We start from the raw sequence: 141,068 nt of genomic DNA, 5'->3' as shown, positions 1-141,068 counted from the left end.
AAGGCAGGCATAGCTGGGACCCATACAGGTGCCCATGGCCACACTTTTAGTTTGGAGGAAGTGGGAGGAGCCAAAGGAGAAATTATTAAGAGTAAGGACTAATTTCGCTAGACGGAGCAGAGTGGTGGTAGAAGGGAACTTGTTAGGTATGGAATCCAAAAAGAAGTGGAGGGTTTTGAGACCTTCCTGGTGGGGGATGGAGGTATATAGGGACTGGACATCCATGGTGAAAATAAAGCAGTGGGGGCCAGGGAACTTAAAATCATTGAAAAAATTCAGAGTGTGAGACGTGTCACGAACATAGGTGGGAAGGGATTGAACAAGGGGTGATAAAACAGTGCCGAGGTATGCAGGAATGAGTTCAGTGGGGCAGGAGCAAGCTGAGACAATGGGTCTACCTGGACAGGCAGGTTTGTGGATCTTGGGTAGGAGGTAGAAACGGGAAGTGCGGGACCATCACCAACTTTATCAGCTCAGGGGATCTCCCATCCACTGCTACCAACCTTATAGTTCCCGCACCCCGCACTTCCCATAAGCGGTACAAGTGCTACACATGCCCTTACACTTCCTCCCTCACCACCTTTCAGGGCCCCAGACAGTCCTTCCAGGTGAGGCGACACTTCACCTGTGAGTCGGGTGGGGTGATATACTGCGTCCGGTGCTCCCGATGCAGCCTTCTATATATTGGCGAGACCTGACACAGGCTGGGAGACCGTTTAGCCGAACACCTATGCTCTGTCCGCCAGAGAAAGCAGGATCTCCCAGTGGCCAAACTGTCTAATTCTACGTCCCATTCCCATTCTGATATGTTTATCCACGGCCTCCTCTACTGTCAAGATGAAGCCACACTCAGGTTGGAGGAACACCACCTTATATTCCAACCTGATGGCATGAACATTGACTTCTCTAACTTCCGTTAATGCCCCACCTCCCCTTCGTATCCTATCCCCTATCTATCTATCTATTTATTTATTTATCTATCTTTTCCCTTTTTACTCTTTCTTTTTTCTCCCTCTGTCCCTCTCACTATAACTCCTTGCCCATCCTCTGGGCTCCCCTCCCCTTTCTTTCTCCCTAGGCCGCCCATCCCATGATCCTCTCCCTTCTCCAGCCTGGTATCCCTTTTGTCAATCAACCTTCCAGCTCTTAGCTCCATCCCTCCCCCTCCTGTCTTCTCCTATCATTTCGGATCTCCCCCTCCCCCTCTCAAATCTCTTACTATCTCTTCTTTCAGTTAGTCCTGACGAAGGGTCTCAGCCTGAAACGTCGACTGTACCTCTTCCTAGAGATGCTGCCTGGCCTGCTGCGTTCACCAGCATTTTTTGTGTGTGTTGCTTGAATTTCCAGCATCTGCAGATTTCCTCGTGTTTATGAGGAACTGCTGCGAGTTTGTCCTTGCAGAAACATGCCTCCAGGACAACATCCATGCACCATCAACACCGGCTTGTGTTCATTCAATGAGAAAAAGTGTTGGATGAATCTCGTAGAAAAAGCAGAGAAAATGAACATAAGTTATTCATTCATTATGTGCCCTGTCGTATGACATGGGCGATCATGGTCTTTCCATGACCATGATTGTTCTTGGCAAATGTTTCTACAGAAGTGGCTTGCATTTGCCTTCTTCTGGGCAGTGTCTTTACAAGATAGGTGACCCCAGCTATTGTCAATACTTCTCAGAGTTTGTCTGCCAGGCATCAGTGGCTGCATAACCACGATCTGTGATCTGCACTGGCTGCTCGGACGAACGTCCACCACCTGCTGCCATGGCTTCATGTGACCCTGACTGGGGGCTGAGCAGGTGCTGCACCTTTTCCAAGGGTGACCTGCAGACCAGCAGAAGGAAGGAGCGCCTTGCACCTCCTTTGGTACAGACGTATCTCCACCCTGCCACCTCAGCAAAAAGTTAAATGAGCAAAAGAAACAGGAAGAACAGGCAAAGTATAATTGTACATACATAGATTTGACCTGATCTGCCGAGTTCTGCCAGCATTTTGTGTGTGTTGCTCTGGATTTCCAGCATCTGTGTTTATAATACAGGTTGGGTACCCCTTATCCAAAATGCTTGGGGCCAGAAGTTTTTCAGAATTCAGATTTTGGAATATAAAATTTGATAGCTTGGGATCACCATCATTTCTAACTCTGTATTTTTGTAAGCTGTCTTATGCTTGTTCATCACACATACGTACTAAGAGTTAAAATTATTACATACCATTAATATAATGAAAATATAATGTACGCAGGCTAACAAAGGCAGCATAACAGCACTGGGAGAATGAATACCTGAATCAGCTTTGAACAACAAACAACGCCAAGCCTTCACTGTCCACCTACAATGCCATTTTTTAAAATAACTGGTTACAGTACACTTTTTAAAAAAACTTTTTTGAAGGTTTTATAAGGTATAAAAACAATCAGCGTTGTAGACTTGTTCTGATGCTAGATTTTTATCAGCGTCGATCTTCGCAAACTCATCAATGAGTTTCTCTGCTGCTTTGTGATCAGCAGACGCTTTATCTTTGTTTTTTAAATCTTTAAAAATTTAACTCCATACCTTTTCATAAATTTCTGCAACCAGCCTGCTGAATATTCACAACTACCTTCAATCTTCAGTCTGCAGTGATAGATCTTTGCTTGTTTCATGATTAGCATACTATTAAGAAGCATATGTTTAGTCTGACGCTGATGAATCCACTCTGTCAATACACGATCAAGATCTTCATTTTTCGCTTTATGCAGAGTTTTTCTATTTTTCATCAACTTCTGTTCGTTACATATGTGAGGTCACTTCTCAGAACTTCCTGTAGTGTGCAGAGGTTTGCATTTCACCTGGGAAGTTTCCCAGTGCCTTGTGGAATTTTCCATTTGTGATGTCATGTCAGTGTTCAAAAAATTGTGATTTTGGAGGTTTCCAGATTTTGGAATTTTGGGTAAGGGGTATTCAATGTTTGAAAAGAAACAAGATACCAGAGTCTGAGGATGAACTAGATGACCAACCTGCCTTCTCCTGGCATAGTTCCAACAAAGCCCGCACTGAGTGGCGCCTCTTACATAGAAACATAGAAAATAGGTGCAGGAGTAGGCCATTCGGCCCTTCAAGCCTGCACCGCCATTCAGTATGATCATGGCTGATCATCCAACTCAGATCCCTGTACCAGCCTTCCCTCTATACCCCGTGATCCCCGTAGCCACAAGGGCCATATCTAACTCCCTCTTAAATATAGCCAATGAACTGGCCTCAACTGTTTCCTGTGGCAGAGAATTCCACAGATTCACCACTCTCTGTGTGAAGAAGTTTTTCCTAATCTCAGTCCTAAAAGGCTTCCCCCTTATCCTCAAACTGTGACCCCTCGTTCTGGACTTCTCCAACATCGGGAACAATCTTCCTGCATCTAGCCTGTCCAATCCCTTTAGGATTTTATACGTTTCAATCAGATCCCCCCTCAATCTTTTAAATTCCAACGAGTATAAGCCTAGTTCATCCAGTCTTTCATCATATGAAAGTCCTGCCATCCCAGGAATCAATCTGGTGAACCTTCTTTGTACTCGCTCTATGGCAAGGATGTCTTTCCTTAGATTAGGGGACCAAAACTGCACACAATACTCCAGGTGTGGTCTCACCAAGGCGTTGTACAACTGCAGTGGTACCTCCCTGCTCCTGTACTCGAATCCTCTTGCTATGAATGCCAGCATACCATTCGCCTTTTTCACCGCCTGCTGTACCTGCATGCCCACTTTCAATGACTGGTGTATAATGACACCCAGGTCTCGTTGCACCTCCCCTTTTCCTAATCGGCCACCATTCAGATAATAATCTGTTTTCCTGTTTTTGCCACCAAAGTGGATAACTTCACATTTATCCACATTAAATTGCATCTGCCATGAATTTGCCCACTCACCTAACCTATCCAAGTCACCCTGCATCCTCTTAGCATCCTCCTCACAGCTAACACTGCTGCCCAGCTTCGTGTCATCCGCAAACTTGGAGATGCTACATTTAATTCCCTCATCCAAGTCATTAATATATATTGTAAACAACTGGGGTCCCAGTACTGAGCCTTGCGGTATCCCACTAGTCACTGCCTGCCATTCTGAAAAGGTCCCATTTATTCCCACTCTTTGCTTCCTGTCTGCCAACCAATTCTCTATCCACATCAATACCTGACCCCCAATACCGTGTGCTTTAAGTTTGCACACTAATCTCCTGTGTGGGACCTTGTCAAAAGCCTTTTGAAAATCCAAATATACCACATCCACTGGTTCTCCCCTATCCACTCTACTAGTTACATCCTCAAAAAATTCTATGAGATTCGTCAGACATGATTTTCCTTTCACAAATCCATGCTGACTTTGTCCGATGATCTCACCGCTTTCCAAATGTGCTGTTATCACATCTTTGATAACTGACTCTAGCAGTTTCCCCACCACCGATGTTAGGCTAACCGGTCTATAATTCCCTGGTTTCTCTCTCCCTCCTTTTTTAAAAAGTGGGGTTACATTAGCCACCCTCCAATCCTCAGGAACTAGTCCAGAATCTAAAGAGTTTTGTAAAATTATCACTAATGTATCCACTATTTCGTGGGCTACTTCCTTAAGCACTCTGGGATGCAGACCATCTGGCCCTGGGGATTTATCTGCCTTTAATCCCTTCAATTTACCTAACACCACTTCCCTACTAACATGTATTTCCTCAGTTCCTCCATCTCACTGGACCCTCTGTCCCCTACTATTTCTGGAAGATTATTTATGTCCTCCTTAGTGAAGACAGAACCAAAGTAGTTATTCAATTGGTCTGCCATGTCCTTGCTCTCCATAATCAATTCACCTGTCTCTGTCTGTAGGGGACCTACATTTGTCTTAACCAATCTTTTTCTTTTCACATATCTATAAAAGCTTTTACAGTCAGTTTTTATGTTCTCTGCCAGTTTTCTCTCATAATCTTTTTTCCCCTTCCTAATTAAGCCCTTTGTCCTCCTCTGCTGAACTCTGAATTTCTCCCAGTCCTCAGGTGAGCCACTTTTTCTGGCTAATTTGTATGCTTCTTCTTTGGAATTGATACTATTCCTAATTTCCCTTGTCAGCCACGGGTGCACTACCTTCCTTGATTTATTCTTTTGCCAAACTGGGATGAACAATTGTTGTAGTTCATCCATGCGATCTTTAAATGCTTGCCATTGCATATCCACCGTCAATCCTTTTAAGTGTCATTTGCCAGTCTATCTTAGCTAATTCATGTCTCATACCTTCAAAGTTATCCCTCTTTAAGTTCAGAACCTTTGTTTCTGAATTAACTATGTCACTGTCCATCTTAATGAAGAATTCCACCATATTATGGTCACTCTTACCCAAGGGGCCTCTCACAACAAGATTGCTAATTAACCCTTCCTCATTGCTCAAAACCCAGTCCAGAATGGCCTGCTCTCTAGTTGGTTCCTCAACATGTTGGTTCAAAAAACCATCCCGCATACATTCCAAGAAATCCTCTTCCTCAGCACCTTTACCAATTTGGTTCACCCAATCTACATGTAGATTGAAGTCACCCATTATAACTCTTGAGTATTCAATGAGGCCAGAGTCAGTCGGTGCCCTGCCACAGGCAGGGGCTCCCAATAGCACACCAGGAGATGGGTGGCAGAGGGGTGCAGAGGGGATACGTTGATTTAAATGTTTCTTGAACTGATCGAGTAGGAGGTCTGAGAAAATGTTTCGCTCGTGTTGTAGATCAGGCCACAATAACATTAAAGGATTAAAACTGTTTAGGGAATGGACTGTTTGTGGAACGAGTTGCCATCTGATGTGGTAACTGCAGGCTCACTCTTAAGTTTTAGGAATAAATTGGATAGGTACATGGATGGGAGAGGTCTGGAGGGTTATGGACTGGGTGCAGGTCAATGGGACTAGCGGAATAATGGTTTGGCACGGACTAGAAGGGCCGAATGGCCTTTTTTCTGTGCTGTAGTGTTCTACGGTTCTAATGGGGACAATATGTGTGGGGCTTCCTGGCTGCTTCTTTGGGTAACATTATACATTGTTTCAAAAGTATTGAGACAGCTGTCCGATACAATTTGAATATTATTTTAATTTATAGCTTTGTTTTACATTTAACTAAAATGACAGTGAACAAATTTTGGCTAATCATTATCAGACTAACTTCTGCTTAAAATTTCACTGTAAGTTTAAGTTTTAACAATACCTGCTTTGAGAAATAGGAGCAGGAGTCGGCCATCTGGCCTGTCAAGCCTGCTCCGCCATTCAGTAAGATCATGGCTGATCCAGCCATGGACTCATCTCCACCGATCTGCCTTTCCCCAATAACCTTCAATTCCCCTTTGTGCATTCAGCTCACTTGTGACTGGTATTAAAGCAACACACACAAAATGCTGGAGGAACTCAGCAGGCCAGATGTCTCTGACTTCTCATCTTTTTCCAGTCCTGATGAAGGGTCTCGGCCCAAAATGTCAACTGTACTCTTTTCCATAGATGCTGTCTGGAATGTTGAGTCCCTCCAGCATTTTGTGTGTGTTGCTCGGATTTCCAGCATCTAGAGAATTTCTCCTGTTTGTGACTGGTATTATTTTTGTTTTGCATAGAGTAATTATTTAGATAATGTTATTTTAAATGCATGTTTTTTAGGATCTTTGATACAAGTCAACCAACATGGAAATGGGATGGCGGATATGGAAGGAGTAAAACATGGGGATGTGCGCGAGGGGTATGTTTTTATTTGCAGACAGCCTGGCCACTGGGCTCGAAGATACCCTCAGAACAAAGGTAATTCTGATAAGTCAGTTTCTGCCTCCACCAAAATCAGCACCATTTTTTAAATAATCTGTTCCTGAACTGTACCTAAGAACTTGTTCAATTTTGCTTCTGCTTCCATTTGCTGCATTTCGGCCCTCACCCCATCCTCCCGCCACCACAACAGGGACAGAGTTCCCCTTGTCCTCACCTACCAGCCCGGCACCCTCCAGATCCAGCACATTATCCTCCGCAACTTCCGCCACCTTCAACAGGACCCCACAACTAAGCACATCTTTCCCTCTCCACCCCTCTCCGCTTTCCACAGGGATCGGTCCCTCCCCACGGATCTCCCACCTGGCACTTATCCCTGTAAGCGCAGGTGCTACACCAGTCCCTACACCTCCTCTCTTGCCACCATTCAGGGCCCCAAACAGTCCTTCCAAGTAAGGCAACATTTCACTTGTGAGTCTGTGGGGGTTATCTACTGCATCCAGTGCTCCCAGTGTGGCCTCCTCTACATCGGTGAAACCCAACGCAGATTGGGGGACTGCTTCGTCGAGCACCTCCGTTCCGTCCGCCACAACAGACAGGATCTCCCAGTAGCCACCCACTTCAACTCTGCTTCCCACTCCCATTCAGATATGTCCATACATGGTCTCCTGTACTGCCATGATGAGGCTAAACTCAGGTTGGAGGAGCAACACCTCATATACAGTCTAGGTAGTCTCCAGCCCCTTGGTATGAACATAGAATTCTCCAACTTCTGGTAATTCCCTCCCCCTCACTTCCCCTATCCCTATTTCACTCTGCCCCCTCACCCAGCTGCCTATCACCTCCCTCATGGTTCTGACTCCTTCTACTACCCATTGTGTTTTCCCCTATTCCTTCTTCACCTTTCCTGCCTGTCCCCTCCCTGCTTCCCCTCCCCCACCCCTTTATCTTTCCCCCTACTGGTTTTTCACCTGGCACCTCCCAGCCTTCTCCTTCCCACCCTCTCCCCACCTTCTTTATAGGGCCCCTGCCCCCTCCCTCTTCAGTCCTGAAGGAAGGGTTCCAGCCCGAAATGTCGACCGATCTTTTCCACGGATGCTGCCTGACCTGCTGAGTTCCTCCAGCGTGTTGTGAGTGTTCCTAGGGAACCTATAATGGCCGTCTTCTGCTTGTCGGCCTCACTCATCGGGATCTGGCAACATCCACTCCTCAGATCCAGCACGTTAAACCACGTCGCCCCACTCAGACAGACCATCGTGTCTTCGGCCCTCAGGACCGTATACTGGTCAATGACAGTGCACCTGTTCAGAGTCCTATAATCCACACACACGCTGCCTTCCTCTTCCACGGCTCCAGGGTCCATTCGCTGCGACCTCTCTCTCACCGAGATGTCTTCAGCGGTCAACTCCACCGCCCCCCCCCCCACCCTTGTGGTATTTCGGAGCATCTACTAAGAGGGTCTCACCCTCAGGTACTTCCCCTAGGCCGTACCACCATTGGCTCTTGTTTAAATTTGGTACCGGCCCAATGCTGCTACACACGTCCTCACAAGCAGCTCGAAACGCTGGGCGCACAGACAACGCCCCCGTGAACTCCAGTTTCACTGACCAATGATCGTCTTCTGGATAATCACTGGCACTGGTACCCCAAATCTCCAGTGCCCTTAATGTTGTCAAGGATAAATGCTTCAGACACCGGTTGTAAAACGAACTGTACAACAACTTGACCTGCGCCCCGGGGTTGAGGATAGCTTTAGCATAGCTTCCACCTATCTGTAATGACACACGGGGGCGTGGTCCCTCTAAGCCTTCAGGAATAGGGTCTTTTCCTTTTGGAAGTTCCTTGGTACATTGCTGGGAATGTGCTCCCCCAGGGACCCCAAGCCATTGCCCCACTAAGTTCCCTGACACCTCTCTGATCAGCTGAACAACTGAGGGAGGGGCTGATCCCCTGAAACGATCCCCCTGGCACTGCAAGCAATTTAACCTCCCTCCTAGCCGGAGAAGATACACTGAAAGCTTTTCCCCAATCTCCTGAAACAGGTATGGAAAGCCCCCCAGGCACTGCATTTTACTTCCAGTCGAACCAGATGCATTTCCCCCCCTTTCAGATAACTGGCCGCTGTCACTATGGGGTCATTGACCCTGACAGTTCTAACACCGTCAACAGCCCACCTACTCAAACCTTCAACCAATCCCTGTCACTCTCCCTCAACCGAGCACTGCAACTCATCTAACAACTGAGAGATCCACTCCGCCCTCGTCTCGCACGCCTCCGCTCCTTTAGGGGTGGACAATATCTCAAAAGCCGGACGGAGCCTGCCATAGCTGGAACATTTATCCGCAGACACTACCTCGGAATCAGATCACTCTTTCTTCTCTCTCCTAACCGTATGGACAGCCCCTGGTCCCGCCGGCACTGGCAGTCCCACCACCAACTCATCAGCGCTAGTCTGAACTCGAACAAAGACCCCACCCAACATGCATGCAGTAATAACCAGCAACCCCACAGAGACACACGTTACTAACGGCAACCCCACAGAGACACAGCAGCACTGATTTAAACAGGGCAATCACACAGCACACCACTGTATCAAATCTCAGATGCAGCCCCCAAATGTAGCACCCCTGGTAAGCCTCAGGCTCACTCAACTCGCTTTCGTCTAGGGAAAGCAGCCTTTGGCCCTGCCAAACTGGGCAATAAAGTTTGTGTGGGTGTTGTGTGATATACCCCACCCCACCAAATAACAGACAATACAACATATGCAATTAAATGATTACAATTTATAGATCTTACTGGAACTATGTAATTCATAGAGATAAAATATAAAAGGAAAGTGAAAGGCACCAAACTTATCAAAGTTCAACCACTTTGTGCACAACAGTTGGAGCTCAATTAATGGAGTCTTCTTTCCACCATTCGATCCCCTCCGACCACCTCGACCCACTGCCTGGGACCAACCATGGTGGTCGACCAGACGCTCCACATGAGTCTGTCTTCACCTCCTCTCCTCACCGAAGACCCTGGGCCTCGGACTCCTGCTCGGGGTCCGTCCCGTCGGCCAGCTTACAGCATCGCGTCCACTCTCTGTCCCCATCGCGCCTTCTGCCCCAAAGCCCACGAAAATAGCTTACAGACACATATGATTGACATCCATATTATGAGTGAAAGCATGTTGCTGTACTGTTTGTCAGTAACACAGGCCCTTAAAAGTTTTCCATGAATAGATACTTAAAGCCCAGAAGATCGTGCTGGCTGCAGAGAGTGAGGCCTACCAGTCGGGAGATTGGGTACCGGTGAGATCCTGCTGATGAAAGAACTGTATTGGGCCGCAGTGGAAAGACCCATTTCAAGTACCGCTAACTACATACTGGATACTGCTTTGAAGGACCAAGCGAAATCGATGTGGGTACACGCCTTGCAAATTAAGCCAGCAGTAGCCATCAGACCAGGGAACCTTAATGATAAGGACTAATTAACTGAATTTGATTTTTATGACCTGTGACTTTTTATAAAGAGTATTATACATTATAAAATTGGGCAATCTGGCCATCTATGTCCCGTTTAAGTGCAGAACCATCTTACGACACTGACACTGCTAACTATGTATTTAAGTTATGAATACGCACGGTGTACTAATTGGCCAGGTTGTTGGGTGTGGTCTGGAGCATCCGTCCACTTGATAGATGGCTTGCCAATATGGTCAATATCCCTGAAATGTTTTGAGTTATTGGAAGTGTGAAGGGAGCACACAGCTGCACTGACCATAGAAATGACTCTTGCCAGTGCAACTGTTTTGAAGGATGATATGAACATTCCTATAAAGGACTGCATAAACAACACCCGCCCCCCCACCACTGAAGCTGCTTCACGATGACAAGGGTGAAGTTTGATATTGTAACCATCTGACAGCACTAGAGTTAGGTAAGAATACATGCAATGCCTATACTACTGGTGACGCCCACCCCCTAAATCCCATTAACAATACTGCTAGTTCATCAGGCCTATCACTGCCTACCAGAGGTACCCCTTCTAAAATGGGATCTTTAATCTGAACCAAATTCACGGAGGGGTTGCTGTTATCTGGCCTACATAATACCATATATCTACAGCCTGTCAATTTGTCCTGTGTGGGTCTACAACCGAAGGACTATAGAGACTGGGCATTTCTGGATCGTAGTGTCTCTGTTCTAGGGACCTGCCAGACTGGATTGTGAGCTCATCAGTATGGCTCCAGCACTGGAGAAATTGACTTCATCATACAAGCCAGGCCATCAATGAGATCACTGCCGAAATGGCAGCAACCTGCACTTTGCCCTTCAAAACCAACAGGCACTAGACATTTTGTGATCTGAAAAAGGTGGTACTTGTGACATTGTTGGCTGGGAATTATTGGTACACCTGAGAACAAGACTGGTTTAGCTGTGCAGGCCCAGCTAGAAGCTGCTATAAGGATAGGAAGACTGGGAAGGACGATGGGACACATTCATCACCACGGGGATCCATTAGCTTGTTTCACTCTTTATGAGTAGCTGTAATATTCCCTGCTATTTGTAATACTTGTTTTAATCCTTTGCCTGAGATCACACTGTGGAGTGATGGCCTACAGAGGAGCTCCCTCCATCCTGATGAAACAGACAACTATTCCTGATGAAACAGTCACACGGTTTCAGAGCCTCTGTGCTATTGAAGTTCATCAAGGTTTGTGTTGTCCTCTACAGGACAAAAAAGGAGTGAGTGTGGAAGTTGTGGAAAGGCAAGGGTTAACAATGTCCAGACACTGATAGATTGCAGATAGAGAGCAGACAGCCCAGGCAAGAAAGGCCTTTCCAAAGCAGATTGCCCAGCATTTTGACTTACTGGAGCTGAGATAAGAATATAATGAAACAATGCGAAATGCAAACACCAACTAAGGGACAATTGCATTTCTTCAAAGTATCATTCAATGTCAGCTTGTAGTTTCTATTGACTTTTAACATCTCTTTTGTGAATGGTAATGGGAAGGAATTGAAACATACAGTTTATCAAATGGTAAGTATCTGCAACTGCTAGTCAATATGTATAAAAGTAGCAATTATTTTCTGTTCTGACTTCAGAACAGTGTGGGTGACAGGGTCCATGCTGTCTTCCTTGTCTCTTCCTAAGTAATACAAGGTACGATTGAGGAATGAGTGTTTGCTCTCAGTCCTTTTAATTGGTGATGACAAATGCACCTGAACCCAGGGTCACTGTTGTGGATGCAAGTTCAGTCTTCTGGGCCCAGATGGTGTCCCTGGTAGTGTCCTTAGATCTTGCAAAGATCATCTGACAGGAGTATTTGCAGACTTGGTTTAACCTCTCTCTGCCTCAGTCTGTTTCCCAGCTACTTTAAGACGACCACTATCATCCCAGTGTGAAAAAAAATCAAGGCAATGCGCATTAATAATTACTCTGCCATCCAGTGCTTTGATAGGTTGTCATGACACACATTAACTCTAGTCTCCCAGAAAACCTCAGCCCATTGCAATTTGGCTACTGTTGATACAAGTCAATGGTAGATGCCATCTCTCTGCCATATACTTATCTCTGAATCATCTAGACTGTAAAGACATCTACGTTAGACTATTCTTTATTGACTACAGCTCTGCTTTCAATAGCATGATTCCAAGCAAACACATCACAAAAAAACACCAAAACCTGGGACTCAGCATCTCCCTCTGCAACCGGATCCCCGATTTCCCGATCAACAAATTAGCATAGACCAGAAGGTTAGGTAGCAACACCACCGACACAATTATCCTCAGCACTGGTGCTCCTATTGTAATGTCAACAAATTCACCAGGAAGACACTGAAGCCAGTGGATCGAGAAGACACTCTTGGAGGGAGAAGCCTCCTGACCCAACATTACATGACGTTAAAGACAAGGGTAACAGCAGGACAATTCTGTAGCTGCAATGTATCCATGATGCTTCCTTTGAATTACACACAGTTTTCAAACACTTCTTTCTTCGCACCCACACTCCAGACACCCAAAATGGATATGAATCAGCATTGTCTGGTTTGAAATGCACAACTCTAGAAAAACTATTGTTCAGGTCTTCATTTATAATTCAGTCTACAAATCACGTTCAAGATTGGTTGCTGCTGAAGTAAACATTTGCTATATACCCTAACTCCAGAATACATCGTAGCACTCTGTGGCTCCTCACTCTACTCCCTATGTACTCACAAATATGTGACCTGATTTGGCTCTGACGCCATTTCCAGATTTATGGATTATACCACTGTTGTGGGCTGTGCCTCAAATAACGATGAGTCAGAATACCGGAAGGAGACAGAGATCTCAGTGACTTGGTGCCTTGACAACAAAACAAAGGAACTGGTCAAGGACTTCAGGAAGGAGGAGAGTGGATATGCTCCTGTTGACATCAGTGATGCTGAGGCTGAGCTTTGAGTGCCTCAAGTTCCAGGAGTGAATGTCGCCAATATCCTGCCCTGGTCCCGGAAAGGGGGAGCAGTTTCAAGTTCCTGGGTGTCAGCATCTCTGAGGATCTATCCTAGCCTCAGCATATTGACGTTATTACAATGAAGGCATTACAGCAGCTATATTTAATTAGGGGTTCGAGGAGAATTAGTACAACAGCAAAGTTACTTGTAAATTTCTACAGATGTACTGTGGAGAGCATTCTAACTGATTGCATCACCGTCTGGTATGGAAGGGCCACTGCACAGGATCAGAAAAAGCTGCAGAAAGTTATAAACTCAGCCAGATCCTTCATGGGCACCAGCCTCCCAAGCATCTGGGACACTTTCAAAAGGTAATGCCTGAAAAAAAGCAGTAGCCTTCATTAAGGAGTCCCATCAGCCAGGACGTGCCCTCTTCTCATTGCTACCATCAAGGTGGAGCTTGAAGAGGAACACTCAATATTTCAGGAACAGCTTCTTCTCTTCCACCATCAGATTTCTTAATAGACAATGAACCCATGTACACTATTTTCACCTATTTTAGCACTACTTGTTTTAATTTATTATATATTTATTGTAATTTGTAGTTTGTTATTATGTATTGCAATGTACTGCTGTCGCAAAACAACAGATTGCGTGATAAATGCCAGCAATATTAAACCTGATTCTGATTGTGGTCCAACCACATTGACACAATGGGGAAAAAAATGCTCACAAGTGCCTCTACTTCCTCAGGAGTCAAAGAAAATTTGGCATGGCCCTGTCAATCCTTAACAATTTTTTAATCGATGCCAAAAGAAAGCATCCTATCTGGATGCACCACGGCCTGGCGTGGCATCTGCTTTGCCCGTGACCGCAGGAAACTACAAAGAGCTCAGTGTAATTGACGATCACACTCATCCCAGACATTAACTGTAACCTTCATTCAGCCATTGCACTACCTCAATGCACTGTTGTAAGGAATTTATCTGTAGAAATTGCATGCAAAACAAGTTTTTCACTGTACCTTTGTGCATGTGACAATAATAAACCAATTTACCCAGATGAGGAACTAAAGGTGCTATCCACTGACCAAGAAAGATGTGTGTAAAGTAAGAAATGGGTCACAGTAACAATGCCTGTAACAATATTGCTGGGAGAGGAAGGTGATTTACACATGCAAGCCTGCCTTATCACTGAAGGATAAGCTCTGTTAAGTCTGACCATTTTTTAGCTAAAATTTATGTCCTTCATGGCCTGTCCGTTTTACACCCATGATGCACAACACAGATTTCTCGATCATTGGGATCCCTTCTGGGGAAGGTACGACCCATGTAAAAGGGATGGGTTGCGCCCGAACCCAAGGGGGGAAGGTTTGCTAGAGCTGTTCGGGTAAGGGATGGGACTAGAATGATAGGGCTGAGGACAGGGTAGTTGGTTTACAGAGGCAGTGTGTAGTGAGACTGCAGCAAGGGCAGGCTGATGACAGGACAAAATTGCAGTCAACGGGATGAGTTGCAATGTAAAAAGGGGACAAAATCGACAACGGTGATAAACACAGAAATGAAGGTGTTATACTTAAATGTGAACAGTATATGGAATAAGGTAGATAAACTTGTAGTACAGTTACAGATTGGCATATTGTTATGGGCATCACTGAATCATGGCTATAAGATTACATGTGGGAGCTTAACGTGCAAGAATGCACATTGTATCGAAAAGACAGGCAGGTAGGCAGAGGGGGTGGGGAGCTGTGTTGGTAAAAAGAAATGAAATCAAATCATTAAAAAAAATAATATCGGTGTAAAATCATTGTGGGTTGAGCTAAGAAACTTCAAGGGTAAAAAGACCCTGTTGGGCCACAAATTACAATGAGAGATAGAAAATGCATGTCTAAAGGGAAAATTTGCCATAGTTATATTGCAAAGTGGAGTTCCACAGCCTCAACAACCCATGCATCACATCCAACAACAAGCTTCTCAAAAGATGCCTCGCCAGCCCAGGGATCAACAGATGTTCCATCACGCCCAAGGACAGAAGCTCCAGATGCAACGATAACAGCTAATGCACCATGGTCCTGGGCAACCATGGGGCAGCCAGATGGCACGACCACCCTGCAAGGCAAGGCATTCAATTGTGCCCTGTGCTCTAGAGTACTCCATCAGTTTGGAATTGGATGGAAGGGTGGATATGAGGCATGATTACAAGATCACAGGACAGCACAGTATTGTACTGGTTAGCAAAACACCATTACAGAGACAGCAACCCAAGTTAAAGTAAACCGATGTCCACAAGGAGTGTCTACATTCTCTACGTAACTGTGTGGGTTTCCTCCTACGTGCCAAAGACATGCAGGTTAGTAGGTTTATTGGTCACATGGGTGTGACTAGGCAACATGGAGTCATTGGACCAGAAGGGCCTGTTACAGTGATACATCTCTAAGTAAGTAAGTCTGTGAAGAATCTTTTATGGAGAGGATTTCTATATGCAGGTAGATTGGCAAAATCAGGTTGGTGCTCGATCCCAAGAGGGGGAGTTTGTAAAATGCCTACCAGAGAGCTTTTTGGAGCAGCTCGTGGTAGAGCCTACTAGGGGATCAGCTATTCTTGACTGGGTGTTGTGCAATGAACTGGAATTGATTAGAGAGCTTAAAGGTAAAGGCACCCTTAGGAGGCAGTGATCATAATATAGAATTCATCCTGAAATGTGAGAAGCTAAAGTCAGATGTACCAGTATTACAGTGGAGTCAATGGAATTATAGAGGTGTGAGAGGTGCTGGCCAAAATTGATTGGAAGGGAACACTAGCAGGGATAATGGCTGGAGGATCTGGGAGCAATTGTTACATACCTCGTGGATATCTTTTGACTGTCTTATGACCATGATGTAATTGAGTCTCTGATGAGCATGATGTAATGGTCTTGTGGAGGTCACATGATGTAATTTCCCCACCGATGAGGTCATGTGATGACATGTTCTTACCAGGTATATAAAGGGAGACCCCCTGGTGTGACGCAGTTAGTTTTTCCAGCTGACTTTTAAGTTTAGCAACACTTTCAGTACACTGGATGAACTCAGCAGGTCGGGCAGCATCAGTTAGAAACGATGAGTTGACGTTTCGGGCCGGAACCCATCGTCAGGACTGAAGAATGAAAGATGGGGAAGGATTTGAAGAATGCTTGTAGCTTCAGTTGAAAGAGTAGTAATTTGAAAGACAAAGGGGTGGGGGAGGGGAAGCATTGACGTCATAGCCCTGAAAATAATGGGTAGTAGAAGAAGGAGGCGGAACCATGAGGTAGTTGGGGGAGGGGGCAGGGTGACATAGGGATAGAGGAAGGGAGGGGGAGGGAATTACCAGAAGTTGGAGAATTCTATGTTCATACTAAGGGGCTGGAGACTACCTAGATGGTATATGAGGTGTTGCTCCTCCAACCTGAGTTTAGCCTCATCATGGCAGTAGAGGAGGCCATGTATGGACATATCTGAATGGGAATGGGAAGCAGAGTTGAAGTGGGTGGCTACCAGGAGATCCTGTCTGTTGTGACGGACGGAGTGGAGGTGCTTGACGAAGCAGTCCCCCAATCTGCGTCGGGTTTCATTGATGTAGAGGAGGCCGCACTGGGAGAACCGGATGCAGTAGATAACCCCCACAGACTCACAAGTGAAGTGTTGTCTCACCTGGAAAGATTGGTTGGGGCCCTGAATAGTTGCAAGATGATACCCCATTAAGCTGCGTATTCGGCTTATGACGCAGTTTCGTTTTAAAGTGGAGTTCTACTTTCTATTGTAAGTAGTGTTGGAGAGTGAAGACCTTACTAAAGTACGGGAACTTGCAGAGTTGAGTAAAGCTGGTATTGTTCGGCGGTTTTGGAGAAGATCGACCTTTATTGAATCTTCATTCAAGAAATAGTGACCTGCATCTGAGATATCCTCTGCTAAAGCAGGAAGGATTGTGTAGTGTCTATTCTCCGGAGGAAAAGGTCAGTTCCTTTAAACTGTTTTATTTCCGTTGTTGTGAATCCTGCGGACAAGGCAGGTTCCGGCTGGGATCAGCAGTAACGTTACGTCTTCAAGGAATTCTTTACCTCAGGAAAGTCTTTCCTAATTGACTGTATACATCTCTTGGACTTTTGAATTTACCACTTTAAGAACTGTTTCCACATTTACTCTTTTAAGAACTGTCCCAGAGTTGCTGTATAGCAGTTAACTTCTGGTTAAATTAGATGTTTGAATATTTTTTTCACTATTGTTGATCAGAGTTTAATAAATGTTTGGATGTTTTTATAAAACCTGACTCAATTGATATATTCATTGTTGCCAGTCACGTGGCACAATTCAGAAGGTGCAGGATAAATACATTCCAAAGAAGTAGTATTCTAAAGGCAGAATGATGCAACTGTGGCTGAAAGAGAAGTCAATGCCAACGTAAAAGCTAGAGAGGGCATATAATAGAGCAAACATTAGTGGGAAATTCAAGGATTAGGAAGCTTTCAATAAACCAACAGAAGGCAACTACAAAAAAATCCTAAAAGAGGAAAAGATGGAGTACAAAGATAAGCTAGTCAATAATATTAAAGAGGATATGAAAAGTTTCTTCAGATATATGAAGTGTAAAAAGAAAGGAGTAGATATAGGACCTCTGGAAAATGATGCTGGAGAGGTAGTAATCAGGGACGAGGATATGGCAGATGAACTGGATAAGAATTTTACATCAGCCTTCACTGTGGCACAAAGTAGTAGCATGCCAGAAGTTCAAGAGTGTCAGGGGGCAGAAATGAGTGAAGTTGCCATTGCAAGGGAGAAGGTGCTTGGGAAGCTGAAAGATCTTAAGATAGGTAAATCACCTGGACCAGGTGGTCTACACTTCAGGGTTCTGAAAAAGGTGGCTGAAGACATTGTGGAGGTATTAGTAATGATCTTTCAAGAACCAATGAATTCTGACATTGTTTCAGAGGAATGGAAATATTGCAAATATCACTCCGCTCTTCAAGAAGGGAGAGAGGCAGAAGAAAGGAAATTATAGGCCAGTTAGCCTGAACTTAGTGGTTGGGAAGATGTTGGAGTCGATTGTTAAAGATGTAGTTTCAGAGTTTTTGGAGGCACATGATAAAATAGGCCAGGGTCAGCAAATGGGCAAAGAAGTGGCAGATGGAATACAGGGTCAGACGATTAAAGGTTACAATTACAGATAGTGCAGAACAGACAGACACAGAGAATAATTGTGAGGACAAGTACACAGGCAATGTGGAGGCCAAGTCTTTATGCTCATTTAAGGCAGAGGTTGATAGATTCTTGATTAGTCAAGGCATAATGAGATGCGGGGAGAAACCAGGAGATTGGGGCTGAGAGGGAAATGGATCAGCCATGATGAGATAGCAGAGCAGGGTCAATGGGCCAAATGACCCAATTCTGCTCCCATCTCTTATGGTCTTACAAGGGCCATGTCCGGTGTGTGGGATGTGTCAGTTTGATCTCGCAACGAGCAGTGAGTGAGCTGTCCACCCTCAGTTCTCCTTCTGCCACTCAGATGCAGCAAGATGCCCAAAGTTCAAATTGAGTGAAAGGACTTCCTGCCAGAAAGGGCAATAACTATCCCGAGGATTGTTCTAACTGGCATCCAAGCCAAAGGTTTAAAGATCTGTCACTTCCTGTGATAATTATGTTTGTTTTATAGAATGGATACCCAGTTCAAAGGCATATAGAGTGTGGCAGCACTTTAGTTCCTCTGAGCAATTCCTCTTGGCACACAGCTTGAATCTCAGATTTTACTTTGCCCCAGCCTTTAAGAGGAATAGATAGAGTGGATAGCCAGCGCCTCTTCCCCAGGGCACCACTGCTCAATACAAGAGGACATGGCTTTAAGGTAAGGGGTGGGAAGTTCAAGGGGGATATCAGAGGAAGGTTTTTTTTTAAACTCAAGAGAGTGGTTGGTGTGTGGAATGCACTGCCTGAGTCAGTGGTGGAGACAGATACACTAGTGAAATTTAAGAGACTACTAGACAGGTATATGGAGGAATTTAAGGTGGGGGGTTATATGGGAGGCAGGGTTTAAGGGTCAGCACAACATTGTGAGCCGAAGGGCCTGTACTGTGCTGTACTATTCTATGTTCTATGTTCTTTATATTGATCATGAATAAATATCATCAACAGAAGGAAGGATGTCTAAGAAAATCATACAACTGTCACCAGAGCAAGTGTTGAAAGTACCCAGGTCCTATAGCTCACTTCTTCACCCTTGGCATCTTGAAGGATGGCATTTCTTTCCTTCTGAAGACATCAGACTAAACCGCAGTGCTCCAGTATACAGCGAGGAACTTGATATTCCTGCCCACTAACCCCAACCACATGTAAAAAACTAATCAAACATTTTTATCCACAGTATAAAAATTGCAAAAAACAGAAAAGCAATTTCAATCATTCAAGCACTTCAACATATTTATTAAACATTTGTTATATAACATAAATTATATTATGGGTAACAAAATTAAAAGTCACGTAACAGTCTAAAATTATCAAGCTCCTGAAACTGGTGATTTCAGGATATTCCATGACCTTTCCTTTGCATTCTTCTGGTTTTGTGGGAGGTCTGGTGACAGGTAAACGAGGGACTAAAATTACAGTTGGTCAAATGGTGCAATCTCCCCCTTTTTTCCTATGTTTACACACCATCCAAACAAGAATAAAGTGAGAATGTGGTGAGGGATGGTCATTTGCCACCCTAGTGATTGTGATGTTTCACAAACACAATAGGAAAATTTACTCCCTTTTCAAATAAAAACTCTGAGCATAGTTTAAGAACTACGTTCCCTGTTTGCTTAGCAACCATGCCATCCATTATTAAACTCATCTCTTTACAAACTGTATGTGCATGTTAGGAATTGCAACCTAGTCTGGGTTTTACGTTGTCTATCACAATTGATTCTGACACCTGCAATTATAATATCTTAATACCTTTGAAGGATTAATTACTGTCGACAGTGATGTTGAGTATTTTACATTCATAACCTAGGGAAACCCCATTGTGCTGAAACCTCCCATCTTATGCCATTTATCCAAGTCAAGTCATTGATTTCTACCCGTTTCCCATCTTCTCAGCACTGCTAATAAAGGGATGTGAGCAGAACCCAATTTTTGTATCCACAGGGATGGACAAGGAAGGAAGCCTCCTTTGCAGAACATTTTTAATCAATAAGTGTCTTTGGCAGTTGCATGACACAGTGGGGAGGATAAATCAAAAGGACAAGATCAAAGTAAATATCTATTAAAAAGTATTCAGAAGAAAAATAAAAGTGTAAGACGTTCCCTCAGCTTCTTAGCAGACTGGTAGCGTGGCAGAAGTTTTCAACTACTGCAGTCTCTGCTCAACGCCATTTGTTTGACCCAGTTTGTGACATTTACTTAAGCACTAGGTCCTTTTTATTTACTTAATCCTCTTAATCTAACTGATTCTCTTCACTCCCAGTCTACGGAACTGCTGATCAAACTATTGCATGGTGACCAATCATCTGGATTTTATGCGTACTTCACAAAGAACAATTAGGGTGACTGCTTTTCAGACACAAGTTTATAATTAACAGGTCATTGGAATTTCTGAAACAAATAATAAACAATCAAGCATTTTCTTTTCCCCTGCCCTTGCCACACCCACAGTTACAATCAATGCATTGTAGGTCAGGACTGACTTGCTAGTACCACTCATTCAATACCAATGCAAAAGGAAGTTATGACGATGCATTGTGGAAAACAGTCTGCAACAGGACAATTAATAGGGTCACAGATAAACTAAATCATGAATAGTTATAAAAAAAGATAAAGTAGACTAATAAATAAAACATTAAATTTAAAAGCTGATTTCTGAAAAACACTGAATAGTCATCACCATACCTCAACCCCAGTCTCTTCCCAGGGGTCTTCACATCTGTTATCAAGGAAACAACACAATTTGATGCAATCTCTCCACTGAGGCAGTGAGTGTAGCTGGGGAATGGTTACAAGGGGCACTGGCAGACCTCTCACCCATGCATAAACTGTTAGCCTGCAAATGAGACTCCAGCCAACCCTACAGGCAAAGTCAGCAACTAGGGTGGCTGTTACAGGCACCCTCATCAGTCCGACCTGATTAACATCTTAAACTGGATGAAGAGTGAGATTACCACGTAGCTTCCCTCGGTCTCCCAGCTCAGGAACGCAACTGGTTTCCTACTTTTGCCCTGATTATAACTGGAAACACAACAAGCTTGGTATTTTTTTTGCACAGCTTCACCAATATGTTCAGTGAGATGCAGCAAGTATCAGAACAAAACATTCTAAATTAAATTCATGTGAAACTGCTGTTGATGAAAGTAACAGGAATAGTGAGGTACGCCACTTTTTCCAAGGCTTAGGATTCAAAATCCGCTGCGAGTTATTGCCAAATGTCATCAACACAGTCCTTAAAAAATACTGCGCGGGGGGGGGGGTGTCGTTATGAAACAAGTCATAGGTCTATTTGTAAAGAGTAGGAGTTACACAGGTGGACATCCTTTTACCTTCTGCTTCCACTTGGGGATTGATTTCAGTGAATACCAGATGTGATCCACAGCTGCAGGTCCATTACCAAGTCACGTTCTCCAAAGCACTCAGAAATATCAAAGCAGCCTCACTTAGTTACAATATCCTAAAAATACTGCTCACTAGCTTTGACAGTACTGCAATGGAGATCTCCTAAAACTGGGGTTAATGATGCTGCTCGGGGAGGGAAGAAGGGAACGGAGGATAGAGCATACTGTGATTGACATACCCAAACTCAACAGTGGGGGGAAAAAAAATGGAACAAAGTGAACTCAAAACATGTATATACCATTCAACCTTATAATAGTGAAAAGTGTCAATGTACAGCTTTTAATTAATCCACTTGAGCTCCACTGGCAAAGACAACTCCACAGCAAAATGTTTATGGTGGGTACTGCTAATATTCGATGGCAACAGATTAGTTGTACTTAAGTACTCGTTAATGGTACTTAAACTACATGATATTTGCTAAGCACTTGCAAGTAGGACAAAAGAAAAATTAGGTGGGATTTAATGGCTAATCCAGGTTCTAGACTAGTGCAAATGAAGTACAGATCCCACAGCGGCTGGGTGAGCAGGGAACCATCAAAACACGTCTCCTATAATCCCCTTTAGCTCCATCCAGGGCAAATCACATTCACACCATCAAGCAGGCTAGGCTGGTCACAGTTACACAGACACACCCTAGTAACAGCTCTTCTCCAACAGGAAGCACAATGTCCACTGATCTCAAATACGGCCTTCAGAAATAGATCTGTTTAGCATCAGAGGGAGCTTGTTCCATCGGACAATAGGGGCACTTTAATCTGCACAAAAAGAAACACGAAAGAATTGATACAGGAACAGATCTCATTGCTCAAAACAAAAAGTCATTAAATCTACGTTAAATATGTTGTCAGGCAAACATCAACACCTTTGCAAGCTATAATCAATGAGTTTCCACAAAGCATTAGAGGATCATATTTGCTGCATGTTGGTTGAAATTAGTTAGTTGAGATTAGTACCAAGGCAAAGACTGTGCCTTCTTAAAAACTGTAGCATCCACCTATATCACAAGGATGATGGCAGCAGAGAACATGGCAAAAGGCGACATCCTCCAGATGGTTCATGAAACTATTACTTTTGTCCCTTTTTCTTTTCAAATGTGGTTCTGCTACTGTTGCAGCCTGTGATCTACATTTGAGTGGTGTGTTTTTGGGCTGATTGAGCGATCTGGCACTTTGCTGTCTCCCAGGGCGTTCGGTGAAGCTTCGAGCAAAGTGTTTGGCCTCGAGGCCAAGGAGCCTGGAGACGTGGCACGAGCCTGTGATTGGCTCCATTTGTTGCCGATTAAAATGTCAAGGAAGATTGAAATAATCGAGGCGAGAGTGGAAGGCAAGTGGGTGTTCAGCACCGTCTACCAGCCTCTGGCTCACTGATGTCTGTGTGTGATGGTCTCTCTCTCTCTCTCTCTATGCTGCTGGAGTCCTGGGTCTTGGGCAAGGTTTAATCGACGCTGTTTGTGGATTGGACTCTGTTGTTCACTCTGCAGTTATGATGTGTTTCTGGCTGCTCCTTTTCTTGTTGCTATTTTGGGGGATTTTGGTTGGAGCAGTCTGCCGATAACTAGATTGAACTGAACTCTTGATTTTGTTTTATATTCTGTGATTTTTGCTCATTCTTCTCCCTTTCTTGCAGTGTATGGGTGTAGTGTGCGCCTGCGCTCCTTTGAACAGGTTCCAATGTTTTCTTTATTTTACGGGTGAGTGTGGGGAAGACAAATCTCAGGGTTGTATACTGCATACATACTTTGATAATAAATGTACTTCGAATAAAGAGCCATAGTGTTCGTGATTGATACTGAAGTCAATGCAATGCTGAGATAGGCCTGAGGGAGTGAAACCAACAAATCCAGCCGGTTATGTACTAGGGAGGCAGTGGGAATGAGTAAAACAGAATACATGGAGGACAACGCTATACAAGTTGGAGGCTGCATTTCTTTACACCTAACAAAATATTACTTCCCATCCCCAAGCCAGCAGCCACTTTCAGAAAATCACAATTTCCACCAACCACATGTGACAGTCACTGCATCTGTAGTACTTACTTCCCGCCGTTGATCAGTTTGTTCAACGCATCTCTGGAGATGACGTGGCCGCAGATCAGTTTCATCGGAGGATTGGACTCAGTAGCCTGCTGTCGGAGGATGGGGCAGGCAAACACAGAGTGGTACCAGCACTTCTTCCCCAGCTCAATCTCAATCTGAAAGAAAGAAAAGGACAGTACATTTTTGCTTCTCTTCCTGGGTGAGGGATAACATTAATCCTGCAGGAATTTGGTTCTTTCCGAGGTGTACAGCCAGTCAGCGGACATACCGCTAAAACAGAATGTTGTTTAGAATCTGCTAATGTGACATCAATAGGCAATACTCACCGGAAGCTCGTCCTTTTGGCTCCATATCCCCGTGCACTGTCGCTGTTCAATTACTGCCTTAATATTCAGCAGAACTGGCAATGCCAGACATCCAGCAGAAAAGCTGTGAAAGAAAGAATATTGTCAACGGGAGTGTCTCTGGACAAAGAGCAAGATCAGTTGTGGGTTGGAAATGTCATCTTGTTTAACAAAACATCATTCCACGGCACTGCCCACTTCAAGATAGTAGAAAATCCTTAGAGTTGGCAAAAGGTTACCATCTTCTCCACTTCCCACCAACCTCTCCCCATTAATTGACAATCTTATCAGGAAAAATAGGATGTGAGGAATGCATCTTTACTTGGTCTTCCGAGCACGGGATGGACTCGCCCAACTTGGGATGTGCCGTCAGCCTTTTCCTCCCCAACCTCCCCTTGCGCACTGCTGACTGACTTATGGGAGCAAACAAACTCTACTAGTGTAGTAGCAGATTGGAGGGAAATTTTCATTCTAAAGGAGGAATTTTTACGCAGCGCGACTCAGCTGCTGGCCTGGGCTTGAGAGTGAGGAAGGATATCAGAAAGTCTTGAGTCTTATTGAAAACCACCTGGAAGAACTGCAGACCAAAACTGAACAGTATTTTTTATCCCTTTCAACACAAGTGTATGACTGGGTGAGGGACCCTTTCTCTGAATTGACTGCTCAGCCTGAGAACCTGACCTCGAGAGAAGAGGAAGAACTTTGAGCTGCAGTCTGATCGTGCATTCAAGACGAGACTTACTGACCTGTCCCCGGACAAGTTCTGGATTTCTAAGAAAGAGTATCCAGCCATTCATGGGAAAGCAATGAACATTTTGGTGCAGTTTACATGTGTGAGCAAGCTTTTTCTTGTTTCACAAGCATCAAAAGCAAGGATATAAATCATCTCATTTCAGTTGAGGGTGAAATCTGCATGTGGTTATCTCAAATTCGAAGCAGAAACGAGTATTGGTGCAGCAAAACAAAAACAAGCACAGGTTTCACATGCTAGGCCTATATTTGAGCTTGATCATGTCACTTAGTAAGAAAATGTTTTTTCAAAGTCTTGTATAAAATTGTGTCTTAGGCTATATTTTTATTCCTATTACTTTGGCTTATGGTTTTTAGTAGCTTTACTGTTCAATAACGTCAATAAATTTTCATATTGTAAACAGCATTAAAATCAATTTAAAACTTTTATTTAAATTAAACCTACCGAGCCTATCTTTAGAAAAATTAAGTCCCAATTTGGTTTAAGCCAGTTACTTAACAGAAATTTATTATGTTTTCCTTATGAGTTTTTAAAATTTATGAAAGCTAAAGCTTAATTTCGAGAAAGGCAAGCTAAGCTTAACTACCTGCTCTTTTATCAAGAAAGGTTGACTAAAAATTCATTCTCTACTCAAAAGAGCATTGATAATTATATCTACAACTTACTAGTCATGCTAACGAACCGTTAGTTCTAGGTATAATAATTTTTACGCAGGGGTTCCCCAAGACCTGAAAATTATTTCAGGAGTCCCTCCAGGGCAAAAGGGTTGAGAAAGACTGATCTAAACTGAACAATTTTCAGAAACACAGGCAACTAGAACCCTGTATCACAAAAGGCAGCATTTAGTACTATGTGCCTATCCCAACTTTTTAAGAGCTATTCAATTAGCCTCAAATTCATGGCTCTTCATGCAAGCGTCTATAAGTACTTTCTGTCCAAGTCCTCCTCTAATTCCCCTTGTAAAATTTACTGCTGAATTTTGTACCAATACCCAGGTAAATCCAGACCTTAATAGCACCTGGCATGAAGACATTTTGTCTCGTTTCCTCCATTGTTCTTTTTGCTAGTTATTTTTATATTGCTTCAACAAAATATTGCTTTTTTTAAGAACACCTCTATTAAATTCAGTTGAAACCCCCAGCTCCTCTGCAGCATCAGGTTTGAGAGCTTCCAAATTGTCCATGGTTCAATCGCTGGTTTTCTCCACAAACTCTAAGCCAGTTCAAACCAATTTCTGCTCCAGACTCTACTATTCCTTATGCCACCCTCATAAAGATTTCTGGCTCTTTCTGGAACAAATTGTTCCAGTTCCTCACTCAGCTAACTTTCAATCGAGCTTTGTGCAAGCACATTTACACCTACGCAATCCATCTAACTGCTTGCATATTTCTCACATAAAATCTCACAAGACCATAAGACATGGGAGCAGAATTCCTCGGAACTATTTCAGCCTGGAGTCTTCTCCGCCATTTCATCACAGCCAATTTATTATCCCTCTCAACCCCATTCTCTTGATAACTACTTACACCCTTAGTAATTAAGAGCCTACCAACCTCTGCTTTAAATATACCCAATGACTCGGCCTCCACACCTGACTACAGCAAAGAATTCCACAGATTCTCCACCCTCTGGCTAAAGAAATTCCTCATCTGTTCTCAAGGGATGCTCTTGCATTCAGAGGCTGTGCCCTCTAGACCTAAATTCCCCCACTTTAGGAGCATCCTCTCTGCATCTACTCTATCTAGGTCTTCCAATATTTGATAGGTTTCAATGAGATACCCCCTCACTCTTCTAAACTCCAGCAAGTACAGGCCCAGAACCATCAAACTCACATGTTAACTCTTTCATTACAGGAATAATTCTCATGAACTTCCTCTGGACCCTCTCTAATGTCAGCACATCCTTTCTTAGATAAGGGGCCCAAAACTGCTCACAATACTCCAAATGAGGCCTCCCTAGTGTCTTACAAAGCCTCAGTATTACATCCTTGCTTTTATCTATGCTGACATTGCACTTGCCTTGCCAGTTCATGACCACTGTCTCAACCTGCAAGTTAACCATTAGGGAATCTTGCACGAGGACACCAAGTCCCTTTGAATGTCTGATTTCTGAAATTGATCCCTGTTGAGGAAATAGTCTATGTCTTTATTCTATCTACCAAAATACATGACCATACTGCATTCTGCTGCATTCCATCTGCCAGTTTGCTCGTTCTCCTAATCTGTCGAAGTCCTTCTGCAGACTCCCTACTTCTACAGATAGCGCCGCGTACAGCGGCCGTGTTGTGGGCTCCATTCCAACTTTACAGTGTACTGCTAATTTCTGCAATTTCCTTGGCATTTCTTGTTCAAGAAGCTGATAGTCACATCAGTTATGATCGACTGACTCTCCTGAACATCGGGAAGACGTTTACCCACTATGTGCCGCCTTTTCTACACTGGAGACCCCTGCTTGCACGATCCATGGGAGGCTCATTACCCCGGAAGCGGCGCTGGAGGCGAGGTAAAAGGGCCGGCGTGCTAATCGGCTGTCGCTCCCCAGCATACTCCTAGCTAACGTTCAGTCCCTGGACAACAAGCTGTGCAAACTGAGAGCCAAAACCTCCTATCGGCAGGAAACAAAGGAATGTAATGGTTTGTGCCTCTGGAGACCTGGCTGATGGCGGGGATACCGGATTGTGCCATCGAGCCCTCTGGGTTCCCTGTTCTGGGTGGACAGGTGAAAAAACCTCTCTGGGAAGAGTAAAGGAGTATGGGTATGCTTCATGGTCAATAATATTTGGTGCAACCCCTGGGAATGTGCATGCCCTCAAATCCTATTGTTCCCTGGATCTGGAGTACCTTGTGCTGCTGTGTAGACCTTTGTGGCTGCCTTGGGAGGGCATGGCTGTTATTATCACAGTTGTGTATATTCCACCACAGGCTGATACCGACCTGGCTCTCAAGGAACTGTACGAGGCCATCAACACCCTGGAGACGGCACACCCAGAGGCTGCCTTTATCGTCGCCAGTGACTTTAATAGTGTCACTGTCTAAAGTCTCTGTGAAGTTTTGTCAACACATCCAGGTGAGCACACAACCACTGCTACTCTCCCTTCCGTGACGCTTACAAAGCACTCCTCCATCCACCGTTTGGAAAATCAGATCACTCCTCCATCTTGCTTCTGCCCATGTACAATCAGAAGCTGAAACAAGAGGCGGCCATTGTTAAAACCATCCACTACTGGTCCGACCAATCGGCCTCCATGCTATAGAACTGCTTTGATGATGCCAACTGGAATGTCTTTCACGTTGAGGATGTCTCCGAGTTCACGGAAGAGGTCATGAGCTTCGTCCGGAAGTGCATCCAGGATGTTGTTCCCCAGAAATTGGTCAGGGTCTACCCAAACCAGAAACACTGGATCAACAGTTCCATGCGAGACATTGCTGGTAATCAGCAGGAGCTCAAGAAATGCAGCTACGATCTGCTCAAAGTCATCAAGGCAGCAAAACAAAAATACAGGGACAAGATCTAGACACAACTTTACACCAACAATACACACAGCTTATTGCAAGGTCTGCACACCATTGCAGACTTCAAAGCTAAATGCAGTCGCTGCCTCTCTCCCAGAAAAATCTTCTTTATGCTTGGTTTGATGTTGCCAACACTGAGCCCCCGAAGCAACCTGCACCTTGGTCATCTCTGAGGCTGAAGTGTGCAGGTGTTTCCAACAAGTGGACAGTCGCAAGGCTGCGGGACCAGGGTGAGTACTCAGGGTGTGCGTGGCACAACTGACCGGTGTGTTTACAGATATTTTTAATCTCTCCCTCTCCCAGTGTAGTGTGCCCTCCTGCTTCAAAACGTCCACCATTGTCCCTGTACCTAAAAAGACCAGGGTAACATGTCTGAACGACTGGCATCCTGTCACACTCACCTCAATAGTAAGCAAATGCTTTGAGAGGCTGGTCAAGGACTACATTTGTAACATGCTACCACCCACACTGGACCCCTAGAATTCGCCTGACACAACCGATCGACAGATGACGCAATAGTCACTGCTCTACACAGCATACCTGGAGAAGGATGCTTATGTGAGAATGCTGTTCTTGGATTCAACACCATAATTCAGGCAGGCTTGACAAGAAGCTCAGAGACCTCAGCCTTCACCCTGCCTAGTGTAGCTGGATCCTGGATTTCCTATCAGATCGCTGGCAGGTGGTAAGGGTGGGCTCCCTCATCTCTGCCCTCTGACCCTCAACACAGGTGCCCCCCAGAGCTGTGTACTAAGCCCCCTCCTTTACTCTCTGTATACCCATGACTGTGTCGCCACCCACAGCTCCAATCTGCTACTTAAATTTGGGGACGACACTACACTGATTGGCCTAATCTCAAATAATAATGAGGCAGCCTACAGAGAGGAAGTCATCACCCTGACACAGTGGTGTCAAGAAAACAACCTCTCCCTCAATGTCGCAAAAACGAAGGAGCTGGTTGTAAGGAGGAATGGAGACAGGCTAACCCCTATTGACATCAATGGATCTGGGGTCGAGAGGGCGAACAGCTTTAAGTTCCTCGGCATACACATTACAGAGGATCTCATGTGGTCTGTACACACCAGCTATATGGTGAAAGAAGCACAACAGCACCTCTTTCACCTCAGATGGTTGAGGAAATTTGGTATGGGCCCCCAAATCCTAAGAACTTTCTAAGGGAGCACAATTGAGAGCATCCTGACTGGCTGCATCACTGCCTGGTATGGGAACTGTACTTCACTCAATCACAGGACTCTGCAGAGAGTGGTGCAGACAGCCCAGCACATCTGTAGATGGGAACTTCCCACCATTCAGGACATTTACAAAGACAGGCGTGTAAAAAGGGCCCAAAGGATCATTGGGAACCCGAGTCACCCCAACCACAAACTGTTCCAGCTGCTACTATCCGGGAAACAATACCGCAGTGTAAAAGCCAGGACCAACAGGCTCCAGGACAGCTTCTTCCACCAGGCCGTCAGACTGGTTCATTCACACTGATACAACTGTATTTCTATGCTATACTGACTGTCCTGTTGTACATGCTGTTTACTACAAGTTACTATAAGTTGCACATTGCACATTTAGATGGAGGCGTAACAAAGATTTTTACTCCTCATGTATGTGAAGGATGTAAGTAATAGTTAATTCAATTCAATACTACCTGCCCCTGCACCTATCATTGAATTATCTGCAAACTTGGTTATAAAGCATCAATTCTGTCATCTAAATCATTGACATATAAAGTGAAAAGAGGCAGTCACACCACCGACCCCTCCAGAACATCACTAGTCACTAGCAGCCAACCAGAAACGTCCCTCTTTATTCCGACTCTGCCTCTTGCCGGTCAGCCAACCTCCCTGTCCTTCCTAGTATCTTTCCTGTAATACCATGGGCTCTTATTTTGTTAAGCAGCCACATGTGCAGCACCTTGTCAAAGACCTTCTGAAAACCCAAATAAACCACATCTACTGACTCTCCTTTGTCTATCCTGCATGATATTTCCTTAAAGAATTCCAACAGATTTGTCAGGCAATATCTCCCCTTAAGAAAACCATGCTGATGCTGGCCTATTTTATCATGTGCCTCCAAGTACCCTGAAACCTCGTCCTTAATAATGGACTTCTAAGATCTGACCATCCACTGAAGTCAGGCTAAATGGCCTATAATTTCCTTTCTTCTGCATTCCTCTTTAAAGAGTTGAGTGACAATTGCAATTTTCTAATCCTCCAGAACCTTTGCAGAATCTAGTGATTCTTGTAAGATTATTACTAATGACTCCACAATCTCTTCAGCTACATCTTTCAGGGCTCTGTGGATATAGCACATCTGGTTCCAGGTGACTTACCTACCTTCAGATCTTTTAGTTTCCCAAGCAACTTCTGCTTAGTAATGGCAACAACACTCACCTCTGCCCCCTAACACTCTCGAATTTCTTTGATGTCTTCCACAGCGAAGACTTCTGTAAATACGAGTTCACCTGCTATTTCTGTCTCCCATCACTACCTACGCAGCGTCATTTTCCAGCAGTCTGATATCCATACTCACCTCTCTTACTTTTGCACAATTTAGATTGCCCAATTCTGATTGCCTCTTCTGCCTAATTCATGCTGAATTTAAGAACAGGAACTGTATCACCCCAGTTGTTACAAGCATTTCTCTCAGCAAAGAAAAGCTTCATTCTGACAGTTACAAGGAAGGCAAATGGGAAAAATTGGTACAAGATAGTTGTAGTCTAAGCCACTCCTGATTATATTGGGACTTTGAACAAAGTAATTTATTGAGCCCACTGTCTCATTTCCACAAAACAAACATCGACCAGATGCTGCAAGTGCTGAGGATTTGGATCAAATGGATTTGGCTTATAAAGCTTATGGAATATATTAAAAACAACTAATTTATGGGAACATACATTGTCAATCTTCAGAAAAAAAATGTTACATCTAATCAAAAAAGATACTTTTTATTTGCAATTAGATGTATTAACACTTCCTGTTTTTTTTTGTATAGGAATATGCTGTTATGTTAGACATGTGGGGTTATTGCATGATAGCCTTTAAGCCATACCTCCCTGGAGATCCAATTGCACAGGACAAAGCTCTTGTGATGAAAGCTGTTTGAATGGTACTCTTTTAACACTCTACATTGATCATACATCTCCAAAAAAAAGTCAGAGGATATTGTTTAGATAGTGACTGACAGCAGAGTTGATGTCTTCACTTCCTGTGGATGCAGATTCCAGTTGATGTAGTCTTTGCTAGATTCAGGCAAGAATGGCCAAATGCACAATACAAGTTTATAACGGGCCAGATGGAAAAAATGACTCCATCCATAATTTAGTGCTCCAACCAGTTTATCCACTGGAGGAGTGCAGCCTGACTATTTACCCAAAAGCCAAGATTGCAGAAGATGGACAGAAGTGTGGGGTCAGAATATGTAGAATTGCAGCTTCGTAATATCCCCACTTTGATGCAAAATGCTAGAAGAAACAACTTTACAATAAAACCAAAGGTTGTGGAAAGAGACGGAATGAAACATTTGCACAAGTCTCTGTGCTCTGTAATTCTACTGTATAACTAGTGGTCATTTGGCTACACAAAATGGGACAAACAACTTTCACATCAGAATATCTAACAAAGGAAAGCTGAGCAGCTATTTAATGTCAAAATGAAGGATAAGTCCTATGAATTTGATCCAAAAACATTGAATTTTCATGTGAAGAGGAAAACAGCCTAGAGCAAAACCCTACCCAAACTCAACAGCAAGATGAAACTGCAGTGACACACACTGATCTCATCTCTTCTGCCAGTGGCTCCCAGGGATTTTATCTTCTGTGCTCCCAGCAGTTTGAAAAAAGAGATCTCAGTTGAAGTCATGGGAACAGAAACAAGCAAAAAAAAACACTAATATATTAAACTTCAGAAATTGCTCTGCTATTTTACACTTGTTGGTTTGCCTGCATTTTTTTTTATATATATGAGAGACGAGGTCAAACCAATCAAACTGGCTTTTGATGCTTTTAATTCTCCCTCGCACTTCTCCACCCATCCCAGCAGGTTAAACCTTAAGATTAAACTGGTTACTAGATCAAATTAACTGTTACCATCATTGACAGGATTCTCAAATGCTGCTTTTCCATTTCCTACACTTGTGTTCTAAAATCTTGTCCTCAGCTTCCACACATCGTGCTCCACATTCCTCCTCCATAACTTCTGATGCTTTCAGTGAGATTCCTCTAGACAAACCCTCCGCTCAGTATTCCAAAGGGACTGTTCCCTTCAGAACTTTTGTTTACCTGTGCTTCCCCCACACTCACTCCTATTCTCATGATATCTTTCCATATAACCACTGGAAAAGCCACATTTACTGCTTTCCTTCCCACCATCTAGTTATCCAAACAGTCCTTCCAAGCGAAACAGTAATTCACCCATCCAGTTTGGTGAACTGCACTTGCACTCTCGGTGCCTTTTCCTCTGGAGAAAGCGAACACTGACTGGGCGATTACTTTGCAGAATGCCTCCATTCAGTTCATAAGTGTGACCTTGAACTTTCAGGTGCCTGATGCTCTAATTCCCCATCCCATTCTGACCCCTGGTCTTTCTCCCCCCATATTGGTCTATAGGAGCCAAATGCAAACTTGAGAAACAACTTTTCTTCCAATGAAGCAAGCTTTTGCCCTCAGGGCTTACACTATGTTCACCTGCTTCAGATAACCAGTCCTTCCAGTTTCAGTCAGAACATGGGAGTGCTCATCAGATCCAGCAGCTTATGTGGCAATAGTGGGGACAGAGACCACAGAAGCATTGGAATTGTCACGTCAGGGAGGGGAGAGAAAGGTCAGCAGCCTAGGCTATTTCTTTCCTTACAGATGCCTATTTGGAATAATTCTTAAAGAACAAAATGAATCAAGAAAATAGCTGGGATTCCCTTCGTTTTTTCTGGGATACTATGCCACCTAATTTTGACAGGAGATTGTTACCGAACAGTTTCTAACTAGCGTCAGACACGTGCACTTGGGTGGCCATTAGACACGGCACCATGCTTAAAGGGAAGTTTATAAAATAGCATTGGTTGTCTGTATGTTTGTGTTCAAAAAGCAGTGATTTTTGTCACCAATAGTTGGCGAGAAATAAGCAGTAAGACAATTCAGAATTGTTTTGCTTACTGCGGTTTCAAGCATTCGGGCTTGGAGATGCCAGAAACAGCTGGGAGAGAAAATGAAATAATTTCACCACTTCAAGTTAGAAATGCCTTAATCTGCTTGTAGTTATTAAAATGACTTAGCATTCAGTCACAGATAATTAGAATATTAAAAGGGAAAAGATTCCAGCTGTGATGTTGTTCTTACCTGACACTCAGAGGGGACTCAACAGAAAGGCCGAGGAGGGCACAGGCATCTCTGGTGAAGATGTCACAGATGTCTGCCCACTGGTTTGAATCTAGCAGATGAAGATACGGGGAGTTTGCAATACCATTGCGCAGGTAAACCAGGCTTCCCATCAACACTTGGATGTCTGCAATGACAACTCTTGCATTACTGTTGAGCTATTCACAGAACAGCAAAATGCCTCTGGCCAAGGGCAACACATTGGAAAACTAGTAGAACAAAGTACCTTTTCCCAGGACAGAAATGTCAAAAATTACTGATGAGAGTGGGGAAAATTTAAAGGAAATTTATGGGGCAAGTTTTTAAATAAAAGTGGTAGATGCTTGGAATGGAAGCAAAAGCAATTGCAGTGGGCAACAGGCATTTGCAGTGGTGCCAGAAAGTTTGAGAACCCTGTAGAATTTTCTATTTCTGCATAAGTACGACCTAAAATGTGATCAGATCTTCACTTGTCCAAAAACAGGATAAAGAGAACCCGATTAAATAAATAACCACAAAACATTATACTTGTTCATTTATTTATTGAGAGGGATGATCCAATATTACACGTATTTGTTGGAAAAAGTATGTGAACCTTTGGGGTAATGCCTTATCATCATCAGGTGCCATGCCCAGTTTGAGCTTTGACTGCCGTGGCCCACACACTCATGTTTCGGATCAAGTGGATCAACTCATTGGTATTCATTTCCAGTTCTCTGGCTGCTGTCTCCATTATTAATTGTCTTTGTCTTCCTCTTGCTTTCTTCCCTTCAATCTTTCCCATATTTACCATGTATTCTAACTCCTCTTTCCTAATCACATGTTCAATGAAGTTACGTTGCCTTTCATGATCTCATACATTTCTCTTTTTGTGTTTGCTCTGTTCACGACATCCTCGTTAGATATTCGTTTCGCTCATGATATTCTTTGCATCCTCCTCAAAAACCACATCTCTGCTGCTTCAATTCGTTTCCTCATGTTACTAGATATTGTCCAACATTCTGAGCCTATAACGTAACTGGATAAACGTAACATTTCAGTACTCTGAGGCGGGTTGTCATGCCTAGTTTAGTATCGGTCAGTATACTCTTCATTCTTGTAAAGGTGTCTTTTACCATCCCTATTCTTCTTTTGATGTCCATGTCGCACCTGCCATCTGATGTCACCCAGCTTCCTAAGTAGCAAAAGTTCTGTACTTGTTTTATGTCTTCCCCGTTTATTCTCAGCCTGCAGATAGGATTCTCCTTCTTTTTGGATATCACCATACATTGTCTTTTTGCAATTGATAGATAGACCCATTTTTGCACTTTCTTCAATAATTATATCAATTAAGTTTTGAAGTTCTTCCTCCGTACTTGCAATTAACAGTGTCATCTGCATATCTGAAATTATTGATGTTTTCACTGACAACTTTGATTCCCAAGATGTCTCTTATTTTTTGTAATATTGTTTCACTGTACACATTAAATAAATCAGGGGAGAAAACACACCCTTGTCTAATGCCTCTCTTGATTTTCGTAAACTGACACACTTTCCCATCTATTTCTACAGCGGCAGTTTCCAACATGTAATATTGGATCATTTTTCTCAATAAATAAACGAACAAATAATGTTGTTTGTGTTATTTATTTAACTGTGTTTTATATAGTTTTAGGACTTATGTGAATATCTGATCACATTTTAGGTCATATTTGTGCAGAAATAGGGAAAATGCTACAGGGTTCACAAACTTTCTAGCACCACTGTAGGTCCGTGCATGAATAGGTATACAAGATGCAAGGGGGCAGAGGTAAAGTGCAGGCAGACGTGCTGTTTTAATTGGCATCATTGTCAGCACAGATATTGTGAGCCGAAGGACCTGTTCCTGTGCTGATTTCTAACTGTAAACAGAAGATCAGCTACTGTTACGACATCAAAGAGCTGGAATATGGATGCCACAGCAGCACAGAACTAAATCCAAGTTCGATCCTGAATTCCAGTGTCATCTCTGTAGAGATTAAACATTTTCCCGGTGACAGCATGGACTTCCTCATAGTGCTCTGCTTTCTACCCGCTGCAATGCACTGGTCACTATGCTGTAAGCAGTGGCTGGTGAGTAATGCAAGCAAGGGTAATTGGATGGTTAAATGAAACAAAAGGGAGAAATGCAAATGGTGGAATTATTCTTCCAACCATTAGCTCAAGGGCCAAATGGCCTCCACGTCACAGTAAATATACAGACAAAATATACATGATACAATCTAAAATAATAATCCTTATGTACAGTTAACATCTGTGCATATTATATCATGCTTTTACCACACAATGCAGAAGCACCAAGATGAAACCAGATTTTCCAGGGTTGCTTTGCTATGATGCTGTAAACAAAACACAACCCTTAATATAGACCAGAACCACAACAGGCAAGGACAGCTGTAATGAGGTAGGATGCCAACACTAAATGTAGGGAAACCAGTACAAGTCTGGTTGAAATCTGGTTAGGGAGCAACCTGCTTATAGGGTATCCATGAGCAAAGCTCAGGGAATCTGTGTGACATGGGTAAATGTAGTATGGGTAAATATTTTGTGTTATTCAGTGGATATACCAATGGTTTCAGAGACTGCTAGTAGAGATGGTTGTGTATGTTTTTTTTTAAACAAGTGGACTTACTCCATCAGGTACTCTCATGTTTGATAGAGTAATCGAAGGCTTTGTTGCCAAGTTCACGGACGATACGAAGATAGATGGAGGGGCAGGTAGTATTGAGGAGTTAAGGAGTTTACAGAAGGACTTGGACAGATTAGGAGAATGGGAAAAGTAGCAGATGGAATACAGTGTTGGGAAGTGTACAGTCATGCTCTTTGGTAGAAGGAATAAAAGTGTAAACTATTTTCTAAGTGGGCAGAAAATTCAAAAATCCAAGGTGCAAAGGGATTTGGGAGCCCTCGTACAGGCTTCCCTGAAGGTTAATTTGCAGGTTGAGCTGATGATGAGGAAGGGAAGTGCAATGTTAGCATTCATTTAGAGAGGTCTTGAATATAAAAGCGAGAATGTAATGCTGAGGCTTTATCAGGCATTGGTCAGACAGCATTGGAGTATTGTGAGCAATTTTTAGGTCCCTTATCTAAGAAAGGATGTGCTGACCTCAGAGACAGCTCAAAGAAGCCCAAGAAGAATTATTCCAGGAAATGAAAGGGGTATTTCATGGCCCTGAGCCTGTACTCACTGGAATTTAGAAGAATGAGAGGGGAACCTCACTGAAACCTATTGTACGTTGAAAGACCCAGATAGGGTGGATGTGGAGAGGATGTTTCTTATAGTGGGCGAGTCTAGGACCAGAAGGCACAGCCTCAGAATGCAGGGACATCCATTTAGAACAGGGATGAGGAGGAATTTCTTTAGCCATAGGGTGATGAATCTATGGAATTCATTGCCACGGGCAGCTGTGGAGGCCAAGTCATTGGGTGTATTTAAGGTGGAAGTTGTTAGGTTTTTGATTAGTCAGGATGTGAAAGGTTATGGGGAGAAGGCAGAATGGGGTTGAAAGGGAAAACGGATCAGCCATGATGAAATGGCGAAGTAGACTCAATGGGCCAAATGGTCTCATCTCTTATGGTCGCTGGGCTTGAATTTACTTCACTGTACAGATATGTTTTATTATGGGTTGTTACATTATGGTAAGTGACTCTCTTTTACTTCAGTGCCTTAAACATCATGACACCTTTAAATATTTGGATGCTAAATGCTCCTGAGCATTTTGGTATTCTTATTAAATGCCCAAGTTGAATGGACAGTGCCAGAGGTAGGATACACAGAGAATCATTCATGAGTGATCCAGGAAGGAAGATCTTGTTCTGCTCCATTAGTCAAGAGGGAACTGGAGCACAGGACTAGCGACAGGTACTTCAGCTTTGGGAGATGGATAATCTATCTGCTCCTTAAGGCTAGAGTGCAACCTCTCATGAAAGTCACTTATTGAAACAGGAGGGGAGAAAAGAGACAAAAAAAAATGGCCTCATTGCCAGGTTTTAACATCAGGAAGGTGCATAGGAGATCCAGGAAATTATTTTAAAAACATGGTAAAATACTCTCCTAAAACTAACAATATCAATGTTTGGAGAAGAGGAGGAGAAAAGTTAAAAAAAGGTAAGAGAATTAATAAAATGCATTGGTTTATTGGTATGATTGACAGGTTTATTCAATCATACTGCCTTACTGTAAATATAGCCACTATAAGCTTGCTACTTAGCTTCAAATTAAAAGCTGTCTTTTAAACAATTGACCAAACCCATCTGGGCTGACCTCTTTGATGTTGCTGTGCAAAGGGCTGAAAGTTCTTGGCATATTCCAGTGCCTCAATTTGGTTGATGATGCCTCCAGTCAGTAGGCTAATGAAATACAGCCTGTGCAGTTTGAACTCCAAAGTACTGTTCAAAGCCAGCAGTCTTTCCCGGTTTGTCATGGCCCACCTAGGTGACAAAAACAAAGCATTCAGATCAGACTCAAACAAAGAAAACAGCTCATCACACTGATGGCATTCTTCACAAGCACTTGAAAGAAACTGGACACAAATGCCTCTGACAAGGCCCCACACGGCAGGCTAGTCTGGTCAACATACAAAATGCTGGAGGAACTCAGCAGGCCAGTCAGCAACTATGAAAAAAACCACAGTCGACGCTTCGGCCGAAACATCGACTGTACGCTCTCGCGCCCCCCCCCCCGCCCCACCATAGATGCCGCCTGACCTGCTGAGTTCCTCCAGCACTTTGTGTGTTGCTTGGATTTCCAGCATCTGCAGATTTTCTCTGCGTCTGGTAGGTTAGGTCACAAGGGATTTGAGGAGAGGTAGCTAATTGGATTCATAATTACTGGCTTAGTAGTAAATTCAGAGCGACGGTCAGGGGTGGTTTCTTGTGACTGGTGGTGTGCCTCTGCTGGGACCTTTTCTTATTTGTTATTTATATACACAAGTCTCCAATCTGATGGCATATTGATTTTTCCTTCCAGTAAACAAATTCCTCCCCCTCCCCTACTTTCTCTACTCCCCATTGTAACTTTTACCTCTTCTCACCTGCCTATCACTTCCCCGGGGTCCCCCCCTCCTCCTCTTCTTTCTCCTATGGTCCACTTTCCTCTCCTATCGGACTCCTCCTTCTCCAGCCCTTTACCTTTCCAATCCACCTGGCTTCACCTATCACCTTCTAGCCATCCTCCTTCCCACACACTCACCTTCTTATTATAGTATCTTCCCCCTTCCTTTTCAGTCCTGAAGGTGCCTCTTGGTCTGAAACATCGACCGTTAACTCTTTTCCAAGGATGCTGCCTCACCTGCTGAGTTCCTCAGGCATTTTGTATGTGTCGCTTGGTTAAAAGGGTGGGTGGGGCAAGACGTAGAGAGGATTATACACGAAAGGTACCTGAACTCTGCCAACACTGACAAGGCACAACATTACAGTCGAAGGAATCCATGGCTCTCAGGAGTTCTGGGGTGGAAGTGTCCAGTGAGAAAGAGAACAGCTAAAATACAAACACGAGCAATTCTGCAGATGCTGGAAATTCAAGCAACACACATCAAAGTTGCTGGTGAACGCAGCTGGCCAGTCAGCATCTCTAGGAAGAGGTACAGTCGACGTTTCAGGCTGAGACCCTTCGTCAGGACTAACTGAAGGAAGAGCTAGTAAGAGATTTGAAAGTGGGAGAGGGAGGGGGAGATCCAAAATGATAGGAGAAGACAGGAGGGGGAAGGATGGAGCCAAGAGCTGGACAGGTGATTGGCAAAAGGGATATGAGAGGATCATAGGACAGGAGGCCTAGGGAGAAAGAAAAGGAGGGGGGGGAACCCAGAGGGTGGGCAAGGGGTATAGTCAGAGGGACAGAGGGAGAAAAAGGAGAGAGAGAGAAAAAGAATGTGTGTATATAAATAAATAACGGATGGGGTACGAGGGGGAGGTGGGGCATTAGTGGAAGTTTGGGAAGTCAAGGTTCATGCCAACAGGTTGGAGGCTACCCAGTTGGAATATAAGGTGTTGTTCCTCCAACCTGAGTGTGGCTTCATCTTTACAGTAGAAGAGGCCGTGGATAGACATATCAGAATGGGAATGGGACGTGGAATTAAAATATGTGGCCACTGGGAGATCCTGCTTTCTCTGGTGGACAGAGCGTAGGTGTTCAGCAAAACGATCTCCCAGTCTGCGTTGGGTCTCGCCAATATATAGAAGGCCACATCGGGAGCACCGGACACAGTATATCACCCCAGCCGACTCGCAGGTGAAGTGTCGCCTCACCTGGAAGGACTGTTTGGGGCCCTGAATGGTGGTGAGGGAGGAAGTGTAAGGGCATGTGTAAGACTTGTTCCGCTTACAAGGATAAGTGCCAGGAGGGAGATCGGTGGGGAGGGATAGGGGGGACGAATGGACAAGGGAGTCGCGTAGAGAGCGATCCTTGCGGAAAGCAGAGAGAGAGGGGGGAGGGAAAGATGTGTTTAGTGGTGGGATCCCGTTGGAGGTGGCGGATGTTACAGAGAATATGTTGGACCCGGAGGCTGGTGGGGTGGTAGGTGAGGACAAGGGGAACCCTATTCCTAGTGGGGTGGCGGGAGGATGGAGTGAGAGCAGATTGTGCGTGAAACGGGGGAGATGCGTTTGAGAGCAGAGTTGATGGTGGAGGAAGGGAAGCCCCTTTCTTTAAAAAAGGAGGACATCTCCCTCGTCCTGGAATGAAAAGCCTCATTCTGAGAGCAGATGCGGTGGAAACAGAGGAATTGTGAGAAGCGGTTGGCATTTTTGCAAGAGGCAGGGTGAGAAGAGGAATATTCCAGATAACTGTGAGAGTCAGTAGGCTTATAGTAGACGTGTCTATGATATGTCTATCCACGGCCTCTTCTACTGTAAAGATGAAGCCACACTCAGGTTGGCGGAACAACACCTTATATTCCGTCTGGGTAGCCTCCAATCTGATGGCATGAACATTGACTTCTCAAACTTCTGCTAATGCCCCACCTCCCCCTTGTACCCCATCTGTTATTTATTTATATACACACATTCTTTTTCTCTCTCTCCTTTTTCTCCCTCTGTCCCTCTCACTATACCCCTTGCCCATCCTCTGGGCTCTCCCCTTTCTTTTTCCCTAGGCCTCCTGTCCCACGATCCTCTGATATCCCTTTAGCCAATCAACTGTCCAGCTCTTGGCTCCACCCCTCCCCCTCCTGTCTTCTCCTATCATTTTGGATCTCGCCCTCCCCTCCCACTTTCAAATCTCTCACTAGCTCTTCTTTCAGTTAGTCCTGACGAAGGGTCTCGGCCCGAAACGTCGACTGTACCTCTTCCTAGAGATGCTGCCTGGCCTGCTGCGTTCACCAGCAACTTTGATGTGTGCAGCTAAAATACAAAGCTAATCATTTTAATTCTCCAGTTCCTCAATGCTCTCTGGGGTCAGCAGCTAGACGTTCAGCTTCCAGGTCCCCCTCCCTGCCTTCTGGTCCTCCCATAGGTGACAGGAGACTCAGAAGAGGCAGTGGTCAGGGAAGAACACCGGTGTGACGTTGGTGGCTCGGACCACGATAGGCTCTAACACGAACAGGAAACCAGTGCAAGAGTGGACTGAGCCAGCCGATCGTAACCAGGCGGTTGCGCCTGCAGGACTGCTGAAGACATGACACAGCTTGGCTGTTTTAACCATTCCTTTCTTTCTTTACTAATCCTTTTATTGATTTTGAGAAAATATATATATATATATATATATATATATACATATATACATACACATACATAGACACACACACACACACACACACACACACACACACAACCAGACAAGGGGAGAATTATCTCAAATATAAATCTGCAACAGTATGAACAAAAGATAAACTAGATATTATAATCATACATAGTAATAAGCAAATATGCAATTTATAATTTATAATCAATCTACATGTAGACTGGGTGAACCAAATTGGTAAAGGTGCTGAGGAAGAGGATTTCTTGGAATGTATGCGGGATGGTTTTTTGAACCAACATGTCGAGGAACCAACTAGAGAGCAGGCTATTCTGGACTGGGTTTTGAGCAATGAGGAAGGGTTAATTAGCGATCTTGTCGTGAGAGGCCCCTTGGGTAAGAGTGACCATAACATGGTGGAATTCTTCATTAACATGGAGAGTGACATAGTTAATTCAGAAACAAAGGTTCTGAACTTAAAGAGGGGTAACTTTGAAGGTATGAGACGTGAATTAGCTAAGATAGACTGGCAAATGACACTTAAAGGATTGACGGTGGATATGCAATGGCAAGCATTTAAAGGTTGCATGGATGAACTACAACAATTGTTCATCCCAGTTTGGCAAAAGAATAAATCAAGGAAGGTAGCGCACCTGTGGCTGACAAGAGAAATTAGGGATAGTATCAATTCCAAAGAAGTAGCATACAAATTAGCCAGAGAAAGTGGCTCACCTGAGGACTGGGAGAAATTCAGAGTTCAGCAGAGGAGGACAAAGGGCTTAATTAGGAAGGGGAAAAAAGATTATGAGAGAAAACTGGCAGAGAACTTAAAAACAGACTGTAAAAGCTCTTATAGATATGTAAAAAGGAAAAGACTGATAAAGACAAATGTAGGTCCCCTGCAGACAGAAACAGGTGAATTGATTATGGGGAGCAAGGACATGGCAGACCAATTGAATAATTACTTTGGTTCTGTCTTCACTAAGGAGGACATAAATAATCTTCCAGAAATAGTAAGGGACAGAGGGTCCAGTGAGATGGAGGAACTGAGTGAAATACATGTTAGTAGGGAAGTGGTGTTAGGTAAATTGAAGGGATTGAAGGCAGATAAATCCCCAGGGCCAGATGGTCTGCATCCTAGAGTGCTTAAGGAGATAGCCCAAGAAATAGTGGATGCATTAGTGATAATTTTTCAAAACTCGTTAGATTCTGGACTAGTTCCTGAGGATTAGAGGGTGGCTAATGTAACCCCACTTTTTAAAAAAGGAGGGAGAGAGAAACCAGGGAATTATAGACCGGTTAGCCTAACGTCGGTGGTGGGGAAACTGCTGGAGTCAGTTATCAAGGATGTGATAACAGCACATTTGGAAAGGGGTGAAATGATCGGACAAAGTCAGCATGGATTTGTGAAAGGAAAATCATGTCTGACGAATCTCATAGAATTTTTTGAGGATGTAACTAGTAGAGTGGATAGGGGAGAACCAGTGGATGTGGTATATTTGGATTTTCAAAAGGCTTTTGACAAGGTCCCACACAGGAGATTAGTGTGCAAACTTAAAGCACACGGTATTGGGGGTAAGGTATTGGTGTGGGTGGAGAATTGGTTAGCAGACAGGAAGCAAAGAGTGGGAATAAACGGGACCTTTTCAGAATGGCAGGCGGTGACTAGTGGGGTACCGCAAGGCTCAGTGCTGGGACCCCAGTTGTTTACAATATATATTAATGACTTGGATGAGGGAATTAAATGCAGCATCTCCAAGTTTGCGGATGACACGAAGCTGGGTGGCAGTGTTAGCAGTGAGGAGGATGCTAAGAGGATGCAGGGTGACTTGGATAGGTTGGGTGAGTGGGCAAACTCATGGCAGATGCAATTTAATGTGGATAAATGTGAAGTTATCCACTTTGGTGGCAAAAACAGGAAAACAGGTTATTATCTGAATGGTGGCCGATTAGGAAAAGGGGAGGTGCAACGAGACCTGGGTGTCATTATACACCAGTCATTGAAAGTGGGCATGCAGGTACAGCAGGCGGTGAAAAAGGCGAATGGTATGCTGGCATTTATAGCGAGAGGATTCGAGTACAGGAGCAGGGAGGTACTACTGCAGTTGTACAAGGCCTTGGTGAGACCACACCTGGAGTATTGTGTGCAGTTTTGGTCCCCTAATCTGAGGAAAGACATCTTTGCCATAGAGGGAGTACAAAGAAGGTTCACCAGATTGATTCCTGGGATGGCAGGTCTTTCATATGAAGAAAGACTGGATGAACTGGGCTTGTACTCGTTGGAATTTAGAAGATTGAGGGGGGATCTGATTGAAACGTATAAGATCCTAAAGGGATTGGACAGGCTAGATGCGGGAAGATTGTTCCCTATGTTGGGGAGGTCCAGAACGAGGGGTCACAGTTTGAGGATAGAGGGGAAGCCTTTTAGGACCGAGATTAGGAAAAACTTCTTCACACAGAGAGTGGTGAATCTGTGGAATTCTCTACCACAGCAAACTGTTGAGGCCAGTTTATTGGCTATGTTTAAGAGGGAGTTAGATATGGCCCTTGTGGCTACAGGGGTCAGGGGGTATGGAGGGAAGGCTGGGTTCTGAGTTGGATGATCAGCCATGATCATAATAAATGGTGGTGCAGGCTCGAAGGGCTGAATGGCCTACTCCTGCACCTATTTTCTATGTTTCTATGTTTCTATAATAAAAGAGGACAGCTAATTCTCCTCTTATTAATTCATAACGAGGGAAAAAAACATTAAACTTAAAATAAAGGGAAAAAACCCAGTACACTAAAAAAAAAGAGGGACTGGGCAGTCCATTCAGAGGATACGACCAAGAAAAAAGGAAAGACTTTCTGATCAAATCTAAAACTTCGAAAAATGAAATAATTGGAAGAATAATAAATCAAATCAGATGAAAATACAAAATAAAAGGTCGCCATATTTGCTCAAATTTAAAGGATGTATCAAATGTCCAACTTCTTATTTTCTCTAAACTTAAACAGGACATAATGGAGGAAAGCTAAAGAAAGACAGAAAGTGGATTAGAATCCTTCCATTTCAATAAAATGGCTCTCCTAGCCAATAAAGTCAAAAAGGCTATCATACGTTGAGCAGAAACAGGAATATTTCCTGCTTCTGATGGGATAATCCCAAAAATTGCCGTCAGTAAATTAGGTTGCAAATCCAGATCCAAGACTTTTGATAGCATTTTAAAAACATCTCTCCAAAGGTTATCTAGCTTTATACAAGACCAAAACATATGAATTAAAGTGGCCACCTCAATATTACATCTGTCACAAATAGGATTAATATTGGAAAAAAATACGCGCTAGTTTATCCTTTGACATATGGGCCCAATGCACTACCTTGAACTGCATCAAGGAATGACAGGCACAAATAGATGAGTTATTAACCAAATGAAAAACTTTACTCCATTGATTATCTGAAAAAGACTCTTGAAATTCTGATTCCCAAGCACGTTTAATTTTATCATTAGATATTATTCGTGAATTCAATAACCGTTTATAGATTATAGCTATCAACCCTTTTTGAAATGGTTTAAGCTGAAAGAGAAAATCTGTCATATTGGCTGGATAAACAGAAGGGTAATTTGGTAACAAACCATGTAAAAAATTCCTGATTTGTAAATATCTAAAAAAGTGTACATTAGATAAATCATATTTATCCACTGAGAAAAAGACATTAAACAGTCCCCGAAAAACAAATCTGAAAAAGTTATTATTCCCCTGGTTTTCCAAATTAAAAAGGCCTTATCCAAAATTGATGGTTTAAAAAAATAATTGAGATGGCTATTACTAGAAAGAATAAAATAATTTAACTCAAAAAATCTATGAAACTGAAACCAAATTCTTAATGTATGTTTAATAATGGGATTAAAATCTTGTCTACTAATCTTAGAAAACAAAAAGGGAAGAGAAGCTCCCAGTAAAGAGGCTAAAGAGAACCCCTTCACCGAGTTTTCCTCCAAATCCAACTATGAAGGGCATCCATGTATATCTGAATAGTGAATCCAAGTAATATATTGAATGTTAATTGCCCAGTAATACATTCTAAAATTTTGCAAAGCTATACCACCATCCTTTTTTAATTTCTTCAGTAAGGGTTTACTCAATCTAGGATTTTTATTGTTCCAAATATAAGACAAGATTATAGAATCTATTCTGTCAAAGAACTTTTTAGGAACAAAGGAAGGAACAGCCTGAAATATATATAAGAATTTTGGTAAAACTATCATTTTAATAGCATTAATTCAACCTATTAATGATAATGACATAGGTGACCATTTAGAAAGCATTTGTTTGGTATATTCAATTAGGGGAAAAAAATTCTATTTATAGAGGTCCTTAAAATTTTTAGTAACTTTAATACCAAGATAGGTAAAGTAATTTTTAGCAATACTAAAAGGTACTTGATAATTTGGATCCGAGTAATTACTAATAGGAAATAACTCACTTTTATGTAAATTTAATTTATACCCAGAAAAACTACTGAATTCAGAAAGTATAAATAACATAGAAGGAATAGATTTTCTAGGATCTGAAATATAAACTAACAGGTCATCTGCATATAACCAAACCTTATATATTTTGTCCCCTCTCTTAATACCCTGAACAGCATTAGAATTAACCACTTCCATCAGGACTCTGGAGGTGCTGTCCGGTCTGCACTCCACACTATCAGGTTGTAGAGCCATTGAAGTCACTGACCAGAACAACCAGCTGTGACACCGTCAGCAGCCGGGCGGGGGGGGAGATGCTTGATAGCCGCCAGCCGCTCGCTGAGGTGTACACATTGATGAGCTGGCGTAGAGGGTTTCAGTGCATTTCATCTGCCACGAGGAGGCACACGTCAACCTCCTCTCCGACTTGGGTGATTAGAGAAGTTGCTTCCTTGTAGCAGGGTCCCGAGGCTGGAAGCTCGACAATCATTGTCCACTGACCACACAGAAAAAACCATGGGGCCCTCATTGAGACCTCCTCCAGTAGTTGTGGAGGTCTGATAGTCCGTACTGAGGGTGATCCTCCCCTGGGTAGGGTGATGCTGGTGGGGGTGGGGGTGGGGAGGGGGGTATTGTTGGTCACTCCTCCTCCTCTGACATCCTGCTCTGGTCGATCTGCACTCTCCATCTCTCTGATCTATGACACGTCTGCTCGTGGATTCCCAGAGCTGGGCGGGAGGGGATGGCTCCCATGCTACTGTCAGTGTCCTGGAGCTGGGGGCCAGTGGCCCTGCACAATGCCCTGGTTTTGATTGGGTGCTGTGCTGCTCTCAGTTTTCTGGAGATGGGGGCTTGTGTGCCTCCCCTGGTCTCCAGGGGCTGGGGTTTGGTTAGTAGAATTCCTTCCCCATCCGTAATTGCCTGTTGGCTCCTTTCCATGTTTTCCTCTGCTATTTAATGCCAGTTTCACACGCTTGCTTCATCCTGATGAGAAGAGTTTGCTGGCATCTGTTTACCACCCTTCCCTTTTCTTCCCATTCCTTTGATTCTCATGAGGAAGGTGCCATCCAAAACCCATTGTCTTTTGGATAGCACCTTCCGGGAATTATTCTTGTTCACCCACCACCATTCCTCCTCTTGTCCCTCTGCTCTGCCCTTCTCCATGGACTCCTCCTCGCTGTGGAGGGACAGATGGGAGCTCGAAGGGGGGTGACCCTCCCTGTCTCTGTTTCGGTGAGGGCCATAATCTTTGCGCTGGTAGTGGGCCCACGGCATTTGTCTGGGCACTCAGTGCCAGCTCTCCCTCTTATTGCCGGTGGGCACATGCCAGCACATTTTGCTCAGGCTTTCCGGAGGTGAGCTGCCTCTCCACAGAGGTTGCAGTATTTGTTTTCCTGGCAGTCCGGAGGCCTTTCCATCTGCAGTTCTTGCAAATTACTGCACCGCATTGCCACAACGTGCCCAGACTTGTTGGGAGTTACAGCAGAGCCTGGCCTGACCGGCACACACCACGTAACCACGGTTACCTCCGAGGGTCAGTGGGCAATGGAGCCATTTGAATCCACCCTCAGCTTAGACGTCATCTCGTGCTTACTTGTCAAGTTCCCGAACATATCTTTGATATTCACACAGGTTCCTGCACCCTCGAAGTTCAAAGTACATTTATTATCACAATATGTATACACTGTACAACCTTGAGGTTTGTCCCCTTCCAGGCAGCCACAAAACAAAGAAGCCTCAAAAGAACCCACTAAAAAAGGTCGTCAAACATCAAATGCGCAGAGAGGGGAAGAAACACAAATCCTGCAAACAACAAGAGTAAGCAAGTAGCTTCAGAAGTTTTCTGAAAGACACAAAGCCAAGCATCACTGCAGCTGGAGAAGGCCACAGCCTCTGTCCATCGCAAAGCTGAGTAAACATTGCAAGACTACAGATGTGAGGCCAGGTATCACTGCAGCCTAACAGGCCACAACCTCAGTTCAGCGCAGAGCTGAGTAAGCGTTGTAGAGCAGCGAGCAGAACCAACCCATGCCTTGCCTCTGGCCCAGGCAAGTAACGTGAGGACTTCCACAATGGGCACATGTGGGTTGGACATGTGCAGTGTGATCTCATTTCTTCTGGGGGGGGATGCTGACAAGTAGCTGCGCCTTCAACAGCTGTTGAAAAGCCTGCAGGAACATCTGCCATCTTGCCGCACACTTGAAGGTTATATTGAAAAAAACCTTTGAAGTCTTGGACACAATAGATTTCCTCCACCTCGAACTTGCAGTACTCGAGCAGGATTTTCAGAATGAAATGGTCCCTGTTGAAGGGGTTTCTCTTACTGAGATCCTTCAGTGCCACCCTGACCATGTTTTGGGTCCCAGTTCCTCCAGTCAAGTTGCAGGCAGATGCAGCCAGTGGGTGCTGATTGCTGGAAAGAGGGGTCAGGCTGGTTTCCCAATCCACATGGCGATCCACCCTTATGTCAGTCAGCACGTTAAGCTCTTATCACGATGAGTTCCCCTTCTCTCCTCAATGTCTGCCTCCTCAGCAGTCCACCACCGGTAAAGCACCCTATCTATTGAGCACATCTACACGAAATGCTGTCGCAGGAAAGCAGCATCCATCAGAGACCCCCACCACCCAGGCCATGCTCTCTTCTCGCTGCTGCCACCAGGTAGAAGGTACAGGAGCCTTAGGACTCACACTACAGATTCAAGAACAGTTACCACCCCACAACAATCAAGCTATTGTGTAAAAAGGGATATCTGCACTTGCTTGCCCCATCATTGAAATGTTCCCACAATCAATGATCTCACTTTTAAGGATTCTTTATCACACGTTCTTGTTATTTGTTGCTATTTAATGATATTGATGTTTGCACAGTTTGTTGCCTTCTGCACTCTGGTTGATCTTTCGTTGATCCTGTTACAGTTACTATTCTATAGATTTGCTGAGTATGCCCACACGCAAACAAATCTCAGGGTTGTATATGGTGACATATATGTACTTTAAGAATGAACCGCATCCCAGATCAACAGTGTGCACTTGGGAAAGGAGAGTCAGTGGCATTTGAAAGAATGCACAATCTGTAGGTGCAAATTAGGACTACGGCCAGTGGGATCAAATAGGACGTCAAAGCTGCGTATAATTTAGGTGAATACAAGGTGTATAATGGAATAGATAAAGTATTTGCATACTACAACTCATCTGCCACTGAATACTAGACAGGCAGTGCAGGATATTGTGGAGGTTGTCCATATACAGTACTGTGCTTATGCTGGTTTCTGTGGCGTGAAGCGACTGAGAGTACGAGATAGGATGTCAGTCTATTGCGAGGTTAAACCCCAGCATTTGCTGGTACCCATTTTCAGCCGGGTGGACTGGAGCAGTATGTGGTTAAGTGTCTTGCTCAAGGACACAACGCACTGCCTTGGCCGAGACTCGAACCCATGACCTTCACATCGTGAGCCCAACGCCCTAACCACTTGGCCACGCGCCATGATACTTTTTTTGGGAAGTATTTTATTAAGCAGCATCTTGTAAATTTAAAGGGCTGAAAGAAATGTATGATGGGTATATTACAAACACAACAGTCTGCAGGTGCTGGAACTCCAAAGCAACACACACAGAATGCTGGAGAAACTCAGGAGCTCAGGCAGCATCTATGGAAAAGAGTAAAGATTTTCGGTCGAGACCCTTCTTCAGGATTAGTTGGAAGGTGACAGGTGAAACCGGGTGGGTGGGAAAGTTCAAGGGCTGGAGAAGGAAGAATCGGATAGGAGAGGAGAGTGGACAATAGGTGACCTCATCTTGGCACAAGAGGCGGCCCTGGATCGACTTGTTGGAAAGGGAATGGGAATTGTAATGAAAATATTTGTCCATCTGGAAGTCTGCTTGTAATTTGCAACAGTGTATTCCTATGGGCAGAGAGTGGCGCATTATTACGCAACATAATAATTCTGCAAATCAAAACCATGGAAATGGGACTCACTCAGGTAAACAACTGAGTCAGCATGGACATGTTGGGCCAAATGGCCTCTTTCCATACTGTGTAACACGATGACATTTAGCTCAGTGTCAAGAGGATTATAGAAACTTACATAAATCAGAATTTCCGGATGAATGAAAGGGAGAAGGTGGAGGGGAGTGGAATGGGAAGGAACATGTAGTAATCAGAGTGTGCAGATGGAAGTGACAAGGCCAGTCTCACTGAACAGCGCAACAAGAAACAAGGCACTGGGGAAAAGATCATACAGCGTCAGAGTACTATAACATGGAAACAGGCCCTCCAGTTCATCTAGTGCACATGCTTAGTCCATCTACCTGCTTGTGGACCATAGCTCTCTAAACCTCTCTCAGCCATGTACCTATCCAAATTTCTTTTAAATGTTGAAATTGAATCCACATCCACCAGTTCCACTGGCAGCTCGTTCCACGCTTGCACCACCCTCTGAGTGAAGAAGCTCCCCTCAGGTTCCTTTTAAATATTTCACCTTTCACACTAAACTCATGACCTCCAGTTCTAGTCTCACCCAGACTGAGAGGGATAAGCCTGCCTGCATTTACCAATCTATACTCCGAAGAAGTCTGTATACCTTGAAAAGACCTTTCCTCATTCTGCTGCACAACAGTGAAGAAAGTTCCAACCTATCCATCCTTTCCCATCACCCAGATCCTCAAGTCCCAGGAGCATCCCAATAAACCTTCTCAAGTCCTAGAAACATCCTTGTATATTTTCTCTGCCAACTTTCAAACTTATTGATATCCTTCCTGTAGGTAGGTGTTCAGAACTGCACAAAATACTCCAAATTTGGCCTCACCAACATCTTGTGCAACTTCAACACAACATTCCGACTCATATACCCAGTGTCCCATCATATGGTCAGATCATATAGTCAATGATATCAAAGGCTATAGGGATAACATAGAAACATAGAAAACCTACAGCACAATACAGGCTCTTCAGCCTACAAAGCTGTGCTGAACTTGTCCTTACCTTAGAAATTACGTAGGGTTACCATAGCCCTCTATTTTTCTAAGTTCCATGTACCTATCCAGGAGTCTCTTAAAAGACCCTATCGTATCCACCTCCACAACTGTCACCAGCAGCCCATTCCACGCTGATATCTCCTCTGTACCAACTTCCAAGCACCTTAAACCTGTGCTCTCTCGTGCTAGCCATTTCAGCCCTGAGAAAAAGCCTCTGACTATCCACATGATCAATGCCTCTCATCATCTTATACACCTCTATCAGGTCACCTCTCATCCTCCATCGCTCCAAGGAGAAAAGGCCGAGTTCATTCAACCTATTCTCATAAGGCATGCCCTCTAATCCAGGCAACATCCTTGTAAATCTTCTCTGCACCCTTTCTATGGTTTCCACATCCCTCCTGTAGTGAGGAGACCAGAACTGAGCACAGTACTCCAAGTGGGGTCTGACCAGAGTCCTATATAGCTGTAACATTACTTCTCGGCTCTTAAACTCAATCCCACGGTTGATGAAGGCCAACGCACTGTATGCTTTCTTAACCACAGAGTCAACCTGCACAGCAGCTTTGAGTGTCCTATGGACTTGGACCCCAAGATCCCTCTGATCCTCCACACTGCCAAGAGTCTTACCATTAATACTATATTCTGCCTTCATATTTGACCTACCAAAATGAACCACCTCACGCTTATCTGGGTTGAACTCCAGCTGCCACTTCTCAGCCCAGTTTTGCATCCTATCAATATCCTGTTGTAACCTCTGACAGCCCTCCACACTATCCACAATACCCCAACCTTTGTGTCATCAGCAAATTTACTAACCCATCCCTCCACTTCCTCACCCAGGTCATTTATAAAAATCACAAAGAGAAGGGGTCCCAGAACAGATCCCTGAGGCACACCACTGGTCACTGGCCTCCATGCAGTATATGACCCATCTACAACCAGTCTTTGCCTTCTGTGGGCAAGCCAGTTCTGGATCCACAAAGCAATGTCCCCTTGGGTCCCATGCCTCCTTACTTTCTCAATAAGCCTTGCATGGGGTTCCTTATCAAATGCCTTGCTGAAGTCCATATACATTACATCTACTACTCTATCTCCATCAATGTGCTTAGTCACATCCTCAAAAAAAATCAATCAGGCTAGTAGGGCATGACCTGCCTTTGACAAAGCCATGCTGACTATTCCTAATCATATTAAGCCTCTCCAAATGTTCATAAATCCTTCCTCTCAGGATCTTTTCCATCAACTTACCAACCACTGAAATAAGACTCATTGAAAAAAAATATTTTTTTTCTTTTATTATAGGTCCTTCATCAAGCTTCAATAATAATTAACTTCAGGCCTCTATAAACATTTAGAAAAAATATCCCAATGAACAGTCTGCTTTGTGCAGTTTCCCTTCTAACCAGTTGGTGGTGCTGTTGTGCAAGTTTTTGAAATTCCTTTAAGTTTTTCACTTATTTCAAAGTTCAAAGTAAACTTATTATCAAAGTACATGTAAGTCACCACATACAACCCTGAGATTTGTTTTCTTGCAGACGAACTCAGTAGATCCAATAACCATAATAGAATTACTGAAAGACAAGACAATAGGTGCAGGAGTAGGCCATTCAGCCCTTTGAGCCAGCACCACCATTCACTGTGATCATGAAACATATAAGTATGTTTCCTTTTCCTGCCTTCTCCCCATATCCCTTCACTCCGCTATCTTTAAGAGCTCTGTCTAACTCTTTTTTGAAAGAATCCAGAGAATTGGCCTCCACTGTCTTCTGAGGCAGAGCATTCCACAGAACCACAACCCTCTGTGTGAAAAAGTTTTTCCTCAACTCTGTTCTAAATTGTCTACCCCTTATTCTTAAACTGTGGCCTCTGGTTCTGGACTCCCCCAACATCAGGAACATGTTTCCTGCCTCTAGCGTGTGCAATCCCTTAATAATCTTATGTTTCAATCAGATCCCCTCTCATCCTTCTAAATTCCAGTGTATACAACCCCAGTCACTCCAATCTTTCCAATCCCGCCATCCTGGGAATTAACCTTGTGAACCTATGCTGCACTCTCTCAATAGCTAGAATGTCCTTCCTCAAATTTGGAGACCAAAACTGTACACAATACTCCAGGTGCGGTGTCACCAGGGCCCTATACAACTGCAGAAGGACCTCTTTGCTCCTATACTCGATTCCCCTTGTTATGAAGGCCAGCATGCCATTAGCTTTCTTCACTGTCTGCTGTACCTGCATGCTTGCTTTCAGTGACTGATGAACAAGGATACACTCAACAGGGCAGACAACCAGTCTGCAAAAGACAAACTGTGCAAATACAAATAAAAAAATATTTATGAATGATAAGCATTAAATATTGTGAACATGAGATAAAGAAACCTTGAAAGTGAGTCTATATTAAAATAAAACAGACCAATTAAACGCAACATCAATTTTACAAAAGGAACAAGATCAGACCACTTTAACTGCACATGTTGTGTAAAGGCAAACAACTTATCAGGGTGATTGAATACATTCCCACAAGGAAATATCACCAGGAGCTCTCCCTCGGGGTCAGAAACACTTTGCTTCCACTCTGATCTGAGGTGACTGACGAGACCAATAATATGGGATTTGCAGACTGTTGGGTGGGGATTATGAGAGCGAGTTCCTGCAAATTCATGGAAACTCTTTACTGGGTGTGCCTTTCCTATTATGAGCTGTCATTGGCCAGGAAGTAACACAAGTTGCTGAGGATGTTACGTGTTTTCCAAAGCAGCTTTATGTACATACTGGAATCTGCAACCTCACCTGAATACTCCTGGTAATTTCTTCCCTTGAGAGAGCTCAGAACAGAGTCCATTTCAGGAGCTTGGCATTGGCTATCCAAATGATGCTGCCTTCTCAACAGACCTGGCTGAGTTTAACTAGGATTTCAATACTGGGGACCCAGGGCACTGACATTAGTTTGCTCAGACTTCTGCTGGATTTGGAGGATTTTGCAGGCAACATTGCTGGTCCTCCAGTGCCCTGAAGTGTTGCTGCGAGTTTTCCAAATCTCAGATAGAAGTGAAGGGGCAAGGAGTCACTGCTGCTAGCAGTGTCGAGCTTGTGGTCACACCTTTCTTCAACTGGTCAAAAGACAGACTGGGGACAGCAATGTCCACCTTGCTGGCAGTGGGAGGAACTTGACTCTTCTGATGACATTCTCAATGAAGACTTTAGCCAGAGTGATGAATCTGTAGAATTCTTTACCAGAAGCAGCGGTGGAGGCGAAGTCTTTATGTATAGTTAAGGCAAAGATTGATAGGTTCTTGAATGGACAGGGCATGAAGGGATATGGGGAGAAGGCAGGAGATTGGGGCTGAGAGGAAAATTGGATCAGCCATGATCAAATGCTGGAGCAGACTTGATGGGCCAAATGGCCTAATTTTGCTCCTAAATGTTATTATAAGACTTAAAGCTCAGCTTCTCGGTATATACAAGCCTTGCCTGTATCCTGCAGCTCAATAACAAGAGGTCACCAATGTTGAAGCTTCCACCTGTTCTGTAGATTGGTTCCTCTTTAGCACAAGATGTACTAAATTAGAAGCAAGGTGGATTGAGAAGAGGGTTTCAGTGATGAGACAGCCTTGCTGCACTGGGAGTAGGGCAGTAGACCAACTGATTAGCATCACAGCTGTCATGTTGCATGCAGCAGATGAAGGAAATACATATCTGTGGGCAGCCAAGTCGAAGGATTCTCCTCCTATCCTTGGAACACTCAGCCCATCTGCCTCCAAGTATCCAATTCCATCGGTTCCATCCACCTTCTCCGTACATCCCAGTGACTCATTCTCTCTCACATGCCCATTAGCTCCTATTTGACTTTTTAAAAAAATCATTAACATATAGGGCAACTTACAGTAACCAATTCACCTAAAAGTATGTCTTTTAGATGTGGGTGGAAACCTGAGCACACACAGGAAATCCAAGTGGTCACAGAGGAAACATGCAAACCCAGCAGCTACAACACCCAGGGTCAGAACCGAAGCCAAGTTCCTGGAGCTGAGAAGCAGCAACACTAGCGACTGTGCCACCGTGCCACCCTCGCTGAGAGTCAAAGGCCCTGACCAAGGCCACAGCACCTTTCATTTGTGCTTATTCATAATCTCTGAAAATGCAGCTTGAGTGGTAATGGAAAACTGATTCCTGGAGTTTAAGGCCAGAGACAGAAAGTGCAACTGTCCCTGTTCATTCAACGTCACCATCTCATCACCAGTTGCCAGCGAGCAACAGAACAAGCGGACATGGTCAACTGCAGTTCAAGGCAGTGGTGGCCAACAATGGCATTCTACATGTTATCTTGTTAATTCTCAACTGACCATCAAGATATTGTAGGAGTAAGACCCTGTCATGGTAATACACTGCCAATACTGGCACTCAAGTCATATTATCAACAAAATTAAACAAAACACTTACATTTCTCCAACTATCACCAACACATTCAAACCACGACCTTCTGCAATATTCTGATTGCAATGGCCCTGGAGGGGAGCTGTTTACACAGCCCAGCTGGTTATTGGTTTGCGGAGAGGGGAAAGAGAGCTGGATGTTTTAATAAAAGGAGAGATGAAGCTCAGCCTCTCAGCACATACAATCCCGAGCCTCACCTGCATACTGCAGCTCAATAACCAAGTAATGTAGTTTTGGAGTAGGGGAGTCAAATGCTTACAAAGCAACATCCAGCCACTCTGTCCTAGTGGCAGACTGACCGGACAGGGCTTCTCAGAACCTGTGTCAGGCTATGGTCAGTACAGATACACCAGGCGCAGCAGTGCAAATGCTGGACACACACTTATGGATGAAGGATACCTCGAACCCAAACATGTTGGTGTCAACGTGAAAGTAGTACATTTCCAATATCGGGGAGTCCAAGATCTCAGAATAGAGGTATGTCCCTTTAGAACAAAGATGAGGGGGAAATTTCTTTAGCCAGGTGAATCTGAGGAACTTGAGACCGGTGGCCGTGGAGGCCAGATCATTGGGTATATTTAAGGGAGAGGTTGATAAATTATTGATTAGTCAGGGCGTGAAGGGATACAGGGAGAAGGCAGGAGATTGGGGCTGAGAAGGAAATGGATCAGCCATGATGAAATGATGGGGCAGACGATGGGCCAAATGGCTTAATATCTTATATAAGATATCTTAGATCTTATGCAGCGAGGGAGCATCACCATTCATTCCTGAAATGAGGAAATGTCAAAGAGGCCGATGAAGAATAAGAAATGAAAGAGGTTTATTCACATTTTATATAAACTTTTCCATGCCCCAGAAATATATAGAAGTCATTGTTGAATCAACCTTCGGGAACTGATGCAAACAAGTCCTTTCGCTGATAGTCTCCTGGCTCTCCCTTACACCATCCTGACTTGGAAATGCTGTGCATCACCATCCCTTTATCACAGCAGGTTCCCAATATCCTGGAACTTTCTCCATAAAGACAAGGGGGGCTCATAGTTGAAGGCCCACCATCATCCTCTGATCAACAGATGGGGAAAGGAATTCCTTGCTGGCATTGCTAGCAATACCCACAGTCCAGAGATAAATAAAAGAACATTTTCACTGACACACTTTTTAAACTGAAACACTACTAATTGATTTACTTTAAGGCTACTGGTCAGTTAACCACTGTTCACCTTGAAAGAGAAGGCCCCAATACCTGTACTTCACACCACGGTTCCAGTAAATGAAACCGTCCCGGTTGCTGAGAGCCAAAAATTCTCAGCAACTTAAGAGTTCTGCCTGAAACAGGCTCAGGCGTGGGAAGGGAAATTTCTACCAAGACTTACTCCAGTGCTGGCCTCAAATCTCGCACCCGTAGTGCCTCCAGGATCCTGTTCAACTCCAGAAAGGGTTCCTTCTGACAGAGCTCAATACATATTCCAGATTCCTGGGAAAAGATGGAAAATGAGATTTGCCACAAGTTTAGTACCCAGTGACAGTGTTCAACACATGAGGAAATACAGTATTAAAATTTCTGCATTTTAGAGAAAATATACAAAATAATACAGTATTTGGTATCGAGATCTGTAGTACAATATAAAGATGGATCAGAAAAGGGCAAGTGGCTACGATTGTTGTGGGCTGAATTGGTCTCAACTTCACTGTGCTTTCAGTTCTGGGCACCACACAGCATGTCAATGGTATGGGGGTTCTACATGGGACTTCATATTTATTGGTCATCCTTTACACAGGCTACTGGCCCATTGATTGACTGGCAATTTAGAGCAGTAACAGTGGTAGTCACCATTAAAGTGCTGACAACGAACAAGGGACAAACCATCTTCACTCAGAGTGGGCCAGCAACCAGGGATAGCAGTTTGAGATAACTGATAAGGAAACTAAAATGAAAATGAGGATTAAAAAAGAAAGTTTTTGCCTTCTGAAGTACAGTTTTTGATGGAAATGGCTAGCATTCAATGGAATTGGTTAAATTCTTAGGGGGAAAAGAGGCAAAGTGAATTAAGAGATTGGAAACTGTATCAAAAGACCTAGTACAGACAAGACACCCTGATAGGCCTCATATTGAGGTGTAGGATTCCATTTTTCAATAACAGCACAGGCGGTCCAGTAGTCCTGGAAACAAGTTGCCATGACGATGGATTGCTCTGCTGGCGTACTGTTATTCGGGATCAGCCTACCCTCGCTTTGAGGCCCTGGTAAATCAGTGTCATGGGATCTGGGTGCTGTTGGCAGGGCCATCACTTGCTGTCATTCTTAACTATCCTTGAAAAGCTGGTGGTGAATTACTACAGTCCCCCTGCTGAAGGTAATCCTGCAGTGCTACTGGGGAACAACTTCTGAGCTTTGGACCCGGTGCTAAAGAATCAGGGGTCCATTTCCAAATCAAGGTGATACATGACAAGAGCCATGAGGTAATAATGTTGCACCTCCAAAAACGCTAGACAGACTACTGGTGGGGTACTATGTTCAGGTCTGTGCATCGCACTGAAGGACAGATGTGGAGCTTTAGGGAGGGTGCAGGGGAGATTTACCAGGACGTTGCCTGAATTTTGTATGTCTTTTGCAGAAAAGTTGAGCAAGCTAGGGCTTTCCTCATTGGGATGAAGGAGGCTGAGAGGCAACTTGATACGAGGCGTACACGGTAAGAGGCATAGAAGAGTGGGCTGTCAGTGCCTTTTCCCCAAGGTCCAATGGCTAAAATGAGAGGACATACTTTTAGGGTGATGGAAAGAAAGTATTTGGGGGGGGGGGGGAATGTATGATTACACAGAGAGTGGCAAGTACATAGACCATACTGTCAGAGATGGTGGCAGAGGCAGGCAGTTAGGGCCATTAAAGACACTCTTAGATGAGCCTGCTGTTGAAAGAAGCACATAGGGCTATGTGGGACAGTAGGATTAGATGAATTTTGTCATAGGTTAAAAGGCTGACACAATATTGTGGGCTGAAGGGCCTGTACTGTACAGTTCTATATCTTACAACTCAGGGTAGGAGCTGTCATCCCCACAAACCAGAAACATTTGTTCTTTAGGGTAGAGGTCGCTGGTTTAAAAGGTACTGTTGGAATAGCCTAGGTGAGTAACTAACGCATTTTGCAGACAATATGCACCACCTTCACAGTGCACAAGTGGAAGAGGGATGGAAGTTTAGACTGGGTGAGGCTCACTTTACCCTGATGCTGTCGAACTTGCTGACAGCTGCTGGTGCTGCACTCGTCCAGGCAAATGGAGTGCATCCCTTCAGCCTTGTAGATGGAGAGGTTCTTGATGTCAGGAGGCAAGTCATCAGCCACAGCACCCCTGGACTCCGGCTGGCTCTTAGAGCCACAGCATGTATAAAGCCAGCACAGCTGATGATGAGTGACATGTGTTGGGAAAACATCAAATGTGGTTTAGACTCTCTTGTTGGCATTTTCATTTTTTGGCACTTCTGTAGCACAACTACGCCTTGCCACATAGCCTCAGGTTGCCCACATGCTTACACCACGCAAACATGCCTCCATCGTCAAAAGATCTGCTTCCATCACTACAGCTGAGAAGGTCCTGGCCCTCCACGCTTTTGTTTTCAACAGCTCAAAGTGATTACAAGACAACTTGCCAACATCAGACCTCTCAGAAAATAGCTTCCAAATTTGTGTTACAGTTTTCCTAGCAGTAACCTAAGATAGCACAAGGACTTGCCGACAGTTCCAGCTGCAGTTGCGTAAAGGAAAGATTAATTCGCACGGAATGAGGGCAAACTGGTAAGGTTAGTGCTTGTTGCCCCACCAGTAAATACATCCGAGACTGCAGGTGATGATCCGCCTTTTTTGGAACATTGCAATCTATAGTGCAAAGGTACATTCGACGTGCTGTCCAGAGGGAGTTTGATCCTAAGTAAGCATGGGGTGTAATTTGGAGATTATTCCATTCACTTGTTATCTTTTCCCATCTCAGTGATCAATGCTTAGGAGGTTCTGGTGAAGCATTAGAGAGATATTATTGTGAATCCTGCAGACAGTACAGGGCAGTGGCAATCCACCAGTTTGGGGAAATGGATGTGTGAGAGAATGAATGTTGCAAGAGGTTTTTGGCTGCTCGAGAATGCTGCATTTCTCTCACCCAGGCCAACAGTCAGGATTTCATCACATTATTGGCGTTTGACTAAGATGCTGGAAATGCTTGCATTTCTACAGAGTATTACTTTGAAATCTTTAACATTCCTCTGAATAGTTGCTCCCAAATTTGAAAGAGAACACATCCAGGAAAGATGGCAGCAACATTGGCTGGAGTATGTCCACCCAGATTAGTGCCTGATCAGGGACCAACTGATCCCCGTCTCCTTCCTATCCCTACCACAGATCTCATGTTCTATCAACCTTATGGCTGAACAACCCTCCCCACCGGCGAGCAGGTCAGCTCCTGGTCTTACCTGGCATAGTTCCTCCGCGACATTCAGCAGCCCTTGTCTGTACAAGTGCTCCACCACAGCCTCACTCAAGAACTGCTGCTTTTCATGCAGATCCCAGACACCTTCCACCCCGACTCCACTCACGTCCGTGTCAAAGTTCTGCACAAAAGACAGGATTTTATGAAAGGAACAGGCAAGACAACTCAAGGAAACAACATCTTCTATGTGGCCTTCACTGACTAAAAACTACTGTTTCAAAAGCAACGGAGAGTGAATGAGTGCAGAGTAGGTACCAGAGCTAGCACTGATGTAGCGTACTTGGCCAGGCAACAGCGCAGCCTAATCTGTAAACGCAGCATCATTTTAACTACCCAAGCAAACCATCAACCTGTAGGTAAACTCTTCCAAAATTTGCTTGAGAAAGAATAGCCTACTCTGTTTATTATTTAGAATCAGAGATGCAGCACAGAAACAGGCCTTTTGTCCTAGAGAGGATCAACCACCCCTACATACCAATTCTACATTAATCCATCTTTATTTTAAATATTAGCCCCACAGTTCCATCAATTCCTCCCAGATTCTAATACTCAGCTGGACACCAAACACAGTTTAAAGTGGCTAATTAACCAACTAGCTTTGCACACCAAAGGGACTTGGAATGAAATGGGGGCTCTCACAGGAGACCCACCCAGTCACAGAAAGAATGTGTGTGCTTTGCGTCTCCGCCAGTTCAAGGCAGCAGCTCTACAGCCCCTCTGTGCCATCCCGAATAATATTTCTTTTATGTCGATTAATTCATTATGTCATTTTTTTCAGCTACACAATTTTTGCTTAATTGTTGCTGTTTTCCTCTACCGCCCGCCCCCCCCCACCCTCATCATCATGTGTTGTCTCACTGCTGTTTTACTGGAGCTCCCTGTGCCCATCAGCAGTACCCTAGTGAGTGGTTTCTGATAACTCTAATGGGCAACAGGTGCTAATTGGCAACAACCTACCGCCCGATTTCCTTGTAATCTGCATGTTTGGGCTTTGCTCGGTCCTTCCCCAGATTTTCTTCAAGGAACAGAACTCTGGTCATCTCCCTGAGTGACCATCAGGAAGGTCGGGATTTCTTTTTAACACCTTCTCCATACACCCCACCCACCCAATGGGATCCTCATCCCAGGCCAGTGTTAATACCAGGCCTTTTTGGAAATAGCTGTCAGAAGCCCCAGCTCCCAGCATTGGTGCTACTTTAAATTGCCACATCATTAGCAGCTGTACTTTTGTCATGGAATTCAACAGGGAAGTGTGACCTCCCACAGATTTCCCAACTCACAGGCAGGGCTCCCAGCCCAGGCCCAATCAAACGGACACAAAGGCAGGTAGCCTCACACCAGTCCCAGGAGCAGGGAGGTAGTATACTCAAAGTCCAAAGTAAATTTGTTATCAAAGTACATATCTGTACCTCAGCATAAAAGCCAGGACCAACAGGCTCTGGGACAGCCTCTTCCACCAGGCCATCAGACTGATTAACTCATGCTGATACAATTGTATTTCTATGTTATATTGACTGTCCTGTTGTATGTAGTATTTATCATACATTACTATAAATTGCGCATTTAGACAGAGATGTAACATGAAGATTTTTACTCCTCATGTATATGAACGAGTAAAGTCAATTCAATTCAATGCCACCATATACCATCTTGATTCGTTTTCTTGTGGGCAGTCACAATAGATACAAAGAAACACAGTAGAGTCAATGAAAAATTTGCACACCAAGATGAACAAATAACCAATGTGCAAAAGACAAATTGTGCAAATATAAAAAACAGAAAAATAATAGTAAATAATAAGTAATAAAATACTGAGAATATTAGTTATACAATTCTTGAAAGTGAGTCATTGAATCAGTTCAGTGTTGGGGTGAGTGAAGTTACAGTGTTGACTGTGCAGGCTGACAGTGTTGTTAAGAAGGCACATGGTGTGTTGGCCTTCATAACTGTGGGATTGAGTTCAAGAGCTGTGAGGTAATGTTACAGCAATATAAGACCTTGGTCAGACCCCACTTGGAGTACTGTGTTCAGTTCTGGTCACCTCACTACAGGAAGGCTGTGGATACTATAGAGAGAGTGCAGAAGAGATTTACAAGGATGTTGCCTGGATTGGAGATTGTGCCTTATGAGAATAAGTTGAGTGAACTTGACCTTTTCTCCTTTGAGCAATGGAGGATGAGAGGTGACCTGATAGAGGTGTATAAGATGATGAGGGGCATTGATCGTGTGGATAGTCAGAGGCTTTTTCCCAGGGCTAAAATGGCTAACATAAGGTGACATAGTTTTAAGGCACTTGGAAGTAGGAACAGAGGGGATGCCAGACATGAGTTTTTCCACACAGAGTGGTGGGTGCATGGAACGCACTGCCAGTGACAGTGGTAGAGGTGGATACAATAGGGTTTTTTAAGAGACTCTTAGATAGGTATATGAAGCTTGGAAAAATAGAGGGCTATGTGCTAGGGAAATTCTAGGCAGATTCTGGAGTAGGTTACGTGGTCGGCACAACATTGTGGGCCAAAGGGCCTGTAATGTGCTGTAGATGTCTATGCTCTATGCTTTAAAGTTCTCCACTCTGATAGAAGCCTGATAGTTGAGGATAATGACTAAGAGATAACACTTTCATCAGTGTTAATTCTTTAATTGGCAGACATCCCACCCTGCAAAAACTCATTTCAGGGAGGTCTCAACCTCATAGCAGTCTGTGTCAATGAATTTGTTAATTTTGCAAGACATCAGATGCACAGAGACAGCTGACCTCTGAATTCTGTCTTAATGTGCCATGCTCACAATAGCTGCTGTCTTGGTTGATAAGCAGGCATAGTTTTTTGCTGTTTCTGAATCAGGAAGCATTTTCCTGAACAGCTTGCCTGGGTGCTTACACACCTGGAATGGCAGGTTATGCTCAACGATAAAAGATGTAAAGTACACCTCAGCTCTAGTGACCTCTCTGTCAGACTTTGGTTTTCTGCTGAAAAGAACTGTGAAATACTTGAGCAGCCTTCCCTGCACTTAGCCTCCCTGATATGTTGTGGCCCTAAAATAAATAAAAGCATAAGGTGTATCCTTATTACAGGTGTGCGCCGCTTAACGTCCATTCGGACAACGTCCGATCGCATGTACATCCGTAGTCACATGCACAGGCACAAAGACACACACACCCCCTGCAATAGTCAGGACCAGAACTTACTTTTTAACATCAAAATGGGGGATTTTAAATGAGTGATTTATAAGTTCTGTATCTTCAAGTTCAAGTTTATTGTCATCTGGCTGATTGTCCACAAACGAAACCACCTCTGTCTGGACCACGGTGTAGCCCCAATACATATATCACGCACACCACATAAAACAATATATTACCACATTCTTTAATAAAGTGTAATTCAAAATGCATACAAAGTGCACAGCACAGGTAAACAGTTCACTGTCCTAATGACCAGACCTCGGTGGGGGCCAGGTATTTATTAAAATCAGTTTTTCTTCTGAAAACGGTTGCGCTTAAACCCAGCCCATCTCGGGCTTCCATGTACCTGTAAGTGGAAGTGTTTCAGGAAAAAACCCCCGAAGAATTTGCTTGCTGCGAGCGCATTTTTAAAGATGCCTTAGCGGACGATTTTGGAATTTCGCTCCAATTCAAACCTCGCTCTAATCCCCTTTACATCGACTGTAAAACCCACCCACAGAGAAAACTGACAGGTCTACTTAGCAGAAAGAGAGACCAATCAGGATGCTCTCTCTGTCACTCGCTCTCTCTGTCTGTCACTCGCGTTCTCCCTTTCTCTCTCCATCCCTCTCCCTCCCTCTCACTTGCTTTCAAAAAAATCGATTTCCAGGAGATTGTATATAATTTGCGGACGTCAGGGAGCTGCTGTCGATATGCGGGAGACTCCTGGAACTTCCGGGAGAGGTGGGATGTCTGAATCGGTTTTAGCATGCAGATGTGCAGCATGATAGTGTAGTGGTTAGCACAACACTTTACAGTACCAGCAACCCGGGTTCAATTCCCACCACTGCCTGCGAGGAGTTTGTACGTTCTCCCCATGACCATGAGGGTTTCTTCCGAGTGCTCCGGTTTCCTCCCTCAGTCCGAGGACGTACTGGTTGGTAGGTTAGTTGGTCATCATAAACGGACCTGTGATTAGGCTAGGATTAAATCGGGGGATTGCTGGGCAGTGAGGCTTGAAAGGCTGGAACAGCCTGTTCTGTGCTGTATCCCAATAGATAAAATAAAAAATAAATGTAAAGAATTTTTAAAGTTATTTTTAAAACTTCATTTTCTGAATTTAAAATTTAAGAGAAACCATGATTGAATGGCTTAATGGGCCAAATGGCCTACTCCTACTCCTTTATGTTATGGTCTTTATCTTTTTAAATCCTTGAGCGACTCAGCAGGTTAGGTAGCATCTATGAAGATGACTAAACAGTCAACGCTTTGGGGAGAAACCCGTCTTCAGGACTGGAAAGAAAGACTAAGATATAGGAGCAGAATTAGGCCATTAGGCCTATTATGTCTGCTCTGCCATTTCATCATGACTGATCCGATTTTCCCCTCCTGCCTTCTTCCCGCATCCCTTCAGGCCCTGACCAATCAAGAATCGATCAGCCTCTGCCTCAAGTATACATAAAGACTTGGCAGCTGCCTGTGGCAAATAAATTCCACTGATTCAACACACTCTGGCTAAAGAAATTCCTCCTCATCTCCGTTCTAAAAGGACATCTCTGTAATCTGAGGCTGTGACCTCTGGCCTTAGACTCTTTTACCATAGAAATATCCTCTTCACATCCAGTCTATCAAGGCCTTTCACCATTCGATAGGTTTCAATGAGGTCACCCCTCATTCATCTGAATTCCAGTGAATACAAGCCCAGAGCCATCAAATGCTCTTCATATGACAAGCCATTCAATTCTGGAATCATTTTCATGAGCCTCATTTGAACTCCCTCCAGTTTCAACAGATCTATAAGATAAGGGGTCAAAACTGCTCACAATACTCCAAGTGAGGCCTCACCAGTGCTTCATAAAGTCTCAACATTACACCCTTGCTTGTATATTCTAGTACTCTTGAAATGAATGCTAGTATCTCATTTGGCTTCCTCACCACAGACTCAACCTGCAAATTAACCTTTAGGGAATCCTGCACAAGGACTCCCAAGTCCCTTTGCAGCTCAGGTTTCTGGATTTTCTCTCCATTTAGGGGGAAAGACGCCAGAATAAAAATGTGTGGGGGTGGGTGAAAGGAGGCTGGCTGGAAGGTGATAGATGAAGCCCGGTGCAGTGGAAAGGTCAAGGGCTGGAGGGGAAGGAACCTGATAGGAGAGGAGAGTGGAGTGAACCATGGGAGAAGGGGAAGGAGGGGCACGGGGGTGGGTGGGGATAGGCAGATGAGAAGAGGTGAGAGGTCAGAGCGGGGAAAAGAACAGAGGGAAGGAGAGTGTTTTTTAAAAATTTAAATCGGTATGAGAAATCGATGCCAATACCATCAGATTGGAGGCTACCCAGACAGAATACGGGATGCTAATTCTCCACCCTGGGGGTGGCCTCACTGCAGCCCAAGAGGTGGTCTTGGACTGACATGTCTGGATGGAAATGGGAATAAGAACTAAAATTGTTGGCCACTGGCAAAGAACAGGGCCTCCCTTCCTTCACCACTGATGCATCCCTCACCCACATCTCCTCCATTCCACGGGCATCCACACACACCCCCATCTTCCTGCCACCTTAATAGGGATAGAGTTCCTCTTACCCTAACCTGCCAGTGCTTGGGCCTCCAGATCCAACACATCACTCTCCGCAACTTACAGCCATCTGCAAAGGAATCCTTCCACCAAACACATCTTTACCTCACTGCCCCCCTCACCCATCTCTGTTTTATGCAGGGATCACTCCCTCCATGATTCCCTTGTCCATTCGTCACTCCACACTAATCCCTCTCCTGGCGCTTATTCCTGCAAATGGCCAAACTTCCACCCGTTCGTTCACCTCCATTCAGGGCCCCAGACAGTCCTTCCAAGTGTGGTAACACCTCACTTGCAAATCTGCTGGGGTGCTGTTCTGTACCTGGTGGTCCCGATGTGGCCTCCTCTACACTGGTGAGACCCCTTGTAAATTGGGGGGGGGGGGGGTCTCTTCCTCGAGCACCTCTGCACCATCCGGCAGTAGCAGAATTTCCCAGTGACCCAATCACTTTAATCCCGATTTCCGAGACAAGGCCACCCTCAGAGTGGAAGAGCAACACCTCATATTCCATCTGGGCAGACTCCAACCTGATGGCATGAATATCAGAAAAAAAATTTTCCCTCCACCTTCCCACCTCTTCTATTCCCAGCCCAGGCTGGTGAGAAGAGGTAAGGGGTTAATCCCCCTCCTCCTTCCCTTTATCCTATGGCTCACTCTCTTCTCCTATTAGATTCCTTCCACTCCAACCTTCTACCTTTCCTACCCTATCCCCTTCAAGCTATCCTTTCCCCTTTCTTTTTATTCTGATCGCCGTATTAAAAAAATAAAAGTGTTGCAGTATGTTTGTGAAGGTCAAAGATACTCAAACATGCAGTGACCCCAAATCAGACCAAAAGCTTTGACAGTCAGCGAGCCTGGGGTGGGACCACACAGTCTGGCAAAGTTGCCATGCGACTGCAGTTGGTTGTGACAGCCCTGTCATACACAGGATGCTGCTGAAGAGCTGGGAGCCAGTAGGCCCAGGGGCTGGTAGGCAGCCGTTCTTGGGCAACACAACATTTACCTCCAGGCGCAAAATAATCTGCAGATGCTGGGGTCAAAGCAACACTCTCAACACGCTGGAGGAACTCAGCAGGTCGGGCAGCATCCGTGGAAAAGATCGGTCGAGGTTTCGGGCCGGAACCTTTCTTCAGGTTCCGGCCCAAAACGTCGACCGATCTTTTTCACGGATGCTGCCCGACCTGCTGAGTTCCTCCAGCGTGTTGAGAGTGTTGCATTTACCTCCAGGAACTGAACTGGTAAAGTTGGTTAATAGAGCGATAATAACATAGAAATTGTGTCACTATGGGAATGAATAATTTAATTTGTTTGTTGCCACTGGGAGGTCAGCATTTATTGATTGCCTCCGACCTGTAAAGTGGCGAGGAAACACCTCCTTAATCTGCCAGTAGGTATCAAAATGCCTTAAAACTTCTTACTTACCCTGTCGATGGCCTTCCCCACTTTGGAGACACTGCCGTGGATATCTTTGTGATCCAATGCCAATTTCTGAACAGTGTCCTTTATCTTCTTACAACACTGTGACATAACTAGAGACAGTGTTGCAGACAACTGCGAGTCAAGGTGGCCTTGAAAACAGAACAATAGAAGGTAAAGACCATTCACACTTAGTTCAAATGTAACAATGCTTTCTATTATCACTTTGGTACTGACACAATGAATCTGCTAAAGTGTAACAGACACTCAGTGGGATAACGTCGTGGATTGGTGAATGTTGCTTCTTCCATCAGAATCGCTGGCATGTGTCGTGAAATACGTTATCTTTGTGGCAGCAGGGTATTGTAATACATAATAAAACTATAAATTATAAATAAAAAATTAAATAGGTAATACAAAAAGAGAGGGAAAACAGTGAATAGTGATTATGGATTCATCGTCCATTCAGAAATCTGATGGAGAGGGAAAGAAGCTGTTCCTGAAATGTTGAATGTACCTTCAGGCTCCTGGTATCTCCTCCTCGATGGTAGTATATGAAATGAGGGTGTGCCTGGGCGATTGTGGGGCAGGGGGCAGGGGTTCTTTAATGATGGATGTTGCCTTTTTGAAGCATTGCCTTTTGAACATGTCCTCGATGCTGGGGAGGTTAGTGCTCACGATGGAGTTGGCTGCTTTCTACGGCTTTTTCTGATCCTGTGCAGTGGCCCCTCCATACCAGACAGCCGTGCAACCAGGTAGAATGCTCTCCACAGTATACGTGTAGAAATTTAGTGACGCACTAATCATCCTCAAGCTCCAATGAAATATAGCCGCTGTAGTGTCTTCTTTGTAACTATCAAGCTGATAGATCTTCAGAGGTGTTGAGACCCAGAACTTCAAACTGCTGAGTCCTCGATGAGGACTGGCGGGTACTCCCTCAACTTCCCTTTCCTGAAGTCCACAATCGATTCTTAGTCTTACTGATATTGAGTGCAAGACTTGTGACACCACTCAGATGTCACTTCCGGATTGGAAATAACATCTCTTCCTTGCTGACAATTGATATTGGTGTACCTCAAAGATACCTGCTTAGCCCACTGCTCTATTCTCCCTTCCTTTATGATCACTGTGTAGTCGTCATCTAGAGGAATAGGAAAATACCTGAAAAATGTACCCGAATGCTCAAAGTTAATGAAGGGGAGTTGGACTTTGCTTATAAATTTCTGAGTCTACATTATGAGTACTCAGGATGACACAATTTAATTTTTCAAAAGGTTGTATTACATGAGTAACAGTGCTGTTTTGAAGCATAATAGATGTACTTGTAATTTAGATAATAAGCCATTATCACAGCAACAGGAGTTTGGAGCAAATAGTGTTTAATGAGGCCAAGAGTTCAGGTCAAGTCCCCTTATAAAAGTCATGCATACCGTCTAATGTCAGAGCAAGCTTGAAAATTTGTGGAAGCACGCAAGTGTCGAGCCCAGAAAATAAAAATGAATCCAATGGCTGGCTTTCTGCTCCAAGTACATTTTTTATTTCAATATGAAAACACAGGAGACTGTGGATGTGGCATGAGGAACTTAGTGGGTCAAGCAGCATCTGCCACAGGAATAAAATTGTTGGATGTGTTGGGTCAGAGATCTGCATCAGGGTTTCAACTTGAACCATTCACAATTTCCTTCCTTCTATCAATGCCGGTATTTTCATTTTTATGTATTAAGTTAAGAGAACCTTGGATGTTCACATTCAGAGGCAAGCGAATGGCATACCTACAGTTGGAAATTGTGCATTGAAAAATTGCAAATGCAAATCTTTGTTTACTAGAAAAGGAGGAACAATATGGGACAACTGAGGAACGAACCTGTTCTGGTAGCAATCCTAAAAATAGATTCAAGGATGCCTCACTGAGCTAAAACAGCACCAACTTCCAATAACAATTGTAGTCATCTGTCATTAAGACACACAACTTAAAGACAGAAAAAAGCATAAGTTCTTCTCTACGTCCCTTGCAGAATACATTATTAATTATATCATTTCAACAGAGGGCATTCACCCCAAGGCCGCTGAGGAGTAGCAAGAGTCAGACTTCAAACTAGAACTTTTAGCTTTTGAACTTCCATTGAATTAATAATTACTTTTGATGCAGATATGAATTGCAACAGTCTGAAGCCGATAGTGGAAGTTTGGGGGGGCGGGGGGGCCCACATTCACTCAGGACTCAATCTTCCATTATTCATTCTATGTTTAGACCCATTTGACATTTTACCAAAAGAATCAGCAAATATTCACAGAACTGGAAACTATTTCTGGTACGTCAAACAAGGAGGAATTAAGCAGACTGGTCCTGTACTCCTGAGCTGAGAAGGGCGATTACACTTGTAAAATTCTTATGGGGCCTGTCAGGGTAAACGGAGAATGGCATTTCCTCTGGTTGGATATTAAGAACAAGGGAGTCGCAGGCTCAAAATTAGTGACTGGCCATTAGGGACAGAGATAAGAATAAATTTCTCCACCCAGTAAATGTTTCCATTTGTCTAGGAAAGAAACACTGGAGACAGAGTTGTTGAGTGGATTTAAGATAGGGGTCAATAGCACTTTGGATGTGGAGAGGATCAAAGGACAGAGGAGTAAATGAAGGTAAGTGACAAGGTAGAAGATCAGCCCAAAATCTCACGTTTTCCTGGTAGGACATGAATACGGGTTTGAGTTGCTTATTTCTCCTTCCATTTACCCTCTGACACGTTTCAGCATCTTTTAGCCACATATGGGATATCAACAAATCAGTTCCAAAGTCAAATCTGCTTCAAACCTTAATGCCAACCGTCTCATTTTGTTTTCAGCAGTTCACAAGCAGGGTGTTGTGATGTACAAATGTGATTAAAAATAGGAAACACATTATAATACCATTTTACTTTAAGATGAATTGCTTTATTTCCTTATTAAGATTCTCACTCATGTTTGCACAGTAACTGAGCACAACGTTTACACATGCTAAAAAAGCAGTATAGGACATTAAAAACTCAGTGTCTTAGAGTGTGATGTTTTTGTGGGATTTGTCATAGCTAGAAATCTGTAGAAAGCAAATCCTACACAGATGATGAACGCATTTAGCACCATAAGACTAACTTTTTAAAAAAATATTTATTTATTGAGATAGAGTGCAGAATAGGCCCTTCTGGTCCTCCGAGCTGTGCTGCCCCACAATCCCCCGATTTAATCCTAGCCTGACCATGGGACAATTTACAATGACCAATTTAACCTACCAACTGGTTGTGGGAAACCCATGCGGTCACGGGGAGAACGCACAAAAACTGCTCACAGGCTGCTATGGGAATTGAACCCAGGTGCCTGTACTGTAAAGCACTGTGCTAACCACTATTCTACATATATTTGTAAACGCTTCTCTTAAAGCAATCCAAATGCTTAATTTTACAAAATAATAAAGACATTTATTGGAAAAATAACTTAACACAATGAAAATTGACAAGTAAAAATGAAGGACAAGTGTTTAGTTGTTTATAATGAAGAGCACAGGATCGGAAATGTCAGAGTATGGTCTAGGGCATATTATAATCTTTATCAATAACCATATTATAATCCTTATCAACGACCAATATGTCCACATTTCCTTGCCATTTTTCACCAATTTCACAGTTTCTTGGAATAGCAAAATGTGAAAGATACACAAAACATCAACCACTACCACAGCTGGAGACTGCTGATTGATTTGCAGAATATAAACAGAAGAGGGAGATTGCCCCTGTTCAATTATAAGCAATGTTGCTGGTGAGTTGTGCACCAAGGGGTGATGGTGCTATGTGTGAGTGGCATCACTGATTGAGGCTTGTACTGTAATAGAATTAGTTCGATGTTAGGATAAGAGCAAGTCAAGTGATCTCTGCCAACTTTGGAACACTGGTTAGGAACTGGAGTGAAGCCCATAAGATAAGTGATTGAACAATTACCAGATTCCAGATAGGAACAGGTTTTAACTCCAGGTTCCAGGGTTAAAAATAACTTAGCAATGTCAAATAATTCCTTCTGCTAAAAAAAAAGTTCCAGAATTAGCTGGATCATCACTTTTCCTTTCTGCATGACACTTTGTGGGACATATTTCCGGAAGGTCATTTAATACCAGAAAATCACTTGAAAGTGCAGTTCTTTAAACAGTAATTTTGGAATAAGCAATTAATAGGCAAATCAGTGCTGGACAGAGATGCCATCATGTTCTCACCTGTATTGGAAAGCTCTTGTCGGAGGCCACTGACATAACGTAGCAGTTCCTCCAGGCTGCGGTCGCAGTGTTGCCCATACATCAGGAACTTATGCAGCACCTTTTCCAGCTCCCGCTCCACACACACACACTGGTCCATGGGGCAGAGACACAGTGGGACAGACACACACAGGCAGGGCTGGGGTACCTTGGAGTCAGCCAGCAGAACCTACAAACGAACCCACACTAGGTGCAGAAACACATTAAACACACAGATTGCAGGGTCAGGACAAAACCCTGCAGATAAACCCGGGACTGGTGGAAACAAAGCAATAAACCTTCAGTATTAGGTGCAAGGCGTCGAAACACAACGCAAGAAGCGAGAGAGAGAGAAAAACACAAAAGAGATGGACCGAGAGCCAACGCTAAAGGCTCGGCCGCAGTTGATATTAAAAGTTTAACACCATGTCACAGTCACAAGCCCCGGCACTCCGGCAACACAGAGAGCCTAACAGGTAACATCAAGAAGCCCAGTGGTTGTCCACGCACGGGCAGCTACAGCCGGAAAGGCAGCAGCGCGCAGGGGGAACATAGCCAGCGCTCCGGCGGCGACGGGGAGAGCAGGGCGGCCGTCCGTCCGTCCGTCCGCCCGCGGCCACAGCTGTGTCCAACAGGCTCAGCCCGCCAGCTGTCAGCGCTGCCCCGCCGCGGCCGCGGGGCCCGCCACTCCCACGCAGGGCGACACGGAAGCCCGGCGGCCCGCCCGCTGCCCATTCACGCGGCGCCCACGCACTCGGCCGCCGCATCCTCGGCAGCCCCCCATCGCATTCTCGTCGGTGCAGGCCGCCGACCCCCCGGCCACCCCACGCCCGCCGCCCCTGACGGTCAGTGACGTCACCGCCACCCCCTTCCCGGTGGTACAGTCCACCAGGAAGTAGCGGACTCGGAGATGTACCACTCGGCGGCGGGGGAGGGACCGGGGGAACCCGACCTGGGGCCACTTTCTTAGCCAAGATTTGCGGTTTATTGATTGCAGATTACAATTTTCAACCTTTGTTTTTTCCTATTGATGCCTTACTGAAAAATAGCGGAACTGCTGAGGAATCAGGAGACTCTGTCCCCCCCCATTGGGCAATGGTGGAACAATCCATTGGTGGTTACAATGAGGGTTCGGGGTCAGGGGTCAGAGGTCAGAGTGTCCCCCCCGCCCCCGGGCTGCTGGGTGCTTGTGTCTTCCCTATGGCTGCGGTATCAGTTCGGCTGAATGTTTCCTTACAGCGAGCCGCAGAAGCCGGAGGCGGGCCACTCCTGCGTCGCGACCCCAAAAATAACTTGTAAACATGTAAGTGACGCGAAACGCTAGAGGAACTCAGCAGGTCAGGCAGCGTCCACGGAGAGAAATTAACAGTCTCGTTTCGGGCCGAGACCCTTCACCAGGACGTTGGCTACCTGCAGTGACCTCGACCCTGATGCTGACACTGGTCACTTTATTCTGATCAGACAGTGCTGCGTGCAATATAGCCTGGCGTTAATTGTCAGAAGCATATATTCACAGGATATAATGCAACGAAAACCAGTGTTCTACGGCTGCAGGGCTGTGTACATCAGGTAACATTAGCTCTGCAGAAGCTGATCGCTTAGTTCACGAGGAATGCCATCTTTCAGTAATATCTCTGAGAACCTAACGTGGACCCAGCATTTCGGTGCAACTATAAAGAAGGCAAGACAGCAGTTATATTGCATTAGGAGTCTGAGGACTCCTATTTGTCAGCAAAAATATTTGCAAATTTCTGTAGACGTACCGTGGAGAGCATTCTGACAGGCTGCATCACCGTTTGGTATGGGGGAGGGGCTATTGCACGGGATCAAAAGAGGCTACAGAAAGTTGTAACATTAGTCAGCTCCGTCTTGGGTACCAGCCTCCGTAGTATCCAGGACATTTTCAAGGAGCAGTACTTCAGAAAGGCAGCATCCATCAATAAGGACCCCCATCACCTTGGACAAGCCCTCTTCTCATTGCTACCTTCAGGAAGGAGGCACAGAAGCCTGGAGATACACACTCAGCGATTCAGGAACAGCTTCTTCCCCTCTGCCATCCATACCTAAATGGACACTACCTCACTTACCTTTTTCTGCACTACTTGTTTAACTATTTTATATATATTTACTGTAATTCACAGTTTCTTCTCTCTATTATCATGTATTGCATTGTACTGCTTCTGCAAAGTTAACAAGTTTCACAACATATGCCGGTGCTAGTAAAACTGATTCTGATTCTGATTTTAAATTTGCTGATGACACGACTGACTTAGGCCAAATCAAAAGTGGAGACAAATCATCATGCAGGAGAGAGATAGAAACTCTGGCTGAGTGGTATCATAACAACAACCTCTTACTCAATGTCAACATGACCGAGGAGCTGATTATTGACTTCAGGAGGAGGTATCCAGAGGTCCGTGAGGTCACTGGAGGATCAGAGGTAGGCAGGGTCAGCAACTTTACATTCTAAGGTGTTATTATTTGGGAGGACCTGTCCTGGACCCAGCACGTAGGTGCAATTCAACATGACAACTAAAACTCTGACAGTCTTCTATGGATGTGTAGTGGAGACTATATTGACTGGCTGCATCACAGCCTGGTACGGGAACACCAATACCCTTGAATGGGAAATCCTACAAAAAGTAGTGGATTCAGCCCAGTCCATCATGGGTAAAGTCCTCCCAACCAGTGGACACATCTGCATGAAACACCATCGCAGGAAAGCAGCATCCATCATCAGGGACCCCCACCACCCAAGACATACTCTCTTCTCTTTGCTGCCATCAGGAAGAAGGTAGAACAGATTCAGGACTCGCACCACCAGGTTCAGGAACCGTTATTTATCCTCAACCATTAGGCTCTTGAACTAGAGGGGATAACTTCACTCAACTTCATTTGCCTCATCACTGAAGTGTTCCCACAACCAATGGAGTCACTTTCAAGGACTCTTCATCTCATATTCTAGATATTGCTTACTTATTATCATTATTTCTTCTTTTTCTATTTGCAGTTTGTTGTTTTTTGCACTCTGAACACCATAGTTGGGCAGTCTTTCACTAATTCTGTTATGGTCTTTATGCTATAGATTTATTGAGTAACAAATTTCACGACACATGCTGGTGATAATAAACCTGATTCTGATTCTGAGAATGCCCACAAAAATAATCTCAGGAGTGTATATGGTGACATATATGTACTTTGATAATAAAATTTACTTTGAACTTTGGACATTGAATGCAGTTAAATAACTGGATGGAAAAGCAAACCCAGATAGCCTTAAGAATTAAAACTCAGAGATCTGGCCCTTTGAGCCTCTTCTCAGCTTAAACATGCTGTTTCTCATAATATTCTCTTCCGGATAAAGTAATCATAGACTGCTCCTGATTCATGAAGATAGAGTCATGGAAAAGTACAGCACAGAAACAAGCCCTTGAGCACATCTAGTCCATGTTGAAACTGTCTACTCCCACTGAGCTGCACTGGGACTATCGCCCTCAATACCCTTACCATTCATGCACCCATCCAGACTTCCCTTAAATTTTGAAATTGATCCCGCATCCACCACTTGTGCAGGTAGCATAGTTCACACTCTCACCACCCTCTGAGTAAAGACGTTTCCCTTAACGTTCCTCTTAATCTTTTCACTCTTTACCCCTAACCTATGACCTCTAGTTGTATCCCACCCAACCTCAGTGGAAAAAGTCTGCTATACCCATCGATACCCCTCATAATGTTGTATACTTTTATCAAATCTCCCCTCAGTTATCTATATTTCAAGGAATAAAGTCCTAACCTATTCAATCTGTTATGTCTCTGCCCCATTTTCCTACATTATACCCATCTCTGTGAGTGTCTTTAGTCTCAAAAAATCTATCAATTTCTCTTGAATGAATTCAGTGACTGAACCCCCCCAGTCCTCTGCTCCAGAGAACTCCAAAGATTCACCAACCTCAGAATGAAGTCACTTTTCCTCATTTAATAATTTTTTTTTCTTTTGACAGTTCATCTCAGTCTCACATTCTTGAGCCTGTAATTCTACTTCTAAACTCCTCAGCTAGGAGAATCAACCTCCCTGTATACATTATCACGAAGGATTTTCTGGTTTTACTGACATCACTTGACCTTCTCCCCTTCTTCACAATGCAGTAGGGCAGCACTCGCTGTTGGCAGCCTTCTTTACTCAGCCAAGTGCAGCATCACACTACCATTTCAGCTTCGATCAGACGTCCCAGCACAGACTGAAGATTTTAACCGTTTGAATTAGTTCCACCCCTGAGTAGTACACTTTCCATTTTGGCCATCAGGAGAGGATGGCAAAAGAGAAAAGTGGCACTTCTATCAACCTGACCTGAATGAGCATCCTCAAACCAGAAAGGAAAATGAGTTTGGTTTCAAAACTTGAGGATCAGAGGGATCTTGGGGTCCGAGTCCATAGGACACTCAAAGCAGCTGTGCAGGTTGACTCTGTGGTTAAGAAGACGTACGGTGTATTGGCCTTCATCAATCGTGGAATTAAATTTAGGAGCTGAGAGGTAATGTTGCAGCTATATAGGACCCTGATCAGACCCCACTTGGAGTACTGTGCTCAGTTCTGGTCGCCTCACCACAGGAAGGATATGGAAGTCATAGAAAGGGTGGAGAGGAGATTTACAAGGATGTTGCCTGGATTGGGGAGCATGCCTTATGAGAATAGGTTGAGTGAACTGGGCCTTTTCTCCTTGGAGTGATAGAGGATGAGAGGTGACCTGACAGAGGTGTATAAGATGATGAGAGGTATTGATCATGTGGATAGTCAGATGCTTTTTCCTAGGGCTGAAATGGTTGCCACAAGAGGACATGGGTTTAAGGTGCTGGGGAGTAGGTACAGAGGAGATGTCAGGGGTAAGTTTTTTTACACAGAGAGTGGTGAGTGCATGGAATGGGCTGTCGGCAACAGTGGTGGAGGTGGATACCATAGTGTCTTTTAAGAGACTTTTAGATAGGTACATGGAGCTTAGAAAAATAGAGGGCTATAGGTAAGCCTAGTAATTTCTAAGGTAGGGACATGTTCGGCACAACTCTGTGGGCTGAAGGGCCTGTATTGTGCTGTAGGTTTTCTATATTTCTCTCACGACATTTAAGGAACATATAGGCAAGCACTTGAATCACTAGGGCACAGAAGATGAAGGACCAAAGGTGGGTGAACGGGACTAGTGTGGATATGTACACTATGCCAGCATGCAATAGTGGGCCTGTTTCTCTACTGTATGACTTGGGCTAAACACTTCAATATAGCATCTTGGTTTGGCCAGCATGAACTTTAAACTACTGTGACCTCTGGTTGTGTCTGTGAGTCTTAATTCGGGGACTTAAGGTGAAAATCGAGGGAGATCTTTAAGATCAACGCACACAAAATGCTGGAGGAACTCTGCAGGTCAGGCAACATCTACGGAAATTAATAAACAGTCCTTGTTTGGGGCTGAGACCCTTCTTCAGGACAGAAGGATGCCAGAATGAGAAGGTGGTGGGGAGGGGAAGGAGGCTAACTGGAAGGTGATGGGTGAAGCCAGGTGGGTGGGAACGGTAGAGGGCTGAAGAAGGAGGAATCTGATAGGAACAGAATGTGAACAATAGGAGAAAGGGAAGGAGGAGGGGACCCAGGGGAAAGTAATAGGCAGTTAAGAAGGTTGGAGTGGGGAATAGAGAAGCGGAGGAGGGGTTGGAATTTATTTACCGGGAAGAGAAATCAATACTCAGGCCATCCAGTTGGAGGGTATCCAACGGAATAGAAAGTGTTGCTCCTCCACCCAGAGGGTAGCCTCAGTTTGGCACAAGATTCTTTCTTCTCCAGCCCTTGATCTTTCCCACCCACCCAGCTTCACTTATAAACACATACAAAGTGCTGGAGGAGCTCAGCAGGCCAGGCAGCGTCTATGGAAAAGAGTAAACCATCGATATTTCGGGCCGAGACCCTTCATCAGGAGTGGAGAAAAAAGATCAGAAGTCAAAGTAAGAAGGTGGAGGGAGGGGAGGAAGAAACACAAGGTGGTAGGTGATAGGGGAAACCGTGAGAGGGGGAGTTTGCATGTTGTAAAAGATCCCATTGCTGCTTTGTAGAAGAGGAAGAGAACAATCACATGCAAGATGGCAAATTATTTATTCATCAGTCAAAACGTAACATATATTATCTGTATATCATCACTTGCAGTTTGTGGGAGCTTGTTTTGTGTAAATTTACTATAGTATTTGTGTCTTTGGAACAAGGATTACTTTTCAGTCATACATTTCATCATGGGTGGTAGCCTCTGTAGTATCCAAGACATCTTCAAGGAGCAGTGCCTTCGGGAGATGATGTCCATCATTAAGGATCCCCACCACCCAGGACACACCCTCTTCACAGTGTTACCATCAGGAAGGAGGTGTCAATGATTCAGGAACAGCTTTTTTCCCTCTGCCACCTGATGTCTGAATGGACATTGAACCCATGAACACTACCTACCTCACTAATTTTTTATTTCTGCTTTCTTTTGCTCTACCTATTTTAACTTAACTATCCACCAGACATTTAGATACTTAATGTAACTTATTTTTTTCTATATTTATTTATCATGTATTTCATTGTACTGCTGCCATAAAGTTAACAAATTTCATGACATATGACAATGATATTAAACCTGATTCTGATTCGATAGTGATATTGTCTTTAAAAGTGCTTTGTGGCATTAAACAGTTATGAATGATACGATATAAATGCAAGCCTTTCCGATGTTACCGCCATTGATTTTGTCACAGATTATAACATCTAATTTACCATGGATTCAGAAGGGAGCCTAACTCCGCCTTAGTCTGCATGATGTAATGGTAGTAAACCACAGGAACGGGATAAAATATTACTGGTAGCTCGTGCAATGAAAGTTATATTATTCATTTAATGACTAAACTATTTAAGAAGAGAAAAGAGAAGCATTTTTTTACTAAATAAGTAAAAGTATGATAATTTGCTGTTCCATCTAGGTGTGAAAAATCTTTAGAGACTAGTTTGTAGCGCATTTGTTGATCTCAGTGAAGATTCTGTCTGTTGGATTTTGTTATAAGTTGAAGACGGGCTATGGTCCTTCCCCTCCTGACTGGAAGTGTGTATGTCAGCATGATGGTTCAGGAAGGAAGGCACTCAATTCTGCAGCCCTGAATACAAATACACACACACTCACTTCCTCACAGTATCCTTTCCTGACAGACTTCATAGGCTAAATCTCTCCCTTGAGTAGGGTGAAGTGCACAGATTTTTCTTTTTCCTTATCTTCTGCCCCTAGGAGCTCATGGGTGATCGTCTGTTCTGCTGCACCTGTTGCTTCCTTCCCTGCAATGGTGTACCAGGCTGATCCTGGCCTGAGGTTTTCATCTCAGCCTCAGTCAACTGATGGACTTGCATTTCTTGCTCCTTTCTCATACCAAGTTCCCTCCAGCTCATCCTGTGCATTAGATCCACCTCCTGATCCTATTCTGACACTAAAGAACTGACCATCCCACCTTCCTGGCTTCAAAGTAAACTGAGATCCACAGTGCCCTTCTCTGTACAGAAAAAAGTCCTCCTCTCATTCAACTTGTCATTATTAAACCTCTCTTTGAAACGTTACCTCTCTGAACAGATCCATCTCGAAACTTTCTTTCCTCCCTAACCTTCTTGAAAGTAGTAGTAATATTTGAACAACTCTGATTGGGATTCCGCCTCAAAACTTTTAAAACTATCCTTAACGGCCGGCTGGTGGCGCAATGACATCGGCGCCGGACCCGGGAGCAGAGGTTCCCGGGTTCGAAACCAGTTGGGCCCGCTCCCAAGTACGCTTTCCATCCGTGCTGGGTTAAGTGTCGAGATCGCAACTCGACCTCGTAAAATAAAAAAAGGGAAAAATACTGCGAAAATGTCTGTAGTGGCGCACCAGACAGTCTCTCTCTCGCTCTGTAAAAGCCATGAAAAAGACACACGCACAGACTCGCACGCACGCAGCCACATGCCAAAAAAAAACTATCCTTAAATATCAAAGTCATAAATGGCATTCCATCATAATTTCTGCAACACATTCATCACGCATTGCTTGAAGCAGTGGATTGGCAGGTAGTGTTTCACAGTTCCAGTGAGCCAAGTTTAATCATGCCCTCTGGTGCTCACTGTGTGGAATTTGTACGTTTCTCCTGTAACTGTGTGAATTTCCTCCAAGTGCTTTGGTTTCTCCTACATACCAAAGAAATGATAGAACTGTACGTTTCCCATCATGTGGGTGGTGGCAGAATCTGGGAAGAGTTGGAAGATTCGTGAGAGAAAACAAGTTACAGGGAAATCAGTGGGAGAATGGATTGATCACGATTGTTCTGAGACTTGGCTTACAGATCAAATGGCCTCCTATGTCTTCAGAAAATACAGGATGGGGACTACCATTGTGAGGTTCTATTCATATCAATCCAATAGTGGCTTCTCTTTCCTATCCTGGTCTGTCATCTTTAAAGTCTTTCTCCTTGTCCTATTTCTCCCACCCATCTATATCTGCCTTTCAGTGACATTCTCCTAAAACACTACTTCAGATTCCACATGATAGCCAAGCGTATCTCAGACAACGTCTGTATCGTCCCCAATTTACCACCATGTTTCTCGGGCATACCGAATGAAAAATCATTTCCTCCTGTAACACTATGAGAAGAACGAAGCCATTGTCTTCAGTGTCCAACACTACCTGTTCCCTATTCTCTGACCCCACGTCATCCCGGGGGACTCCTGAATCTGAGACAGACTGCTCAGAATTCTGTTATCTGATCCGGGTCAGAAGTGAGGTTCCATCCACATCAGTAAGACCACTGAAGTTTACCTTTATATTTCACCCCTCTGCCTTTGCTCTAACTTGTATTCACGCCCTGGACTATTTTGATATTCTGGCTGGCCTCCCGTCTTCCATACTCCAAAACCTTAGACATCTAAGTCTTTTCTACGTGACTCATGCCTTGACCAATTTGCCCATTAGCTCTATACTCTAGGGTCTTTGTTGACTTCTGATTGAGCTGTGACTTGATTTTAATACTTCACCTTGGTTTTCAAAGCCCTTCGTGATTTTGTTCATCATCCTCCAGGTTTGAAATCCCTTGATTTTTTAATGTTTATTCAATTCTGAATCCTTAGTTTAACTCTCCACCCTCCAAGTCTGTGCCAAAGCCCCAAGCACTCAACGTACATCTCACCTCCAAAGTTACAGAGCAGACACAGGTCCTCAGCCACCCTGTCCTTTCCGATCACCGTAACCAACATTAATCCTGTGTACCGTCAATAGGTCCACGGCCTTCAGTGAACCCAAGAGATTCTGCAGATGCTGGAAATCTTCAGCAACACAGACAAAACGCCATAGGAACTCAGCAAGCTCGCCCTCACCTGGTCTCACCTATCACCTGCCACTCCTTCCCCTCCCCCCACATTCTTATTCTGGCTTCAGTCCCCTTCCCTTCGAGACCTGATGAAGGATTGCGACCTGAAAAGACAACTGTTCATAAACTGCCCCTCCATAAATGCTGCCTGACTTCCCAAGTTCCTCCAGCACTTTAGGTATATTCCATAGATCAATAATCCTTGGTGATTCAAGTGTTGGTCTGGATATTTCATAAATATATGAGAGTTCCTCCCTCCACCACCCCTTCAGACAGTGCATTGAAGATTCCACCCTCTGGTGGAAGAATTCCTCCGTGGATCCCTTCTAAACATGTTACTTCTTATCTTAACCTGTGCCCTATAGTTTTAGATACCTCCCTTTCCCTTTTGAACATCTAACTTTGGAAAAACTCTTTAGTGCAAGTTCAGTTGTCATTCAACCATGCACTTTCCACCCTTGAATACAGCCAAATGAAACAGTGTCACTCAGGGGCCAAGGTACAAAACACAGCACTGACAGTCATACACAGCACAATCCACATATAAGATATCAATAAAATACAATCAAACAAAAAACATATAGTCCAAGACCCTGGGTCCATGAATGTTGCTGAAATCTGCAGGCTTGTCTTCTGACGAGCGAACCCTGGGGGCAGCATGGACTCCAGCTTGTATACGCCACAGTCCCTCTGCTGGAATGCACTGAATCCAATACTTCTCTCCTGGGTGGCTGTAAACAGAAAACATCATGGCTTGAAGCCTAGTCCTTGCTACCACCGAAGCCACACAGCTTCCCCCCCCCCCGCAACACGACTGCCACGCGCCAACAATCATTGAATCAGAGTTGCAAAGTTCAAAATTCAAAGTTCAAGGTAAATTTTATTACCAGAGTACTTGTAAGTCACCACATACAACCCTGAGATTCATATTCCTGTGGGCATACTCAGCAAATCTATAGAATAGTAACTATAACAGTGAAAGATCAACTAGAGTGCTGAAGACAAAAAAACTGTAAAAGCAAATATAAATAAATAGTAATAAATACAAGAACATGAGATAATAAGATAAAGATTCCATAAAGTGAGATAATTCATTGTCGGAACATCACAATGGATGGGTGTGAGTGTAGTTATCCCCTTTTGTTCAAGAGCCTGATGGTTGAGGGGTAGTAACTGTTCTTGAACCTGATGGTTTGAGTCCTGAGGGTCTTGTACCTTCTACCTGATGGCAGTAGTGAGAAAAGGGCATGGCCTGGGTGGTGAGGATCTCTGATGATGGATGCTGCTTTCCTACAACGTCGTTTCATTTATATGTGCTCACTGGTGGGGAGGGCTTTACCCGCGATGTACAGGGCAGAATCCACTACCTTTTGTGGGATTTTCTGTTCAAAGGTATTGGTGTTCCCATACCAGGCCGTGATGCAGCCGGTCAATACACTCTCCACTGCACATCTGTAGAAGTCTGTCAAAGTTTTTGATGACATGCCGAATCTCCGCAGACTCCTGAGGAAATACAGGCACTGTTGTGCTTTCTTCATAATGGCACTTACATGCTGGGTTCAGGACAGGTCCTCTGACATAGTAACACCCAGGAATTTAAAGTTACGGACCCTCTCCACCTCTGGTTCCCCAATGAGGACTGGCTCATGGACCTCCGGTTCCTTGGTCTTGCTGACATTGAGTGCCGCATTCCATATTAATGTCGACCAACAGGGTTTTGCGATCACAAGAAAAGCGACTGAGACGATCTCTCGCAGTCAGACTGCCCTGCCCACTGCTGGCGCACTCCGACTCCCCCAACGCCTCTCTGATTAGGCAGCAGCAGCATCTGTATCAAGTCCAGCTCCTTCAGTTTCTCCGCAAATGAGCAACGAACACACGGATCGTGTGGACCCACAGTACTTTAAGTTCTTAATGTCCAGCAAGATCTTGTGATCATAAAAAAATACATTTAAAAAGGACAATAGCACCTTTGGTAGACTCCTTAGGAGCCACTGTGATCAAACGCACCTCCATCTTACTGGGAAGCTACTGCGGATGTCCGCGTGTCCTAACATTCACTTACGTGGTTCAGTAATGCTTATATTAGTGTTATCATTCATAGGAAAATCCAGATACATTTTACTTGGCCAAGGGACAATTATGCATCAACATTTATGCATGTGCATACTTAATCATTAAATCTATTTGAAGTAAACAAAGGCTTAAAATATATTCATCCTGATCCAGGACTATTACCTACATGGCAAGACATCTGAATTATTAATTAAAATAAAAGGCGAGAGAAATAATTCACTGTTCACACATCCAGATAAGTTAAATCTAGTAGAAATATAACAAAATGAGTGCTAAATCAAACTCGTGGCGTCTATGGTATCCTGCTGCAGTGAACCTAGTCAGCCACATGATGGCAGTGCAGCTAGCTTGTTTAAAGTGCTAGACAACAAATACAAACAAGAAAATCTGCAGATGCTGGAAATCCAAGCCACACACACAAAATGCTGGAGGAACTCGGCAGGCCAGGCGACATCTGTGGAAAAGAGTACAGTCAACATTTCGGTCCTAGATCCTTCATTAGGACTGGAAAAAAAGATGAGGAGTCAGAAATTAGAAGGTGGGGGGGAGGGGAGGTAAGAACACAAGGTGAAAGGTGAAACTGGGAGGCAGGGGATGAAGTAAAGAGCTGGGAAGTTGATTGGTGAAAGAGATACAGGGCTGGAGAAGGAAGAGTCTGACAGGAGGGAACAGAAGGCCGTGGAAGAAAGAAAATGGGGAGGAGTACCAGAGGGAGGTGATGGGCTGGTAAAGAGACAAGGTGAGAGAGAGAAATGAGAATGGGAAATGGTGAAGGTGGGGTGGGGAGGTTCGAGAAATCGATGTTTATGCCATCAGGTTGGAGGCTACCCAGACTTACTATAAGGTGTTACTCCTCCAACCTGAGTGTGGCCTCATTGTGACAGTAGAGGAGGCCATGGACAGAGATGTTGGAATGGGAATGGGAGTGGAATTAAAATGGGTGGCCACTGGGAGATCCTGCTTTTTCTGGTGGACGGAGTGTAAATGCTCGGCAAAAACGTTTTCCCAATCTAGGTCGCATCTCAACAATATATAGGAGGCCACACCGGGAGCTCTGGACACAGCAGATGACTGCAACAGACTCACAGGTGAAATGTCACCTCAAATGGAAGGACTGTCTGGGGAACTGAATGGTAAACCACAAGTAGCTGCCAAAGCTGGAAATTAGAAATGAACCCCCAAAATACAAGGAATGCACAACAGGTACGACAATAACTTTCTGCAGAGAGATAGAGAGAGGAAAAATCGTTGTTATTGTTTCACTCTCTCCACAGGTGCTGCTTTACCTACCTTTAAGTAGGCTATGTGATTTTTTTTTTATTGATTGAATTTGAAGAAGCACTTGGTTACAGATTTCTCATATACAGGATTGGAAATACCTCACAGTAACAGGAAGGACTGCAATCTCATAAGTTTGTCTGCAGTTTCTGGACATGTTTATAATTATTCTTTGAAATTGCATCATTCTAAAAATATGATTTTGAATCGCATCCAAAATGCTGGAGGCTTGCTTACTGTGGTTTAGAGCAGCAATGAAAGCCCTCCATCTCTCTCTGTCCCTGGCCAGGTGGTGTTCAGGGCTTCCTTCGTCGTGCCAGAAAATAAGTGTGCAAATTGTATTTGAATGTTAATGCTTTTTGAAAGTGAGAGTTTCACTTGAGTTTCCATATAAAAGTATTTCGGTAATCACAAATGCAAAATGCTCATTCAGCTTGTCAGTGTTCAGCACAAAACTGAACACAAAGTGCGTTAAAACCCTTTACGAAATTACTTAACCACGTCATCCAGCCTCTTGAAGTGCAACCCCCCTCAACGTTGGCGGTTGTGAATTATGTACATTTCCACCAATTACATTACCCTACACAGACACTCCCCCCCCCCCCCGTCCCCAAAATTCACTGAAAGCAACATTGCAAGCCTGTCTGGAGCTCGAACGAGCTGCCTGGCTGGGGTCTGATGCTCCATGGGTGAAGGAACAGCAGGTGCTTCTGGCTCATCCAGAGGTGTGTTGACACGCTCATGGTCATGTCGTGATGCCAGGGGGATTATATCACATCCTCCAAATCGTAGTGGACTGGTTTAAGGCGATCTACCAAAATACGGTCAGGTTTAGCCCTCCTATCTATGAAAAGAGTCTTTTCTCCCTGTCCCAAAATGCGAAACGGGCCATCATAAGGGGGGGCCTAAGGGGATGTTGGTGTGCATCATGGCGGACAAAAACAAACGAGGTGGGACGTAGGTCAACAGGAACCCAAGGGTGCTGTACACCATAATGGGAGGTAGGGATAGGTGCAAAGGAACTACTGAATTTACTGAGGAGGGTGGAATGCTGTTGAGAGGTCGACCAGACAGTTGTAGCATCAGGAATGAAATCATCTGGCACTCGTAATGGCTGCCCACATACCAACTCAACTACAGATGACTGCAGGTCCTCCTTTGGAGCTGTTCTGAGTCCCAGCAGGACCCATGGATCAACACTCGTTGATCATGGAAGCCCTCACAGCAGCCTTTAAGGAGCAGTGAATCTGCTTGCATAGGCCATTGGAGTGTAGGTGATACACCGTGGTGTGAAGTAGCCTAATGCCAAGGTTCTGGGCCATCGCAGCCCCGAGGTCTGAAATGAATTGGGGACCACAGTCAGAGGGAATCTCAGATGGGGTGCCAAACCGAGCAACTCAGGTGCTGATGAATGCCGAACCAAGTCTGTGGCCGTCGTCGATGTTGGAGACACGACCTCTGGCATCATGGTTAGGAGGTGCGTGAAACTGCGGGGGGGGGTGGAAGAGGACCAACAAGGTCCACATTGATGCGGTCAAACCATCGCTCAGAGACCTCAGAAGGCACCAATGGCGTCTGGACATAATGGTTAATTTTTGCTCGCCAGCATTTCACACAGGCTGCAATCCGATCATACATGTCCTCTCTAGGGCTGTGCCACACAAACTTTAGTGCAACCAGTTTCTGTAAGGCCTTCTGGCCTGGATGTGAGATGCCATGTATGGAGTCAAAAACAGTCCACCTCCAGTTTGCTATGGGGTGAGTGTGACCAGTTGAGACATCGTACAGGAAAGCTTACCCAGCTTCCCTGAACTTAATGTCAGCCAACCGCAGGCCCGTGACTGCTGTTCAGTAAGCCTGGACCTTTGGCTCAGTAGCTTGTTCGGCTGCCTTGCCGGCATAGTCAACCCCTATGTGCATTGCCCCAATGGCTGGGTGGGAGAAGCAATTAACTACGGCATTATTTTTTTCCTTGATGCATTGTATACGTAGGCCAATTGGCATTGCTGCCATGCAGACCAAGGGTCTGATATTTTGGCCATCGCATGCACAAGGGGTTTATGGTCAACGAAGCTGTGAAATGGCAACCCTCTAGAACAGTGTTACCCAACGTTTTTTAGCTGAATGCCCCCCTAAAGCATAGAACCATAGAACACTACAGCACAGAAAACAGGCCATTTGGTCCTTCTAGTCTGTGCCGAAACTTTATTCCGCTAGTCCCATTGACCTGCACCCAGCCCATAACCCTCCAGACCTCTCCCATCCGTGTATCTATCCAAGCAATCTTCATACTTGCCAACACCCTGTCCCCATTAGGCAGAATATTCTTTCTGGTGCCCCCATAGTGTAAAACCATGTGTATCATATGCTATCATGAGATAAATGATTCTGCATTAAATTTTTATTTTTCTTTAAACCTAGTTTACATAGTATTTGTGCACTGTACAGCAGCTTCAATATCAGTGTGATCCTTAAGCTTGATGGTTTGTAGCAAGAATTGAAATATCTAGTTCAAGTTGTGGCAAAAGCCTTAAGTTCCCAAGTGTAACTATGTTCAAGCAGTTTCTGTTTTTTGTGAGTCTGTGGTTCACTGCACTGAAGCTTCTTTCAACAATGTAGGAGGATGGAAATGCAATGAAGAGCAGTTTGGCTCTTCGGAAAAGACCAGGAAACCTCGTATGACAGTGTAGCCACATACCACAAAAGCTGACATTTTTGAAAAGCATTTTTGCTTCTTCACCAATCTGAATTCTGATTTCTTCTTGCAAGCTCTTTTCCTGTTCTTCCACCTTGCAAAGAAATGTGTTGAATACCCAGTCCAGAATTTCCAGATCGATGAAATCCTTGTATCAGTTCTGAAAATCCTTCTTCAGTGACTGCAGGTGTAAGCAGTACTCTTGCAAACCACAGTCTATGAAAGAGAATGCCATACTTTCCATGCAGGAAACTGTAAGAACATTCTTCTCCCAATGTTTTGCTTATATATTTCCCATTTTCCAATAAAAGTGGACACTGCACTTTTTGCTTGGATTAAATTGAAATTCTCACTTTGCAGTTTCATATTTAGAATATTTATTTTATCATACAGATCAGCTAGGTATGCCACATCACCATGTGGAAGTTCAATCTTGTTTCCCAAGCTCTTGTTGACTTTGAGCAAAAATTCAACCCCAGTGTCAAACAGATTAAAGAAATGTTTTAGGTAGCAGTCTTTCTACGGCCAACGCCCTTCAGTGTAAAGAACCAAGCATTCAAACTCTTCATTGTTACCTTGGCATAACAGGTGAAATATTCTGCTATTTAATGGATGAGCTTTAATTTTGTTGATAGCAAATATTACAAGAATCATGCTTGAAAAAAGTCACTGGCTGAGGTTTTTGTCTGCGAGATGTTGACGATGAATTACACAATGGATTGCAAACTTGGAATTTCTTTTTTCATAAATGCCACTAAAACCAGCATGACAACATGTCATATATGGTGGTCTATCTGTTGCAAAAGAAATCATGTTCATAATTGGTGGTGAACGCAGCAGGCCAAGCAGCATCTATAGGAAGAGGCGCAGTCGACGTTTCAGGCCGAGACCCTTCGTCAGGACGAAGGGTCTCGGCCTGAAACGTCGACTGCGCCTCTTCCTATAGATGCTGCGTTCACCAGCAACTTTGATGCATGTTGCTTGAATTTCCAGCATCTGCAGAATTCCTGTTGTTTATGTTCATAATTGGAATATTTTTATCCTCAATATACATTTTGAGCTTGTTGTAGATTGATTCTCCGTTGATATTTGTTTTGAACTTTTTACGAAAGAGAATCTCTTCATAAGCTTTTCCATTTTTGATAAACCGTACACATGCCATCGGCAATGCCTCATTGTCTCACACAGTTGACTCATCCAGTTGTGTCCCAAACTCTGCTTTTTGTAGCTCTGTGCATAGTTGATACGCAATGCCTTCACCTCATTTCGTCAATATATTGAGCCACAGTTATTACTCAGAGGAATTGATTTTAAAATAATTGTATCCATTTTTGAGAACAGTGGTGAACTCTTCTGATGCAGCAGACATTATTATTCTTTCACCAATTGTATGAGATTTTCCACACTTTGCTATCATTTTGGAAATGTTATAAGAAGCAATGAGAACACTATCAAAATTATTTTTAGCTTCTTTGGCAAATTGCTCAAGTGTGTAATGCTTCTTTCATCTTCTGAAACTGAGTAATACCATAAATAGCATTTTCAAGGTGTCTTTTACAGAACTGTCCCTGCAATCCTAATGGTTTCATGGCTTCACTGGACAGTATGGTATTACAAGTCAGACACAATGCGGCATTGCTGATCTGACAGGAACAGAATCAAATCATACTCCAGGTATGTAACATTGTGTCAACACACTTTCTGTAGTTTCTATTTCTTAGCAGGATTAGAATTCAAGGCTTCACCGCCTTCAGACTTGTAGATATCACACCATAAAAATTTATCCATCATTAGAGTGGCTAAATTAAAATAAAAAATTAACACAAACTGGGAATACCTATTGGATGTTGACAATGGCAGTGAATTGACACGGATGGAATGATGGTAGTAGCACGCAAAGGAACGGCGAGGTGAAGATGAAAACAATCACCAGTGAAAATTACGTTGACAGGGATTCAGACTGGAATCTGAATGCTAGTCGGGATAGAGCTGGTGTTCAGCAAGCGAACTTTATACTATTTCAGTTAGCACGATTAACCAATCACGTAAGGTCTCATAATCCTCAAAGATGGTTCTTGACCACACAAATGAAGCCTAGGTTGCTTGGGACACATCAAGAGAGATTTTTGGAGCCAGCTGATTCACTGGCTCTATTTCACCATTTGGTTCTGGCCAGTGTGATATCATTGTGTGACCTGTTTTCCGTAGATCTGTGCAGAAAGTTGAGAGGGTGTACTTGACTTACCAACTGCATGAACTCGTTCCGTGCTGTAAGTCAAGAGGAACTGTTGGGCACCTTGGTTGCTAATTTATGCATCCCTAATAGTGTCTGTTTGGTTGGTAAGGTCGGATGAGATTACCGAGTTTCAGACGTGTTGTGACAACGAGTGCTCACTGCCTGCCAAGCTATGGTTCTTGCTGTATTCCAGTGCCTCATCCTTGATTTTTTAAAGTGCCTGTTCTACTAACAGTCAGTCAGGTCTTGTTCCTCAAGTTAGAGTGCCACTTACCACCCCACACAAAATCTTGAATGTTTCCCCAAACACCCCCTTATGACACGTAACCACCCCCTTGGGGCGGCGGGGGGGGGGGCGTGTTGTACCTCCTCCTTTGGGAATCACTGCTCCAGAAGAAAACAAAAAAAAGCCAGATAGAGACTGAGAAGCTCATGGTCAAATGTGCTGTACTTTCTTCTGGGGGGATGGAACTGTCTGCCGGAGAAGGCAAGCAGCTGCCACACGCCTCCAACCAATTTTTCATGCACAGCACCCACAGCACAGTCTGAAGCATCAGCAGTGATGGCTATAGGTGCATCAGGGAATGGGTGTACCAGTAGGGTTGTGTTGGAAAGAGCTTGTTTGGTGTCGTCAGATGCCCTGGTCATGTCCGCTGACCAGTCGAGCACTTGATAAGGAGTGTTGCCTTTAAGCGGACTATACAGGGGGAGTGTAAGTTCAGCAGCTCGTGGGATGATGCAGAGACAGAAATTCACTATCCTTAAAAATTCCTGTCATTTTTTTAGTAGTGCAGGGCAGTGGGAAGTCCATAATAGCAGCTATTTTTGACGGGAAGGGTTTTGCTCCTTCTGCAGAGATGCTATCGCTGAAAAAGTCAATGGTTGACAACCCAAACTGGCATTTAGCAGGACTAATAATCAACCTGTATTGACTTAAGTGTTCAAAAAGTGTGCGGAGATGAGGTACGTGTTCGGATTTGGACACACTGGTGACAAGTATGTCATCCAGCTAAACAAAAAGAAAATCTAAGGCTTTTAATTCAGAATCTATCAGCTGTTGGGAAGTCTGTGCTGCATTTTTCAGCTCAAGTGGCATGTGCAGAAACTCGAAGAGGCCACGTGGGGTCATCACAGCTGTCTTGGCAATGTCTTCCGAGCACACAGGCACTTGATGGTAGCCCCTAACTAGATCAACTTTGGAAAGTATTAACTTTCCGGCTAAACGTGCCAGAAAGTTTTGGGATGTGCGGGACTGAGTAATGATTGGGGATGATGGCCTTGTTAAGGTGTTGATAAGTGCCACGTGGGTGGCAACCACCTCCTTTTTGGACCTAGTGACCATAAGCACGGATGAAGCCCCGGGGCTATTCGACCGGCATACAATGCCAAGACTTTCCATGATGGCAAACTCAACCTTCGCAGCTGCCAGCTTTTCTGGGTCCGGTCTGCACATGCAGACATTGTCTGGCAGGCCAGTTGTAGAAATGTGGTGCTCGACCTCATGTCTTGTGACTGTAGTGGAGAATGTGGGCTTGGTGAAGTTTGGGAATTGGCCCAGCAGTCGAGTAAACTCACATGCGGTGGTGCATGCACTTGACAGAATTGTTGTGGGGAACTTACTGTGGAAGAAGAGTAACAACCCAAAGTCTTTGACATCCCCAAGCCAGCAGTTCTTAAGGTCGACTCATAGTCCTTGGGAACACAGGAAATCAGCACCAAGCAGAGGTCTAGCCACTTTAACCAGGATGAAGTCTCCCATGTGTAACATTACCCACTGAAGCAGAGGGTCACCCGTTGTGTCCTGTAGGTCTGGATCCTGCAGCTGTTGGTGGTCACAGGCAAGGTTTCTTCTCTTTTTTCCTTCTCATCAATAAGCAATGCTGGCAGCACACTCATCTGAGCAGCTGTGTCACCCAGGAAACGCTGCCCCAAAAGGGTGTCCGTAATGAACAGTAGAAGGTCCTGGCAGTTGGAACCCATGGTGTTCACAGACCTCTGACGTTCCAATGCACTGTTTCTGTTGAAGCTGCAAGGTGGTCGGTACTTCCTACTGATTGTACAAAAGTGAACGTGGTTAAATCTCAGGCGCAGTTTTGTCTGTTTCACAGCCACGGGCGTCCTTATGTTGGAGGTCTTGCTGACCAGGCTTACTGAGGTAGAGAAAGGAGAAGAATGATGCAAGGCTGCCTGGCTGAGTGTAGACTATCCGCCATTTTAGCAAGCTCCCTATAGTCCATCACGGGTGCATTAGTGAGGGTTATTTGAACTTGATCAGGCTTTTGTTGCATGAAGAGCTCATTAAAAATAAAACAAGTGTGGTGATTTCCCAGGAGAGACAGCATGTGGTCCATTAGCTCTGAACACCGAGCATCACTGAGACTGGGTAAAGAGAACAACCATTTGGCGTGCTCAGACTATGATTGTCCAAAAGTCTGTAAAATGTGAGTTTTCAGCAATCGGTATTTATCATGTCCAGACGGGTATTCTTGTAGGTTCACCACTCTTGCAGCCATGGAATTACTGAGCGACACTGCCATATTAAAATATTTGGTGCTGTCAGTGATGTTTCCTCGCAGCACGAATTGGGCTTGTACAAACCAAGTGATGGCATTTTGCTCCCAAAACTCTGGCACTTTCAAAGTGACTGCATTGGCTGATATGTTCAATAACTCCAGAATCATCCGAGACCATCGACCTCACCAACGCAAGTTTTCACAAATAAAATGTGGAAGCATTTTATGTTTAGGAAAACTGTAGCTTCAAAAAAGCTGAACACAGAGCGTGCTAAAGCCCTTTACGTAATTACATCATCGCGTCAGACCAGCCTTTTAAAGTGAAACTCCAGATCAATGTCAGTGGTTGTGAATTATGCACATTTCCACCAATTACATTACCCTACACACCAATACATTTAAACTACGTTTAAAGATATTGTTCATTGTAAGCTTAAAAATATATAATTAATTAATTTAAGAGTGGTCATGGCACAGTTGTACTAATACATGAATAACGTTTGTAACAAAAATAAGTATTTTAACAAGAATGCTCAATCCTCAGTAGGTGAAAAAATAACAAATTTAAAATTACTAAAAGGTGGAAAAAACCTAAGTGAAGCCATTCACTGATTCCATTGGTGCACATAATTGTGTGCTGTATATTATGCTCTTCACACTGCTAACAACTATTGACTGACAGCTTTCATTTGTCAAGTTGTTGGATGGCCTTAGTATTTTTGTACGATATTTCTAGTACACAAGAAAATTAAGCTGTTCCCCATTACTGTTTGTAAACCTCAGGAATACAAACAGAAAGCCAGTTTCCTATGGCAAAAGGAGTTAAGGACAAAATATCATATATACAACAAAAGGGAAGAGAAATAACAGTGACCCGAGAAGAAATCTTTTCTTTTGCAGCCAATTTCACCAATTTGCATGAATAGACACAAAAATGATAAGGAAATGCTGCTCTGTTGTCTGTATAAAAGATATTTTTGGAGGGTGGGGGATGTGCAATTCACCTCAGTAGATTACGAATGACCTGTCCAGTGTTGAGTGGCTATTTCATGAGAGTATGCAGTTTGCTCTTTGGTTGAGGACTGCATCTAGCTGACTGCAAGTCTCACATGATCAAATGGACCTTCACTCAATGTTTCCTGGCGGAAGGAAACAACAAATAAGTATTTGGAGCTACTGACAAAACCAGTGGAGAGTTCCAATGGGTAGAAGTGTATATGTCTCCATTTTGTTCCTTACCACTCAATAACTCTGCTAGAATTGGGAAAATTAAATAACCACTCCTAGTTGCTCGCTACTAAGTTTGAGCATGTATAACTATTGAATATAGGCATGATTGAGCTTGGAACTAAATCATTCCCCTGTGGCTGAACAGTTGGAGCACAATTACTTCAGATTACTTTGCATCCCTCTAAGGTGCCAGCTCCCAGACAAAGAGAAATAGAGACTTTGGCAGGAAAGAAAACAGCAACAACTTCACACTCAATGTCAGCAAGACCAAGAAATAGACTGTGCTCTTCAGAAAAGGGAAGTTGTGAGAACACACACCAGTCCACATTGAGTGGTCAGCAGTGGAAAGTGTGAGCTGTTTCAAGTTCCTGGGCTTCAACATCTCAGAGGATTCATCCTGGCCCCGAAGCATTGATGCGTCCTCAAAGTAGTCATGCCAGTGGCTCTCTTTCATTAGGAACTTGAGGAGATTTGGTGTGTCTGATGGCTCTTGCAGATTTCGACAGATGTATAGTGGAGAGCTTTCTGAGTGGTTGTATCACAGCCTGCTCTGGAGCCTGCAATCTACAGGACTGAAGGAGGCTGCAGGGTCATCCAGTTCCATCAGGGGCTTGACCTCCCCGACTATCAAGGATGTCTTCAAGAGGCAGTGCCTGAAGAAGGTGGCATCCTTCATTAAAAACCCACACCATCCGGGATGGTGAGCGCCAGTGGTGAGGACTCTCTCTCTCTCTCTCTCTCTGGCTACTATCCATCCCAAAGGGTGATGATGGTTCCTTTCAGTCAGTTAGTGGGGTTGACCTCACTCCTCAGAAAGGAACAGCGTGTGCGTGAGTGGATTTTAGGTGAGTAGGGGGTTGCACAGGTCCAGACCCACCCTCTCAACATCCCCTCCCGGATCCAGCAGCATGGTGGGGTCCAAGACGGCTGGGGGAAGTTCTGTTGCAGTGAATGGCCAGACCAAGATTCGATGCAAGGGATGCCCTTTCCGTGCTTCACGGTACGTGTTTGCTAGATGGCCGTTGACCCTACGAGAGGGTTCATCCGCCCTTTGACAGGTCTTGTTTTACGTCCTGCAGGGTGTCTATCCACCCGCCTCACCAGGCAAGCCTGGTGGCAGAGCCAGTTTAGTCGCCGACCACCCGACCATGCGACAGGTAGCACTGGGTTACATAGTACCAGTAGCACTCAGACCAGTGACCTGACTAAGGTGAGGACTACGAAGGTATGGTCAAGGGAGGCGGAGAAGTGCTTACAGAATAGCTTTGAATTAAGGGACTGGTCAATATTCAGGTTTTCATTATCAAGTCTGAATGAATACACTACAGATGTCACCGACTTCGTCAAGACCTGTGTGGATGAGTGTGTACCTTTGACATACCCAAACCAAAGGCCGTGGATGAACCAGGAAATTCATAGTCTGCTGTGGGCTCGATCTGTGGTATTCAAGACCAGTGATCCAGAACTATACAAGTAGTCCAGGTGTCGCATTTGGAAGACTAACTTAAGAGCAACAAAACAATTCTGATTGAAGTTAGAGACAGAATTGGATGTACGTCTGCTCTGGCAGGGTTTGCAGGCCATTACTTCCCACAAGGCTACAAGGTGAAATCTAACACATGAACTGCTCTGATGCTTCACTCCCAATGCCTTTTATGCATGCTTTGAAAGGGAGAATAAACTACATTACCTGTGTGAATCCCTGTAGCATCTGGTGACCTTGTGATCTCAGTCTCAGAGGCCGACGTCAGAACATCTTTCAAGAGGGTGAACCCTCGTAAGGTATGAGGCCCTGATGGTGTACCTGGCAGGGCACTGAAACCCTGTGCCAACCAACTGATGGGAGCGTTCACGGACACGGTCAGTCTCCCGCCGACGGAAGCGTTCACGGACACGCCGACAGGAGCGTTCACGGACACGGGCAGTCTCCCGCTGACGGGAGCGTTCACGGACACGGCCAGTCTCCTGCCGACAGGAGCGTTCACGGACACGGCCAGTCTCCCGCCGACGGAAGCGTTCACGGACACGCCGACAGGAGCGTTCACGGACACGGGCAGTCTCCCGCCGACGGGAGCGTTCACGGACACGGTCAGTCTCCCGCCGACGGGAGCGTTCACGGACACGGCCAGTCTCTCGCCGACGGGACTGTTCACGGACACGGTCAGTCTCCCGCCAACGGGAGCATTCACGGACATGGCCAGTCTCCCACTGACGGGAGCGTTCACAGACACGGGCAGTCTCCCACCGACGGGAGCATTCACGGAAACGCCGACGGGAGCGTTCACGGACATGGCCAGTCTCCTGCCGACGGGAGTGTTCACGGACATGGGCAGTCTCCCGCCGACGGGAGCGTTCACGGACATGGCCAGTCTCCCGCCGACGGGAGCGCTCACGGACACGGTCAGTCTCCCGCCAACGGGAGCGCTCACGGACATGTGCACGGACACACCGACGGGAGCGTTCACGGACACGGCCAGTCTCTCAGCGCTGCAGTCAGAGGTTCGCACCTGCTTCAAAATGCTGTCGATCGAGGCAGCGTAGTGGGTAGTACAATGGGGTTACAGTGTAGCGGGTAGTGCAATGGGGTTACAGCTCGGGGTGTTGCTGTTCAGAGTTCAGTCCCGGCGTCCTCTTTTAGGAGTTTGTACGTCCTCCCCTTGGAATTCCTGGGTTTCCTGTGACTGCTCCAGGTTCCTCCCATAGTCCAAAGACATATCAGTGAATCCCTGCTAGTTTCCTTGGCTGCGTCAGTCTAGGAAAGACTCACTCCGGTCCCACCAAACCCCTGAGGTTGAGTCGGCTGTCCCACCCCAAACACCGGTTTGTGTGGATGCTGTGTGAGTTACAACCCTGTCACAAATTCAGTGCCAAGAAACAACAGGTAGAACATGGCATACGATTAAAGGAATAATATTTATGAATCTTAACTAAAGGGTTAAAGGAAAGAAAAGAATGATAAACAAAAACGGCCCATTATAATTAAACAGTCAAATGTGCACCAGTTGGAGTTCAATTCACCGATCCTCAGTCGATCCCGACATCTGGTTCCATCGAATCACGATCTCCCCACCGGGTCACATCCTACGACTGGTTCTCTCCAGCATCTTCTCTCTTCATCCCACACTAAACAAAGGACTCAGCTCACATTCCAAAGCATCTGTTATCTCTAACTATAACCCAAACACTGCTTCTACGGAGGGACCATTACATTAGCAGTGAGATCTGTCCCAGGGTGTTACACTCTCCCCCACAAAATTAGTCACATCCTCATGACGTTGAGATAATTTGTCACCCTTCATACGAAGCACAAAGTCCAACCCAGGTGTAAATGGCAGTGACAGAGCTCACCAAGGGGATAGGTGTCATACTCTGTTCCCTAGGTGCGACATAGGCCAGTCTGTCTGGGGGTCTCCTGACTCTTTGGGACATCCTTACCCCATCATCCAGTTCTTCAGCTTCAGACACACCCTGGGCTCTTTTCTGTCTACATGGTGAGGCCCCTGCCCATCCATTATTTGTGCCTACCAACAACTCAGGGCCCCTCGTCACTTGGCTGAGCTCAGCTACATGCCCAGTTACTTTAGAGTCCAGCCTCCCGTCATTTTCTAACTACAAACTTGCCTGTTCACTGCTAGTTACCCCCATTTCATCCGTCTCAGTGTGAGAAGTGTTAGGAATCTCTTCGTCAATTAGATCCCACTGGTGGGAGACTGACCGTGTCTGTGAACGCTCCCATCAGTTGGTTGGCACAGGTTTTCAGTGCCCTGCCAGGTACACCATCAGGGCCTCATACCTTACGAGGGTTCACCCTCTTGGAATCTCTTCGTCAATTAGATCCTTCGTCAAAAGATCTAATCCTTCCCGCTGCTGGTCCTTCAGTTCCCCTACATTGCTGCAGAGTCCTCTTACTAGGCGTAGGGTCCAGGTCGGGCTCTGGGTCAACACATATCTCTCGTCCCAGAGGCAGAAGGTGGTTCTGATGGAGAATCTTGCCAGGCCCATTCCCATTCTCTGGTTTCACCCTGAAAACTGGTAGGCTTGGCATCTGACTCTGCACTACATAAGGTGTAACCGCCCAGCGGTCAGCCAACTGATGCTTCCCAGGTAGCCCCATATTCCTTATGAGGACTCAGTCTCCCGGCATGAGTTGGAAGAATCTAACCTTCTGATTATACCTGCTCTTATTTCCTTGATTCTGCTTGGTAGCCAAGACCTCAGCTAGTTCATAAACCTTTTTCAGCTCCCTTCTCATATCAGACACGTACTTCAGATAAGTCTTCTGTTGTAGATCTTCCCCACCAGTCCCAAAACAGAGGTCAATGGGCAACCTAGCCTCGCACCCAAACATTAGATAATACAGCGAGTACCTGGTAGCTTCATTCTGTGTACAATTGTAGCAGTGGACCAGGTGTCCACTATGTTGACTCTACTTGTTCTTTTAATGATCTCCAAGGTTCCAAGCATGTCTAGCAAGGTCCGATTGAGCCTCTTGGACTGGGGATCACTCTGTGGGCGATAAGCCGTAGTCCTCGACTTCTCGACTCCAAGCATGCTCAGTAACTCATGTATGAGCCTACTCTCGAAATCCCGTCCCTGATCACTATGTATCCCCCTGGGGAGGCTGTAATAAATGAAATACTTCTTCCATAACACTTTGGCCACTGTGGGCGCCCTCTGATCCTTGGTAGGGAAAGCTTGCGCATGTCTGGTGTAGTGATCCATAATGACCAACACATTCGCCAGTGGGACAGCACAGCGGTTCTCGTAGGCAGCATCTTCCTCCGTCTACATCGAATGCATGACTTGCAGTACTCTTCGACCTCCAGCTTCATCCAGGGCCAGTAGAACTGATCTCTGGGCAATCCATAGGTCTTGTCAACCCCCAAATGACCAGAATCATCAAGCAGTGACTTCAACACAATCCTCCGATACTTCTCAGGCAGAACCAGCTGGGAGTGCGGAGGTTGGTCTGGAGGCAATTGACTGCTTCCTCAACTCTAATCTGTGCCATTCTCTCAGTAGCAGAGACTCTGCAGAGTGTTTCATCTTGTCTGCCTGTGTCAGGTCCCCTTTCACAACTGCTGACCAAACGGTACCGATGCCCGGGTCATCTCGCTGAGTAGCTGCCACTTCCCCAGGGCTCAACTCTGGCACCTGCTTTGTCTTCAGAGCAGTTAGGTTGCAGTAAGCTTGGGAATGGCACCGTCAAAATCTCCCAAATGATCTACCGCTCAATTCCGCCCTTGCCTTTCCTCGGCCTTCCCAGGATAGAAAATGGGCACATGGCTTTCACTCCAGGGGCAGGAATGCTCTCCCACTCTCCGTCCCTGTCCAGCCCTTGGTGCACACGATGGGACAACGCATTGTTGCATCAACGTTCTGACTCCCCCACCGGTACTTCAGGCTGAAATCATAGGTGGACAATGCCGCCAACCTGGGGCATCCAATTTCGCCAAGGTCAGGATACAAGTTAATGGGCTGTTGTCCATCCTCACCTTGAACTTGCAACCATATAGATAATCACTTAGCTTATCCACTACAGCCCATTGCAATGCCAGAAACTCCAATTTGTGCGTGGGGTAGTTTTGCTCAGAAAGTGACAGACTCTGGCTGACAAACGCGACAGGTCTCAACTCTGTGCTCTGATCCTGATACAGAACACCCTCTAAGCCCTCTCTGCTGGCATCTGTATGCAGTACATATGGCAATCGGGGGTCTGCAAAAGCAAGCGCTTGCACTTTCATCAGCAACTCCTTCAGCGACTGAAAGGCCTCTTTACATTTTGCATCCCATCTCACTCTGAAAGGCTCTGAAGGGCTAAGATAATCTTTACCATCCTCTCCTTTCACCCTTCCTTTCTTCCCCAAGGGAGAGTAACCACACTGAAGCTGATTTAAAGGGTGACTCATTTTAGAGTAGTCCTTCACAAACCTCCGATAGTACCTGCAGAATCCAAGGTGCTTGGCCATGTGGTCACCACCTCTATCTTAGACGGATCTGTAGCTACTCCGTTCCATAAGACTATGTGTCCAACGTAGTTGACTGATGTCTTGCAGAACTGGCACTTGTCCAGGGAAAATTTTAACCCTTCAGCTTTCAGGCAGCCCAGAACCGTCAGTAGCCTTGCTTCATGTTCCTCCAAGGTGGAGCCGAACACTATGAGACCATCCAGGTACACCAATACCTCAAGCAAGTTCACATCCCCCGCCATTTTCTCCAGGACACAATGGAAAGTCACCGGAGCTCCAGATGTTCCCTGGACCATTCGTTCAAACCGGAAGAATCCCAGTGGACATATGAATGCCGTCTTCTCTTTGTCAGCCTCACTCATGGGCTGACAATACCCACTCCTCAAGTCCAGCACACTGAATCACTTTGCACCACTCAGACAGACCAGTGCATCCTTGATCCTCGGGACTGTATACTGGTCAGGGATGGTGTGCCTGTTCAGAGTCCGATAGTCCACACACATTCTTACCTTCTCATTCTTCTTCCTGGCCACCACTATTGGGGACGCATAGGGGCTTCTGCACTCAGTGATGCTCCCATCTTCCTTCAAATTCCGCAGATGCTGCCGAACGTCCTCCACCTCTGCAGGTGCCGGTCGCCGTGACCTTTCTCTGAACGGGGTATCCTCTGTCACCCGGATGGTGTGGCGATTGTTCTTGGAACAACCTACTGTATATCAAACTCATCAGCAGAAAAGATATCTTCCAGCTTCAACATCTTCCCTATCAACCTCTTCTTCCAGCCTCCAGGTACTGGGAAGTCCCCAAAGTTGAATGACTCGGAGTCAACGCCCTTTCTCGAAGAGAGTTTCTCCCCGGCTTGTCTCACAGGGACACTAGACATTACCATAACAGGAAAGAGGTGAGCCATTGGCATCCCCTGCCTGAGGGTGACCTCCCACTCCGAAGTGTTCCTGACACTTACTAAATTCATAAACACCTGTACAACTGAGGGCTTCTGCAATCTGGGCCTCACCAGTAGATTTAGATTATTTAGATTCTGAGGATACTCAGTCCTCGTTTATTGTCATTTAGAAATGCATGCATTAAAAAATGGTACAATGTTCCTCCAGAATGATATCACAAAAAAAGGACAAACCAAGACTAAAACTGACAGAACCATATAATTATAACATAGTTACAACAATGCAAAGCAATACCATAATTTGATAAAGAGCAGACCATGGGCACAGTAAAAAAAGTCTCAAAGTCCTGATTGACTCATCATCTAACGCAGGCAGCAAAAAGGAGAAACTCTCCCTGCCATGAACCTCCAAGCGCTGACAACTTGCCGATGCAGCACCATTGGAAGCATCCGACCACAGCTGGCTCTGAGTCTGTCCGAAAACTTTGAGCCTCTGACCAGCCCTTCCGATCAGCCTCTCCGAGCACTGTCCTCTGCCAAGCACTTCGACCACGTCCCGGCCGCCGAGCAACAAGCAAAGCCGAGGACTCAGGGCCTTCTCCTCCAGAGATTCTGGACCACACAGCAGCAGCAGCAAAGCAGGCATTTCAGAAGTTTCTCCAGATGTTCCTCCGTGTTCTCACGTCCATCTCCATCAAATCAGGATTGTGCACGGCACCCTACTTGACAAATAACAGGTATCACCACTGGAGCAGCTGCTGCCAGCTGCGTCGCGCCGCCATCTTCTCCTCCTGCTCTTCCTCCTTAATGGTAAACAGGACCCCTCTTCATGGTCTTCCGGAGCATCCACCAGGGCCTCGGTATCGGGCATACTGGGAAATTTGTGCTTTCCTGTCATTCTCGCTACTTCCCCAAGCCGTAACATGACTGGTTTTGACTGGGTGAACTACACAGTCCCTCATTTATGATCATCACCCAACCCAGAGCAGCCACTCACTTCCTCAAAAGCAGCTCTGAACACAAGGTGAATGGACAATGTTTTCAGAAAGTTCTCTCCAACTTTCTCCTTGCAGGCTCCCATTAGCCTCCTCATAATGGGAGTACTCGTCCCCACAAGAATTGAAGCTTCACCCTTCTCGACCGGGTCCAGACAAACCAACACTAACATATCAAGGACCTCAGCTACTCCCACATCTACCTCTGAAAACCCCAGTTTCAATGACAAGTAACCATCGTACGGTAGTCATCCGTACTAAGACCAGAGATCTCAAATGCACTGAGTGACGTCAATGGTAAATGAGTCAAATACCGGTTGTAAAATGAATGGTACAGCAGAGTAACATGAGAGGTGGTGTCAAGTATGGCTCCAGCATAAATACCCTTAATCCATTGCGATACACTGGAGCTTGTCCCCACTTAGCCTTCAGGAATAGGTTTTTTTGCTTCCTTGTTATATTGCTGGGAACGTGTTCCCCGTGAGATGCCAGACCGTTCCCTCACTGGTCTCTCCACTGACGTACCCGGGGGCACACTCTCCAAGAGCTTTCCCAAGCTTCACATTCCCGCCTGAAGTGTCCCTCTTCACCGCAGTTATAACAGTCAATACTGGTCGCTCTCCTTCTCGCGGGACCCTGTTCACTTGCAGCCCTCTGTTACGTGCGTTCCCCTCGGGGGTCTGACCCTGTCAGCTTTGTCACGCAGGCTGGCTGCGCCTGCCGATAACAACTGGCACCTCTCAGCCACGAGCTCCTTCACCACTCCCCGGGGTGGGCTATCATTGGTCACCAGCCAAGGGGGCTACTACTGAGGACCGTACCCGGCTGATGGTGGCCTCCCTGTGCCTCTGTCACATGCTCCTCCTCTCTTACTTCTCTGACCAGCTCAACAAACAAGGGAGGGGAGCATGTCTTATGAGACATTCAGAGACCCCAAGCAATCATTTCCTGTGACTGTGCCCCTTTTGCCACTTGGTCCATTCTTAACTGATTCACTTCAGCCATTGGAATGCTGCTCCTTCCCCCCACCATCCTGCAAGCAACTCAGCTGCCTCTCTGGCCAAAAAAGTTAGGCAGAAAGTTTCTCCCCCTTCTCCTGAAACATGTTCTGAAACCCTGTCATAAGCTCCATTAGGCTTCCCGTTGCACCAAACACATTTCCTGGCTCTTGCATGTAGCCTGCAGAAGTTGCAAGGGGGTTCTGTGCCTTTAAGGATCTCACCATGTCAGCAGCTGATCCCTTCAAGCTCTCTACCAATCACGGTCCTTTTATGTCATCACAGCACTGCCACTCATCCAGCATCTGAGAGGTCTGCTCCACCCAAGTCTCATACCCCTCCTCCCCTTTAGGGGAGAGCTTCATTGCCGAGAATGTGCTGAGCCTGCTATAACTGGGACTTTGAACCTGGGCACTTTGCCATTTGTTCACTAGGGAGGTAAGGGCTACCAACTCAGAACACTCACCCCTCGCTGGAGGGCTCATTAGACCTTCCACATCAGAGTACTCCTTCCCCTCACTCTGCAGAAACAAGAGTAACTTGTCTTTAAAGACTCTGCCCCCAGCTACAGGAAACTTGGCTTCTGATTTGGCATGCTTGCCTACACTCCCCTCCTCCCGGGATGTATGGACAGCCCACGACGCCCCCCCCCACTCTCCTGGGGCCCCAATAGTACCAGGCAGATCCACTAGGCAGCACTAGTCTGAACTAAAACAAAAGTCTTTACCTGCCATTTTGTCAAACCTCTGCTCCATGATTGTAATTCTTCCTAATGCTTTATCAACACTTAAGGTTTGAATTAACAATTGATTGGGACTAAGAATATCTACCCCACTCAGTACACATGCATTTGTTACCAGTAACTCTGTGGATTCGCACCACCACTCAGTCCCTGCAGCATTCATAACCATGTATCTCAATCACTTAACCAGACAATAGTTTAACACAGGCTTAAACACACAACCCACTGGATTAATGCTCAGGGCAAACTCACAGCAGCCAACAAAATCGATCCCGGATGAACCCCCACTGGTTTTCTTGGCAGCGTAAACCTAGGGAAGACACACTCTGGTCCTGCCAAACCTGTGAGATTGAAACAGCTCTCCCACCCAAACCCTGGTTTGTGTGGATCACGTGTAATTTGCAACCCTGTTACAACTCAGTGCCAAGAAACAACAGACTGCATACTGCATACGATTAAAGAAATTATATTATGAATCTTACCTAAAGAGTTAGTACAGAAAAGGAAGAAAAAACAAAAAGGGCCCATTATAGTTAAACAGTCAAATGTGTACCAGTTGGAGCTCAATTCACTGATCCTCAGTCGATCTTGGTGCCTGGCTTCATCGAATCGCGATCTCCCCACCGGATCATATCCTATGACTGGTTCTCTCTTCATCTCCCGCCAAACAAAAAAAACACAGCTCACCTTCCAAACGACTCATTATCTCTAACCATAATCCAAACACTGCTTCTACAGAAAGACCATGACGTTAGCAGTGACACCTTTCCCAGGGGGTTACACCAGTTAGTAGGTTAACTGGTCATTATAATTTATCCTGTGACTAGGCTAAGGTCAAATCAGGGGTTGCTGGTGGCGTGACTCGAAAGGGCAGAAGGGCCTATTCTGTGCCTGATATCTAAATAAAGAGGAAGGTGAGCTACCTCAATGACTACCGTGCAATTGCACTCACATCTACTCTGATCTAAGTGCTTTGAGAGGTTGGTCATGTCCAGAATCAACTCCTGCTCAAGGAAGGAACTGGACCCGATGCAATTTGCCTACCGTCACAATAGGTCCACAGTGGATGCCGTCTCACTGGCTCTCCAACCGGCCTTGGATCACCTGGGCAACAGCAATAGCTACATCAGGACGCTGTTTATTAATTACAGCTCAGTATTCATCATCATCATACTCTCAGAACTAATCAACAGGCTTCAAAATCTGGGCCTCTGTACATCCCTCTACCATTGCATCCTTGACTTCTTCATTGGGAAACCAGTCAGTACAGATCAGAAATAACATATCCTCCTCGCTGATGATCAACACTGGTGCACCCCAGGGCTGTGTGCTCAGCCCACTGCTCTACTTTCCCTACACCAATGACTATGTGCCCGGGCACAGCTCGAATACCACCTTTTAAATTTGCTGATGACTCTGCTGTTGGCAGAATCTCAGGTGGTGACAATGAGGTGTACAGGAGTAAGTAAGGTCAGCCGTTTGAATGATGTCGCAGCAACAACCTTGGACTCAATGTCAGTAAAACCGAGGAACTGATTGTGGACTTCAGGAAGGGGAAGTCGAGGGAACATGCATCAGTCCTCATCGAGGGATCAGCAGTGGAAAGGGTGAGCCGTTTCAAGTTCCAGGGTGTCAACACTGCTGAAGATCTATCCTGGGCTCAATATATTGACGCAATTACAAAGAAGGCATGTCGGCACCTGTTAGTGTTATTAGCAGCATTAGGTCTGTCATGAAAGACTGTAGCAAATTTCTCCAGATATACCGTGGAGAGCACTCTAACTGGTTACATCATCATCTGGGATGGTCAGGCCTCTGAACAGGAGCAGCAAAAGCTGCAGAAAGTTGCAGACTCAGCCAGATGCATTGTGGGCACCAGCCTCCCCAGCACGAAAGACATCTTCAAAAAGTTGGCATCCATCAGTAAGGACCCTCATCACCCAGGACACACCCTCTTCACATTACTACCATCAGGGCGGAGGTACAGGAGCCTGAAAACCCACACGCAACATCCTCCCCTCCCTTCTAACTCTTCTTTCTCCAGTCCTGCTGAAGGATCTCAGCCCGAAACGTCAACCGTACTCTTTTCCATCAACTGGCCTGCTGAGTTCCTCCAGCATTTTGTATGTGTAACTCTGGATTTCCAGCATCTGCAGAATCTCTTGTATTTAGTTCTTATTTACCCAGGTGGATGCAACATTTAAGAAAAACATTTTGGGAATAGCTTCTTCCTTCCCACTATTAGATTTCTGAAAGGTCCACGAACCCGTTAACGCTACCTCATTATTCATCTTTTGCACTATTTATTTATTTTGTAATATAGTAATTTTTATGTCTTGCGTTGTACTGTTGCCACAAAACAACACATTTCATGACATATATCAGTGATAATAAGCCTGATGCTGATTCTCAGATGTTGCTATATGTCATGAAATGTGTTGTTTTGCAATGCATGAAAATAATAACTATAAATTACAGTAAGTATATATAAACAAGGAAATTAAATTAATTAGTAGTGCAAAAAGAGAGGAAAAACATACTGAGTGTTCATTGTCCATTCAGAAATCTGATGGCGAAGGAGAAGAAGCTGCTTCTGAAATGTTGCGTGTGTGTCTTCAGGCTCCTGTACCTCCTCCTTGAAAGTAGCAATGTGAAGAGGGTAATGAGGCTCCTTAATAATCGATGCCATCTTCTCGAGGCATCGCCTTTTGAAGATATCTTCATTGCTGGGAAGGCTAGTGCTCATGATGGAGCTGGCTGAACTTACACCTTTCTGCAGCTTTTCCCGATCCTATGCAGTGACCTCTCTGTTCCAGACAGTGATGTAACCAGTTAGAAACCTCTCCATGGTACTTCCGTTGTCTTTGGTGACATACCAACTCTCCTCAAACTTCTAATGAAACATGGCCTCTGTCGGACCTTGTTTATAATTGCATCAATATGTTGGGCCCAGGATTGATCCTCGGATGTTGACACACAGGAATTTGAAATTGCTCACTCTTTCCACTTCTAATCTCTTGATGAGGACTACAGCGTGTTCCCTTGACTTCCCCTTACTAAAGTCCACAGTCTTTGGTCTTTGTGACGCTGAGTGCGAGGTTGTTGCTGCTACACCCCTCAAACAGCTGATCTTCCTCACTCCTGTATGCCTCCTCACCACCATCTGAAATTCTGCCAACAATAGTTGTCAGCAAGTTTATAGATGGTGCTTCAGCTATGCCCAGTCACAATCATGGTGTAGGGGGAATAGGGCAGAGGGCTAAGTGTGTTTGCTTGAGCTGCAACACACAGGAAATGCTGGAGGAACTCAACAGGCCAGGCAGCATCTATGGAAAAGAGTTCAATCAACGTTTCGGGCTGAGACCCTTTGTTGGGGCCACCAAGGGGTCTCGGCCCGAAACACCGACTGTTCACATTTTTTCATAGATGCTGCCTGGCCTGCTGAGTTCCTCCAGCATTTTGCTTGTGTTGCTTGGATTTCCAGCGTCTGCAGATCTTCTCTTGTTTTTATGCTTGAGATGTGCCAGTGTTGATTGTCAGTGAGGAGATGTTATTTCTGATCCACACTGACTGTGGGGGAGTCAAGGATCCAGTTGCAGAGGGAAGTACAGAGGCCCAGGTTTCGGAGTTTGTTGATTGGAACTGAGGGTTCTGATGGTGTTGAACGCTGAGCTGTAGTCAGTGAACTGTCGCCTGACAGAGGTATTGCTATTGTCCAGGGATCCAAGGCAGAGTGGAGGACCAGTGAGATTGCTTCCGCTGTAGTTCTGTTGTGGCGGTAGGCAAACTGAAGCTGATCCAGGTCCTTGCTTAGACAGGAGTTGATTCTAGCCATGACCAACTTCTCAAAGCACTTGGGTCACAGTCGATGTGAATGCCACTGGACAATATTCATTGGGGCAGCTCACCCTGCTCTTCTTGGGCACGGGTATGATTCTGAAAAAGGGACGGCAAGAAAATGTTTGTAATAAAGTCTGTTATCCACCATTCCCCAAATCAGTGTTTGAGCTCCTCTAACTGAGGCTGAATAAATTTATTCTTGCATGCAAGAAGAAACGTTTGAGATTATCTGGAGGCTAATTTGTTGAATGTATCTGCATTTGTGGATGTGAAGTGTAAATCTATCTGAACCGTGTAGTGACAAGTTGTTCACTGGGCTGCTGGTAAATTCAGCTCCGCTGCCTGAGTGGAGACCTTGGTGACAGTTTGCATTGTCTGGGATGTTGAGTCAGAACAAGTTGGGATCAATCATATGACTGATCAATATTAAGTGACACATGAAGACAGCAGTGGTACCAAGGGCCAAAGCAGGGCTAGCTCACAAGCATTAAATGGTGGTGGGGGAGTGAGGAGGGGTGGGGTTGATTTGGGGGAGAGAGGATGGGGTGTTGATGGTTGGGAATCCAGAGGGCAGTAAATTAGCATCTGAAATACTGGGAGATAGCTCACTTACATCAGGCTCCCAGAATTCAATTAACATGGCAACAATATAAAACTGGATAATTCTTCATTACATCTCACTTCATTCTGGCTATTCAAATGTTAATTTGTTAATCTAGTGAAGTGCAGACAAGGAATCTCTAACTGTCTGAGCTCACTGACAAGCCTGAACAAGTCTTTTGATTGTCCCTCTTTTTTTAAAGCACTACACAAAGAATGAACATCTGAGAGACAAGTGAATATTACACACATACATGATGGACGTGCTGTCCAAAATGAGCGTTGGGGAGGGAATATGGAATTGGATATAATTGCTCTACACATAAATCAGTAGTGCATCTAAATTAATGGGTGTGATACAGAAAGTTTCCCAATCAAATCTGTAGTCAGGCATGCTTGTCCACTCTCCTTCATCTTGTTTATGTTTTATATAGTCTTGAGCTAAATCCTTCAGGAAAGACATAGGCATAAAATAGATGACGAGGCTGGGTAGCTGAGGAACTTGGATCAAAGCCACTCTTATACTTGGATGACATCATCATCTTCTGCTTGGATACACAGTCAGCTGACTGAATAAGCAGCTAGTCTGAGCCAGCCTTGGAGGCCAGGGTCAACCACAAGTATGGTGAGGCCCATCTGATCCTCTATTCCCTTTCCCTCAAGTCCAAGATGCTGAGAATATGGGTCAGAAGATTCGAGGCTCGTAGTGAGAAATGGCTGGAGAGGAGTGGATTGAGATTATGAGCGCATTGCTTTCCCTCGCAAAACCAGGACTTATTCACCGAACTGTACAGCACTGAGGAGTATGGCAGAACAGAGAGATCTGTGAGCACAGATCCATAATTCCTTGAAAGTGGTGTCACAGAGAGCTTTTGGCATATTGGCCTTCATAACTCAAAGTACTGAGTAGAGGAATTGGGATGTTGTGTTGAAGTTGTACGAGACATTGATGAGGTCTAGTTTGGATTATTGAGAGCAGTTCTGGTCACCTGTCTACAAGAAAGATATCAATAAGATTGAAAGAGTACAGAGAAAATGTGCAAGGATGTTGCCAGGACTTGAGGCCCTGAGTCACAGGGAGAGGTCGAATAGGCATGGACTCCAGTCCCTGGAGTGTAGAAGAATGAGAGGAGATTTGATAGAGGTGTACAAAATTGTAAGGGTTACAGATAGGGTAAATGCAGGCTGGCTTTTTCCACTGAGGTTGGGTGAGACTAGAACTAGAGGTCCTGGGTTAAGGATGCAAGTTGAAATATTTCAAGGGAACAGGAGGGGGAATAGAGAAACAAAGAAACATGGAAAACCTACTGCGCAATACTGGCCCTTTGGCCCACAAATCTGTGCTGAACATGTCCTTACCTTAGAAATTACCTAGGCTTACCAATAGCCCTCTATTTTTCTGAGCTCCATGTACCTGTCCAGGAGTCTCTTAAAAGACCCTATTGTATCCGCCTCCACCACTGTTGCTAGCAGCCCATTCCATGCACTCACCACTCTCTGCGTAAAAAACTCTCCTCTGTACCTGCTTCCAAGCACCTTAAAATTGTGCCCTCTTGTGTTAGTCATTTCAGCCCTGGGAAAAAGCCTTTGACTATCCACACGATCAATGCCTCTCTTCATCTTATACACCTCTACTAAGTCACCTCTCATCTTCCGTCGCTCCAAGGAAAAAAGGCCGAGTTCACTCAACCTTCATTGGTGACGTCCTGCAGACAGTTCACGAAACTACTTATGTCACTTCTTCTTTCAAATATGGTTCTACTCAGCTCCATGCAATTGGAATGTATAATTTACATTTTGATGGTATGTTTTTGGGTCGATTCAGCGATCTGGCACTTTGCTGTCTCTTAGAGAGTTTGGTGAGGTTTGGAGCGGAGTGTGAAGTTTGGAGGCCAAGAAGCTTGGAGACAGGTCGTGAGCCATGATTGACTCAGTTTCTCGCTGATCTCACCAATTAAAGCGTCCAGCAAGAGTGAAAGCAACGAGGATGAGAGTTGAAGGTGTTCAGTGCCGCCTACTTGTGATTGACTGGTCTCCCTTTCCCCCTTGCTTGCTGCTGCTAGATGTTTGATGTTTTGTTTGAATGGCTTCCATGCAGAAACATTCCTGCAGGAAAAAAATGTTGGCCACAAGTCCATCAGGCAGTGGTTACCATTGAATGTCCTGCAGGCCCTGCGGAAGAAGGACTTGGTATATCCGGTGGGATGATTTCCAGAGATATTTTGTGGCTGCCTGTGGGTAGATATACTGCATATACAGGGTAGTATACTGCATATATATTTTGATAATAAATGTACGTGAATCTTTGAACTTCTTCGCTCACAGGGTGTTGAGAGTGTGGAATGAGCTGCTAGTGGAAGTGATAGATGTGGGTTTGATTTCATCATTTAAGAGAAGTTTGAATAAGAAGATGGATGTGAGGGGCATAAAGGGCTATGGTCCAGGAACAGGTCGATGGAACTAGGTGCCACAGTAGCACAGTGGTTAGCGCAATGCTATTACGGCTCGGGGCATCAGAGTTCTGAGTTCAATTCTGACATCCCCTGTAAGAAAGTTTGGTCGTTCTTCCCATGAGCGAGTGTGTTTCCTCCCAAAATCTAGAGATGTACTGGTTAGTAGGTTAATTGGTCATTGTAAATTGTCCTGTGATTAGACTAGAGTTCAATCCATGATTGCTGGGTGGTGCAGCTCGATGGCCCAGAAGGACCTGTTCTGCACTGTATCTCTAAATAAAATAAATAATCAGAGTTTGACATTGACTAGATGGACCACAGTACATGTTTCTGTGCTGTAGTTCTCTATGAGGTGCAAGGTACTCTCACAATCACTGTACATGGGGCAGATGTGGCCATATTTCATTGGCTGTCTCCCAAACCAGCTTCTGTTTCATCTGGGTGTCCTATGGTCCACGATATAGAAATCAGCAGGGAATGGAGACAAAACATTATCTTGTCCAGCGGCTACCTTAGTCTGCATCATGTTGCGTGCCACACCGATGTATGCCGACACCATGAGCTGAGGTTCTACCTGTACTTGGTGCTGCAAAGGATCGTCATGGCCTCACTGCCTCACAGTGCTCCATTCACTTGAATCATTCAACACAACCTGACCTTTGCAGAAACATTCCTGCAGGAAATTCAGCTTTGACCACAAGTCCTTCAGGCAGTGGCCACCATCGAAAGTCCTGCGGAAGAAGGCCTTGGTATATCCTGTGGGAGGGTTTCCAGAACAGGCTGGTAAAGCAGTTTGGCAGAACGCCTCATCACCAGTGCTTACTAATAAGCATCAATACCTAACATAGCAGACAGGTGTGGCCCTTCCTATCAGACGCCCCTTGCATGTTTGGAGTCTCTTTCCCAATGCGCTTGGCCCTCAAGATGGCTGGAGAGTGTACAGGACGATCATCCCTGCTTCGGGAATTGCATTTGCCAAGAAGGTCTGGAAAAGAACACAGCACTTTTCAAGCCTGGTGCAGGCAACACAAAGAGCTTGTGGGAAAGACCACCTCTGAGGGTCCAGCTACCATGGCTATTCAGGTCTCTCTCCTCTTCATTAAAACATGAGAGGGATAGGGGGAAGAGTGAGGGGGAGAGAGAGGGGGCGAGTCTGATGATAATCCAACCAATAGAGTTTCTCCAGCAGTTTGGTTTCCATTCCGGATTCCAGTATCTGCAGTTTTCTGATTTTTATTTCCTGGATTACCAAAGAGAAGGCTCGATCCCTGTGCAGCTTGTCGAAGTGAACAGAGGCGAGGAACAGTCGAGGGTCGGTGAGACAGTGCGAGGAAGAGTCGAGGCCCGCCCACCAAACTGAGAGCGAGGAAAGATTTGAGGTTTCATCTATCTGAGCGCCAGGCCAAATCAGAAAGGTCAGGTACGGGCCGATACATGGTGGTGTGCTCCAGGCCTGGAGCGTTTCGAAGCAATGGGGCCCGGGTCCTAGAGCGATGAATGACCCGATGTTTGCACGATTTAAATGCAGGCCAGATTGGAAAGGCAGGGTGTTGGGTCCGGAGGCAGGGTGTTGGGACCGGAGGCAAGGGTTGACTTGCTACTCCATGGTGTTTACTCAGCTCTGCGCTGAACTGAGACTGGCCTGCTCCAGGCTTCGTGTCTGTGGACTCACTTTCATTCTGAATGCTATCTGCTTACTGTTACTGCTTGTGTTATTTTTGTCTTTTTTTCTTCTCTCTGCAAGTTCCGTGTTTGATGGCCTTTTTTTATGGGTTCTATGAATTTCATTTTTTTGTGGCTGCCTGTAAAGAGGCGAATCTCAAGTTCTATAATGTGTACATACTGTGTTAATAAATGTACTTTGAACTTTGACTCATGTCCTTTGTTGCTTTGGTTCCATCATTGTGGAAGAAGCTCCAAAAGGTGAGGAGAAACAGATTTTTCTGACCTGGTGATCAATATTGAAATTAGTGTGTGTGTCAGCTAAGGAGAAGTTTGGCTTGGAGAGGTGGTCTTGTGATCACACAGCCTCTAAATATCCATTTTCCAATCACAAAAATGGACACTGGACTATGGCACAGGAGGTCGACTAATGCTTATGAAGTTCCATCTCAGAAGTGAGTCAAAGCAATAAAGAATAAAGATGGCATGGATGTCTGGAGTACAAGTTACAAGGGAAGACTGAATAGGTTATGACTTTACTCCTTGGAATGTAATGATTGAGTGGAGATCTGATATAAGCATGCAAATTTATGAGGGGTATAGATGGGATAAATGCAAGCAAACTTTTTCCACTGAGGCTGGGTGATATTACAACTAGAGGGTTAAGGGTGAAAGGTGATAAGTTTAAGGGGAACATGAGGGGAAACTTCTTCACTCAGAGGGTCGTGAGAGTGTGGAACAAGCTGCCAATGCCAGGATGTATGCCAGCTCGATGTCGACATTTAAGAGAAGTTTGGACAGATACATGGAAGGCAGGGGTGAGGAGAGCTATGGTTCTGGTGCAGGTCGATGGGAGTAGGTAAGTTTGGCATGGACTGGATGGCCCGAATGGCCTGTTTCAGTGCTGGAGAGGCGGTGTTACAATGGCACTTAACGGTGACTCCCTCAAACTCATCTGATGAGGCAGTTATCTTCTCTCTTTGATGCCTTTTTCCTTTTCAAGGTGGATGGGGTTCTGTCAGAGACCTGACCTACAGATACATTCAGACTTCGGTTCTTTGTGGCCATGGGACCTGCTCCTGGGGCTCACCAACCAGCTGCTTTTCGCTATCCCAAGGAAGCAGCCTGGAAGGAGAGCACGCCTTTGAGATTCCAAAGCTCTGCGCCCCTGTGGGTGAGCCGATTCTATGCTGGTGCCACTGACTAAAGCATCACAGAAGGAAGCAGAACATCAGAAACACTGGATTGGCTGTCAGTGACTCTGTACTTGGTGAACTGCGTTCTCTCTCTCTCTCTCTCTCTCTCATTGATGGGGAAGAGTTTGTTGCCAATTCTTGAGTCGGAGAACTCGAGGGAAGAAAGTGATGCGGCAGATTTTATCATCACAAATCAGCAGGTTGTTTTGTTTATGTCTCCCTTCTTGCTGGGAAAGAGAGACACCTCTCTAGCTCTTAATTAGGGACAGAAGGAGAGCATGTGGTGTGTCGAATTGTCGGGGGGATGATTATGCTGGTCTTGGTCTCCCTTGGGGCTTTGCTGTTGCTTGCTTGGTGCATGGAGGTGCTGATGCTTTTTTTGCTGAAGTAAGTGAGGGAGGGGGAGAGTCATTGCTTTGCTGCTGCTTGTGCGTGGGAGAGAGAAGTGGCGGGGGCTTTGGGGTTCTAACGTTTTTACTGTCACCCAGTCTTCTTCTTTCATGGATGTCTGTGAAGGACAAGAACTTTAGATTGTATATTGTATACATTTCTCTGATACTAAATCGAAATATTGAACTACCTTTCTATGATTCTATGTCAAATAAAGAAAATGTTTATTTGTGGGTTTTGAGTGAGGGCAGGATCATTTTACCTCTGATGTGCTACCCAGTCAAAAATCCTGAAACCCTTAAAACTAAAACAATGGCAGATGCACCCTTAATACTAAAACAATGGAAAGCTGCTGGACCAGACAATATTCCTGGCAGAGTGCTTAGTGGATGTGCAGACCAGCTAGCAGATATTCTCACTGACATCTTCAACATCTCTCTGAGCAGCGCCATTGTTCCTACGTGCTTCAAGGCCGCCACCATCGTCCCCGTGCCAAAGAAGTCTTCAGTAGTCCTGCCTCAACGACTACCGCCCCGTTGCATTCACATCCATCATCGTGAAGTGTTTCCAGAGGCTCGTCATGAGACACATCAAGACCCTGCTGCCCCCCTCACTGGACCCCCTGCCATTTGCATTCCTTCCCAAACATTCAACAGACGATGCCATTGCCATCACCCTCCACCTGGTCCTAACCCACCTGGACAAAAAAGACACGTATGTTCGAATGCTTTTCATAGACTTCAGTTCAGCATTCAACACAATCATTCCTCAGAAACTGATTGGAAAACTGAGCCTACTGAGCCTGAACACCTCCCTCTGCAACTGGATCCTTGACTTCCTGACTGGGAGACGTCAGTCAGTCCGGATTGGAAGCAGCATCTCCAACACCATCACACTGAGCATAGGCCCCCCAGGGCTGTGTGCTCAGTCCACTGCTGTTCACTCTGCTGACCCACGACTGTGCTGCAACACACAGCTCGAGCCACATCATCAAGTTGGCTGGTGACACGACTGTGGTGGGTCTCATCAGCAAGAACGATGAGTCAGCATACAGAGAGGAGGTGCAGCGGCTAACGGACTGGTGCAGAGCCAACAACCTGTCTCTGAATGTGAACAAAACAAAAGAGATGGTTGTTGACTTCAGGAGAACATGGAGCGACCACTCTCCACTGAACATCAATGACTGCTCCATAGAGATCGTTAAGAGTATCAAATTTCTTGGTGTTCACCTGGCGGAGAATCTCACCTGGTCCCTCAACACCAGCTCCATAGCAAAGAAAGCCCAGCAGCGTCTCTACTTTCTGCAAAGGCTGAGAAAAGTCCATCTCCCTCCCCCCATTCTCACCACATTCTACAGAGGTTGTATTGAGAGCATCCTGAGCAGCTGCATCACTGCCTGGTTTGGAAATTGCACCATCTTGGATTGCAAGACTCAGCAGCAGATAGTGAGGTCAGCTGAGAAGATCATCAGGGTCTCTCTTCCCGCCATTACAGACATTTACACCACACGCTGCATCCGTAAAGCAAACAGCATTATGAAGGACTCCACGCACCCCTCATACAAACTCTTCTCCCTCCTGCCATCTGGCAAAAGGCACCGAAGTATTCGGGCTCTCACAACCAGACTATGTAACAGTTTCTTCCCCCAAGTCATCAGACTCCTCAATACCCAGAGCCTGGACTGACACCAACCTCCTGCTGTCTACTGTGCCTATTGTCTTGTTTATTATTTATTGTAATGCCTGCACTGTTTTGTGCACTTTATGCAGTCCTGGGTAGGTCTGTAGTCTAGTGTAGCTTTGTGTTGTTTTACATAGTTCAGTGTAGTTTTTGTATTGTTCATGTAGCACCATGGTCCTGAAAAACGTTGTCTCATTTTTACTGTGTACTGTACCAGCAGTTATGGTCAAAATGACAATAAAAAGTGACTTGACTTGACCTGCGATGTGAGGAAACTGAAATGCAAATAGAAACTGTTGAAGATACAGAACAGATGAGGCTGCATCTGTAGAGATAAAAACAGAGTTAATGTTTCAGATCAATGAAGAATTCTGTTGAAAGATTACTGACCTGAAAAATTAACTATGTTTCTCTCTCTTTAGATGCTGCCTGACTTGTCGAGTATCAGGAAATGTTATGCTGCCAGGGACTAAAATTGTTGTCAGATAGAAATCCACAGCCTGACTATTCATGTTATGGGGAAACTTTAACTTAACCCTACCCTACCCACCCAGAAACTGAAGTGGGTGAGATGCAATGCTGGATTTATACATGTCTGATTTAGAGTCCAGTGAAATCCATTTGGTTGGGATGTAAAACGCTGCTTGTCTGAAATCCTGGACTGCTGAACTAGATTTAAAGTGCCTCCCCTGGTTTACATCTCAGAATGTTTAAGACATTAATTTAAGTACTGAGAATCTTGGGCTGCTGAAATATTTAACTGTGGGGGGGAAAGAGAAAGCAAAGCAGGTCAACATTGAGTGTCAGGGGAAGACAGGTTCTGTTTAGAGTGATAGTCTTGAATCATCTCTTGTCTCTCCCCTGGTCATTAATCCCAAAATCCCTCAAGGTTAGTGATGAACTTTCAGTAGATAATTGCACCATCTGGGGTGACTTGGGGTACATCAACACAGAATGTCCCAAAAACTACAATTGACGTCCTGATGCAGGGTTTTGGACCAAAACATCAACATTTCCTTTCCTCCCCCCAGGTACTGCTTGAGCAGCTGAGTTCCTCCAGCAGACTATTGCTGCAACAGACAAAGGAGTGACAAGGTGAACCACACTTTCTACATTTAGTTTGGGTAGCGATGCCTCAGGTAATGTAAACTGTTCATGATTGTTCCTCTCTGGGAATAAATTGGCTATGCAGCTGAAGAGAACTGCCAATGTTTATACAAATGTGCCACAATGCAAAATTATCTTAATCTGAAAGAACAGCAACACACATCAAAGTTGCTGGTGAATGCAGCAGGCCAAGCAGCATCTATAGGAAGAGGCGCAGGAGGGTCCTGACGAAGGGTCTCGGCCTGAAACGTCGACTGCGCCTCTTCCTATAGATGTTGCTTGGCCTGCTGCGTTCACCAGCAACTTTGATGTGTGTTGCTTGAATTTCCAGCATCTGCAGAATTCCTGTTGTTTGCGTTTAATCTGAAAGAATTTCTGTTTGTTTATACTTGAATGAAATGATTCATCAGATTCCTTCACATTTTTTTGACGTATGATGTCCCACTAAATAACTTAAAAAATAATATGAAGATAGCACTTCTATTATAGTGAGCCACTAACTCCCTGTTTGAACAACCTGACATGTGAGTCCATGGCCTCCCCTACTGTCGTGATGAGGCAACACCCGCGTTGGAGGAGCAACACCTTGTATTCCATCTGGGTAGCCTCCAACCTGATGGCATGAACACCGATCTCTTGAACTTCAGGTACTTGCCCCCCCTCCCTTCACCATTCCCATTCCACTCTCACCTTATCACCTTCCCTGCCTGACACCTCCCTCTTCCCTTTCTTCCATGGTCTTCTACCCTCCCCTATCAGATTCCCCCTTCTCCAGCTCTTTACTTGTTTATCTATTAGCTCTAAGTTCTCATCTTTTTTTCCCAGTCCTGATGAAGGGTCTTGGCCCGAAACATCAACTGTTCACACTTTTCCATAGATGGTGTGTGTGTGTGTGTGTGTGTTTTCTAGCATCTGCAGGTTTTCTTGTCCTTCAACTCAGGTTCAATCCTGTGACCATGTGGGTTTGCTGCAATTGCTCTGATTTCTTCCCACATGCAGATCGCTAGTTTAATTAGCTACTGCAAATTGCCTCTAATGGGTAGGCGAGTGGTAGAATTCTGGAGTGATTTGATGGGAATGTGAGGAGTGTAAAATGAGACACGGTAGGATTGGTGTAAAAGTTGGTGTTTGATGATTAGTGCAGACTCGGTGGCTGAAGTTTAGAGCTGTATCTGCTCTCTGACCGTATAATTCTGTGACAAACCTGAACTGGGTTAGCCGAATACTGGTTATCGTGGTATAATTCAGGACATTGCTAGGCATGGAGCAAATAAATCAGTCAAAATTCTTGTTTTGCTTTGCTGCGATTTGGTTTCTACTGTAACGTGACTATTGAGACATTGGGAGGGATTAGGATCATGTTCTCTGTGATGTCTGATCACAGCTAATGACCTATTGTCCCTCACAGACCAGTTTTAAATGAGGTGTGATGCAGGAGGTAATGGTTGTCTATGGAATCTTAATCCACTGTGGGTTTGATAAAAAAGCACCTGGTAAAACAAAATCAGTTCATAGATGATTTAATTACTTTCATAGACCTGAGGCTGTGAGGAGCCACCATGTAAATTAGTGACCAAAATGATGAATTAATCATTGCAGTTCATTATGTACTGATGTTTCCTCCATTTATATTCAGATGAAAGCAACCAAAACAGTTTCAGAGGCATTTTAGATAACTTTAGATATAATTGTAATGGCACCTTTTCTGCATTGAAGGGTGCAAATGACACGGCAACTTTCCAGTGTTATCGCATTCTCAGTTTCTCCCATACAGTCCAAAAATTATTCAGAGCCACAGCCTGCTCTGGGCACACAATCTTGGACTGGAAAGTATAACTTTCCATGAAGGGCTCTGGGTAAAGTCCCCACCAATTTATTTTTCAAGTTGAGTTGGATCCGGAATACTAATAATTTTGTTTTCCTTTACACTTGTGTACTGGAAATGACATTAAACGATCAGAATGAATCCCTGGCTGCACAAAATGAAGGAGATCTGGTACAGAATCAGAATCCAGTTAATTATCATTGACGCACAGCATGAAATTTGTTATGTGGTAGCAGTACCGTGCAATACATAATAAAATATAAATTACTGTAAAAGCATAAAATTAAATTAAGTAGTGAAAAAAGTAGCAGAGATGGTGTTTGTGAGTTGGTTCACTGTCCATTCAAGAATTTGATGGCAGAGGGGAAGAAAAGGAAGGAAAGCTACGTCGTATCTGGAGTTTCTCCGGTTAGCGGACAATTTCCGTCCATCCTCTGATGTAGTGGGGAACCGCGTACAAGGCAAGTTACAGCAGTGGTTTGCCATTGCCTTCTGCCGGGGGAGTTTCCGAAGAGGTCACCAGCTCGTAACCCAGCACGGATGGAAAGCGTGCAGGGGAGCCGGCTGGATTCGAATTTGTTGCTACCATCAGAAAGGTGGTACAGGAGCCACGGGACTCACACCAGCAGGTCCAGGAACAGCTCTACCCCTCAACCATCAAGCTCTTGAACTAGTGGGGACAACTTCACTCAACTTCACTTGCCCCATCACTGAACTGTTGCTCTCTGTATACCCCTGACTGTGTTGCCACCCTCAGCTCCAATCTACTAATTACATTTGCTGATGACACTACACTGATTGGCCTAATCTCAAATAATAATGAGGCAGCCTACAGAGGAGAAGTCATCACCCTGACACAGTGGTGTCAAGAAAACAACCTCTCCCTCAATGTTGCAAAGCCAGAGGAGCTGGTTGTGGACTACAGGAGGAATGGAGTCAGGCTAACTCTGATTTACATCAATGGATCTGGGGTTGAGAGGGTGAACCGCTTTAAGTTCCTCAACATACATATCACTGAGGATCTCACGTGGTCTATACATACCGGCTGTGGGGTGAAAAAGGCACAACTGTGCCTCTTTCACCTCAGATGGTTGAAGAAGTTTGGTGTGGGACCCCGAATCCTAAAAACTTTCTACAGGGGCACAATTGAGAGCATCCTGACTGGCTGTATCACTGTCTGGTATGGGAACTGTACTTCCCTCAATCGCAGGACCCTGCAGAGAGTGGTGCGGACAGCCCAGCCCATCTGTGGATGGGAACTTCCCACTATTCAGGACATCTACAGAGACAGGTGTGTAAAAAGGGCCCAAAGGATCATTGAGGACCTGAGTCACCCCAACCACAAACTGTTTTGGCTGCTACCATCTGGGAAACAGTACCACAGAATAAAAGCCAGGACCAACAACCTCCGCGACAGCTTCTTCCACTGGGCTATCAGACTGATTAATTCATGCTGATACAATTGTATTTCTATGTTATATTGACTGTCCTGTTGTACATACTATTTATTATGAATTACTATGGATTGCACATTGCACATTTAGACAGTAAAGATTTTTACCCCTCATGTATATGAAGGATGTAAGTAATAAAGATCAGCGTTTAATGACTCTTCATCTTATGTTCACAATATTTATTGCTTATCTATTTATCATTTTTTCTTTCTTTTGTTTGTATTTGCACAGTTTGTCTTTTTTCCACTGGTTGGTTGTTAGTCTTGTTGGGTGCGGTTTTTCAATGATTCTATTATGGTTCTTGGATTTACTGAGAATGCCCGCAAGAAAGCAGTTCTCAGGGTTGTATATGGTGACATATACAGTATGCACTTTGATAATAAATTTACTTTGAACCTTGACTTGCTACTGGCAGTGGAAGCAGATTTTGTATCAAACAAAATCTCTCTTTTTTAAAAAAAAGTGAAGATCTTCTCTTAGTTTTTGTTTGTGGGGAGGATGCGTTCAACAAATGGCCAGTTCAGTAATGTTTTTACTGAAGAAAACCAGAGGATTACAGTCAGGCTGACGCATTACTGGTTCCCTCAGCGCGCTTTCCCGCAGCCAACCACTTTGCTAGAGAGACACGATAGGAACGTTACAGAAGTAAGGTAAACAACAGGAGGCCTTCCGGCCCCTCGTGCCCGGCTACAACTGGTAAAAAGAGAAGATTATGGTGAATATGTCAAGTAAAACCAGGAAATGCTGAGCAGGACAGGTCACCTGCGGGAACAGAATTAGAGTTAACCTGTCAGGTCGAAGACTCGTCCTCAGATCTGCTTGATCTTATTTTAGATTTGCGACATCGGCAGTTTTATCCCCTAAGTAATTAGATGGGGTTGTTTTCGTTGCAGTTCGGTAGTTCGGCCACCACCCTTACCCGTTTAGCAACACACACAAGATGTTTTGAGCTTATATCTGGGTCTCGGGCCATCCCTCTCCATAGATGCAGCTTAACATGCCGAGTTCCTCAAGATTTTCAGCATCTGCAGGATCCCTTGTAATCATTACTAGTGTTAACTTTTTTTAAAAAATCCAGATTTGTTGAATGGGATGGATTTAAATTTCTGAGGCATTGATGCCGTACTTCGGGGCTAGCTGACATCAGGATTCATTTTTCTCCAGCAATTATCCTCAACAAGTTTATCAATCGGAGTTTTCCATGATTCACAACAAAAGCCCTTGGAAGTACTTTGCATATCACAGGTCAAGGCGGGGTTGAGGCAGCGTATAAATGATCCAAAGAACCACATGTAGATAAGAGCAGCTCTCATTCACGTCATTGCAACGGCGGAAAAAAAAATACTCCGTCGCCGCGACACGAAATGCAGCCTCTGCACTTGGACAGAGTCCTTTCCCCGGCTTTCATCCCCGATCCTCGAGCCCTTTACCCAGCTCCGTCTTCTTGTCCGGACACCATACGCCAGGCGGAGTCTCCGGCCAAGAAGCGGCCCTTCACCGTTGAGTTCCTGCTCTCCAAGTCTCCTCCGAAGGTCGGGTGCAGGCAACCCTCGGTGTGTCACGTACCCGTATACCCCGAGGCTGGGTGCGGGAATTATCCCGTTCCCGGGAATTATCCCGTTCTCTGCCAAGGCGCAGGACACAGCTGGCCGCTTTACAGTGCGTGGAACATGTACAGTCCAGGTAAGCATTTGGTCTCCTGTCTTATTCAAGGGCGCGGGCGGGTAGATTGCTATATGCGCATCTTATAATTGTTTTCCCCTGTTACTCTGCCTGCCCCGTTTATGATTCAGCCGTGCCCCGTATGAGTTACTTGTGGATATCATTGGAAGGACTATTGGTCAGCAATGAAATGGCACGATTTTTGAAACTCCGTAATTCGTGTAACTTTTGAAATAACAGCCAACAAACGCTGGGATCGGACACCATCTCGGATGAGAAATAGTTAATCGTTTCAGTGTAAGACCTTGTACTTTGACGAAGGGCCTTCTGCCCGAAACATTAACTAGAGACACGAGAGACTGCAGTCCGGAGCGCCAGAAAAGGCGCTGGAGAAATGTCGAATTCCATTTCCTTTCAGGGATTCTGCCTAACCCGCTGAGTTCCTCCAGCATCTTGCGTGTTGAAACAAACATTTATTATCTGGATTGCATTTTCTACATTTCCAGCATCTGCAGTTTATTTTTGCCCGCCTGAGCGTTGCCAATGTTTGCGAAATAGTAATCTCTCTCTCTCGTACTAATACAGCCTGGAGAGCCGGCCTGTCTGCTGTGACCCACTCGATTCCGGCCACAGAGCGCAAGGCAAAGCGTTTCAGGGCCATCTTCACTCTGGAGCAGCTAGCTGTCTTGGAGAGCGAGTTTAAGAAACACCATTATATAATCGGCCCTCAGAGAGTGGCCTTGGCCTCTGCTCTGGGATTGACCGTCCTCCAGGTAAAAAAAAAGCTTCAGAGCAGCCCAGCATCTTAGAAATCACATGCCATCATTTTAAAGCGATCCCTCCTCCCCCAACACACACTAATTCAGTCAGCGCACTCTGTTTTAACTCCGTGTTACTCTTTATTACAGGTGAAAGTTTGGTTCCAGAACAGGCGGATCAAATGGAAAAAGGAAGTGGGAAAAAATCAGCGGGTTAAAACAGATGCAGGGAGCGAGTCCCAAGACGAGAAGGTCGGTGCAGCCGCCGAGGACGTTTCTCCCACCGAACAACGCTCGAGCGATCTCTCCAGAAACTAGAAGCTCCCGGTTTGCTGAATGTGTTGGCCAACCAGGGTCGGCTCCGGCACTCTTGAGAAGGCTTCCTAGTTCAAATGTTTTTTATATAATATAACGAAAGACAGAAACTTGTTAAACAAGACTGATGGCATTGTCAACCTTTCCCTCCGTTTTATGGAGAAACTGATTGATTTAGTGTATAAAACACGGACTGACCTCACTCCCCAACATTGTTTAGACTTTCGCTCTGGGATCCATATACGATAGGTTTACCATCGGCGCAAACGTTGCGGTAAATAACTCGAACTGACGGACATCACATGTGATTGTATCTTATCAGCGTTGCGATGGCGGTGTCAACGGATCGTGGCAAATCCATCGGAAGTCGCCCTTTGTGCAGCTCCCGAGCGGGGGAAGGCAACGAAAGAGCTCTGTGGAGATGGAGTGGGGCGAGACTACTGTATTCCTCTTGATTCAGCAACACTATAGTACGGTCCCTGAAACCCACTTCGCCATTCACTGAATGTATGAACTCAATGTTCCCACTTTTCAATATCCCTCAATAACATTGGTTTTCAGATCAAGAATAAATTGACATTAGCCAATTAGAGGACAGGTGGGATATTGGGCTCCAGCTCTTGGTAAATTTGAGGACATTCTCTTCTGTTTCAGAACTGGTGCAAGTGATGATAATCAGAATGTTTGAACTTTCATGCCAAATGATAACTTATGTTTTGAGGATTGATGGCTTGAATCAATAAAACAGTGTAATATTAAGTAAAAGAGAAGTGCTGGAAGTACTCACAAGTCAAGACAACCACAGCGCGGCGAGAAATGCAACTCCTGTTTCCATGACCTTTTAGATGTACAGCATTTGAAGTATTTTTGCAATTAATTTATACAGACCTTAATCACTGCCTACCATTGCCTTGGTTTACCTGAATGCCATATATACTGGGTAAAAATCCTAATTTCATCTGCAAAATATTTCTGCTCCTCTAATAAAAAATAAATCAGATTTGTACTTCACATGAAAGAAACCAGAGCATTTTCAATTTACAAGCCCAGCCTTGTTAACACCCCTGTGAAGCACCTTGGAAAATTTTCCTATTTTAAACGTGTAACAAAGCAATCAATTTCTTATATTAGCAGGTTCAGATCCTTGCTCAGGCAGGAATTAATTCTAACCATAACCAATCTGTCAAAGCAGTTCGTCACAGTAGATTTAAGTTGTATCAGGTGATAGTCATTAAGGCAGCTCACTCTTCTTAGGCAGTGGAATGATTACTGGCCTTTTGAAACAGGTGGGAACTTCAGATCACAGGATTTCATTTCTTTTTCCGATCACTGTCAGTCTCAGTTTTTGCACACACCAGCCTTTCCTGAAGACACTTGCACAGCGCAGTGAGCGTGTGGCCGCCGCTGCTCTGGGAAAGGGCTCCTGCTATCTACACTATCACTACATTACATTAACCAGTGCAATTACTGATGTCATAGCCCAGGTTTATTCCCTCGTAAATCACATGGATTATTCTATGAGCATGCTCTATATGGCATTATTGCTTGACAATATACTGTGAACTGTGTAACAGTGGAAGATGAATGCGACTAACTAAGGTCTCTGAAAGTTGGATTGTATTTATGGCCTAGAAATCTTTGATATACCTTTGTCTAAAAACTTAATTGCCAAACCATATTTAATTCAGTCCTCATTATTGATATAATTCAATAGACAATCAAATGCAGCAGTTTGCTGGAGGATCCCAACAAGTTGAGTCGGAAAGGTATCACTGATGTTTCGGGTTCAAAATTCTGCATCCGACAATCAAGTGGGTGTTTTTGCCCTTATTTTCAGCTGTCATTGTGTCACATAACCAGCCATCAAAAATGAACAATGTTGTGTCCTATCTAGCAAACCTTCACCACTTCCCACTCCCCCACCAAACACACACAATGTGCTCCCTGTGTAGTTAGCCCTCTCTGGCTACTGGAACACTTGATGATCTCAACATCACTTTCTGCAATTTTTGATGCTCATCCACTCTTGACCTCTCCAGGACCCCACAAATACCTTATCCTCATGCTGCCCCTCCATAATATAGACAGCACATGAAGCAGGACTTTGGTCCCAACAGTTCCTGAACGCTGGCCCCAGGTGCCTTCAGTCCAAGGTCACCCCCCCCCAAAAAAAAGGCTAGATGAAGGGTCTCAAACAGAAACCTCAACTGTCCATTTCTTTCCATGGATGCTGCTTGACCCACTTTGTGTGTTGTTCCAATCTTACAGCAACTGTATTCCCTTGTATATCCAGTATCCATTCACACTGGCTTTTCACTAACTCCTTTTTATTTTCTCCATGTTTCCATTAACCGTCTCCAGATTCTACCACTCACCTACACACCAGCAATAACTTTCATAAGGCAACTACTTTACCCATCTGCATGTCTTTGTGATATAGGAGGAAACTGGGGAGATCCACTTAGTCACAGGGAGAACATGCAAACTCTTGTTTGAATCAGCTGTGCCAATCCCTGTGCCAATCTCTTTAATTTGCTTGATTTGACTTAAATCTATAAGCTACCACTCTCCTTCAGAACCATTCCTTTCTAGAGTATTGAGCTAAAGAGGTTGCAGTATTAGTTTTTACATGTATGCTAATGACCCCCAACATTATCTCACCACAACTCTCCAGCAAATTATCAGATAGCTCGTCTGACAAATACTTTGGGGTGAGCAGAAATTTTCTACAAAGAGAAAACTAGGAAGACAAATAAATTATTTTATTGTCAATATAAATTCAATTCCTAGCCATCCATTACATAGGATATCAATCACAGAAACAGATCATTTGGCCAAAGCATGCCATTTATAATGTTGCACTGGTCTCCCTTCTTATATCATCTTAGCCTATTGGTGTATTAATCTGTTGCTCTCCTTATGCACTTATTTAGCCTCTGCCCTTTAATGCTTCAGTGTAAATTGCCTCAACCACACCCTGTGACAGCAAGCTCCATATTATTACCACTCTTCAGCTAAAGAAGTTTCTTTTAAATTTCCTTAAAGGACTTCTAAATGAGCATCTTTAAACTGATGGTCTTTAGGGTTTTCCCCACAAGCAGAAACACTCTTTCAATAGTTTACCAAAGCCTTTAAAAATTTTAAAGATCTCTGTCCAGTTGCCCCTCTGCCTTACTCTTCCAGGAGAAGAGACCCACCCTGCTTATCATTTCCTGATATGTAAACTCTTGCATTTAGTCATTGTCCTTGTAAATTATCTCTGCATCCTCTTCAATGTTTCTATATCATTTGTGAGATTTGATGAACAGACTACATGCAGGTACTCTCATGGTTCGTTACAGGTTTAGTATAACAGTCCATTCCCTATTTTTCAGTTCAATGCATCCAAAAATCATTGCACTTTTCTTATGCCTTCTCCCTGGTATCTGCCTGTGGTTGAACCAGAAGTTGATATTGCATTTAACCCCAGTCTGAATTTATGACAGTGTATTTTTATATCATTAAAAGCTACAATTTTCACCTTTATACATTGCTTGACTCCACTCCTGCCTCTGGTCATTTGTTTTTGAACTTCTAATCATGTATTTGGTACTTGACTCTTCCCATGCACAGCTCATCAGCCTACATATTATTCCCTGGAACCTGAAGACGGGCAAAAGAAAAATAATTTTTACCCATGTCTTAACTTGTAGCAACCTTTGTTTACCAATCTTTTCTGTATTTGCTACAATATGTTGGCCTCCCTTCAGCTAAATATCAGTTTTAGCATTCTCAGTCACAGCTACATAAGAAAAAGATTTTTCCACTGTTAATCTCTGTGCTTGTCCCTTTCTTGCCTCTTTCACTGTCCAATGTTATTAGCTATCGTTGATAGCTGTGCCTTTAGAACCAAGCTCTGGAACTCCCCCCTCAACCTCTCTTTCCTTCCTGAAGATTCTCCTTAAAAGCGACCTCCCTAATCCACTGCCTAAACCCCTTCTCAGGTCAGTGCTGTGAATACAGTACTTCACAAAGCGGACAGCAGGCCCGAAGAGCAGAGGAAAGTAGATGAAAAACCACTGAGCTGAAATATTAACTCTCTCTTTCCACAGGTGCATCCTGACCTCTTCACTGTTTCTCATATTTTATTTTGAATACCCAGTTTCCGCCATAATTTGCTTTTGTTCCTTCTTATGTGACCTACATAATTTTGTTTGATGTTGCTCCTAAGAAATGCCTTGTGACAATTTGCTGTGTTAAACATGTTATATAAATACAAGCTGTTGTTTTATGTCCCTTCTTGGTAGAGCAAAGATTTTCATTCCTTCATGTCCAAGTGGTGACAATTTAAGCCCGTGTTTTGCATAACTTGTTTAAACATCTATTACCAGATTTGGCTTAGTAGATTTGATACAGCATAGGACTGAAGGATGCCATTCATTCAGTTTGCCACACTATGTCCGCCAATCTTAGCAACAGAGAACCAGTCATAGCAGAGTGCACTTCTTTGTAACTACCAATGAGTGCCACAAGTTTTCCCACTAAGTATGATTTAGTTTCCTTTTAAAGTTGCTATTGCTTTGACTTCTACTACCATTCAGAAAACATATTCTGGATAAACATGATTTGCTTTGTACAGGAAATAATCCAAAACTTACATCTTCTTTTGCCAGATGGTTTAAACCAAAAATAGTAATGAAAACAACGGGAGATGTTGGAAATCTGAAATCAGAAAATGCAGTATACACTCAGCAGGACTGATAGCATCTGTGGAGAGAGAAACAGAATTGTATCTTTGACTTGAAGTGTTTCTCCAATCCTTTTATGTAACTGGTCATATGCTATTGTATATCCCTGCATCATCAGGAAGTCTTTGTTGTGTTCACCGAAAAGCATTGACATACTTGTGAATGTAAAGTGTCGGACTTAGACATAGTATTCCAACACATGATTGATAAATGATTATGAAAACTCCCTCAGGTATAAATTCATAGATCCTGAGGCTGTCCCGTCACCTTCAAATACATTTGAAATACACCTTCTGATTTATTTCAGCCCAAAACATTGATTGTTTACTCTTTTCCCATAGATGCTGCCTAGCCTGCTGAGTTCCTCCAGCATTTTGTGTGTGTTGCTTTGGATTTCTGATAAAACATTCATTTTAAAATTGTACCCATGTATGCTATCCTTGTTGACTTGTCAAAGTTACCCAGTGTTCTATGTCTTCTACAGAGGTCAAAGATATCTTTGGCATCCTTCTTTGTACAACCTACACTTAAATCCTTCGACCTAACAATGTTTAAAAATATCATGAATGGAGATATACAAAATAAGGGTATTCTTCTTATGAGAGGACTAATTCTTTCAGCATATGTAGCAGTTTCTGGGATGTATTAAGATGGAGGTGCAAGTGACCGCAGATGGAAGTCAGCATTGTCAGAGCAGATGGAGAGATCAAGGAGAATGACAAGGAACACCTGATCTCAGCTGCAATCAGCAGGATGTTAGTGGTGGTGACCAAAACAGTTGGACTCACACAGGCTGACTATGAACTTGACGGAAATTATAGGAAGGACAGGTACAAATATCTTGACAGAGAAATGGTATATTCACAATCAGAGGCTGGGTTATCAGGATACCATGATCATTGTACAGCAAAAGCAGAACAAAACACCCCAACGCAGGCTCTTTCCTGGAACATTGACTTACAATTTTTGCCTCTGTCAATGATGCTTGACCCACTGAATTATTCCATTTTATTGTAGGTTGTAGCAGCTACAGTCTTTTTATGATCAGTAAGCTGTAGAGGGTTGTTGGCTCAGACTGGTCCATTATAGGAACAACCCTCCCAACCATGGACAACATCTTCAAAAGGCAGTTCCTGACGAAGCGGGCATGCATCATTAAAGGATACTTACCATCCAGGACATGACCTCTTCTCATTTCTACAATCATAGTCATAGTCATACTTTATTGATCACGGGGGAAATTGGTTTCTGTTACAGTTGCACCATAAATAATAAATAGTAATAAAACCATAAATAGTTAAATAGTAATATGTAAATTATGCCAGGAAATAAGTCCAGTACCAGCCTATTGGCTCAGGATGTCTGACCCTCCAAGGGAGGAGTTGTAAAGTTTGATGGCCACAGGCAGGAATGACTTCCTATGACGCTCTGTGTTGCATCTTGGTGGAATGAGTCTCTGGCTGAATGTACTCCTGTGCCCAACCAGTCCATTATGTAATGCTTGGGAGACATTGTCCAAGATGACATGCAACTTGGACAGCATCCTCTTTTCAGACACCACCGTCAGAGAGTCCAGTTCCATCCCCACAACATCACTAGCCTTACAAATGAGGTTGTTGATTCTGTTGGTGTCTGCTACCGTCAGCCTGCTGCCCCAGCACACAACAGCAAACATGATCGCACTGGCCACCACAGACTCGTAGAACATCCTCAGCATCGTCCGGTGGATGTTAAAGGACCTTAGTCTCCTCAGGAAATAGAGACGGCTCTGTCCCTTCTTGTAGACAGCCTCAGTGTTCTTTGACCAGTCCAGTTTATTGTCAATTCGTATCCCCAGGTATGGCCAACAGAGGAGGTGCAGAAGCCTGAAAACCTGCACTCAATGTTTTAGGAATAGCTTTTTCCCCTGTGCTGTAAGATTTCTCAACAATCTATAAACCCATGAATACTAGCTCGTTGCTTCTATTTTACACAATATATTTATTTGTACTCATAATAATTATGTCTTGTTCTGTACTGTTGCTGTAAAGCAACAAATTTTTCACTATATATCATTGACAATACAACTAAATCAGATTTATATTCTGATTGGGCACAGGTGCTAATTTAATAGATGTGGTGAAAGTAACTGACCGGGTAACGTCAATGGATGTGGGGCTTTGTAGACAAGTGGAGTGGTCTAGCCAGATTTGTGGTTAGCAACTCTTCTCACTTCCAGGGCTTGAGGCTGCTCAGATGGTGCTTAACTCGAGTTTTTGTGGAACATAGTCAGGTTCTGGCATGGATGAGGAGGTCACCGACTGAGGCAAGGCTGTTGATCAAGAGGTCAACAGAGGCTGTGGTGAATCAGAGACGGAAAATCACACAGAGACAAAGAGGTACTGTTGTTTGGTGAGCTGACATCTACCTTACAGAGCCCGAGAACTACTCTGTATCTCACCCTTTTTCCTGTTCCCTAGCCTATGACTATCAAACCTTAGGCTGTTATTCTCCAGAAATTTAGTGACCATCTCCCTCCCCCAATTCAATTCTCCATCCTCAATCTGCATATCCTGTTTCCATAAGCTTGCTAAAATCCAAAAAAGAGGGCTATCCTGGTAGACTCATTGTTCCTCTCTGTCCCTTGTGGAACTCTTACAAGTCCCCCCCACCCCTTCCCCATTCCTTTACTCCCTTCTGCTGTCTTTTCCCACATCAGAATACACAAAAATTGGTGCAAATATGACATTAAAACACTAAATGTTGGTGATACACATCAAAGCAGGCTGCTTGTTTGGGGGAAAGGCTATAGATTCCAACTGCCTGTCTTTTCTCCTCCTTGTTATTCAGATGCGGTGGACACTGTGTCACTTCCAAGAACCCAGGCAGTCAATACACAAATGAACGCTGCTGAGACCTTAGCACCAGACAGCAAAATAAATTCTTGATGTGATTGATGGCTTTTGTTTCATTAAACGTAATGAACGATTTGCATGTAATAGTCGATTGAGATCATCATTTTCACATCATTGTACGCAATCACCTGGAAGGAGTTCCTTGCATTTTCTTCCTTGGAACTTCAAAGTTCCCCGCTCATTCCCATCGGAGCGTTCTTGAATATTAATCAGCCCATTCAACTGGGGCTCAGAAACAACAGAAGAAGTCAGGCAGGTCTTAACTTGAAACTGCGAAGTGATTTATCCGAGCAAAATACTTGAGGGAGCAAAAAAAGGAAATAATTTAGAAGCCACGAAGACCTCAAAATAACAGTGAAATCCAACAGGCCCATGGAAGTGAATAAATTGGTATTGGTTTATTATCGTCACATGTACCGGGATGTAGTGAAAAGCTTTGTCTTAGATACTGTTTATACAGATTCAATTATTACCTGCTAAATTGAGACAGATTAAGGTAAAACAATAACAGCAAAGTGTAAGAAGTGTCGAGAAAATATAGTGCGGGTAAAAAGGGCAAGATCATAACAAGTTAAATCCTGCAAAATGGTCGGCTCTGAACTTCTCAGATAACAATTTCCTTCATTATTTTCCACAATGAAAGACTGAATTAAAATCAAATTCCAGGTGATTGTAATCCCTTTCAAATCCCACTGGATTCTTGACCTCTGCAAATGGCTTCGACAACGTAACTTCCCTAATAATGAACCGATCAAAACATCGCAGCAGGCAATGTTCTCTCGTCTATGTTATCTCAAAAGGGATTACAGATTCATTTATGCCTGGCATTGGCTGGCTGATAAATTGGAGGACTACAGGCGCGTGTTTTGTTTCGAATAACGACCCTTTATTTTCATCTAATTAATAGCTTTTTACAGCAATGACGAGGAGTTGACTGTGGGCGTTTGATGGGACCTGATCTTGGTATCCAACAAGTCACAACAGGTTTAAACCAGACGAGGTCCATCAGAGAAATTACAAAAAAAAGCGTAAAGAGCTGCGCACCCAAAAATATAAACAGGAATTGCTGCTTATACCCAGTAGGTTATATAACATTCATACGTCAAGATTTTGAAATTGGGACATTCAAGAGCATATACAATAGAAAAAGGGGACGGGCCCCTCACGCCTGCGCCACCATCAAATAAAATTAAAGTTGTTTTTTTACGTCAATGGCACTTGCTAACCCCAGGCGTTTGGGAATGATCCTCCACAGGCACCTGAGGTAGAAATTTCTAAAGATATATTGTACTCTGTCCCCACCACCCAATCTCCCAAACTCGGGTTCCCACTCCCTTCCCTTGTTCAAGAGACGGTGAGACACGTCACCCAGGGTGTGATCTGCATAGAGGGTCAGTTGGGAAACGGTGAGGTGGAAGAGATGGGATGTTCACAGGGATATTGGAGACTTGGATAGGAGGATATTGATTTGGTGTCAGTTAATAGCAATCTACCTCAGCGCCCTGATAAAAATAAATCCCGATCATGTTCATTGGATGGTCACCTCAATAATATAGCTATTTTGTATAAAATCAGGAGGTGTGTAGATGGGGGTGAATGAACATAATTTTCCCCACCAGCAAAGAGGTACATAATACCAGAGGGCATGGGTTTAAGGAAAGATTTTAAAATGATCTGAGGGACATTCTCATGCAGTGGGTAATGCACTTATAGAGTCATAGAAAAGTACAGCAAAAAGACAGCCCCTTCGGCCCATTTACTCCATGCCTAACCCATAGACCTGCACTGGGACCATAGCTCTCCATACCCCTACCATCCATACTGGATACCTATCCAAACTTTGCTTTAATGCTGAAATTGATCCCGCGTGAACTACTTGCGCTGGCAGCTCGTTCCGCACTCTCACAGCCCTCTGAGTGAAGAGTTTCCCCTCATTTTCCCCTTTATGCACTTCACCTTTCACCCTTAACCCATGACCTCTGGTAGTCTCTCCACCCAACCTGTGGAAAAAGCGTACTTGCATTTACTCTATCTATACCCCCATAATTTTGTATAACTCTATCAAATCTCCCCTCAATATTCTATGTTCTAAGGAACATTTATGGAACAAATTGTCAGAGAAAGAGGTTGAGGGAGATAGAAGGTAGAGGGAAATGGACTGAATGTGTGCAAATGGTCTAACTTAATTGGCACCATGGTCAGCATTGATCGGAGCACCAGTGCCCCACAAGGCTGTGTACTCAGCCCCCAGCTGTACTCACTGTACCCCCATGATTGTGTAGCCAAGTTTCCATCAAACTCAATATATAAGTTTGCTGGTGACACAACAATTGTAGGCTGTATCTCGAGTAGTGATGAGTTTGAGTACAGAGAGGAAATTAAGGACCTGGTGGCATGGTGCGAAGACAATAACCTATCCCTCAACGTCAGCAAGACAAAGGAATTGGTTGTTGACTTCAGAAGGAGTGCGGACCGCACGACCCAATTTACATCGGTGGTGCGCAAGTAGAACAGGTCAAAAGCTTTAAATTCCTCGGGGTCATTATCACAAATGACCTGACTTGGTCCAACCAAGCAGAGTTCACTGTCAAGAAGGCCCACCAGCGCCTTTACTTCCCGAGAAAACTAAAGAAATTTGGCCTGTCCCCTAAAACTCTCATTAATTTTTATAGATGCACCGTAGAAAGCATTCTTCTAGGGTGCATCACAACCTGGTATGGAAGTTGTCCTGTCCAAGACCGAAAGAAGCTGCAGAAGATCGTGAATGCGGCGCAGCACATCACACAAACCAATCTTCCGTCCTTGGACTCACTTTACACTGCACGCTGTTGGAGCAGTGCTGCCAGGATAATCAAGGACACGACCCACCCAGCCAAGACACTTTTCATCCCTCTTCCCTCCGGAAGAAGGTTCAGGAGCTTGAAGACTCGTATGGCCAGATTTGGGAACAGCTTCTTTCCAACTGTGATAAGACTGCTGAATGGATCCTGACCCGGATCTGGGCCGTACCCTCCAGATATCTGGACCTGCCTCTCGGTTTTTTTGCACTTACCTTACATTCCATTTTTCTATTTTCCATTTATGATTTAAAATTTAAAATTTTAATATTTACTAATTTATTATTTTTAATATTTAATATTTGTAATCCAGGGAGTGGGAAGCGCAGAATTAATATCGCTGTGATGATTGTACGTTCTAGTATCAATTGTTTGGCGACAATAAAGTATAAAGTACAAAGTTGGGCCGAAGGGCCTGTTTCCTGTATGACTCTGCTAGATCTGGGACCCACTAATTGGCTCCTTCTCCTAAAGTGCTCTGAGATCTGGCCTTGTTTCTGAGCAGCCAACGGCTGACAGCATTCGTGATGGAGCTGAATACTTTGTACCTTAAACGTGACAGCAACTTACATCACTGCAATGTGCCTGGGGCTGCCATCCTGGACACAGTTTAGGTTCTCCAGAATTTCTAAGCCAGGATATTTGGCAGAGTTTCTACATGGTTTAGTGTATTATGTTGAGATTAGTTTCTGTACCTACAGCAAAATGTACTTGGAAGCAATGCAGTGAGAATTTACCAGTTTGAATCCTAGGATGAGAACTGACTTCTCATATGGAGAGTGAGAAAATTGCCCTGTAATTTTTCTTGAGGTATTTCTGTTGTTATTATCAATCGACCCACGGTATGAACAATTATATAATCTCACTATTGACAGAATTGAAGAATCTTCCAGCATGTAAGTGGTTGTTCAGCTCATTGAGCTTGGCGGTGATAATGTCATGTCAGAATAAACTGAATCAGAATCCTGTGGGTGGAAGGTCAAAGATGATTTTTAAAATATACGTTTGTATAAAATGAAAAATTTTGCCATTGGAACTTAGATATTAGGATGGTGTCAAGATTGCCTGTGTTAGAATTTCTTATTTTTTTTGGGTGAAGCCTAGTGCTTATTGTCCATTGCAAATTGCTTCTGAGAAAGTGTTATCGACTCCCCTTCTTGAACCACTGAGTTCCTTGGTGACAATACTCCCACTGTGTTGTTGGGTCAGAGGTTCAGAGATGCCCTTCAAAAGTATCATTTTATCTTGCACATCGTTATGTCTTGGGTGTTATTGGGGCAGCATTCATGCAGACAGTTCAAGAATGCCATTACAATATGGATATTAAGAGAATGCAAAAATGCTTTGAGGTGAGTCATTTGCTTAGGGACACACAGCCTCTGCCTTTCTCTGATGGAGATGCCACTGTTTAGATTGGGGGCAGGGGTGGGGGAGGTTGCTGTCAAGATGCCTTGAACGTGTTTTCCTGGCCGAAGAGAGTGTTCATGGTGATAAGCATGTGCTCAGCACATGTGCTGAGAAGTAGTACTCCATGTGAGTTGACATTGCCAATCCCTTCCTTTCCTATGGTCTTGTCCTAAGCTCAAAGTCCCAACCGACACTAGCATTGAAGAGAATAATTTTATCCTGTTTGGGGATGCTCAGACTAGGTAAGCACAAGAAGACCTCTTTTTTTATACATATGTGAGACCAGAGTTGGTGCATAAGCATCTAATTGTTGGCAAACACCATCATGAGATGTTACTTGATTCCTCACAGGAAGTTCAAAGAGTTGTCTGATAAGCTGCGTCTTCATTGCAAATCCAACAGCATTGGATCCTGGGCTCATCAGCTGCCTTTCCTCTCTAGTAGAAGGTGTAGCCACCTTCCTCCTCCCTCAGTTGCCTTCATCTGCCAGATGGATTTCAAGAAGTGCAGCTGGGTCAATCTGGTAACTCTTCGGTTCTCTGACGAGGATCACAGTTTTCCCCTCTGACTGAACTATCTATCAGAGTGTGCACATTCCAGGCTCCAAAGGTCATGTTCCTTTGTTGCAGACTGCATATGATGATCCCTCTAGACACAGTAATCCAGTCAGGAGGTTTCAAGGCAGGCTATTTTTAGAACACTTTTTCCAGCCCCTTCCTGAGTGGGGTGAGCAGAATGGATCCTGAATAGGGCCTCTCCGTCAAAGGTGCAGCTGCCAAAGGGCTCTTTCCGGCTTAATCCAAGAACCCAGCGACTGAATCAAACACCCAACACCCACTTGCCAGTTCATGATCAGGGGTTTGCAGACCTCAAACGGTGCCTAACTCATGTCTTCCCAGACAGAACCTTCACTCCTAGTTGAAGGAAGATCAGCAAGCTCCTGGTGGGCAAAGGAAATGCTTCAAAGATAATATCAAAATTAACCCGAAGAAATCCAACGTTACATCTAAAAACTGGGAAGACCTTGCACTCAATAGATACACCCAGAGGAAATCCATTCAAGAGGGAGCTGTGCTACATGAGAACAACCTCTCCTGTCTTGCAGAAAACAAGTGGCTGCTGCAAAAGGAGAGACTGAAGAACCAAAAGACCCAACTACTAACCAAATCACCACTGGCTGATGTCCACACTGCACTACAACCCCTGAGGGCACACCAATAGACAACCGTTAGGTGAGAATCATACCCAACTGAACTGATTGCATCACTACGTTCTCTGAATACTCTGTGGCTTCAGTATTTAAGTGGCTGGTCCAAACGAATTTCTGGTGACAGATTCTGCCCAGGATGTTGAACAAGGGCAATCAGAGATGGTAATATTATTGACTATCAGAGAGATAGTTAGACACTTTCCTTGGGGGTGGGGGGAGACAGGTTTGCTTGTTGGAGATGATTGTTACCTGACACTTATGTGACATCAGAGCTACTTGCACTTCTCAGCCCATGCCTGAATGATACCTGAATCATGCTGCATGTGATAGGGACTGTTAATTTTCTGAGGAGTCACAAATGGAATAGAACATCAAGTAATCAACAGCAACCATCCCCACTTCTAAACTTTGGATGGAAGAAGATGCTTTAATGAAGCAGCTGAATCTGATTGGGCCTAGCTCACCATCCTGAGGAACTCCTCCAGTGATGTCCTTGGGTTGTGATGACTGACCTCCAATAAACATTACATCTTTCTTTTTGTGAGCTTTGATTCTAACAATTGGAATGTCTCTCCTTTGCTGTCCATTTATTTAATTTTTGTCAGGGATCTTTCATTTTATTCTCAGTCAAATGCTGCCTTGATGTTAGGGGCAGTCTCTCACCATTCACTTGCGGATTTTTGCTGGTCTGAGGCTGCGGTGGAATGTGCGGCCAAGTGATCCTGACAGAACTTGACTCAAGTACTGTCAGACAATCTGCTGGGTCAAGCTGCCTCTGTGGGAGGAAAGAAATTATTGACATTTCAGATCAAAACCCTGCATCAGACCTGAAGCATCAATAATTCCTTTCCTCCCACAGTGGAAAGTCGGTTACGGTTACAGGACAGCTAATACAGTTTCTCTCTCCACAGATGTCTGAACTGGTGAGTATTTCACAGAATCCAAGCGAGGTCATAATGCTTCAGGCAGCACTGTGTCTGTGCCAGCGACACTAATTCCAGTTGCCTTCACTCCAGAGAAATATTCATTCCATAAAACCAGACTATTCAATTTCTCCCCATAATTAAATTCCCCCAATCCAGACAATATCCTGGTGAATCTCCTCTGCTCTCTGTCCAATGAAAACATATCCTTCGTCTTGTGTAGTGTCCAGAATGCACACAGTACTCCAGGGCAGTCCAATATAACATCCCAACTTTTATTTTTTTATGCTCCAACCTTTGAAATCAGGCAGTCCATATGCCTTCTTTGCCATCCTGTCCATCTATGTTGACACTTTCAGGGAATTATGGATTTGATCCTCAAGGTCCCCGTGTAGCACCCCACCATTGTGTCCTACCCTTTTCTGACTTTCTAAAATGCATAATTTTATACTTGCTGAGATTAAGTTCCATTTGCCAACCCTTTACTCTACTTTCCATCTGATTTATATCTGACTGTAGCTTTAGACATCATTCCTCACTAATTTAAAACAATACAAATTATCATATCACCAGCAAACTTACTAATCATATTTCCTGTACATGAAACCACAATATTACGAGTGTGTGTGTGTGTGTGTGGGGAGGGGTGTTGCGTTCCTAGAATATGGTCCATATCAAAGTTTTTGTAACTCAAAGCTGCATCATCTGTGCAAATATGAAATAAATGTGAGGTAGAAGAGAAATAAATTTTGTGTAAATTTACTTACATCTTTTTCCACATAAATTCCACGGGAGTGAATGTTATTCCATCTTTCAAGTTTCTGAGCTATGAACTGTGAATTATGCAGTGAATTTCCATAAACCAAATGGCAATAGTGCAGAGAGCAATGGTATTCACAGCCAAGTCATTGATATATATCATAAACAACTAAGGTTTTGGCACTGATATTTACCACTGACAATAGAATTCCAATCAGAACACTATCCTTCCATCACTACACTCTGACTACCAACACCAAGCCAGTTTTGGATACAATTAGACTGTTTGCTTTTATCAACTGGATCAGCCTAACATGTGAGGACTTCTCTAATATCTTAATAAAGTCTAAATAGACAATGTCTTACTAGTTGACTACCCTACCTTTTTCAAATAATCTGCTCAAAAGACAATCAAATCACTGAAACAGGATTTGCTCTACACAAAACCATGGAAGGATCAGCTGATGCCTTTCTAAATTGCATAAATCGAATCCTTTAGGATTTTCTCCAATAATTTCCCTACCCGTAATGCAAGGCTCACCGGTCTTTAGCTGTCAGACTCGTTGCTGGTACCTTTCTTAAGTAAAAGAGCAACATAAAGTATTCTGGCACTTCACCTTTGATTAATGAAGATGCAAAAATGTCTGTAAGGGCCCCAGCTTTCCTCTATTTATCTTTATTTACTTGTTTATTTAATGACACAGCATGTCGGCCCTTTTGGCCTTTTGAACCATGCCACTCCAGCAACCTACAACTCTGATTGATCCTAACCTAATCACAGGACAATTTACAATGTCCAATTAACCTACCCAAAGATACGTCTTTGGATTGTGGAAGAAACTAGAGCATCTGGGGAAAACCTATGCATTCCACGGGGAGGATGTACAGAGACTTCTTACAGAACAGCGTCAGGATTGAGCTCGGAACTCCAGAACTCCCCAACCTGTAATGGTGTTGTGCTACCACAATGCTACCGTGCCACTCCCTTGGTTCCCATGGTAACCTTTGATATGCCACATCTGAACAACACACAGTCTTCTGCGTGAACTCAACGGGTTGAAAAGCATCTCTGGGGGAAGAGCAATAGTCGACGTTTTGTGCTGTAATACTGCATCAGGACAACTCCAGATTCCAGATTCCAGCATCTTGAGTCTTTGTGTTTCTTTATCTCAAATGGCCCTGAGGTTTATCAATCATGTCCAATCTTAACATGTAACACCTCCTCCTTCTTAGTACTAAACTGCTCCAGATTATTAAGGGCCAAGAGATTACAGATGATGGAATCTGGAGCTGTCCTGTTGTAGAGTTTAGACCCAAGATATCAATTATTTCTTTAGCCTTCGCTTACTGAGGTCCTCCAACAGATTGTTTGTTGCTGCAGATTATACACGTACCTCTCTCTAAGCTTGCTATATTCCATCTCCTTCTCATTGGTGAATACAGGTGGGAAGTATTCATTTAGGACCCTGCTCTCCTCAGCTGGCTTCAACATGGATGACCTCTTTGACCCTTAAGGGAACCAGTCATTCTCTAGCCACTCTCTTCCTTCTATTATTAAAATGTCTTAACATTACTTGCCAAGGATATTTAATGGCATTTTTTTGCCACCTAATTTATTTTAAATTCTCTCCCAGCCACTCCGTATTCCTCAAAAGACTCCCTTGATCCCAGTTGTACTCTTACATGCCTCTTTCTCTTTTCTGATCAAATCTTCAAAATCCTTTCTTATCCATTGCGGTACTTGCCTTTGACCCTGGAACATGCAGTCATGATCTCTTCCTAATTCTCCTTTAAATGCTTCTTCTAAATGTTAGTTGATATTTTACTCCCAATGTACTCTATTATGCTGTTGAAATTAGCCTTCCTCCAATTCAAGACATTAATTTAAGATCAACCTCATCCCTTTCCAAGACCATCTTGAAACATACAGGGTCATAGTCATTGTTTCCAAGCTGTTTTCCAATCAACACTTCACTTAACTGTCAAGATAAGGTTGAGTACTTCCCCATCTTTAGTAGTACTCCCTACATCTTATCTCAAAAATCTTTCTTGGATGCACTTATCAAACTCTGCCCCAAATAAGTCCCTTGTACTAAGTCAATATTGGGAAAACTAAAATCCCCCAACTACCATAACTGTATTGCTGTTACACCTTTTTTGTAATTTGCTAAGGCAGTATATCTGTCCCTTTAATTCCTACTGACCATTGGGAGGCCTATTATAAGGTGCTCTCTTATTCCTGTGTTCTACCCATATAACCTCCAGGATTTCCTCTCTGAGTACTGCTTTTGCATCCACCTAATCAGAAGTGTGACTCCTCCTCTTTTGCCTTCCTTTGTGTCATGTCTAAAATTTCTATGCCTTGGTAATCCTGCCTTTCCCTCAACCACATTTCTCTGACTGCAGTAACATCATAACGCCAATTGGTGGTCGATGCACTAAGCTCATCTGATTTACCTGTGAGACTCCTTGCACTAAAATAAGACAACTAAGACAACTGCACTGCTCCAAAGGGCGCTCTGTGAGGTCATTCTTACCCTCAGCCATTAGGCTCTATGAGTCAACTGATGGCAGTTCAAGTGATGATCCCCTCCTGTTAGATTGTTTGTGGTAACTTATTTTTTATTCTTTCTACCTCTCTCCTAATATTTCTATCTGTGTACTTGTAATGCTACTGTGACACTGTAATTTCCTTTGGGATCAATAAAGCACCTATCTATCTAACTGAGGTTGAACCTGCTAGAGTTCCAATCTCCCTAACCGGCCTCTGTCTGTTCTGCCCACTGGACTTGCTTAATTTATCCCCTGTGTCTTTTTCCCCACCTCTGGCACTGTTACTGTTCTTCCAAACCCCCTGAACCTCCACCCCCCTGTTTAAATGATGTAAACTAAACCAAGCAGCATCAACAAATTTTCGAAAGACAGACGTGTTTTATTTGTCACATGTCCACTGAACCATTGAACCATGCAGCGGAATGCATTGGTGTGTCAATTCAAATCAGCAAAGACTGTGCTGATCTTCCCTCAAGCATTGCAGTGCTTCTGTCACTGGCATACTATGCACACAGCTCAGTAACCCTAACCCATATATCTTTGGAATATGGGAGGAAACCAGAGCACCCGGAGGAAACCCACACAGCCATGAGGAGAACGTACAAACTCCTTACAGACAGTGGTGTGACATGCTGGCCTTTCTGCAAGGATATTGGAACTCCACGTCTAAAGAGCATGCAACACGTTCTTCCTGCACATGTCCTATCCACTGCAGGAGCATTTCGAATGAGACAAGTATCTAAAGGCCTTTCCTCCCACACCAGCATATTTTTACAAAAGGTCTTTCTCATGTCCCATATGTACACTCCCACTCCTGGAACCATCCAGTAATGGGAACAGCATGCCTCCTTGTACCCTGTCCAAGACAGTCATATTCTCAGTTGCACAGCTCAAATCTGCTCATGATCTTCTTTGCTTTGAGGAGAACAATCCCTGTTTACCCAATGTCTCAATCCGAAATCTTGACATGTCCTTTTCCTCCCACAACTGCCGGATCTGCTGAATTCTTCTGGCAGTTTGTTTACTTTTCACTTCAGATTCCAGCATCTGCAGTCTCTTTTGGGGTGGCATGACCACGTAGCGATTAGCAGACAGCGCTAGTGACCAGCGTTCAATTCCCACCACTCTCTGTAAGGAGTTTGTATAAATTCCAGTGCTCCAATTTCCTCCCTCTTTCCAAAGCCATACAGTCAGGGATAGTGAGTCATGAGCTTGCTGTGTCGGCCCCAGAATGAGGTGACACTCGTGGGCTGCCCATCACTATCCACACCGATTTGATTTGACACAATGTATTTCACTTTTCACTGTCTGATTTGATATGTCGATGTAAATGTGACAAATAAAAGCTAATCTTTGCTAATCCCAACTCCTTTGTTCCAGGATCAATTTTGCATAATAAATGTCGGATTCTACAACATGTTAGTTTGCTTATTAGATAAAATCATGTTTCATGTAGGACTGCATTTACAGAGATTGGTGGAAATCTGGAATTCTTCTCCCCATGATGCTGCTGAGGTCATAGCAAGTAAAAAATTTGGCTGATATATTTATGCTAGGGAGGTGTGTTAAGGGACATAAAACCGAATGGAACTGAGAAATAGATGTGCCAGATTTTAATTGATGGCCTATTTGTGTTTCTATTTCTAAATGGGAAAGGAGGGAACGACTCACAAAAGGACTGAATTAAGTGAAGAAGTACTTCAAGATCATGATAAAGGGAAATGTGGATTATTTCTTCAATGATTCAATGGATATTATTAACACCTGGTGTTATAGTCAGTTCTTTTACCAGCAATGGTGAAGACTCATTGTCTGGGTATGCTGATTTGCATGATCTTATTTGGAGCAAGAGTGATTAATATCTTTACACAAACAAAGGGAGAAAATCAACTTGTATTCCAGAATGCAACTGAGTGACAATTTGCTGCGTGCCAAGTTTGGTGTCAGTTGCAATGTGCTAATAATCAAGTTGGCTGCCAAATCTTGCTACCCAGTCTTGCACGTATAATTAGCAAAGTATCAGAGTGTTCCTGGTTTTGGTGGAACTGCTCCAGCAAAAGTCATTACTTTACAGAGAGGAGGGAGGAGATTAGAACTGTATCGGACATGCAGTAAATGAATGAATATGAGTAAACAAACGTATCAAGTGACTTTGGATTGGAATAGATTTAAAATCAAAGCACAATGTGTTGAAAATACACAGCAAGTCTTAGACTTCCACAAAGTTATTGTGAGTCTTCCTGTCACAAACAGCAATGTCATGTTTTTGATTAATACCTTTCATTAACCAGCTAGATTTGATTCCAAAAGTATTTAATTTAAGCTGGGGAAGTTGTAGTTGATGAAATCAGGCCAGCCCAGGATCACTTTTATTGATGAATTAATGTGGCAAATTTCTGCAGATGTACTATGGAGAGCACTCTGATAGGCTGCATCACCATCTGGTACGGGGAGGAGGGGCTGGGGGGACTACTGTATAGGACCGAAGTAAGCTGCAGAGAGTTGTGAAAGTAGTCTACGCCATCATGTGCACTAGTCTCCGTAACATCCAGGACATCTTCAAGGAGTGGCCTTCAAAAAAGCAGCGTCCATCATTAAGG

General features: G+C 44.4%; 2 protein-coding genes across 2 annotated transcripts; one reads left to right on the top strand and one right to left on the bottom strand.

Annotated features, from left to right (window-relative positions):
* Positions 1–19,568: 19,568 nt before the first annotated feature.
* Positions 19,569–71,974, bottom strand: rmnd5b (required for meiotic nuclear division 5 homolog B). The gene is made up of 9 exons (XM_063053621.1): positions 71,176–71,974; positions 66,945–67,090; positions 59,773–59,910; positions 56,688–56,788; positions 38,039–38,205; positions 33,739–33,904; positions 24,114–24,216; positions 23,788–23,942; positions 19,569–22,507 (listed from the first exon to the last, which is right to left on the bottom strand). The coding sequence occupies exons 1-9, from the start codon at positions 71,312–71,314 to the stop codon at positions 22,444–22,446; spliced, it is 1,179 nt and encodes a 392-aa protein (XP_062909691.1). The 5' UTR covers positions 71,315–71,974; the 3' UTR covers positions 19,569–22,443.
* A 47,710-nt stretch (positions 71,975–119,684) lies between these two features.
* Positions 119,685–122,841, top strand: LOC134348956 (homeobox protein BarH-like 1). Its single transcript, XM_063052765.1, has 3 exons — positions 119,685–120,106; positions 120,671–120,858; positions 120,994–122,841. The coding sequence occupies exons 1-3, from the start codon at positions 119,788–119,790 to the stop codon at positions 121,159–121,161; spliced, it is 675 nt and encodes a 224-aa protein (XP_062908835.1). The 5' UTR covers positions 119,685–119,787; the 3' UTR covers positions 121,162–122,841.
* The last annotated feature ends 18,227 nt before the right edge of the window (positions 122,842–141,068 follow it).

Source organism: Mobula hypostoma, chromosome 7 (assembly GCF_963921235.1).
Source record: "Mobula hypostoma chromosome 7, sMobHyp1.1, whole genome shotgun sequence".
NCBI lineage: Eukaryota > Metazoa > Chordata > Chondrichthyes > Myliobatiformes > Myliobatidae > Mobula > Mobula hypostoma.
Note: the sequence above shows the minus strand (reverse complement) of the source record. Positions and strands in the feature narration are given on the sequence as shown.

Coding starts and splice junctions, on each gene's coding strand:
- rmnd5b (XM_063053621.1), bottom strand. CDS start 71,314: ATGGACCAGTGTGTGTGTGTGGAGCGGGAGCTGGAAAAGGTGCTGCAT. Junction 38,206..56,687: donor GATTTGAGGCCAGCACTGGA/GTAAGTCTTGGT, acceptor TTTGTCACCTAG/GTGGGCCATGACAAACCGGG. Junction 23,943..24,113: donor GCCAAAAGGACGAGCTTCCG/GTGAGTATTGCC, acceptor TCTTTCTTTCAG/ATTGAGATTGAGCTGGGGAA.
- LOC134348956 (XM_063052765.1), top strand. CDS start 119,788: ATGCAGCCTCTGCACTTGGACAGAGTCCTTTCCCCGGCTTTCATCCCC. Junction 120,107..120,670: donor GTGGAACATGTACAGTCCAG/GTAAGCATTTGG, acceptor GTACTAATACAG/CCTGGAGAGCCGGCCTGTCT. Junction 120,859..120,993: donor TGGGATTGACCGTCCTCCAG/GTAAAAAAAAAG, acceptor TCTTTATTACAG/GTGAAAGTTTGGTTCCAGAA.